The sequence below is a fragment of the Haliotis rubra genome, unplaced genomic scaffold, assembly GCF_003918875.1.
Source record: "Haliotis rubra isolate DU_JTF1 unplaced genomic scaffold, ASM391887v1 Scf555, whole genome shotgun sequence".
Classification (NCBI taxonomy): Eukaryota; Metazoa; Mollusca; class Gastropoda; order Lepetellida; family Haliotidae; genus Haliotis; species Haliotis rubra.
This window is the reverse complement of record NW_025767252.1, coordinates 507319-651497: the sequence shown is the minus strand read 5'-3', so window position 1 is coordinate 651497 and position 144179 is coordinate 507319. Positions and strand designations below refer to the sequence as shown.

Sequence of the window (144179 nt, the reverse complement as noted above, 5' to 3'; positions counted from 1 at the left end):
GACAAATAGAATCACAAAATCATCTGCATGCTGTCAGACAAACTTGACCTGGGTTAAATCTGATTCTCCTCTGATATTCTCACCTGCAATATCTACACAAACTGCAGAACCACTTCCTGGTACGCCCAAAATCCAATCAGAACCATCTTATGACCGTGACACTTCTCAGTCAACTCCAAGATCTCAATCAACGCCAAACGTTCAACCAATCGTTAAAAACAAAGGCAGATTCAAAGAAACAAAGTGGCAGAGCCCCCAAGGGGTCAGATGATAAAATCAAGTTATTTAACAAATACGGATCACTTGAGGACATGGACGTGTCCGAAAACGTCCATTCTAGGGCACATAGCTTGTCGCCCTCGAAAACGGTGCGGGGTAGATCCCCAATTAATCCGCCTAAAAACTAGGTATATCTCCCAATATCGTGCAGTGGAACTGTAGAGGACTCCGGACAAATTTTAATGAAATACAGCTATTAATCCAGGATTTAACACCATCAGCGTTCTGTCTGCAAGAGACGTATCTGAAACAGACAGATAATTTTAACTTACGTCAGTTTGAACCGTATCATTATTTTTCCCCTCCAGGTGATAGAGCCACTAGAGGTTCTACTATCCTTATACGACAGAATGTTATTCACAGCCCTGTTGCTCTTAACACTAATCTCCAAGCTGTTGCAGTGCGACTTACTCTGGGTGTAGCATTTACGTTATGCTCTCTGTATATCCCGCCTTCATCGACACTTCAGCTGACTGATCTTCAATCACTCTATGATCAACTCCCGAAACCATGTGTTATTATGGGTGACTTAAACGGTCACAACCCACTCTGGGGCAGTACTAACATTAATACTAAAGGTAAAATACTTGAAGACTTCATTTCCAATAATGACCTGTGCATATTTAATGATGCTTCAAGCACCTATCTGCATCCTGCAACTGGCACTTATTCTTCTTTGGATTTATCTGTTGCAGATTCTAACCTCCTGAATGAATTTGATTGGTCTGTTCATAATGACCTTTGTGGAAGTGACCACTTCCCAACTATCCTTTCAGCAATAACTCCATCTGATTCTCCTTCGTACACAAGATGGAACTTTTCGAAGGCTAACTGGTCTTCATTTCAAACTAACTGTAAATCGAAACTGCGACCTGATTGTTTCAGTGATATAACTGATCCCATTCAAACCTTTTCTGATGTTTTAAATGAAATAGCTGATGAGTGTATCCCCAAGTCCTGTGCGACTCCACATGTACGAAAACCATGGTTTAATACAGATTGTAGACAAGCCAGAAAAGCGAGGAAAAAGGCAGAGCGTTATTTCCGCCATCATCCAACTGTCCATAACTTAAATAAATTTAAAATACTCAATGCAAAGGCGCGTCGTACCTTTAAACAAAACAAACGACAATCTTGGAGAAATTATGTCTCCAAAATTAATTCGCGCACGCCAATGTCTAAGGTTTGGAACATGGTTCAGCGAATAAAAGGCAAAGGTTCAAAATCAGCTGTACACCATCTTAAAGATGGTGATAACATGATAACTGATAAAACTGACATTGCAAATAAAATTGGCGAAACTCTTGCCAAAAATTCATCATCGGCAAATTATGTCCCTGAGTTTCAGAGATATCAGAAACAAAAGGAAAAGACAAAACTTAATTTCGAATCAAATAACGGTGAAGATTATAATGAAGTGTTTTCATTACATGAGCTACATACTGCTCTTGAGCAAGCTCATGACACTGCAGCGGGTGATGACAATATACATTACCAGCTACTGAAACACTTACCGGAACCATGTCTGATGACACTTTTAGATATATTTGACAAAATATGGACGTCTGGAGAATTTCCTCCTTCATGGCGTAATGCCATTGTAGTCCCAATACCAAAACCTGGCAAGGATCATACAGATCCGTCTAATTACAGACCGATCTCTCTAACTAGCTGTGTTTGTAAAACCATGGAACGTATGGTGAATAATAGATTAACTTGGTATCTTGAAACCAATAACCTTATAAGCAATATTCAATGTGGTTTCAGGAAAAATCGTAGTACCATTGATTATTTGGTACGCTTGGAATCCTTTGTTAAGAATGCTATAGTAAGTAAACAACATGCTGTATCAATTTTCTTTGATCTTGAGAAAGCTTATGATACGACCTGGAAGCATGGCATTTTGAGGGATTTACATGACTTTGGTTTGAGAGGCCGTTTGCCTCTTTTATATCACGGTTTTTAAAAGACAGACAATTTCAAGTCCGAGTGGGTTCAACCCTGTCTGATCATTACAATCAGGATCAGGGTGTCCCTCAAGGCAGTATTTTGTCTGTCACTTTATTTAGTATCAAAATTAACAGTTTATCCAAGGTTTTAAACGATTCCATTGACGGATCACTTTTTGTGGATGATTTTAATATTTCTTGTCGTGGTAAAATATGCATACCATTGAACGGCAATTGCAGTTGTGTTTAAATAAAATAAATAAATGGTGTCTTGAAAACGGTTTTAAATTTTCCAAATCCAAAACTAATTGTCTACATTTTTGTAGAAAATATAAAACCGCATACAGATCCAGAACTATCTTTAAATGGCATTCCCATCAAAGTTGTTAAGGAGGCCAAATTCTTGGGTCTAATTTTCGACTCTCATTTAACTTTTTTGCCACATATTAAATCACTTAAAGCCAAATGCCTGAAGGCACTCGATTTGTTGAAAGTTGTTTCCAACTCTAAGTGGGGAGGGGATCAAGCTACCCTCCTCCACCTGTATCGATCATTGGTCCGCTCGAAACTTGATTATGGCTCCATCGTATATGGTGGAGCCTGCAAAAGCAACCTAAAACTACTTGATTCTGTCCACCACCAAGGCCTAAGACTTTGTCTTGGGTCCTTTAGAACCTCTCCTATTGATAGTCTCTATGTTGAAGCAGATGAGCCTTCTCTTACACAACGTCGGATAAAATTATCCTTACAGTACCTTACTAAACTATATTCTAGCGAGTCTAACCCTGCATTTAACTGTGTCTTTAATCCCCTCTATGAGGATTTATACAACAAAAAACCTTCTCTTGTTCCGCCTCTTGGGCACAGAATTAAGCCTTTCATTTCTGCTGCCGGCATTGAGCTGGAAAATGTAGCTCCAGCCCGTCTTCTTTCTTCTCCTCCTTGGCAATTGGTTAGGCCACAAGTCGACCTAACACTCACTAAATTTAAAAAATCAGAAACTAATGACTTACTATATAAACAAGAATATAATCAATTAAAAAGTACATATAATACATATAAATCCTTATTTACAGATGGGTCTAAGGATGGTGGCGCGGTTGCTTGTGCCACTGTCATTGGGTCCAAAACAATCTCTTCCAGATTACCCAATGACAGTTCAATTTTCACAGCAGAAGCAAACGCAATACTAACAGCTCTTAAATATATAAATAGACACCCTAAATGTAAACAATGTATCATATTTTCAGACTCTCTTTCTTGCCTTCAGGCCATTAAAAATATTTCTTGTAAACATCCACTTTAAATAGAAATTATAGAATTATATAATGATCTTGCAACTGGTCAATACGACATCGTCCTCTGTTGGTTACCCAGCCACGTTGGCATTTCTGGGAATATAATGGCCGATTTTGCTGCCAAGGCAGCACTCAACAAATCTGTGACACCACTTCTTATTCCTTACTCTGATTACAAAGCAAGCATTAGAACCTACATCCGTGATCTGATGCAAAAGAAGTGGGACACCCAAGTAGGTATTAATAAGTTACATGCAATAAAACCCTACATTGGTTACACCTACTTGGGTTGTCAGTCCAGATTTGAAGAGGTCATTATGCGACGATGTCGCATTGGCCATACTAGATATACTCATGAATATTTATTGAAAGGCGAAGATCCTCCGTTTTGTGTATCCCTTGTGATGAAAGGATCACAGTCAAGCATGTCTTGCTTGACTGCATTGAATATTCCATCACAAGGGATAAGTATTTTAATGTCAAAGCATTGAAGGATCTTTTTAATAATGTTAGTTCTCATTTAGTTATTGCCTTTTTAAAAGAATTAGATTTGTTAAGTGATTTGTAAATGGATATATATTTTATTATTGGTAGTTTGAATTAGTAACTGAGATTGTTAGTGGCTGTATGCTCAAAGGGGGTTGAAGTAGTGTAAAATTATTGTCCTCCTGAGAGGGTACGTAAGTCCTAAAACTTTCAAAGTTAACTGTTTCCTTACCCGATTTTTAATCGTAGTATATTTGTTCATTTAAATTTTGGCTAAACTTGTCCTACAATCGCCAGCTGCTGAAGGGATGGTGTAAATCCAATTAGGATCCATGCAGGTAGCGGAAGTAATGTAAGTCCCCATGGTTCCTAGCATGGTGATCTACCTTCAGTTGTTGGAGATATATAGCCCATTTTTATATTGTGTTGTCCCCTATAGCTAATATGTTTTAGATTAAATTACTAGTTTTACATATATATCTGTGATACTCTAGTTGCTTTACTGTCCTTCGATGACAGGTTTTATAATATATACATATTCCATTACAATGTAAAATGTTCTCGTCACGATATGGCTGAAATATTGCCGATGTGACGTTAAATATTAACTCACTCACTCACTCACTCACTCACTTTAAGTCAACGTTAAATACCTTTTAAGATTGGACACACGTCCCATATGTGTGTGTTACTTTTGGCAGCAAACTGACCGATTGAAATCTCGAGAAATATTAGCGGCAGTCCACAAGTCACAAGCAACAGAAGGAACGGGATGAGGAATGCTCCTGAAACATGTTGAACATCGCCATGAAGGTCACCATGGTCGGATTGGCAAAATATGGAAAACAAGAAGATCTGTCGAAGACGTTTAACGTCCTATGACGAATAGTAACAAAATGTGGGAACACTAGAGGATCTGATCACGAGGTGCGAGTATCATGATAGATACTTAAGTGAATAGCAATTGAAAATTCGAACACGCGACTGGAAACATGTTTGTTAATCTGTGAATGATCTATGTTGGGGTCAATAATCCTCTCCCATGAAAGTAAGATCACTAGTCGAGACATTTTATTAAAATAGTACAAGTTTTCAATTCTTTTGCCACATGAAGACAAGCTACATGTTGATAAGTTCAAAAGAAAGAAAGATAAAATACCGAGAGAAGATAACTGCAACTCACCACCGCCATTCCTGTTACAGATATATGGGAACCGCAACAGGTTGCCATACCCGACAATGCAACCCAACACAGACACAACATAGTCCAGCTGGTTCGACCAGTTCCCTCTTGCAGTTGTCGGTGTCTCTTGGACGTCCACGTCATCAGCAGTTTCCATGGCAAGTGTCTCCATATCTGGAGCTAGTACCTGGCAGTGAGATGTGTTTGCACATGTACGGGTTGGTTCGGTCCATCCAATGGTTTTTCAGTGCATGCTCGTTACTCACGTGTTGGTGTTACTGGATTCACTGTGAATAAATGTATGTATGTGCTTTCGTCAGTTATGTGCATTTATATCAGGTGATTGTGCCGAGATTACCATCTTCATGTATTTTATCTATGCATTAGATAATTAAACTCGAGACAGATAGAAACTGAGCGTGATACAATTGTCACAATCTAGAGTGCAATGTGTCTGTATATCTTACCACAGTTACAATATATAACTGGTGATGCAGAGCTGACTGAGGAGAAAGTATCAAATGAAAATATTGACAAACTCTTCCTTTTCCACCGGTCACATGTGTCTATGAACGTACATATCTATGCCAACAGTTCAACAAACGGTTGGCGGATTCCAGGATACAATGGACGTTCTGTGAGACAGTGTAACACATCCGCAGCTCTTTAAACAACACGAGGCGCAATGTCGTACAAGAATGGGTTGTTTTATTTCTTAAACAACATCTTGTGGGGAAGGGCGAACAGTTTGCACACAGGCTTGCAGAGTCCGACAGAAGCTACCAAGGGAAGGCAGCGAAGTGAGGCTGATATTTGGGCAGAAGATGGGCTGGATTGACTGGTCACTTTGCCTCTTCCTGTCCTTGGCTGGCCTATCTTCTGGTCTGTCCGTGCTGTTCTCGCTGTCTGCCGGCTCTCCCTTGTTTGTCTGTCCTGTCTGTTTTTAAAGGCAGATGAACGACTAACAATCGGTGTCGGTCGGCAGTTCACATGGGCACACTCTCTTTGTTGGCCATATTGTGACGAGCTTGACACATGTCTGACAAGTGTGCACGACAACAGTGTTACATTCGCCCTTTCCCTATCACAACATTTGTCGCTACAAATGTTCTGTTCTACTACTGCATTGACACGGTTAATCATTATATAGACACACAGACACAGTTCTGCCAGACACACAGAATATAACTACAGTCATAACCAACAGGGTGTGGAAGAATACAGCGTTGTTTGATGAATGTCCCCATAACTGTTCACATACATCAAGCCACCTCCTTGTGGTGGGTGCTGGGTAACGCCAAGAGCTCTTCGACCCCCCGTTGTGGACCCGGGGGGGATATTTGGTCCACCAACCTGTTTGCCGTGGGTTGCGCCCCTGTGTCGGTGGAGGACGGGATTCTGGTGGTTGAGGGCACTGGTTCCAGGAACAGTGTTCCTCTGCCCAACACACCACTTCGGCCCTTACTTCACCTAGACGGGTGGTTGAACTGGCCCGGTTCAATCAATCGGCTGGTCACGCCAAGCCCTGTGCATTGATTATATGTAATTGCACAAAATTTGATTTGGAATTGTTGAAATTTCGGTCTTGGCACCCTTTGTTCATTTACACTAAATTTGTAATATGTTTATCATGAACTTTGCCTAGAGTCTTAATGCCCAGAAGGCGGTGGCTCATGGGCCAATCTGGTGGGATTTATCTTTTCAAGATTTTTTCTGCTTGAGTATACCCTCCTAGTATCCTTGGTGCCGTCTGCTGGAGATCCACAGACATGAGGCATCGTCCTTGTTGACACTCCATGGTGGGTGGGGAGCTAGGAGGATGAATCATATATATTTCTATCATGGCACCCCCACTCAAAAAACGCTCACACGAATCTGATGATTCGTTGTCTTCAGAAGATGAAGGTCAAGCAATCTTTAACAATCCGGATAATTGGCCTCGATTTCTAGTTATGTGTGCTCCTGACGGTGGCTCTTTAAAATTGAATCCCTTTGCTGTATCAAAGGGCATTGAAGGTTTGGCCGGAGATGTGAAGGACATCAAAAAGTTGCGATCTGGTTCCCTGCTAATCGAGTGCAGGAAACAAATACAGTCAAATATTCTGCTCAAAACAAAGTCTTTAGCAAATGTTCCTGTGGAGGTGTCCCCTCACAGGACGCTAAATAGCAGCAAGGGCATCGTCCGGGATACTGGACGTTGCCTTTCAGACATGAGCGAAATTGATATCATGACTGAACTGCACTCCCAATGAGTAAGTCAGGTCAAACGCTTTACAGTCAAAAAGAATAACGAAGTTATCAAAACTAACAAATATCTATTCTCGTTTTGTTTACCAGTACACCCACAATCTCTGAAAGCAGGGTATTGCAACTTGAGGGTGGAGACTTTTATCCCCAATCCCTTAAGGTGTTACACTTGTCAGTAGTATGGTCACGGAGCCAAGTCCTGCCACAATCCAGCTGCATGTCATCGATGTGCTGGACCATGCGAAGACAGTAGCCTTTGCGACAAAACACCTGTTTGTGTCAACTGCGCGGGTTGCCATCCTTCTTCATCCAAGGAATGTCCTTCCTGGAAGTTGCAGTCAAGAATTTCGCGAGTAAAGCATGAGCGAAACGTGTCATTCTTTGAAGCAAAACAGATTGTTCTTACACAAGAACAATCAGGTCCGAGTTATGCTGCCACTGTTTCTGCTTCTGTTAAGGCCTCTACATCAAAACATGTCTCATGTACTTCAGTTGGTTGCCAAACCGACTATACGTGGGCTAGGACTTCTGCCCCTACCTTGATAACTCCTGAAATTCAAGCGAGACCTCCAAAGGTGACTTCCAGTGTTCAAACCATGCCTTCACAAACCATCATTCAGTCCAAGGCATCTTCTGAGAAAGACAAATCGTCATCTCAGAACCAACCATCTAAATCATCTGACACAAGTGCGAAAGTGACTGTGAAAAATCCATCCAAACCTAACTATCAAAACAGAAAGAATCAAAGCAACAGACCCCCAAAGGGGTCGAATAACCAGGTCCAAATTTATAATAAGTTTGGATCCCTTGAGGACATGGATGTGTCCGACCATAGCCATGGTAGGACTCATAGCTTGTCACCCTCAAGGAAGGTGAGGGGAAGATCTCCTGTTCATCCGCCAAAGAAGTAATGTCTTCAACTATAATTCAATGGAATTGTAGAGGACTCCGGAATAATTTAAACGATTTACATCTATTAAACCAAGATTTTACACCTTCAGCGTTCTGCATCCAAGAAACTTATCTGAAACAAACAGATAACTTTGACTTCCGTCAGTTCAATGCATATCACTGTTTTTCTCCTCCGGGTGATAGAGCTTCTGGTGGATCATCCATCCTGGTGAGGAACACTGTCATCCATAGCTCAGTTCCACTCAAAACAAATCTTCAAGTCGTTGCTGTTCGACTTACATTACAGGTTGCTTTTACTTTATGCTCTTTGTACATTCCGCCTTCATCGGCTGTTCAACTAACCGATCTGCAAGCTCTTTATGATCAACTACCTAAACCCTGTATAATCATGGGTGATTTAAATGGCCACAACCCGCTCTGGGGTGGCACTAATACAAACACCAAAGGTAAATTACTGGAGGAATTTATTTCCAATAATGATTTATGCATTTATAATGACGGCTCAAATACGTATTTACATCCTGGCACAGGAACATATTCAGCTCTTGATTTGTCTATTACTGACTCCAAACTATTGAGTGAATTCGAATGGTCGGTCAGTCCAAGTGACCATTTCCCAACAATACTGAAACCTGTGAATCCATCTGATGTTCCTCCATCATCAAGATGGAATTTTAATAAGGCTAAATGGCCTTTATATGAAGCTCTCTGTGCTGACAAACTCAAGCCTCAACTTTTTCATGATATTCCTGATGCCATACAATGTTTTTCAGATGAATTAAATAACATAGCTGACGAGTGTATCCCAAAGTCCTCTGCAATTCCACACGTACGAAAACCATGGTTTAACAACGAATGCAAACAGGCAAGGAAGGCATGGAAGAAAGCTGAGCATTATTTCCGTCGCCATCCTATGGTCCACAATTTAGATAAATTTAGAATTTTAAACGCTAAAGCACGACGTACTTTCAAGCAAAATAAACGCCACTCTTGGCGAAACTATGTCTCAAAAATCAATTCGCGCACACCGATATCAAAGGTGTGGAATATGATCCAGAAAATCAAGGGTAAGGGCTCTAAATCTAGCATTCACCATCTCAAAGATGGGAATCAGCTATTGACTGATAAATCAGATATTGCAAATAAACTTGGTGAGACGTTGGCCAAACATTCCTCCTCATCTAACTATGTACCTGAATTCCAAAAATATCAAAAACAGCAAGAAAAGAAAGCTATTAATTTCAATTCAGATAATGGGGAAGATTATAACGAAACCTTTTCAATCCACGAGCTTCGTACTGCTCTTGATCAGGCTCATGATACTGCTTCCGGAGCTGATAACATACATTATCAACTCCTGAAGCACTTACCAGAATCTTGTTTAGAGACGCTCTTATCTATTTTTGATGACATTTGGACATCTGGAAATTTTCCTTCGTCGTGGCGGGACGCTATTATTGTTCCAATACCTAAACCTGGACGTGATCATACTGATCCCTCTAATTATAGACCAATTTCACTGACTAGCTGTGTTTGCAAAACCATGGAACGTATGATCAACAATCGACTTGTTTGGTACTTGGAAACCAATAACCTTATAACTAATATACAATGTGGTTTCCGTAAAAAACCGTAGTACCATCGATCATTTAGTACGTTTAGAGTCTTTTGTGAAAAATGCCATAATCGATTTAGAAAAAGCATACGACACGACATGGAAACATGGGATTTTACAAGATTTACATGACTTTGGATTACGAGGCCGTTTGCCTCAATTTATGTCCAACTTCTTAAATGACAGGCAATTTCAAGTCCGAGTGGGTTCAACCCTGTCTGACCATTACAATCAGGATCAGGGTGTCCGACAAGGCAGTATTTTGTCTGGCACATTGTTTAGTATCAAGATAAACAGTTTATCAAAGGTTTTAAACGATTCCATTGATCGATCACTTTTTGTGGATGATTTTAATATTTCTTGTCGTGGTAAAAAATATGCATACTATTGAACGGCAGTTGCAGTTGTGTTTAAATAAAATAAATAAATGGTGTCTGGAAAACGGCTTTAAATTTTCCAAGTCCAAAACTAATTGTCTACACTTTTGTAGAAAATATAAACCGCATAAAGATCCAGAACTATCTTTAAATGGCATTCCCATCAAAGTTGTTAAGGAGGCCAAGTTCTTGGGTCTAATTTTCGACTCCCATTTAACTTTTTTGCCGCATATTAAATCACTTAAAGCCAAATGCCTGAAGGCACTCGATTTGTTGAAAGTTGTTTCCAACTCAAAGTGGGGAGGGGATCAAGCTACCCTCCTCCACCTATATCGATCATTGGTCCGCTCGAAACTTGATTATGGCTCCATCGTATATGGTGGAGCCTGCAAAAGCAACCTAAAACTACTTGATTCTGTCCACCACCAAGGCCTAAGACTTTGTCTTGGGTCCTTTAGAACCTCTCCTATTGATAGACTACATGTTGAAGCAGATGAGCCTTCTCTTACACAACGTCGTATCAAATTATCTTTACAGTACATTACTAAACTATATTCTAGCGAGTCTAACCCTGCATTTAACTGTGTCTTTAATCCCCTCTAAGAGGATTTATACAACAAAAAGCCTTCTCTTGTTCCGCCTCTTGGGCACAGAATTAAACCATTCCTTTCTGCTGCCGGAATTGAGCTGGAGAATATATCTCCTTCTCGTCTTCTTTCTTCTCCTCCTTGGCAATTGGTGAGGCAAGACGTTGACTTAACATTAACCACATTTAAAAAATCAGAAACTAATGATTTACAGTATAAACAAGAATTTAGTCAATTAAGAAATAAATATAATACATATAAATCCTTATTTACAGATGGATCCAAGGATGGGGGCGCGGTGGCTTGTGCCACTGTCATTGGGACCAAAACAATATCTTCCAGATTACCCAAAGACAGTTCAATTTTCAGAGCAGAAGCAAACGCAATACTAACAGCTCTTAAATATATTAATAAACACCGTAAATATAAACAATATATCATCTTTTCCGATTCTCTTTCGTGTCTTCAGGCTATTAAAAATCTTTCTTGCAAACATCCACTTTTATTAGAAATTATTGAATTGTACAATGAACTTGCTACTTGCAATGCGACATTGTCTTTTGTTGGTTACCCAACCACGTTGGCATTTCAGGGAACACGATGGCTGATATTGCTGCTGAGGCAGCCCTCAACAAATCTGTGACACCACTTCTTATCCCATACTCTGATTATAAAGCCAGCATTAGAACATACATCCGCGATCTAATGCAAAAGAAGTGGGACACCCAAGTAGGTATTAATAAATTACATGCAATAAAACCCTACATTGGTTACACCTACTTGGGTTGTCAGTCCAGATTTAAAGAGGTCATTATGCGACGATGTCGCATTGGCCATACCAGATATACCCATGAATATTTATTGAAAGGCGAAGATCCTCCGTTTTGTACCCCTTGTGATGAAAGAATCACGGTCAAGCATGTCTTGCTTGACTGCATTGAATATTCCATCACAAGGGATATATATTTCAAATCCAAAACACTGAAGGATCTTTTTAATAATGTCAGTTCTCGTTTAATTATTGCATTTTTAAAAAAACTAGATTTGTTGACTGATTTGTAAATAGATATATATTTTATTATTGGTAGTTTAGATTAGCACCTGAGATTGTTAGTGGCTGTATCCTCAAAGGGGTTGAAAGTATTGTAAAATTATTGTCCTCCTGAGGGGGGTACGTAAGTCCCAAAACTTTCAAAGTCAATTTAAGTGTACCTGCTTTTTAATCGTAGAATAAGTGTGTTTTTAATTTATGGCTAGATTTCTCTTCTGTCGCCAATGGCTGTGAAGGGATGGTGTCGGCAGGTTTTTAAATCCAACTAGGGTCCATGCAGGTATTGCCGATGTGCAAAGTAATGTAAGTCCCCATGGTTCCTAGTAGAATGGTGATCTACCTTCAGTTGTTGGCGATCTATAGCCCGTTTTTATATTGTATTGTCTTCGTAAATAAAATAGTTTTACATGTACATGCTAGTTTTAGAATCCATCTGTGATACTCTAGTTATTTTACAGTCCTTCGATGACTGATTATTTAGCAACTTTAATTTATTATTTATATAAACCATTTCTCGTCACTATATGGCTGAAATATTGCCGAGGTGACGTTAAATTCTAACTCACTCACTCACATACATCAAGCCGTTGGGAGAGAAAGAAAGAGGGAGCGAGAGAGAAAAATGAAGAGGGTGAGGGATATTCTTTATTTCCTGCTGTCAACCTGTCGGAATGGTAGCTATCCAGTAATTTCTGAACACGCCATATGACATGTTCTATGGAAGAAACAAACGATAATATATACACTCACTATTTTCTTCACCACGATGTACAGCTGTACACAATATCAATATGTTTATACTTTCTTTCACGTTTATCACTGAAACCGTGCTCCTGAAAAGACCATAAACCTTTTTTAGATTTTAAGATACCTACATGTTTATGATTGATACGTCCGCACCAGAACACCTGTACCTTGGTTTTCCTAATTCTATGCAGCATGAACTGTTACTGCCTTCTAAATTGATTATGTCGGATTTCCCATCAGTTTACGTCCCTGCTATGTTTGAACTGCGATACTTTCTTCTGTTTCTGTGTACGCCCCCTCCACTACTCATACCTCTTCCACCGCTGAACTAAACCTGTTTGATTTTGTCCTGATCAGCGTCGGTTAGCACTGCGTGTGTATTGTACTTAGTTTATATTCCATTCTTTGTAACCTGAATGACTTCATAATTTTATAAAGTGGGAAACGTGCCCTTTGCTATTCCCTACGACCGTTGAGTTTATGGAAGAAGCATCGCCTTGTATATCACGTTTACTGAGTGAGTGAATCAGTGAGTCAGTGAGTAAGCTAAAATTGATAGTCACTTTGGCAATATTTCAGCATACTTAAATATATGCTTAAACAGGTCAGGTTTAAATAATATATAATGTTAAGATAATGTCTGCGAGGGACCAGGGACCATGGGGCCTCTCTCTCTCTCTCTCTCTCTCTCTCTCTCTCTCTCTCTCTCTCTCTCTCTCTCTCTCTCTCTCTCTCTCTCTCTCTCTCTCTCTCTCTCTCTCTCTCTCTCTCTCTCTCTCTCTCTCTCTCCCCCTAGGGCCATAAACCACTGCAGAATCTCCGATATTAGTGACACAGGACATAATACAGTCCTGAACCTCTGAATACTGCACTTCAAGCTGTTGCTGTACATGTGACAATTTGTGCTTGCTCTGTGTGCCCCCTTCTTCTCTCCAGCATGCTGATCTGCAGGCGCTTTATGACCTGCTTCCCAAGCCTTGTGTCATCATGGGAGATTTGAATGGCCACAATATGTTATATTTCTAACATCCTGGAACGGGTACATATTCTTCTCTCGATTTATCTATAACAAACTCTGATCTTCTGAATGAGTTCTATCCGTCAGTCCATGACGACCTGTGTGGATGTGACCATTTTCCAACTATTCTAAAAGCTATAACTCTGCCTGATGTTTCTCCGTGTTCCAGATGGAACTTCTCAAAGGCTAACTGACCTTTGTTTGAAATACTGTCATCAAACAAATTAAAACCTGAACTATTCAGAAGTTTTGAAGGAGTGAATGAGTGAGTGAGTTTAGTTTTACGCCGCACTCAGCAATATTCCAGCTATATGGCAGCGGTCTGTAAATACTCGAGTCTGAACCAGACGATCCAGTGATCAATGGCATTGAGCATCGATCTGCACATTGGGAACCGATGACATGTGTCAACCAAGTCAGCGAGTCTGACCACTTTTAGTATTTTAGCATTTTTAGTATTGGTGATTTAGATTAGAAACAGAGAAGTAGAGTATTGTTAAATTATTGTCCTCCTGAGAGGGTACGTAAGTCCCAAAACACTGAAGTAACTTTGGATCTACAACAATATTTAATCGTAGTATTATTGTTATTGTAATTTGTGGCTAAATCTAAGCACAACTGAAAACGGCTGAAGGGTGGTGTAAGTCCAGCTTGGTTCCATGCAGGTAGCAAAAGTACTGTAAGTTCCCATGGACCCTAGTATGGTGATCTACCTTCAGTTGTTTTTATATTGTATTGTCCAAATAGTTTTAACTCTACATACTAGTTTTAATTCTGACTGTGATAGTCTAGTTGTTTTACTGTCCTTTCACAGCAGGTTATATAATATACACATATTTTTTATCAACGTCAAAATTGGCTGAAACATTGCCGATGTGACATTAAATATTAACTCACTCACTCACTCGTTACGATTCGAACCAGGTTGCTTTGGATCCATGATGGAAAGAAATGATCCGGCACCCCTGCTCCCCATCCTCGACGGAATGTCAACAAGGGCTGACACCAGGGATACAGGGGTGTTATACTCCAGAGAATACGAATAGCTGCATCTACCTACCAATTTAATGCCAGACTGGTTCGGCCCTTGACAAGAAATTGGAGACATATATCATTCAGAAGTCTTCATCCCCAGATTGGCCCATGAGCCACCGCCTTCTGGCATAGGACTTCAGGCAAACATAACTACATAGTGTTTTGTTTTAGAGCCCAAATATAATACAACACTGCAAAGTGCTAAACAGAATATATTTTTAGCACAGGGCTAGACATGACCAGCCGAATGATAGCCCCAGCCCCATTCTACCACACGTCTAGGTAAAGTAAGGATCGCAGTGGTGTGTTCGGCAAAAGGAACACGGTTCCATGCTCCCCAAAATGACATGTTGCCTGACAATTTGAAGTCTGGCAACATTGGTTTTGGAATACTAGAGATTCCGAGTTTTCCGACGATACTAAATACATCTTGCTGTACCTCAAGTAGACCTATCTCCTTTACTTTGCTAGCTGAGTTGTAGGCAAAAACTATTCCACTGGTCTATTAGTTATAGTCATAAGCGGGGTATTTACAATATACATGATCAATAACCCAGTGTTTACAAACTTGACTATTACATTATACAGTTCATAATTAAGTACCAAGTTAAATATAATTATTTTACTAGCAACTAGAGATTAATTTTGAATCAATTTAAAAGGAGAGTGCTTACCTGTAATGAGAAAGATCAACATCAGACAATGGACGTCATACGAGGCGGACAGGTAACAATGGAATGTGTAATTACGTCACAGGTAGAAGCCCATCAATTGGCTGCGAGTCAGATACTGATAGCGCTGCGCTCAACCTAACCTGCCTCACTTTCACAACAGCACAATCACCTTTGCGCCTGCCTACTCATCTGAAGGGCATTTAGAAGTGGAATGCATACGAAAAGAAGATTTATGGATGTCAGCTCCTTTATTGTGAATAACAAGATATTTCGGAGTGTATGCATGTTCCTTCATCAGGTGATGAAGGTGATGAAGGAGCAGGCATGGATTCCGAAACGTCGTGTTATTCACAATAAAGAAGTTGACATCAATAAATCTTCCTTTCTTATGCTTACTCTTTTGTTTCTCAAAGTTTCTATTGTCTTCCCCCAGACCCCACAGATTCAGTAGCAGGCTGCTTTGTAGGTCAGTCTACATTTTCACTTGAGTTTGTCTGGCCACTACATCGCTGTGTAGTTTATAACAGGTTAGTTCAGATGTGGATTGTGTAAATGTGTCTGATTATATAGATACATCTGCGCATGTTTATTACGGTTAGTCCTAAATAACATTGTGTAGGTGAGTGAGTTTAGCTTTATTGTGTAAGTAGAGATAATGTGTACTTATAGTTTAGACACAATGAATGAATGAATCAATCAATCAATCAATCAATCAATCAATCAAGAGAGTTTCTAGGACTTCAGCCCTGCCCCACAACGAAGCACATGTGATACATGTGGTTTCACCTTTGGCATGTGAGTTTGTTCAAAATTGCCTCTGTGCACCCAACAGAAAATGGGTACCCGGTGGGATAAGTCATGTGGCTTTTAACCATCCAGCGCCTCACAGGCAGCTTGGGTTATCCGGGGCAATAGCAGTGTCAGCGCTTTGAGCATTATAAGGTGCATTATAAATTCGCATGAGGTATGCGATTAGAATTAGAATAGTAATTGTATATGCATTAGAGTGGTAATATACAGGTGTAAATGTTACTCAGTATTGATATTGTATATGGACTTCTTCAGGTGTGATTAATATGAGATTATGGTATATGTTGCTAATTTTCACCTGTATGGTCCTGTGGAGAAATGTTGCATATCGCAATACAATGTATATGTATTTGTGTATATATATCATTGTTTTTCAATGTCACCATGACCTGCGTGCCATACCTGGAATGTTCAGTGTTAACGCACAGTGTACATCGCATTATCTGTCTGTACGTTCTATATAATCAGACAAATGAGAACATCTGCCACATGTATGGTGCCATTTGTCTGGAACTGAAGTATATGTGACAGTAGAGAGTCTAAAAAGTCTGCGGCACAACCATTTCTCGTCGAGTTTTTCAGGAGGAAGGTGGTAAACACATGTGTTACTGTGAGCTGAGAGCTCTAACCACAGTATACCTTCTTCCGACATATTTACAATATGTACAGTCTTGAAACCATTTATAAACGAGTTCCTTTCGAAGAATCCGACACCTACCGTTCCTTCTACCCATAGGCATAGGAACGGCCTGGAGTTTGGTAATAGTAATGACATTAAAGACATACATATATACTCTGAATGCAGACAGGCTTCAAGCCATACTCAGGATTGACATTGTCTCGAGAGCGTGTCCCTTGACTGACGGCAAATCTATCGACAGTAACATTCTGTCGATAGACAGAGCTTGCAGATAGATGTACTGAACGGGCCAATATGGCACACATAGGCATACATGTGTACAACAGGAGAGTACTCTCCATTTTTAGAAGTTTTGATAACTCTCTCCCTGTACCGCTTCCTTTCATCTTTCTCTTGTGACTGACTGACTGACTGAGTTTGGTTTTAGCCGCTTTTAGCAATATTCCAGCAACATCACGGCGGGGGACACCAGAAATGGGCTTCACACATTGTGCCCATGTGGGGATTCGAACCCGGGTCTTCGGCGTGACGAGCCAACGCTTTAACCATTAGGCTACCCCACCGCCCCCTTTCTCTCGTGAGTCAACGGAGGATGTAGTAAGGATGGAGTACATGAGGGTTACAGTACTACTCACACAGGCCCTCATCGTCCATTATTTAAATACTTCTGTTCATTGAAGACAAAGTCCACATCAGCTTTTAGTCTGAACTCGGTGATATTCTGTTGATTTTTGACGCAGTACGCCAAAAGAAACAGCTACCGCCTCCACGAGGCCTCAGTAGGATCACATGACTCGGGGCACCATGTTTTGAAACTGTGTCAACCTCTGCAGTATTTTATCTGGTAGTGAGTTGATAGTTGTTCAAATCTGAAAATGTAACTTCAGTCGAATGTCAATCCCAACCCACTTTTTTAGCTTTCAATGTTTGGGATTCATTCCTGAGACATAATAAAAGAGACAAATATAATAAAGTGATTGACTACTAAGCTAGGTGTAATGATTTCATCACATAAGGAATTGTGACGCAATATTTGCAATTTCAGTCCTTTGTCCAAATGCGTGTCGAATAGCATGTCCAGATCCACTTATATGAACGATATCAATCTTCCCATAATAGTTTTGCATTCACATGAATATGATGATGTAAAATAGATACCCTTTAATTCAGACTGGGTTTTTTAAATGACGATTCAAATGTTCATGGGCCTTTATGTCAGTGGTTTCAGACAACAGCCGAATTGTTTTATACAATGTATACATGGTTCCCCATGCTTAACTATGGCATCAAGTTAAAATATTGAAATTCCTTATTCATTTTGCAATCCGATCCAGTCAAACTCCCGAACAATGTCTTGTTAAATTTCAATATTTGTCACTTAATTCCAAATGGTAAATAATGTTGTAATTTATGAGAAGTATGTTATCATATTAATTAACACACTGGTGACATGATGGCATCATAAAGGATTTATAGTGGACTTTCCGTGTCGAAGTCATAGTTTTTCTCTCGAGGAACTCTGTCTGTGTACTTTCGCTACCAACTAACCGGGGACGTATGTACTTATTGGCGATTCTCATAAATACATAAGCTTTTAATTTTCTCATATATATTTGAAAATGGAAGAAATTAGTTAGTCGTGCTTCCAAAGGTAAGGTTTTTTTTATCATGTTGCTTCAGTTTATTGACATCATTATTATCTACCATTTGAAATTAATGCAGGGAACTATTCAAAATGAAACATATATCTGGCTATTTTACCTTAATTATATATTTTTACCTTGCTAAAATGCTGTACAATTCTTTGAACTTACAGTGGGTTACTGGTCTTAGGTAGGGCAGTGGTCAAATACAAAGGGCCTATTTAGAGATTGTGTAACTGATTCTGAATTCAAATCGAACATATACTACTCAGATTTTGCTGACGATCAAAATTGACTATAAGTACATTTTTCATCTTTGTTGAACTAGGCAGACATTGCTTCGAAATGTTTGGCCAACTAGAACAGCACACTCTTTTGAATCAGACCAAGGTGTTCTTTAATCTGAATTATGCATACAATGGAACTGATGCCTTTAATTTAGATAACATTATGAGACAAAATCAGTTTCCCATGTGATAAAATATTTCAGATTTCAGGAAATACCAACAATATTTTTTTTTCCATACGAACACAATTTCATCCAGGTTTTTCAAATATAGGGATGTTTTGAGGGCTTAGCAGATCACGATGTACATGCCACCTCATGTGACTACCAAGACTCAAGTGTTGCTACACATATAATCACGGCTGACGTCCCCAATGTTGACAACAAGAACCTTTGTCAGCTATTCAAATATGGACCATAATATCGGGAAGCAATTGGGGTAACAACTTTAAATTCGTGATGGATACCTAAAGTATGGCTGCCCTGCCTGACTTGATTGTAGTTCGTCCCACTGGCCAGGCCTGTACTAGCATAACAATTATGTAAACATCATTACCTAAATTATTTCATCAAAGAGCTTGGCATACATGACAATTATGCCACATATAAGGCCAGTATGGTAACTGGTGAAGACATCTACCTCAACCATGTATCAGTAATACCAACGTTTGCCTTGACACTAAAACCTGTGTCATTCCACTGTTAAACTGAATTCCAAAGCTACATGCAGATCCGTACAGAGAGAGATATACTTCTGGGCCCAGCAAATGTACCACCAAAGATTTAACTATAATCCATAATACTATCATGGAAGTATTTTCTCTATATTCACAGAATGCATTTGAGACAAGTGGAATTAATACCATGTTGAACTCAAAGGATGTGCTTTATTGTTTACAATCTCAGAAACAGACCTAAATCAGTTATGCCAAAACATTTGATATTTACATTGTACACGCCCATCTCACATAGCAAACGCCTTGTTCCATGGGCATTTGTAAATACACGCTGGGAACAAAAATACATCTACATAACTACATTCAAATGTTCAGGTCAATTTGTCAAACATATAACCTTATGTTATTTGAACTGAGAAAACAATATGTCAAATGCTAGAATTCCTCATATCATCTTTGTGAAATTTGGGATAAAACAGTTAGACAAGAAGTAGGCAACCCTGCGGGCACCAGTCTGGTTCAAAACGTAAAGAATCAATCGGAAATATGTCTTCAAATGATGATTCATGGGCGTATTTCCTGATTAAAGAGGCTGTGGATTATCTCCCCATAAAACTCAATCGTTTTGCTGTTTCCAAGCTGTATCTGGGACAACAATCGCTCAATCTTTTGTCAATCCGAACATTAGCAAATACTGACGTTACTTTGTCCGTGTGTCAAGATCACATGGTAATTTGGTTTATCTGTATGACTTGTGTTATAGTGTGGTTGGACTGTAATAGGTGAGTTCCAGGGAACTGTAAAAAGCATGCAAGGTGGTATGAAGAGGCTAGTGTGGCAAGAAAAGCATGCAAGGTGTGAGATTCGATTATATTAGGCAGAGTGCAATGGTTGGTGAGTGCAGTCATCAAAGTTGTCTGATGAGGATGGCTGTATTTGTAAGGTGGCTGGTCTAATTTCATGGCGTGAGTAGAATTTGTTTTATTGGCTATTTATGTTTGTCATGTTGCTTTGTAATTATTTTTGAAGAGCTATGTAAATATGGGTATTTGTTAAATGATGATTATGTTATCATTTTGTCAATCATCAAATGCTGTAGTAATAAATATACCAAAATGTCAATTCTCACAATTGAGTTGCAAGTAAATTAGTTGCTGTCAGTCATATGTATTACATTGCAAACCAGTGTTGTAATTAGATGTTGTATCAGCATATTCACTTGCCTGTATGTGGAATAACGTAAAAGTTGTTCTGGGTGAAATGTAATGCTGTGATATAAATCCTGTAAATTATAATATGATTCTGAGTATGTAATGCTCTTAGTACGTTGAATGGTGTATGTTATCATTCTGAGTTCGTAAAACTCGTACATTGAAGTATTAAATGTTATTTTGATATTTGTACAGTGCCTGGGACCTGTGCCGGACCTTGTGAGAGGACTACCTCGCCTTGTGTGTTAGAGGCAGATCGGTATGATGGCCTCGACCTGTAAAAGGTGGCGTCTGTGTTGCCTCCTCATTTGACTGACCAGCGAATACATCCTCAGGATGGCTGACCGTGAGAGAGACTGAGGTCGTCATGACCCAATGTAATGTGAGTGAGGTTGGGTTTTACGCCGCTTTTAACAATATTCCAGCAATATCAAGGCGGGGGACACCAGATAATGGCTTCACACATTGTACCCATGTGGGGAATCGAACCCGGCCTTCGGCGTGACGAGCGAACGCTTGAACCATTAGGCTACCCCACCGCCCTATGTAATGTGACAAGAGCTACAACTATGATTGAACTTTATCATCAGTCAACATTCAGTCCCATTCCGTGTTTGATAAACGTGGTGTTCGCTCTGTACAATGTAAAATAGTTGTATTAGACAAATGTATGGTTCTATTTGGTTTTGGTGGTTTTCCTGTGTAGAGTGTATGTATAGGAGTGATTGTGTGCTATGATTATGGTTGGTGATGAATGCAGTATGAATGAAGTTTGATTTGGGGGGTTATTTTGAGAAATTGTCTTGTTTTCCATTATATATATAATGTTTGCAGTACATTTCATTTATTACATTTCTGCCTTTGCCTTATTCATTTCGTATTGTGACACCGTGTACAGAACATTAAACACTTGTCTAGGCATTATTCGTGACAGAACTCAGAGGAGGATATTGCAAGAGAGTTACAACAGCAGGGTATTACAGCTGTGAAACATTTCACCATTAAGAAAGAAGGTGTCATCACAAAACCTAACACTTATCTGTTGACTTTTGCCCAAACATCACTCCCGCAATCAATCAAAGCAGGGTATTGAAATATTGGAGTGGAAACACATGAACCAAGTCCACTCCGATACCGCAAATTTCCCACCTTCGTTGCATAATGCCATTGTAGTCCCAATTCCGAAGCCTGGTCGGGATCATACGGATCCGTCTAATTACAGACAAATATCTTTAAACAGCTGTGTCTGTAAAACCATGGAACGAATGGTGAATAATAGATTAACTTGGTATCTTGAAACCAACAATCTTATAACAAATATGCAATGTGGTTTCAGGAAAAAACGAAGTACCATTGATCTTCTGGTACGATTAAAATATTTTGTTAAAAAATGCTATAGTTAAAACAACAACATGCAGTATCGATAGTCTTTGATCTGGAAGCATGGCATTATAAAGGATTTACATGGCTTTGGCTTGAGGGGTCGTTTACCTCTTTTTATATCAGTTTTTAACAGACAGGCAATTTCGAGTCCGAGTGGGTTCAACCCTGTCTGATCATTACAGTCAGGACCAGGGTTTCCCACAAGGCAGTGTTTTGTTTGTCACATTGTATGACTCATAAATGACACATTTTGTGGATTATCTTAATATTCCTTGTCGCGGTAAAAATATTGAACGGCAACTAGAGTTGTGTTTAAACAAAATATATAAATGGTGTCTTGAAAACGGCTTTAAGTTTCTAAATCAAAAACAAATTTTATACATTTCTGCCCTAAATATAAACTGCATAAAGATCTTGAACTATTTTTAAACGACACTCCCATCAAAGTTGTCAAGGAGGATAAGTTCTTGGGTCTGATTTTCGACTCTCATTTGGCTTTCATTCTGCATGTCAAATTCCTGAAGGCACTCGATTTATTGAAAGTCGTTTCAAATTCAAAGTGGGGAGGGGGTCAAAATACTCTCCTACACTTATACAGATCATTGGTTCGCTGGAAACTTGATTACGGCTCCATTGTAAAAGCAACCTAAAACTATTAGATTCAATCCACCACCATGGTATAGGACGTTGTCTTGGGTCGTTCAGAGCTTCACCTGTTGACAGTCTCTGCGTCGAGGCTGATGAACCATCTCTTAGCCATCGCCGTATAAAATTAGCTTTACAGTATATAACAAAACTATATTCCAACGAGTATAATCCTGCATTTACAGTCCGTTTGAGTCAGAAACGGACCGATGAATTACAATGATGATAGTTTCTTAAACAACTTTTTGGTGGAGTCCGGAAATATTTAGATATAAGAAAGCTGTTGGGTATTAGTAAATAATAAACATGTGTACTATTTATATTTATGTGGCAATTTTGTACAATGATAAAATTTGCAATTCATCGGGCCGTTTCTGACTCAATCGGACTGTTTTTAATCCTCTTTATGAGGATCTGCACAACAAGAAGTCTTCTCTTATTCCCCTTCTAGGGATAAGAATAAAACCTTTCCTCCTTTCCTCCTTGGCAATTAGAGACCGCCTCTGTGGTGTAGTGGTTAGAACGTCCGCCCGGAGAGCGGAAGGTCGCGGGTTCGATCCCCGACCGCGTCATACAAAAAGACGCTAAAAGATGGTACTTGTTGGTCCCTGCCTGGCGCTCGGCATTAATGGGTACAACAAGGACTGGTCGGCTCGGAGTCAGTATAATGTGTCTGAGTGGGGTATTCATGCTTCACTGCGGCATGGTATCTCAGTGGGCTAGCACTATCAAATCAGCCTCAGTCTGGGCTAGTACAAGCAGCCGCACATACACATATACACGCATGCACGTCGTCATATGAGCGAAATATTCTCAAGCACGACGTTAAACCCAATTTCACTTCACCTCACCTTGGCAATTAGTGAGGCCAGAAGTTGGCCTAGCACTGACAACATTGAACAAATCAGAAACTAATGAAATACAATAAAAACAAGAATTTAATTAATTAAAAGGTAAATGTAATACATGCAGATCCTTATTTACACATGGATCCAAGGATGGTGGCTTGTTGTCATTGGATCCAGAAAAATATCAGAAGCAAACGCAATACTAACAGCTCTTAAATATATCGATAGACACTTTTAATCGAAATACTTGAATTATGCAATGATCTTGCTACTGGCCAATACGACATCGTTCTCTGTTGGTTACTCAGCCATGTTGGAAATTCTGGTAACACAATGTCCGATGTTGCTGTCTTACTCAACAAATCTGTGACACCACTTCTCATCCATCCATTACAAAGCTACAATTGGATCCTATATACGTGATTTAATGCAAAAGAAGTGGGACACCCAAGTAGGTATCAATAAATTATATCAAATATACCCAACTATGGGTTACACCCACTTGGGTTGTCAGTCTAGATTTGAAAAGGTCATTTTGCTACGATGTCGCATTTGCCATGCAAGATATACTCATGAATACCTGTGAAAAGGTGAGCATCCTCCTTTCTGTATCCCTTGTGATGAGAGAATCGCGGTCGAGCATCTCCTGCTTGACTCTATTGGTTTTTCAATCACTGACTGACTGAGTTGGGTTTTACGCCGCTTTTAGCAATATTCCAGCAATATCACGGCGGGGGACACCAGAAATGGGCATCACACATTGTACCCATGTGGGGAATCGAACCCGGGCCTTCGGCGTGACGAGCCAACGCTTTAACCACTAGGCTACTCCACCGCCCCTTTTCAATCACAAGGGATAATATTTCGATGTCAAAACAGTTAAGGACCTTTTGATAATTTTAATTATCATTTAATCATTGACTTTTTAAAGGAAATAGAACTGATAGAAATATTTTGAATAATAAACTGAAACCTGGATAGGCGATCAAGCCTAGTGCCTTATATGAATAGTACATTGTAACAATAGCTGCATACATAAAAGAAATAATTTAACAACAAAAGCACTTTGATAGTGTAAATTGTAATCCCAAAGTGTATTATTTAATACCTAAAGAAGTTTATCAAGTCTGGAACCTTTCCTGTATGATGGAACCTTTCCTATACGAAGCAAAGTACTGCAAATATTTTGAAATTTGTAATTGTCTTAAAAGGGAAGTCTGCATGCCTTTTCTTGGTGCCGAGATATCTACTTCAAAGTGTTGTGCGTGTGCGAACCCACGCCCTCACAGTCAGACACCAGTCGTCCGCCGCCTAACCCGCTCAGCCACTGCTGCTGGCGATTAGGTGCCTGACGCTGAGGGTGTGAGTTTGAACCCCGGATGGGACTCAACCCAACAAAAGTACTTGAATCTATACGTTACTGAGAAAGCGTAACCCCATATGTTACATCTGACCACGTAACCGCGTAATCCCATATGTTACATCTGACCCGTAACCGCGTAATCCCATATGTTACATCTGACCACTTTCTAAATGTGACTTTGTGTGCTGGCGATTAGGCGCCTGACTCTGAGGGTGTGGGTTCGAATCCCGGATCGGACTCAACCCAAAAATACTAGAATCTGTACTTTACTAAGAAAGTGTAATCCCAAATATACCAAACGTTACTTTCTAAATGGCCGTGTGTATTCAATGCCAAAGATGTCCAATGTATGTTGTCTCTTAAAAATGCTGTAATAAATACGGTTATAAACATGTGTATGACAGATGTATGTTTGCTGACAAATACTGCACTTTCAGAGTGTTTAACTCGCTTCGTGGTGAAATGAATAGAGCATTTTGATTGCGTTATAGCAGACTTTGTAACACGACACAATGTATATTTGAAAGTGACGGACATGGAAAAGACACAAAACCAATAGCAGAAAACAGGTAATTGTGAGTGTGTAGAAAATGTGTATCACATTCTCCTTGTTTGTGGGGCGTCTCAGCAGATCTGCGTCAAAATATTCCTCACGAAGGACACTACGTGTTGTAGACAGGGGGGTATAGACGAAAAATGACGTCATCATCGAACACCTGGCTGACCTCATTTCAAAGGGGTGTCAATGACCTTGTACTGAGTTGACCTTGGGATTAAACCACTTTCCCAGGGGTATTTTTAGATCAGGAGCATAGCAACCGAAAGAGAATGACATCATGGTAGTCATGTAGATTTACATGTGTACGAGTGTGATGTTCATCGTACAATATTGTGTGTATTTGTGACTATTTGAGAATAAATCAATTTTGGTTATAAAAGTCCTAACAAAAGGTAGGTGAAGGGAGAGCAGAGTGGCACAGTGGAAGCGCACTGGGCTCATAACCCAGAGGACCGTGGATCGAAACCACGCTCTGCTAACAACATGTTTTTAGAATTAGGGCTAGCAGACATCTATATAAAGGACATAAACGGTGATTAAGCTTCATTTATCACGGGACCCGTGATAGTGACACTTCATCTGAAACCTCTGTGTGAGAGTCAGTATTTGTTCTGAACAAGACAATGAACAGAAGATACTGGAGACCCTATTTGGACGACCCTAAGAAATGGACCAAATATTACTATTTGCAGGCTAAAGGATATCCCAATCCCTTTACTAACGTGGATGATTATGTGATCTATTATGAGAAACAAGGCGTCAAGATGGACCTACCCCATTCTACAGACAACTTTGCTCTCACGTCTCCAACCCAACAAGTCGTTCAACAGGCCAAAGCTCGTATTAAGATGCAGGAGAACGGGGAAAAAACTGAAGCCAAAATAATGACTTCCTCCCAGAGTCGCACAAAGAAACGGAAGACGTGTTTTTAGATAAAAGCAGTCAGTAGACAGGTTCTTTGCCATTTAGACTCGGACCACCATGCAGTCAACAACGTGTCCCGTGTGCTATATGACGTTTTCCAGGACAGACAATATGTTGAGACATAGAAGACAGAAACATCAACAACCCTCTCCTCCTCCTCCTCCTCCTCCTCCTCCTCCTCCACAACCACTTCAACAACCCTCTCCTCCTCCTCCACAACCACAGCAGCAGCAGCAGCAGCAACCACATTCATCAGAAAGTATTACCCAGTCATTGGAAGAATGTAGACTGATTCACCCCTTCACCATGATTGTCTCAGGGCCCACCTCCTGTGGGAAAACCTACTTAGTGAAACAGATTCTAGAAAGGATGAACATTAAACCTTATCCTGAACGTATTATATGGCTCTACAAACGATGGCAGCCCTTGTATAATGCCATTCAAACCCATGTTTATCCCTATGTGGAATTTCATCAAGGCATTCCTTCTGATCTCGAAAAGGATGCATTTCTGGACCCCCATGTGGTGAACGTGGTTATCCTCGATGACTTAATGTCTACTGCCAGCAAGGACCCACGCATTACAGATCTGTTTACGGAAGGAAGTCATCATCGTAATCTCTCAGTGATCGCCTTGAACCAGAATTTGTATTTCAGTAAGGATCCCACACAACGAAGAAACTGCCATTATCTGCTTCTGTTCAACAACCCTATCGATCAACAACCCATCATGACTTTGGCGAGGCAAATGTATCCAGGTAACACAGACCGTTTCATGGAGCCGTTTCAAAGAGCTATCCAGAAACCATATGGTTACTTGTTGGTTGATCTAAAACCCCAAACACCTCCCCATTTGCGACTTTGCCCCAATGCATTCAGCTTAAAAGGAGACATCCAAGCTAGGACCATTCAGTCCGAGTTAGACTTTCGGCGTGAGCAGACGTGTGTAGAAAACCTCCCAACCATGCCATCTTGTGATGACTGTGGACTCATGTTTCAAGACATGCATGATTTGCAAAAACACAGAAGAAACTGGTGTCCCGTAAAGTCTTCAGTGTGTCCACCGGGAATACCCCAAGTGAAAAGGAAGTGGGAGGAAGGCGACAACTTCTCTCCTGTGAAGGCACCACGTACACTGTCAGATTGTGACTATTGTGGTCAAGTGTTTAGCAACAACCACAACTTACAAAGACATTTACACGATAAACAATGTCCTGAAATGGAAAATGATGATGATGAATCATTAAACGATGTCACACAAAACAACAGGGAAAAAAAGATGGCTGATCTCGAAGAGCAAGGTATAAGACAAATGTATTCACGTACACGTGAGCTGAATAAAGACTTTTTGGATGAGAAACGACAGCTGTACATGAAAAGAGAGGTTTAAACGAAGACACGATTCAAGCCAAACTGAACAAATACATGTGGAGCACGTTTAAAGAGACGTATGCCTGGTTTATTACTTATCTGTACCATATGCAGTATGGTCCAAACACACAAGGAATACTGAAACAAGTAGGAGACACAAATAATCTGTATCATGATGTGTTTTCCAATCTGTACCAATATAAGTCTTGGGTCGAAGGCTTGACCGAAGATGATAATGCAGACATAACATCTGATGAAGAGAGTGAAGGCTATGACGATTAGGAACGGTGATAAGACAACAGATGTAAAGTAAACTTCTGGGAGCGCTCCTATCCAGTAGTTGTACTCGTTTGAAACGGAGCTAATAAAAAAATGAAATCAGTTTATCTTGTTTCTTGTGATGTATACCTCGTTAGTAGCCACATTAACTTAGTGCGCCTAGTGGCAGCAAGATGATCCCCGGGGAGTTGAGAATGGTAATATGGCTGTGATTGACATCCAAGGAACAAGTTGCCAGCCCTTTGAGCATGCATGCGGTATGGACTATAGTGCTATATAAATACCCATATAAAAATTATATACACCTGTGAGTTGTCATTTATGATTACTCTTTCATGCTAACACTATACAATTACCCCCCATTCCTGATGGAATTTTAGAAAGTTGAAAGTTGCATTCCTAAATATGATGTACAAAAACCCATGACCAGAACGCACATTTCAAAGCTGACACGCCCTTGCTAGCGTTCATTCTAACGAGCATTTTTATTTATGGGTGTTTTACACTCGGGAAATGTCGTCAGGCTATAACTGTCGACAGAAACCTCCCTCCCTCTGCCAAGGCAGTGCCCCCGCCCGCTCCCTACCCCTCCCGCCACAGCATAGTGCCACACACGCAAATGTGGGTCACCAGATCGCGTCTCTGCTAGCACTGTGAGAGGGAGAGTGTTTTGCACGACACAATCCCAGATATGTTCTATTTACATGGAAGGTGCAATATTAGTCTCATGTGTTTTGGTGGTTGATTCATTCAATACAATCACAAACATATGGGATTTGGGTATAACATCTCAATATCATCCCTGATTCCTAAATTTATCGCATTACAAGGCAGGATACAATGACAATATGGATTGGATATTCAAATATGGAATGTGAATACCGGTAAGTTTGAAATACGTTTGAAATTCTATTGAGTTGGGTTGTTTTGGTGATGGTCAAGACAAACTCAAACCATTTTTGCATGTGGGCAATGAACGCTGATTGCATTGAACAAATGTGTTATAAAACCCGTGAACTGAACCCGTATCATTTCTTTTACACATATGAGTGCACATGTTAGACTAGACTAGACTAATGTTTAGTCTCTGAATGTATTATCTTGATAGTAACAAACAAACCTATTTAAATTGACAAGGAGCCCAAGGCAGACCTGGGGAAAATCTAGACTTCATTTAGAGCCTTTTTGCACTGCAGGGAGGGCTAGGCTGTAGGCAAAATAATATGGGTCAGGGACCGTGAGACAGGCTAATGTTAGACCCACGATTTTGAGTACAACTTGAGGAGGTATCATATTACACCTCGGCGGAGTGAGACGAGGGAAGTGTGTGGAGGCTGCGACTGTTAATTCACCATGCCTCAACGGCGCGCGCTCTGAGATGACAGATTTTCTCCACAGAAAAGGTTATTGAGTATAGAAAATATAAACATGTTGTAAGAGGACAAAATGATAACTTCAACTGACTGTCAGAGGGGTTTTATATAGTTAAAATTGAAACCGGACGAAATTAGTTTGTGGTCAGTGGTCCAGTCAGCCCAATAGTTGTTCTACACTGATTGGCCTAAATTAATGGCGTGATGTCATGGTGTGATGCTATGATGTGTTTCCCACGGGGCGCGCGGTCATTGACCCCTCGGTCAGGGTGAGTCACACCGGAGTGAGTTGGCTGTATGCTGATTGGTCCAAATTAATGGCGTGATGTCATGGTGTGATGCTATGATGTGTTTCCAACGGTCATTGACACCCCTGTGAAATGAGGTCAGCCAGGTGTTCGATGATGACGTCATTTTTCGTCTATACCCCCCCTGTCTACAACAACTACGTATATGCCACTTTATGGAAATATATCATACTTGCTGTTGAAAACAAAACACACTAGATATTTGATAATGAATTCAGTGCATGTAGGAAACCATAGTGTAAATGTGTAATATTAAAGACTACTAGTTAGCTGCATTGTTATTTACGTTGTACGGGCCGACCGCCTACGTCCATTACTGAAGACGATAACGCTATTCTGTCAGGTTATTTAATCAATGTTGAAGACATAAGCACAAAAACTGATCTAATCTCTGCTTACTGTGGTGAATGTTCAACGCAATTGCATATCTTAAAGAATTATGAAGTAAGAAAATAGATTAACTGAAACCAACAAACAAACAGATTAGTACATGAACAACGGTGGAAGGAATCTATTTGTGAAACTGGAGGCCTAAGAAATGCAACGTTATATTTGTATCCCCAAAAGCAAAAGGTGACAGTGTCACGCTGCCTATTCCCAAACAAGCTGATGGTCACATGCACCCCAGAAGGAAAGAGTTCAGACCATGAACATGTTGGATGCCTCTCAATGCCATACTTCCTTACGGTTTACGTTTATCAGTTGATGCCAGACTGGGTGCACGGAATGGCATCACATGAAGCGTGACCACTCGCGGTCACCCGCGGCGCCTATACCTGACCACATTCTGCCCAGATCGGTTATACCCTATGCAGGTATACATCAGAATCAAGACGGACACCTACATACATGTGTGACGCTTGGCGTCAATGTGAGTGTTAGCCTGGGGACATCACAGCGGAATTTCGGGGCCACAAAACCCTTCTCTCAAACATTGGTTGTGTTTCTAATAAGTATTATTAAAAACACAGTATTCTAAATAACTACTGGTATTTGTACACTTAGAAATTATATTAGTAGAGACGTAACATAATTGAGAACCAATTATAAGCTGGTATTGTGTGTAATATATTTCATACATGGAAAATATGTTGTGTGGGTACTTGATGAATGTGAAATCACCTGTACAACAGTTTCATTTTGTCACCGTTTGTAGGTTCACGTCCTCATGTGAACTGGTGTCCATGTTGTGTGCACGTGACGGCCCCAAATGTCCATCAGCCTGTACAGAGGTCAGCAGCCGCTGAAACAGTTCACGTGGACTGCACGATGCCTGTTGCTCACAGATGGTCATTTATCGTAATTACATTATTTCACATTACAAAGTTGTTCCACAAAACAGTCAATACATTAATTCCAACTGAGGTATGGGTAAAAAGTGACAATTCGTTTTCATTCATACAATAGGTAAATGAGATTTGTTTTACCTGCTAATATGGTTTCATTATCATTGACCGCCTTAGTGGTGGGTGGGGCTGTGTGCTGGGAGAACACAGTGTGGGTGTTCCGATTCCCACTTGAGTCAAACCAAAAGGAGGTCAAAAGGCTGTACTTCTTACCCTAGACGGCGATCGACATCAAGAGGATATAACTACCTTTAGCGGTGATACGTCGATATAATGAGTTTGAGTGTGGTGTTCGTGTTAATCTGCAGCCATTAGTCCGGCTTAGTACTGAACACTCCAGTTTTCAGCAACCCATGCTTGTCGTAAAAGGCGACGAACGGGATCGGGTAGTCAGACTCTCAGATTTGACACATGTCATCGTATCATATCTGCGTAGGTCGATGCTCATGCTGTTGATCATTGGATTGTCTGGTCCAGACTCGATGATTTACAGCCAGAATACTGCCGAGTGCGGCGTTAAACAACAACCAACCAACCAGCCGTGTCACAAATACACACACTAAGCTCTGCAGTAAGGCTAAAGGATTTCCACGGCTGAGCAATTCATAGATGCTTCGCTCGCAATTATTTACCCACGTTTTCCTGTCTAAAGATGATTTTTTAATTATTGATTCCAGTCAATATTGAACACGTCTATCTGGCGATATTCATCCTCAAACTTTAATGTCTGAAATTAGGAAATGGCATCAAGTGTTCTAAACATGTTTAGACCTTGTGAGGTAAGTTACAGCACCCGTCTCCAGCAGGTATATACTTCCTGCTTCACGTTCGTATCCTACACGGGGCGGTTGGGTAGCCTAGTGGTTAAAGTGTGCGCTAAACACGTCGAAGACCCGGGTTCGCTTCCCCACATGCGTACAATGTGTGAAGCTTATTTCTGGTGTCCCCCGACGTGATATTGCTGGAATATTGCTAAAAGCGGCGCAAAACCTCACTCACTCACTCATTCGTATCCTATCTAAATCCACAACTTATTGGTACATTACACGCATCGAATACAGCCTGTAACTATTATCTCATATGCAAATTAAAGCATAGCTACCTTTTTCCATTGTATTTGGTATTGCTAGCGTACCTTCTTGAGAGAGCCGTTGGACCTACTCAGTGTGAGAACGGCCATGACAGGCAAGGGCGCCACAGGGATGACAGCCATTACCCACCCGGCTATTACGGCGCTTCGTGGATAGGTGTAGTCGCCATAGGTTGGTGGTTGGAACTTCCATACAACTAGAAACAGCATTACCTGTACCAACACGTATCAGATTTTCATTTACTGGTTAATGAACAGATCACCTTCATCGTCATCGTCATCAGTATTAACATACTTGATTATTTATTGAGTGAACCTACACACCGCCTACAGTTGATGGAATGTATACTCTGCAATAAAAGAAACGCAAAAGTGCTTTTCAGGTGTACACTTCATGTGCTATATCAATAATCAAAGATCATATTACATTTGGCACAAGTCATTCTCACTGAGCGCGGTTGTGAAGCCCATTTCTGGTGTTCCCCGCCGTGATATAGCGTAAAACCGAACTCACTCACTCACTGAGCGCGGTTCATCATGGCACACACGCAACAAGCTAATGTCAAGGTGAAGGGCATCTGTTTTCAATATCTTGTATGGTCCTGAACTGCCTGGCACGGTCGCCCGATGGACCCAGTCATATTACACATTGTGACATGAGCAATGTTCACCCATTCTTCCTGCAGTGCTTATGTCAACTGTTGGAGGTTCTGTGGCCGTTGCTGACGTTAATCAAGAGCATCCTATAAATGTTCTGTAAATTTGGAGACCTTGAGAGCAATATCAGTACTTTGATATTGCGGTTCATCAAACGGGCCGCTGTAAGTCTTGCAGTGCGAGGTCGGGAGGTGCTTGTTTACACAATTACATTTGCTTGTCACATGATGGAAGGACGCACAGATCCAGATATAAATATTCAGTATCGAGTCTGGTTGAAACTAAAATATTCCCTTTCACATGAATTTGGTAACAAAGAAAGTGTGCCGTGTCATTCACATGGTTTGGCAAAACATACATCTGGAATACGTACAAGGGCAATGTTGGACGATTCCAGCTGACTTATTGAAAGGTTAGACGATATATCACCAAGTATCCAAGTTTTCTTGTAAAAAGTGCAATGTTTTTTATGCAGAAAGGTGACATGTTTGAAACCTAGTGTAAGACACTGTGAACGACATAACACATACACACAGCAGGGCAGGAGTGACGTATCTCAGGAACACCTGGATGTAGCGCGGGATGTCTCGGCCCAGCATAAGTCTCACATCAGCATTGAACCGCTTGATACCTAGACAGAATGTACAGGAGCTTTTAACAAGACATGTTGTATACAGTATTAGTTACATTAGTTGTTAGTTAGTTTTTGTCAGGCAGTATGGGGTAGTGCGGCCCGTTTGAATTCGCTGCATTCAGCCTCAGGAAATACAAATGGGCCGTGCCACCCTATACTACCCGGCAAATAGCCGTGTGACGAGATGGTCTACTCCCATTTGTGAGAACTCCCAGTTGTGAGACTCCCAGTTGTGAGACAGTGGAGTTGGTAATTAGCAAAGAAAACACACCTTACTCCCCTATATGATAGAATGGATTAACCCCAGCTAATTATGGATTAGCTATTTAACTGAATCTTGTGGAGGTAACTTAATTAAACTCTAAAAGATAAAGTAATTAACCTACTCAGGTAAATGGCTTTAAAAACTAAACACTTTGTGTAGGTAACTTCGTGATCATTTAAAGAAATTAATTTACCTACTCAGATTTACATGTTTGAAAAATCTAGCAATAACTGTTGTAACTATAATTAATCCAAATGTATTTATTAACCTTTGACTGCGCTTTCCGATCACCATTATGGCAGGCCTTCAACAAGTAGAATATATCGCCAGTTCACGATAATCTTTTTCAGTATTTCAGTATCTATTGAAAACAATAAATGCTCTTCAACGAACAATGTCTTCTGTGTTTATTAACTCATTAATGAACTATGCCTCCGGCGGGTACTCTTCTTCAGCAACAGGGCTGTTCCCACTTTCATCGTAGGGATGGGGAAGCACCACCTGTGTGCACTGAACCATTAATTAATGTGTCTCACAACTGGGAGTTCTCACAAATGGGAGGACACCGACGAGATTCTTACCCTTTAGACTTCTAGGTGCCATGATTCTAGTGTTTTCATCCAATTTTCTTCTGTCTACTTAAACAACACTGAAGGTCCGGGTTAGAATTGTTCTTCAGCTGTATAACCCCTGCCTGTCTCTCAGGCAATCCTCTATATATTTTGTTTCTCTTTATTTATGGTGAAATACGTGTTTTGCCTTGAAAAATGGAGGCCAATTAAACAAGTAGATGAGTCTTTTCATCACACCAGATGTAACTTGTTCTGGTTTGGAATGCAGTAACACTGCCAGAAGTCTCAGACTTACTTAGGACTGGAACCAGGACAGTGCAGTTCCATTAATACCAAATAAATGGTCCACGGTATGGTTTCAACATGATTGTGGTCGCAGACGAACAGCATCGATCGATATTCTAAGGGACATAATTCTTGTTGGCATAGAAAATACGGGACTTGTTAATTCATTAATCACAATTAAGGATATATATTTTAGGTCCAACCTATTTCCACTTCACAGATAGAGAATATCATACTCTCAAATAAAATTGATAAAAAAACACTTCGGGATATTTGATTGCATTTGTGACGTCATTCCAATGTCTGCTCGATGTGTACCAGTTTCAAATTTAAGACTTTATTTTGTCATTTAATTTTGGTAACAGAAATATTGCCAATACTTTGAATGTAATTTAAGTAGGGTAATATCCTCGTAACTCTCCATTCCTTATAACAATAATGGGTTTTGGCTCCTCCGAATTACTCGGACAGTACCCTCAAAATAATAGTTGAATAATTCAAGTGAGTTGGATTTCAATGTCAAAGTCGTCCATACTACGCCTTGGAAGAGGGTAAGATAGATTAACACTACCCGTAAAACTTTAGTTACACATTTTCAGTTCAACAGTCTTATTTATCTAAAGGGTAATAAAGCTGTATACATTTATGGTAGACTCATCATGGCTCAGAAAGAAAATCATTATTAACTGCCATAGGCCGAAGATGTTCAATAAATACTGTACTTGACATAAAACATCTGTTAAACCATGAAGATCAGATATTTGTCGACACAAATTTGTAAATACATATTTAATATTCTGAGACTCTAGTTGATATTTCAATACTTATTGGTGTGAAGTTCCAGTCATAATGATCCTCTTTGAGACTGGATGAGTCTGTAATAAATGGAATAAACCTCGTTTGTCTATCGGGGCGGTGGGGATAGCCTAGTGGTTAAAGTGTTCGCTCGTCACGCTGAAGACCAGGGATCCATTCCCCACATGAGTACAATGTGTTAAGCCCATTTCTGGTGTCCCCCGCCGTGATATTGCTGGAATATTGCTAAAAGCGGCGTAAAACCATACTCACTCACTCACTCACTCGTTTGTCTATCAGTCTTCAGGACTGGTGTGTCAGGTACATAACTGATTGCCATAGGTTTTGATATTTCTGAGGTATTGAGAGACAAGGATAAAGCAAGGCTTTCTATCCCATACTTTTTATCCAAGAGTGAACACGACGCAGCGTGAAAAGTAACTACTCACCATAAATCCACGTGAACACGATTGTCTCCAAGATGGCAAAGAGAAGCACGCTGAAAACACTTAGATACCAGTCACACAGCTGCAGATAGTACACACCCGCCTGCAACATCAACACTATCATTAATTGTGTGTCCGTGTCGTCGGCATCATCACCATTACAACCAGCAATACTACTTGTCTGAAGACTAACCATTCATACATATAATAGTATCATACCACATGGTAACTGGCATATATTCGCAGATTATTATTTTAATTTGTAAGTCATAATTACTATATGCTATTACGAATTACCTGAGTTGTGAACAACAGGCCGAAGAGGAAGCAAACAGCACATATAACGGCAGTTACAGGACCACGGTGTGTCCCCAGCTTGTTTGGAAATTGGTCAAAAACCACCGTCAGGACATTCTGGAGTATGGCAAACTGCCAAGAAGAAAGGTATTGGAATTATTGAATGTACAAAGACCAAACTGCCACATCTACAAATTCCCAATATGTTCTCATAATTGTTTGCAGACTCCATGGTAAAGAACAGAGCAAGTGTGAAAAACCTACATCTCATTAATTTCCTTACAGATGATACATACGAGTGAAAACGAAAGAGTGCATTGCAAAGCATTCAGAACCTAACAATGGCAATGACACCACAGATACTAATAGCCCTAATAACGGAGAATCATGTTATAAAATACTGATTATGTGTCCCATTTAAAACTAATTCACTTCTACCTGAGAATCAAGAGCTGCGGTGAAGAGCATGAGAAAGAAGAGCACGGCCCATATGTCGGGAAAGGGAAGTTGCATTATGCCCTCGGTATATGCCACAAAAGCCAAACCAGGTCCTGCAAATGAAAACAGTGTACTATGAGTCGAAGCACGTGTCAAGTAACAACATCTGTCACAAAACACATTAGATCATGTTTTTGCACAATTAAACGTGACAGTGACGGTAGGCTATGCCTTCAACAATGGAAGTAAGCAATATTCCGTAGTTGAACGGCGCGATCACAATTGATTTGTCTGTAAACTTCTGCTGGTTGTACTTAAATGAAGTCAGCTGTTCGGATTGGTACTTTACTTTGGTTATCTAGGAAAAACGCATTGTTCAACATAGTTATTGAGTTAAGATTTAAGAAAATAAGATTAACTGAAACCAAACAGATATTACAATATTCGCTCATAATTTATCTTTACTTTTCAGTCCTCCTGAGAGGGTACGTAAGTCCACAAACATTCAAAGTAAATTAAAACTCTCCACTATTTTTAGTCATAGAATATGTGTATTTTTAAATGAATGGCTAGATGTGTCTACGTTGCTAACGGCTGAGGGGATGGTGTAAATCCAGCTAGGGTCCATGCAGGAAGCAAATGTCCCCATGGTCCCTAGTATGGTGATCTACCTTCAGTTGTTGGCAATATATAGCCTGTTTTGACATTGTCTTGTCATGTCTAGTTAAAATGTTTTAGATTTAATTACTAATTTTAAATGGATATCTGTGATACACTAGTAGTTTTACTGTTCTTTGTCAACAGGCTTCAATTTTCGAATTTTACTGATCTATAGTATAATAATTAATTGTTCTCGTCACGATATGGCTGAAATATTGCCGATGTGACGATAAATATCAAATCACTCACCCACTCTTTACTTTTCACCTTGACCCCATTCTAAATGAATACAAACTGTTCAGACAGATGTCAATGCTGTGACAAGTGATTATCAAAACGGCTGTTCTACAAAAGATGAAATGGTATACATTTCAAACACATTTGTATTATTTGCCATGAGCCTTCTGTGTGATGTCAGAATATGTTCCATTTGATAGTTATCATAGATACAGTCCCAAAACGTGAAACATTCTTGTGAAATCTAAATGATAACACTGCCTTGACAACGATGTCCAGAACAAATCACAATACCACAACTCACCTGATGAAAGTACTTCGGATATTCCAACTCCAGCCTTGTTGGCCATAAACCCAAGCAACGTGAAGATAGGTAAGACCGACCAAAACACTGGTGATGACGTCAGCAGTGGTGATAATAATGGCGTATCTGCATCATTAATCAGACAATATCTTATTATAAAGCTTTATTGTCAGGTGATGCATGTGACTGTAAAGTAGCGGGTCATTAAACGAAGTTAAAATACTAAGTAGTTTAATGGCGTTATTTAGACAGTATGTTATTATCAAGGTTTATACTGAGAAGTATTGACAAACATGCTATGAAAAAACTGTATGTCTGTAAAGCCTAAAGCACATCTGATAGTTTGCAGATACCAAGAGCTGTGGCGCCAGACATGTGCATAGTATTTGATTTTATACACTTTCACCAAAGGTCCATTAATATCTCTTTTTGGCCATTATATCTGTCAATTATATTGATTTTGTTGTGATGTATGTGATTTATTCATTGTTTGTGCATGTTGGACACGTGCAGAAGTCAATCTGCAGTTGCAAACACGTTCATTGTTTCACGGACTGTGATTACCAGGGTCAGGCGATGCATCATCAGGCGATCTACATCCTCGGCGGTCATCTCTCTTGTTCCACCCATTACAAATCATATTTTCGACAGATAAGTAATCAGTGTTGATCACGAGTCTTATGTTCTGATAGGACGTGTGGACTAGTCTGGCAGGTAAGTATGAGGTAGGATTACATTTGCATTACAATGGCTGCGCGAAACTCGAATTATGCAATGATGGTCACTGAACAATACTACCGGGAAAACATCCTGCAACCTTTGTTGTCCTGTGAGTGTGGGTCAGCGTTTTGTCTCTATGCCCATCGTGCACGAATCGCCACCGCTCACCTCCAGCACATCAACAAAATACCGTGGCCAGCAATGAGCCAAGATGTCCACCCCACTGAACATGACCAGCTATGAAAACCTGTACGTAACATCACAGACTGCACACCAAGATGGCGGAACTTGGCAGGGGATGCAAGCAGTGTCGGGCTGCAAGAAGTGTGGGGCAGTCTCCCTCAAATCGCCGCTGGGAGACTCATACACATTGTGCGAATGGATGTTTTAACATATCGTGGCAGTACATCTTTAGTATCCCCTACGTTTGTTTAGAGTAGAGTTGAAAGAAAGAAAGATGTTTCGAGATATTTGCATTTGATTACCTCAGGCAATTTTCATTAAACTTGTTGTAGCTCGACAAGTTGACCACCACACCAGTTCCGGGAGAAATAGAGTAAAATATTTGAAGAAGAGCCTCAAGCCAAACCTGGAAAAGGAAACGTGTACATAGTATCACTGCCTTGTCTGATTTGGCCTTTGAACCTCATACCAACTGCATTACCTGCATGTGAGTGAGTGAGTTAATATTTATCGTCACATCGGCAATATTTCAGCCATATCGTGACGAGAACAATCAAATATCATAGTAAACATCAATAAATTTAGAAATTAAAAAACCTGTAGAAGGCATACACTTCAAACATTATATATACTGCTTTATTGTGTTGGCACAAATAAATCATATGAAAACGTAAGTGAGCTTGATATAAGTCAGACAAAAGTATCGAAATCCGAAACTGAATAATGTATCTTTTATAACATATTTTCACGAGGACATCTCCTTGGTGTTAAAGTCCTGTCGTTGTTATATGCATTGTGAACCAATGTTCTAGGTGAATACATTGCACATGTGATAATCAGTGAGGAACAGCGGTGTGCTACATTTAGACTTTTACCAGATTAAAATAGAAAGATCTTGAAAGTGCTACCAACAGCTGATTCCAGAATCTGCCCTTGTGTACATTTTTCCAGCATCCTTTTCTTAGGCATATAAGGGGAGTTAACTCTTGTTTCTCACCTCATATGATATGACAAGTTACGAGAAGACCAGCGCCCCTATTCTCCAAACGTTCGTAGCCCTAACAATTCTTAACTTCGATCGTAGCCAATGTGTTAAGAATGAGCTTAAGAAGTTCGTAGGGCTACGAACATTCCGGAATAGCTAGCCAGAGTTATATGTGCCGATTATACCCTGCAGCGACCTATTTTTTTTCAAGCTGAGTTACTTTTCTGAGGGGTAAATATCACTTCTCTTGTGTTATATTATTTCTTAATTTGAACTGCCACAGCATTTTGTGCTGTCATTGTGGTACATTTGTATTGTTTTGTGAATTCAGTTAATTTTAGAATACAATTGTTAATCACATCAGATGTCTTGGTTGTTTGTTGGTGTCACACCTAGTTGTTTACGGACAGAGCCCCGGTTAACTTCTTGTGTCCACGGCGTGTCCATGGGTGTTGGGAGCATGACACAACAGAAACGGAAGTTTAAAACAATATTGATCAGTCATTTTAGGCTTCAAACGGTTGTCATTTATCTTTTAAATGAATCCGTACATTGTGTTCGAAATTCAAACTGAATCTCCAGCGAGAGACCCCCACGTGTTATACTATCATAGTTGTAAAGACAGATCCCCGATATAGCATAAAATATCACGATATGAGATATATAACGAAAAAAATGATGTGAAAAATACGATGAAAGGGAATATGTTCATTTGAAACATATTTACATTGCTGAAATATAGGAAAAATAATGATATTACATTTCTTGTCAATAACACGTTTATCCCATGACGTGACCTGGGCTATTAGACGTATATTATCTGTATTGATTACATGAATGTAATGTAATATGTCAGTAATATAAACGGGTTGTTTGGTGTTAACTACTTCACTCACCAATATTCAGCTACGTGATAGTGGTTTGTTCATAAACGAATTTGGAGCAGAAATGTACATTATAGAGATCGATCTGTGGACTCGGGATGCGAGAATATTCATGAACAAAATCTGCAAGCCTTACCACTGGAACCAGTTAGTCGTGTGGGATGTTGAGGACGGGTAATGAACTATATTAAACATCTCAATGTTACGAGAAGTATAATATCAACAATAAACCCTTCATATAGACATAGAATTATTTTCTAAAAGCAGAGTCAACCTAGGTTTCCAGTTGTATAAGGACTGTAAAACGTCCCCAGGACAGGGCCACAGGAAGGGTATGGTATGATAAAAACAATCAATGTATTTGGGCCACGAACCCGTATAATAATCATAAGAAGCATACAGGGAGATATACATTGTACACAATGTAACTTTGAAGTACAATATGTGGGAGTGTCACCAATTACCCATGACTGATCTTACCTGAACTTCTAACAGCTTGCTGAAATCTGGGCTTAAATAGAACACAACTCCATCCACAGCGCCTGGTAAAAGTATGGTCCTGATGAAGAGAACTGCCAGTAGCAGGTACGGCAGAAGGACAGTCACGTACACAACCTACAGACACCACAGGAACAACATTATATATGAGGAAGAACGACATATACAGGACCCATACGTCTGCAGGAACAAACATACGTAGAGACATTACATGTGTAAGAACATATGCAGGAACAATATTACATGAGGAAGAACAACATGTTCATGAACATTATATGGGCAAGAACAACATACATAGGAACATTACATGTGCAGGAACATCTGCCTGAACACCGTCCAAACTTGGGACAACATGGGATGTCCGGTTCTCGTTTTCTTCACAAACATGCATCGTCAAACAAACATGTTTGATACCATTGTCAAAGAATTGCTGAGGCGAGAAACAATTTTGATGGTAAAAATGTACCATGAGTCTTGTATGTAAGTTGGCTCTATGTGTAATTAGTGCTTCCCAAGTAGATGCCCTTTCAAGTAATTCAGGAAATATGTCATCTAAGGGTCATGGATGTTTGCACAATGAAATGGAAAAGAATAACTGAAATCATAATTTATGCATATAAAAAGCGATGTTGAATACACCTTAAATGTCTGCAAATATACATTACTGAATTCCAGCAATGGTTCACAACTGCAGTCAATAAATATATTCTCAATTATTTGGACAAATGCCATTGTGTGTCCTCACCTTGCCGATACGTTTGATACCTTTCACTAGACTCAGAAAGATAACGATCCATGAACCAAGTAAGGAGACTGCAAGGTGCCACTGGATGGTACCTGTGTCATGGACCCCCTCAGACACCCCCAGCGCCCTATACCTGCAGTGTACACATTCGTATATACTTTAGTATAAAGGCGTCTGTATAGCTTATAATAATACCGTGAAAAGCTTTTCACAGATGTTTCAGTTTTCTAGCAACTTATTAATAGATTGGATTCTATTTGTTTGTTGTTAATCACGCATTGTCCAGTCACGCGGTGTGTGTGAGTGAGTTGGATCTTATGCTCCCTTGAACATTCCAGATGTATCATGGTGCATCTTCTCCGATGGGAACGAAATACCCCTTAGTGGTGTAGGTCTTAGACGTGTAATACTTTGGTGAAACCTCTAAAACGCGCATGGTACTGCCAATCTAGAAACAACAGAACTGAGGCGAATCCGGACTCGAACCCACGATTCTAGGTTTCTAGCGTATCCAAGTGAGGGAACTCTGCACTGTGAAGTGCAGCTGAGCCACTCAGGTTCCCAGGAGCGCAAAGAGGCTTCGTATGTACCTTGATATAGCCAAAGTATATATCTTGATATGTCAGGACTATGGACACATTCCTATCAGAAAGGTCTGGACATGCTTGACCATCATGCGGACACTTTGTGGCATCAGGGATTGTCCGTGATCCATGTATATACTTTATAAAATCCAAAATATACAGCTATTTTGCCCTTAACGCCAAATAGAATCAATCTGAAGACTGGTCATTGCAGTGCATTGATCGCTTCATATATACACAATGTGATTATAGAGAGGGATAGTAAGAGGTTATTTCTTGGAAGAATTGTTTGCATCACATAAATCTAAATTCGCATTGATGTTCAATAATTACGTAATGATAACTGCAATCCTACGTATCCTCACCCCAACCTTGCCCTTTCCCTTTGCTACCCTACCAATGTGCCTTTAGAATCTTCTAATAACGGGGAATTCTTGTTCATGATAATGTTTCATATTGCTGTATAAGAACTAGGACTTACTGCCAGAACTCGCCCGCGCCAGTATTGAAGAGCGAGAAGTTGGAGAGACTGTCCATAGCTCGTAGTGTTGCGTTCTCTGTTCCAGGTAAACTGGTGTTGAGGGTCTCCCCTGAGTAACGGTAATCACCATCCACACAGTCTTCAGTGTTCCACCAGTTGCTGCAGCTGCTCCAGGTTAGGTCAGGACTGAAGGACATTCCGAGATAGAAAAGAGTCCAGCCAAGAGCATTTTGGTACCACACCGCTGCTAAACTTGCCATGATTACTTGGGCGATGCCTATTCCTGTGGAAAAGCAAGAAAGTTGAAAACGACATGTCCTGTTTGTATGTTACCCAGTGTTATCACCCGTTTTTCAGTTTTCAGTGTTGGTTTCACGGCAGCATATATATCATGAAAGCAACGAATAGGATGTTACCCTCAGAGTAACATTTTCCCTTTTGACGAAAACTTAGTGTCATTACCGTTTAGTATTTCACGACATCTGGAATATGTTTTGTCAAATACTGGAACTATTAATCACTGGTGTTGGCGCTTTGAAGGAATTGGAATATGTTTATAACATAGCTGTATTATAAAACATCCGAACGTTTGAAACGTTTATGATTCTTTAGTGGCATCAACACACATTGTAGCTACTACAATGTAAGCTAAATTTACCCTTGAATAGTGGACAGACACTCCAAATGTGAACACTGTTTCTGCCAGAGAACTGCCCGGCTGACACCTCGAGGAAGTAGATAGGTAGCCCAAGCGTAAAGTGGAATATCAGGTAAGGTATGAGAAAGGCACCTGAAGCGGAAACAGTCAAACATTGATTGTTTGAAAACAACACTGATCTGTCGTGATTTAGGACATACACCTACTGTTTCAAAACGACTGACTTTTATATGAAATTGATCCCGGTAAATTTGAGACTTAAAACCTCACACTGATCCGTTGTGCTAACTGCTTGCACGTGTAGGGTGAATGCTGATTATGTAACACATTCTGCTCACCTGTCACCGAACACTTCCCGACATCTAATCTGTCTCTGGTACAGGCTAAATCTACAATGTGACATGAGAATATGACACAGGCAAGAATGAAGGGCATAGAGAATTTTTTTGTGATTAACGAAAAAAGTAAGATCTAAAATATGACACATTTTACCAAACTTATTTGGACATACACCAACAGTTATATATTTTTGATAATCTTATACTCATATTTAAACAGAAGCGACAAAGCCCTTTCCATATTCATAAGAAATCTCTGCTAAAAGCAGGGTCGATTGTACAATTGTGACTATATCGTGAGCATATGTTTGTTTCAGCAGTGTTACATATGTACGATGCTGTTTGTAAACAAATCGAGTATGGGCCAGACAATCCAGTGATTGTCACCGTGCGACACGAAAACAGTCTGTTACTGCCATCCATCAGCTGATATGTTACTAATCAACAACACGTTTACTAAACTCACCTCCCCCCGTTTCTGGCACATATGTATGGGAAACGCCAGAGATTGCCGAATCCAACAGCTGCACCTATCATAGTCAGAATGAACTCCCTGCTGGAGGTCCATGTACCACGGAGTCTGTGCCCCTGTCCACTCTGCACTTCTCCATCCCCAGTGTGTACAGCCTCTCGGTCAGACATGCTTCAGGTCTGGGAAACAAACATCTTCATCAACTTATTCAATGTAGGTTATACATTTCTATCTGGAAACTATATACAAATCAAATCATCTGTCGGGAGTGGATATGTTACCAGAGAGAGTTGTAATACACAATGCCGTCAATAACTGTGGCTGACTGTTTACAAACATCTTGGGGAATGCGAACTGGTGAAATGGTTGACTCAAGTACCAAGTACCAAGTACCAAGGCGCAGTCCTACGTAGTGGTTGACATAGGTGTCTGCTTCATGGAATGATCTGTGTATATCGGAAGGAGTAAGTGTCTAGATATCTAGACAGGTGAAAGAACAAACCTCCCGTATACAAGTGTATAGTACAACGCGAAGACTTTGTCGGACTTAAAACAGACGTGAAAGATATTCTGTGGCATTTCGGGAGATAACAGGCAAAGTTGGTATTTGTTTTAAACAAAGGAGATGAAACAACAGGAAAACTGGCCTGGTGCTTGGTACATAGAGAGACGCGTATTCGAATCTGTTTAACTGCAACGTCATTGACAGTGAAGTCATTCATTGTGAGACCTGAAACTGTAGTATGTGATAGAGCCTGCTGGAAGACGGAAGTCACGAAACTGGACGATATACCTGAGGAAGTGTTAGAAGATGTTAACTGTTTATCTGGTGTTGTTTGTTTGTTGTTTAGCCACGCTGAGCAGTATTCCAGCTGTATGACGACGGCCTGTAAATAATTGTGTCTGGACCAAGCAAACCCGTGATCAACATCATGAGAGTCGATCTACGTAAAACGTAAGGGGCTCAACGTACCATGCTTTCATTTCCCTGTACGTTTTTTCCCAGTTTTCCCAAGTTTTTACGCCTGAATTGTTTATTTACACCTTCGTCTGACGTACAGTTGCCTGTAAGTTATTTAACGTGTATATGATTGGGATTAATAATACAAAGGTTGGTGCTGATGATATTGTTTTGCTTCCAGTTGAAAATCTGAATGGCTACTTTACAGTGATGCTGCTTAGTATTCGTTTAGGTCACACCCTGGAAGTGCAGCCAGCAAACCTCTGGGTTTTTTATCTCCTAAAAGGAATCTGGTATCGTTCTATCACACGATGGGGTCATTCAATATGGGTCACAATTGTGGTTGTTGATAGTAATAAAGCGTGAATCCCTCATGACGTTCGTCCATATGGACATGATATATTTAATAACTTGTTTGTAATCTAACCAAAGATCAAATCACCCGTGTAGTCTTTGACTTCAGTTATGACTGGGAACTCAGAAGAAAACGAAGACCCGGATGTGATGTTACAGCATGATGAAAATGGGCAAGAAATCGGACAAGTGGAAAAGATTGTTTGTGTATTTATTAACATCGTAATTATGGTAATATGACAGGGAAAACATATTACACTTATAATTCATAGCTGTTATACGATAATGTTTGCACCAAATAAATACATGAATACTTTCAACCTTGATATCCAGGTAAAGTCTATGTGGAAACGTTTCCACACTTGCTGCCGTGAGAGTATAATCATCATATACCGTGTTGTTATATTACTACTTCCATTATGATTTATACTGCCATTTTAACTGTATTTTTCTTTGATTGTGTAGTTCTACTCTATTGTGGTAATTACTTTAAATCAACAGCTATCCAACTACTGGTTGTACCAACGTATATCTACGTTTACGCCCATGTCAACGAGTGTTATATCACATATGTTAGGGGCAAGCACCCACCTGTCCTGCCCTGGTAACATCCACAAACATATCTCCAGCCCTGGTAACACTGGTAACATCCACAAACATGTCCTTCCCTGGTAACACCCACAAACATATGTCCTACCCTGGTAACACCCACAAACATGTCCTGCCCTGGTAACACCCACAAACATGTCCTGCCCTGGTAACACCCACAAACATGTCCTGCCCTGGTAACACCCACAAACATGTCCTGCCCTGGTAACACCCACAAACATATCTCCCACCCTGGTAACACCCACAAACATGTCCTGCCCTGGTAACACCCACAAACATGTCCTCCTGCCCTGGTAACAACACCCACAAACATATCTCCAGCCCTGTCCTATGGGTAACACCCACAAACATATGTCCTGCCCTGGTAACACTGTCCTGCCCTGGTAACACCCACAAACATATGCCCTGGTAACACCCACAAACATGTCCTGCCCTGGTAACACCCACAAACATATGTCCTGCCCTGGTAACACTCCACAAACATGTCCTGCCCTGCCTGCCCTGGTAACACCCACAAACATATGTCCTGCCCTGGTACCACTGGTAACATCCACAAACATGTCCTGCCCTGGTAACACCCACAAACATATGTCCTACCCTGGTAACACCCACAAACATGTCCTGCCCTGGTAACACCCACAAACATGTCCTGCCCTGGTAACACCCACAAACATATGTCCTACCCTGGTATGTCCTGCCCTGGTAACACCTGGTAACATGTCACCTGGTAACACCCACAAACATGTCCACAAACATGTCCTAACACCCACAAACATGTCCCTGCCCTGGTAACCTGGGTAACACCCACAAACATGTCCTGCCCTGGTAACACCCACAAACATGTCCTGCCCTGGTAACACCCACAAACATGTCCTGCCCTGGTAACACCCACAAACATATGTCCTACCCTGGTAACACTGGTAACATCCACAAACATGTCCTGCCCTGGTAACACCCACAAACAAATGTCCTACCCTGGTAACACCCACAAACATGTCCTGCCCTGGTAACACCCACAAACATGTCCTGCCCTGGTAACACTGGTAACACCCACAAACATATGTCCCACCTCTGTGGTAACACCCACAAACATATGTCCTGGTAACACCCACAAACATGTCCTGCCCTGGTAACACCCACAAACATGTCCTGCCCTGGTAACACACCCACAAACATGTCCTGCCCTGGTAACACCCACAAACATGTCCTGCCCTGTCCTGCCCTGGTCCTACACTGGTACCTCCCCTACACTGGTAACATCCACAAACATGTCCTTCCCTGGTAACACCCACACAAACACCCTGGTACCTGTCCTGGTAACACCCACAAACATGTCCTGCCCTGGTAACACCCACAAACATGTCCTGCCCTGGTAACACCCACAAACATGTCCTGCCCTGGTAACACTGGTAACACCCACAAACATGTCCTGCCCTGGTAACACCCACAAACATGTCCTGCCCTGGTAACACCCACAAACATGTCCCAAGCCCTGGTAACACTGGTAACACCCACAAACATGTCCTGCCCTGGTAACACTGGTAACATCCACAAACATGTCCTGCCCTGGTGACACCCACAAATATGTCCTGCCCTGGTAACACCCACAAACATATCTCCTACCCTGGTAACACCCACAAAGTGTTGTGTCTGGTGCATAGTTTGTGATCAACCCGTCTCTCTGTCATTAGAGTGTCCGTATTATAAGTTGTCATGTACAGTACAACCAGAAATTATTGAGAATATAAAGATTGTAATTTTTTTTTTTTTCACTTATTACTCACGTATTAAATGTGAATATTAGCAGAACATAACTCCAGATTCAAAGACAGGTGAACAGTTAGTATTTTGTCAAGTCACCATGGGCAGCAATGCAGCCTTCAATGTGGCGAGGCATACTACTGATCAAAGAAGCTAGAAAGTCGTGGTCCATGCTGTCCCAATATCGGACCATCTCTTCTTTCATTTCAGCAATATTTGTCCGATTTTCTTATTGACACTTTCCTTCATAAGTCCCCAAACATTTTGTATTGGATTTAGGTCAGGGCTATAACTTGGCCAATATTGTCAGATTTTGGGTCCGAAACCAGGCATGTGAATGCTTTGAACGATGTTTTGGGTCGTTGTCCTGCTGGATAATCCAAAATTTCCATAGAACACGTGAGCAGATGGAAGTAAATGTCCCTCGAGAATATCTGTGTACCGCTCACTGTTCATATTCCCTTCAAATACACAGAGGGGCGTTGCCCCTAACACAGATGTGCCACCCCACACGTTAAATTTCGGACTGTACTTTGGACGCTGATACAAAGGTTTTTCAGTTTGTTTGGTCCAGAATTTCAGTGTATTAGGAAACAGCCACACAGAACTTTCATCTGAGAAAATCACATTGTCCCAGTTAAAATTTCTATGCTGTAAGCACCAGTTCAACCTTCGCTCCTTTGGTTCAGGTTTCATGATCGGTGATGGAATTCCTCGACTTTTCTGCCAACCCATGCCATTGCATGCAGCTCAGTTCTAATTGTCTCCTTACAGACAGCCATGGTTCCTCTATCAATCATATCCAGCCTTAAGTTTTCTAAACTCCTTCGTTGTTTTTAGAAACAAGAATACCAAGCCGCCTCCTGTCACCGACAGTCAATTTTCTGGGCCTACCTGCGCCTCCCTGGTGCTCAATGCCATATCCATTTGCAATATTTTTCAAAACACGATAAACAGTGGACAAAGGGATGCCTGTTCTACTTGAAATCACTTTAGCTGATCTGATGTCCTTGTTATAATACTCTAAAATCAACTTCCTCTTCTCTAAATCATCCATACTGAAGATCACTGAAAATGTGTCTGCTAGCAAGTAAACAAAGGGGGATAACTCTTCACAAACTAATGAAAAAGGGTTAGCGGAGTTGTCTCTCTTGAAGGAAACCAAGCACTTGATAGCTGGTCAAGGTTGTTTATACTAGAAATCCAATTAAACAAATTCCTAAAATTCTCAAAAATTTCTGGTCATACTATATCACAATGCGTTTGTAAGAAATTGTTCAGTCTCAGAAACGAGTCGAGTTCAGTTCTGCCAAAGCATTTGATTTTTCAACGTTGTACACCACCACACCATGACAAACTTCATTTCTTGATCCATGGAGCATTTGTAAATAAACGTAGTGAACAAAGACATCCCTTCATATCTATCTTCAGAGCTTCAGGACAATTTGTCAAAAATGAAAGCAACTGTAATTTTAAGTTTACTGAGTAATCTTGCGGATCTGTTTCTTTATGAATATGCATCAGAATGTCTGCTTGGGTTAGCAAAATCAAAACAAGGTAATTTGGACAAGTTTAACTGAAGCTTATAAGAAGCTTGATATGGTTCAATAACCATCCAGTTGCCTTCTACTGATTTACTCACCTGATCTTGAAATTAAGGAGACAAGTGTGACTGCCTCTTTCATATTTAGATATATGCATAAAGATTCAGAGTGACAAAATTTGATGCATCAGTGACTAAAATGGTGTCCAACACAATTCCGTATTTTGTACAACATGTTCCGAAGTTGATTCAGCTGAAGATTTGACTAGCCCCTGCATATGTTGACGAGTGACATCGATGGAGCAGGATACGCTCACCTATCGCGAAAAACTGGTATCATCATTTGGTTATAGTGATTCATAAACACATGTTTTGCCATCGTATCTCATGGTGTCAATCACTGGGTTGTCTGGTCCAGTCTAGATTGTTTACAGATCTACAGCTGTAATACTGCTGAATACGGCGCTAAACAAACATCCTCATAAGATAGTCAAAATAATTCCATAAGATACGTACCGATTGACATCCAAAGTGTATTAAAGTTGTTTCAAAATTAATTGAAGTCCTGACAGATGTTGAAAAAAAAGCACATGAACATGTCCTGAAGCCTTTTAAACTACTGTTCAAGTAAATATGAAGCTTATTCTACAATAAACCAACTCTCGAATAATTTGTCCAAAATGAACATCCTACTAAACACCAGCAATTGCTCGGTCATCAAATGTTGGCAACCTCCTCAAAATACGACTGGTGGTTTCTAAAATGAATTACATCATATATGGATAAATATATTCACTACTCATCCCAGTCATAAAAAATATCAAATGAGAACTTTGTAATTTATTCTGTTCCAGAACTGAATGATGCCTGACCAGGGTGTGGCAAAAACCTAGCATTTGATTTGTAAGCCTGAATACCAAATACAATGGGGATGTTCGACTTATCCCACGTGTCCTGTCAGGTTTATCCTCAACTGCGCTTGTTCGCTTGTGGATTTGATTGTTGATATGACATTCAGCAGATTATCTTCACAGCTTTTGTCTTTCCTTTCACGTTTTAGTGATACAGTGTATTACATTCTTACGTTCCAGAACTTCAATTTTGACAACCCATGCTGTTATCAGTTGTCACATGTCATTCATATACCTCACTTGAAAATGGATCAACACACTTCATATTTTTATATCATCACACATTCACTGGTCCCCCTCCCCTCTCCCTCCCTCTATTGCAATAAGGAAGCTGGCAGTCCATAACACGTGTTCTTGGTAATGTCTAGGTGGTATCCACATCGTAAGGATGTGCGCGAAGGCAGATCCTGCTCCTTATTGAGACATCCATGTAGAACCTAGTGATGATAAGTACATAAGTAGGAGACTATTTTACTAGGGTGTTCTTCTTTCAGATTGTAACCTTTGAGAAACTTCACACATTTGTCGCTATCGTACACACACAAAGACTTGGATATCCCAGCCTACCAACAAGGAGAACTGGCGGGGAACACACAGTGCTGGTAAAACAGGCTCTTTGTTTAAGTATATTCTTTCAGTCCTTCACAAATATAATTCACCACCTTCAGACATGCACAACCCCTGACAAGCAGAGCAGCAATATATGGCTCCGTGTAACATTTGTGCTGGTAGTCAGAAATAGAACTGGGAAATAAAATAACACTCACATTACCGATTAAAACTGCAATGTAAAATATATACGCAACTCACGAATGTGCATATTTATAAACACAATATCATATGTGAATGGCATACATGAGCTACACGCCTGTAGTTCCAGGCGGGTCTGGGATGACCAGTTATTACACAGATTGAATATTACACAACGTTCAACGTGAGTATTGCCCACAATGACATTTAATGGTCACCTCGCCTTTCAGTACGTGAAATACTCCACCCAGTATGTATTTTGAGAATGAATAAATAAAGCGACAAAGACAACTTATTAACTTATGTCGTGTAGGTTGGAGACAAGTAGTATAAATATATATGTATTAAATATTTGTAAACTTTTGCGGCCTACCTATTTGTTGTCCTGTACCCAACCCTGATCTGTCCTTTAGTGATTGTACTTCTCAGTTGGGCTGTTCCTGAGCTCGTGGTGCATGGATAAATCACAGACACAGAGACCGATAAACCCCTATAGTCTTTACATCTAGGCCGCCGAAATACTGTCAGTCTGTGCAGCCTCTAACACGGTCATCATGGAGCCTCTGCCAACACCCGACACATACATAGCCTGACCAACACTATCAGTCGGGTTCAGTGTCAGACAGTAGAACCCCATTATGGTACTCCTGCCCAGAGCCTGCGAAGCGGTCGCCGACACCCTTGACGCTATGAAACGTTGGACCCTACACCCGCCCATAACTGGATCCACAACAACCTTCCACGTTATCACTGGTAACCCATTCTACCGGCAATTAGAAACAGAACGTTCTACCGGCAATTAGAAACACGTTCCACCGGCAATTAGAAACACGTTCTACCGGCAATTAGAAACACCATTCTACCGGCAATTAGAAACACGTTCCACCGGCAATTAGAAACACGTTCTACCGGCAATTAGAAACACGTTCTACCGGCAATTAGAAACACGTTCTACCGGCAATTAGAAACACGTTCTACCGGCAATTAGAAACACGTTCCACCGGCAATTAGAAACACGTTCCACCGGCAATTAGAAACACCGGCAATTAGCACCGGCAATTAGAAACACGTTCTACCGGCAATTAGAAACACGTTCTACCGGCAATTAGCAATTAGAAACACGTTCCACCGGCAATTAGAAACACGTTCCACCGGCAATTAGGCAAACACGTTCTACCGGCAATTAGAACCGGCAATTACGTTCTACCGGCAATTAGAAACACGTTCTACCGGCAATTCTACCGGCAATTAGAAACACGTTCTACCGGCAATTAGAAACACGTTCTACTACCGGCAATTAGAAACACGTTCCACCGGCATTAGAAACACACACCGGCAATTAGAAACACGTTCTACCGGCAATTAGAAACACGTTCAGAAACACGGCAATTAGAAACCCATTCCACCGGCAATTAGAAACACGTTCTACCGGCAAATTAGAAACACGTTCTACCGGCAATTAGAAACACGTTCTACCGGCAATTAGAAACGTTAGAAACACGTTCTACCGGCAATTAGAAACACGTTCTACCGGCACACGTTCGTTCTTCCACCGGCAATTCACCGGCAATTAGAAACACGTTCTTACCGTTCCACCGGCAATTAGAAACACGTTCTACCGGCAATTAGAAACACGTTCCACCGGCAATTACCGGCAATTAGAAACATGTTCCACCGGCAATTAGAAACCGGCAATTAGAAAATTAGAAACACGTTCTACCGGCAATTAGAAACACGTTCCACCGTTCTACCGGCAATTAGAAACACGTTCCACCGGCAATTAGAAACACGTTCCACCGGCAATTAGAAACACGTTCCACCGGCAATTAGAAACACGTTCCACCGGCAATTAGAAACACGTTCTACCGGCAATTAGAAACACATTCCACCGGCAATTAGAAACACGTTCCAGCAATTAGAAACACGTTCCCGGCAATTAGAAACACGTTCCACCGGCAATTAGAAACACGTTCCACCGGCAATTCCACCGGCAATTAGAAACACGTTCCACCGGCAATTAGAAACACGTTCTACCGGCAATTAGAAACCCATTCCACCGGCAATTAGAAACACGTTCCACCGGCAATTAGAAACACGTTCCACCGGCAATTAGAAACACGTTCCACCGGCAATTAGAAACACATTCTACCGGCAATTAGGGAAACACGTTCTACCGGCAATTAGAAACACGTTCTACCGGCAAACGTTCCACCGGCAATTAGAAACACGTTCCACCGGCCGTTCAAACATGTGTCTCTCCGTCTGTCTGCCTGCCTGTCTGGAACACTGGGGCCTCACTGTCACGTCCGCCCATCAACCTGTCTCACTCTTCTATCGGTCGTATCTATCTATTGCGGTCTCTCCCGTCTGTCTGTCTGTCTGGAGCTTTGCATCTTTTATGGTGGAATAAGAAGAAATGCACTTGGCGTCCTCTGAATCTGTCACGTCCACCCATCAACCTTCTCAAATGCTGTATGGATCCCTATATCAATCTGTCTCTCCGTCTGCATCTGTGTCTTTCCATATCCTGGAACACTGGGGTCCTTCACTGTCACGTCCACCTGCAAAGATCAACCTTCTCACATTTGTCCAGGAAAGGGTATCTATTTGTCTGTCTCTCCGTCTGTCTGTCTGTCTGTCTGGAACACTGGGGCCTAACTGTCACGTCCACCCATCAACCTTCTCAAATCTATCTATTTGTCTGTCTCTCCGTCTGTCTGTCTGTCTGTCTGTCTATATATAAAGGGAAATGATCAGATGGATTTAACTCTACTTTTTCAGTCTAATGTCAGTTTTACATGGTCTGTCAGACTGTGAGGAGAGCCCAGGTTGGTGCTTATCCTTAACGTTTACCACTTTGGTGGAACTCACTTGACTTGACCCTTCTTGATGTGGTCACATTGAAGGGTCTAGAGGACTGTAGTCCTTGGAATGAGTCAAAGAATCACACAATAACACATTTATAATTAATGGAGAAAGCTGTATGAGCATGCTGACAAAAGGAAACAAGCTATTTTCATGCCGTTTTGTAGAAATGTCCATTCTATAAACGAAACCCAACAGCTGGTGTGGTAGTGAATAGGTGGCTGACTCCAAGTGTGTGGGTTTGAATCCCGGATCGGACTCAAAACCCAAAGGTACCAGAATTTATACGTTAACGAGAAAATGTAATTACTAATATAACATGTCATATTTGACCAGTTTCTGAATGGCACTGGGCATTCATAGTTTTCGGCCATGGGGGTTGTGCTAGTCTGTACGTCACAGGGAGGTACATTAAGTACTCACATCAATGGAAAGTTTATAGATGCAGACGTAGCTACTGACAAAGCAATGTTATGCAATTGACAATTGTATCATAAAAATAGCTACAGTCAAATACCCTTGTGTCCGAGGGGACCCACGTAAATACTTCGAGTCTTCCAAGGGTCGACACACCCGCAACTTAGAATTACGGAGGAACAAAGCTTTTACATCGGGACAAACGCAAGGTTTAAACATCGACAAAAAGGTTCGACACTTAAGTGTTTGACTGTAGTAGTAGTGAGTTTAGTTTTACGCCACCTCAGCAATATTCCAGCTATATGGCGGCGGTCTGTAAATAATCGAGTCTGGACCAGACATTCCAGTGATCAAAAGCATGAGCATCGATCTACGCAGAACGGCAGTACACACAAAAGAGGGACATCAGAAATTGAATGACTGACTGACTGACTGAGTTTGGTTTTACGCCGCTTTTAGCAATATTCCAGCAATATCACGGCGGGGGACACCAGAAATGGGCTTCATTCATTGTACCCATGTGGGGATTCGAACCCGGGTCTTCGGCGTGACGAACCAACGCTTTAACCACTAGACTACCCCACCGCCCGAAATTGAATGACAGTACAAAAGAATGACAACAGTGGATAGGAATATTTGGTGCTGTTAATAGTTTGAGTATAGCGAGAACTTGCTAAACTGAATTAAGTGCAAACAGTGGAATAAATATTAATAACATTAAACATGATAATAATGAGACATTTTTACAAACATGCCAGTCACGTTTGCAGTCTGATCCATGTTGAGCATCAGCAATAATAATGGGGTCTATAAAAGTTTAAAATATTATGGATGTCAACATCCATATTTTGAACCTGATGAAGAAGTAAGAATATACTCCGAAACGTGTTCCAACACAATTTCCGATTTTGTCTCAAAACCATCCTCTTCAAACGAGCATTGCACTAAGCGCACATGAGCAGGACTCTGGATATGAAGCGCTATACAAATGTGTAATTTGACGGATTGATTCTTCATGATATAGAAGTTGATTTTCTGTCAATTTTCACTTTATATGTGTATCACTTCTAAATGCTGTTCGTAGACTTTATATATTGCCTTCAGTACGGTTAATTTCAAAATTCAATTGCAGAAAAGGCAGGCTTGGTGGTGGTATCTTTGACAATGGTACTCCTGGGAGGAATCCCAGCGTGATTGGGAGGTTAGCCAATATCGGAGTTCGCTGAACCCTGGTCTGCTGATCTTGATCTTGACCGTACCGATCCTCAGATGATCATGGTTTCAGGCTGAGTGAAGTTGAACGTCGAGATGTGACATCCTAATTCACATCGGGGTATCGACGATCCTCCTGAGAGTAGTTGCGAGAGTTGGACCACTACGAATGTCGATCAGAAGGAGAATCAGACGAGTCATTCGGGGTTCCAATGAGGGCCAATCGCCAGAGGATTGGAGACTGCAGTGTGGAGTGAAGTTCTTCGGAATACACTCCGGGAGAAAGAACTGGACGTTCTCAATGGCAGTCGACGATTGAGGCGAAGCTCCGTCCCTGACAATCTCCTTGGCTGAGATTAAATTAAAGGTTCAGCCAAACTGGCGTCCGATGGATGCAGTCTGCGACTCTGCGGACATACGATTATGTCAAAACTTGCAAAGCTTGCGACTTCAAACTTGGATGCAAACATACAGCAGGTACTCTTCTGTCAAGGAGTCTGATACTCCGCCATCGTCAGGTGAAAATACGGGAGGCATAAGGTCCGAAGTAGATCAGTCAGTCCATCTCTTTGACTTTAAGTCTAAACAGGGTTCTTCTGGGACTTGTTCTCGGAGTCGACACTTGTGAAAAGAGAGGGTGAAGGATTCTTCCTGTTAAGTAGGCACACTGAGCGCAACTTTAGAGAAATATAGGGATTTCATCATTTAGTGATGTGTCTACTTCAGTGATTGCCAGTAAGGCCAGAACGCATGAATCATGAGAGGCAGAACACATTATGGATATATATACACAAAGAAGTTAGCTAAGCACCCCGACATATCTCACGATTGAATAAGCCCCGATCCTAACCCTTTGGAGCATGTCTGGGACACGATTGATAGTCGTGTGCAACAAAGGGATCCTGCTGTACAGAACCTGGCCCAATTAGGAGCTGCTTTGCACAAGGAATGGCGTAGACTGGCCCTTCAGAGGATCAGGAGGCTGACAGTGGGTATGAGGCAGAGAGTGTTGGCTGTCAGTCACATGGAGGTTACACTCGGTATTGACCTTGAATCGTGTAAGACACGCAAAATGACATTTTGAATGTCCACATTTACCAATAAATTCAACATTAAACATTCCAGGGCCATACTTGTACAGACATGGTTTTGTATGAAAATCAGGGGTTTGTTTTTCCCATCGTTGAAAACCTATCATTGCAAAAATACAGGGTGTGCTTAATTGTGTGCGTGCGTGTGTGGTTGTGTGTGTGTGGTTTCAGGTTCAACATATGGAGTCAAATGTAGGGTGTTTCTTCGCGTCATGTATTGTTTAATTACTAAGAAAGATAACCACACAATATTGGACAACGTTTAAGGCAACATAGCCTTGAGATATCCAAAGGGGTCCGTGTCTTAATCAATTACGGAGTAATGTAAAACTATACATGTTTATCTAACAGTCATTGTAGGTTGTGCCGAAAAAGGTCCAAACTCTGTTTTACAAATGGACCTTTTTCAAGCAATGAACAGAAATTATGAGAGCTATTTTTAATTAATATACCAATTTCGTGTTTCTCACAGACATTACCAATTACAAGCCATGACGTCAAAACAAAATGTGTCCTTTAGAAGTAATTCTTTACATTTGACTACAAAGCTTGCATTGCAATAGTAGTGGTGCAACAAGTCAGTTTATACTGACAATCACCATCACATATCTGACAGGGCTATCCATTAGGACTATTACTCCTTTTTTATGTATTTCGTCATTTCCATGACACATGCTACCATGCTTTATCACGCAAAGGTAATAATAATGAAATTAGACCTGAGAAAATAAGCTGAACGCTCTTAAAGTCAAAGCCACAAATACCTACGCTGTGCCCGTCCTCTCGCATTCTTTTGGAGCTACTGATTTGACAAAACAAGAAATTCGAAGTATTGACACGCTCATACAAACAATCACATCAGACGATAGAGCCCACCCTCGCCCTTCCCTCAGTCGTTATTTGTAAAATTAATGAGTGAGTGAGTTGGGTTTACGCCGCTTATTATCAAATTAATGGGAGGGCGTGGTTTCATTACAGACTGTTTTGTGTACTTATCCACACATTTGTCTGATGATTCCCCCGTAGGGCATGTCATGAAGACAAGGCATTCCACAGTTAACTTTAACAGCCAAGGATGATGGAGAAAATTAGGTGTCAACCACGTGTTGTGCCATTTTAAATCAACACAGGATGTTTTCCAAGGAGAGTCTCTCTGAACGACCGCAGCACTAATTTTATGCGCAGTGTGTTGAGGTTAAGAGGAGCCATGCTGAGCGATTCGCGGACCTGAAAAGTGGAACAGAAGGCTTCCTGTTTGCTGCTCAGGACCAGTCACTTCCCACTCGTATCCTTCAAAGTGTTATTTTGCAACTAAATAAGAACATGAAATGTAATGAATTTAATTAGACTGTTCAACACCTTGTCAGTGGATGCCTACCGTTGGCACAAACACAGAATTTTAATCTACATGATAGCGTTGATCGGTCATTATATTTCTGTCTTCGCTAAAAGTTCACTTTTCAGATCTTATGAAAACGATGGTCAGAAAAACAGCTCGTCATTGCACAGGGGCAAAGAACTGACCAATAAAGAAATCGTTACGCTGGCATGTACATCATACTTATTTCACAAAACGTTGTAGGAATTCATGCTCTTGTTCGGAAATCCACGATAAGACTCATGTTTCAAATTCGGAATATTTTAACCCTGTTAAAGATCAAATGCTAAATCCCAAACGTATGTACATTTGACATCAAACCATAAGGTAACATTCATATTACGGGAAAGGGATGATTCACATAGATAATTTTAACTGTGTTCTTCTTGCACACCCATTCTTTCATCAGTATCTACATAGGTACCAATGAGTAGAATGAAAAAAAATATCATTCACCTTTACAACATCATCCACACATCTGTTCCAATATATGATAAACAAGGAAACAATCAATGATTCATACAGAGTTTATTGGGTTGTTGTAAGGGACTGTGAGCACTGTGTCACCTACAGTACATAATATGAGGGCTGCTGGGGTTACATGAATACATTAGGGACCCCTCAAGTACTGTCAATCTGCTGGAGAGAAACAAACATATTTCTTTATAGAACAGACGATTGCTCGTATAACAGTCGAAATTCCTAAAAAATGTAATTACCACATCAAAACAATAACAAATCCTTAAGGTTCTTAAGTTGTGTATCAAAATGAGTGAAGCTCCATCTGACTTACATCTGATCGAACCAACTTTTGGATAATTCCGTGAGCCAGGTTCCATGGGTTTACCTGAGGTCATGCTGTGTATATACACCTTCTACAAAGGGGGGATGTTCATGTGGGGCCCTGTATCCCCAACAACTGTTACAAAATACAGCTCACGAGAGAAAGAGCTGGAATAAATGCTTTTGCCAACATTTTTGGTGACACTTCAAATAATTATCTGAACCAAACATAAATCTTCAACAAACATACAAAGACAAATCATTGGTATATGACTAGTTTCTGGTTGAAGGTAGAAACCACGGAAATATGCCATTTCAAATGTTTACCAGTAGTAGGCAAGAAAGTTACTGGTTGCAGCTGACACTGATGTTCATGAAACTATTCAAGCTCTTCCATGGTAGGCCATTCATTCAATCAAAGCTCTTCTATCGTATGGCATGTAAACAAAGCAACACAGTTAAATTAATGCAGTTCTGTAACAAATCGACAAATCAAAACATTAAAAATCAACATTTAATATTAAATTAGAAACTGAGAAAGTAGTTATTTTCAACATGAAGGCGGTTCAGATTTTTAAAAAATTCAGTCATTCAAAAAGTCCAAAGTCAATTTCCCCAGCAAGTTTTCCCTCTAAGCTGTCATGAAGACAACTTCAGTTTCCGCATGTCATGTTCTCTAATAACCACTATCTCTCTTCAGACGTCACCAGATGGATATCTGCTGTCAGAGACTGTTTGCAAAATGAACATACAAAATATGGTACAAATGATGTGATAGCCGTATTAAAGGGACACAACAGATAAGTTTTCTCCCAAAACATGTTTAACATACTGTTAGTTAACATTGAATCATGCCCCAAAACATGTTTAACATGCTGTTTGCATACATAGAATCATGCCCCTTAAGCACCAGAAGCAATAGGCAGCCTAAACACAGCATTAGTTCAATAAACACCTCAAGATGATACAGCACTGGCTTCATAATTAACATGATACAGGAGACTTGTTGGAGGACAACATTAACTAATAAATATTTCTTTCGAGTCATATTCACATGTAATGTAAGAAGGGTTAGATTACTGTTCCTCTTTACGTAACAAACAATGGCTGAATATAGCATATGAACGGCTTTGAAGATTATGCTGATATTAGTTACAAAATACATAGCTCAAACTTAATAAAATCAGATATCTGCAGACATATCAGACAGCTATCCTCATGCTTGGTTGAGTGGCATTTTAGAAGTTGAGACGTACAATATAGAACAAGTTTTAAGGATAACAACTTCTTTATTTTGTGAGTGCGACATTTCGATACAGATTCTTGTACTCTTGCTTGACAACGGTACAAGAATCTGTATCGAAACGTCGCACTCACGAAATAAAGAAGTTGTTATCCTTAAAACTTGTTCTATATTATCCTCATGCTGTACAGCATGCAATCTATATATTGTGACAAATTGCCGACAATGTTTGAACTAATATACATACAATGTCCACACTACCAGTTACGCTCACCTAACCTGTACTGGCAGTGAACACAGATTAACTGCTGACAGCCCCTTGTGTAAAGATACCGCTATACCCCAATATTGATATTCACATTTGTACTCTCGGTCATCCATGTTAAATCATCATGATCAAGGGCCTACACTTTGTACTCTGCAATCTAATCATGTGAAAACATGTGCAGGTACTAACATGTTCTAATCACCATGTAATACAACATATCAGTAACAATTGACCAATTGTCCTAAAACCATTTCTATTTTAACAGTAATATTCACATAGATGTTTGTGTCGCAATCTCTAGGCCAGTATTGTACAATGGCAGCATGTCGGTACTAAAAGATATGAACCAAGTACATTAAAAATACAAAAAGAGTATATAAAAGTTCTTCCATAAATAGAAGAAACAAGTGATTATGTATAACGGTACAAAAATGTATAAGAATAAATAAATATGATAATGATAGTGAGAGGACCAGGATGATATGGGGTCCTACCCTGGCAAGCTGCTGTCCGACATCTCTACATTAGGTAATCAGTTCAGTCAAGAAACAGAGATTTCAAAGTCTCAATTGTTTTATCTCAAAGTTTCAGTCTTATTCTACAAAATGTACCATGAGCTCCTTCTGGAGTCTGCTACAGGAGGCTATACCTCTTTGGGGTTTTTTCATGAAATGATTTTGTTTTACAACAGGATATCCTTATTACTGCCTTCGATAAAATAGGACAATGATCTTGCTTGTTCACCTTACAGACAATCTCACAGGGTCAGACATTGCGACTTGTACCTTATGAGACCATGGCTCTTTACAAGCAGGGTGATCATTTACTCTTTCTTATACCCACAAAAATTTGAAATGAAGTCACTGTTAGTTTGCCTGGCCACACAGCAGCATCACAGAGGAGGGTCCCAGGTTCTGAATTACACAGGAAGTACATGGTAGGCCCATGTCTTTGGCCAGTTCTGAAGATATGTGTCAGAATGTTTCTGTGATCAGACAAAACAATAACCAGTAAACTGGGGTGGATATGTACTGATGGACAACCATGAAAGGTCTATTCTTTGTTTGGTATCCTGTTTTGCTATGAGGAGAGTGTATGAAATACGCCAAAAACACAGACCGACATCAGGGCTGGCAACTTCAAAAAGTTACCAGCCCAAAATGGATTTAACCAGACGAGACGCTTAGATATGGTGAATTTACTCACATGTATGAAACTTGTACCATTTTTACCAGACCATCGGGCAGGCTAGCTGTAGATTTAGACCGTCAGAAATCTAGCTCGTCTCGGGCGGTGGGACTGGCCTTATTTCTTACACTGTATGAGCAGAATTGTAAGTGACAGCGTTATGAAAAATCCAATTTAAACGAGACAATCCAGAGACTGACATCATGAGTCGATCCAAGCAACTGGAACATGATGACACCTGACCACCTGATCCACTTTGTTGTCTCTTACAACAAGCTTAAGTTGCTGGGGTCGGAAATTATATCATCATTGGTTGAAACGTATAAAACTAACTTCATTAGACCCAGTATCTTGTGTCTTGTCTACATGTTCAAGACCACAAAATGCCACACTGGGCTTTATAGACTTACAGCTGCTCATGTATGGCCTCAACAAACATGGAGTGAACGTGTTATCAATCCCTGCTACCATCAATGCGTCTGGAAAGATCGTACAGCTACCACAGAGGTGCTAAAAACATCCACATGAACACGTTGTTTGAGAGAGAGAGAGTGGGTTGGGTTTTATGCCGCTTTTAGCAATATTCCAGCAATATTACAGCAAGGGACACCAGAAATAGGCTTCACACCTTGTACCCATGTGGGGAATCGAACCCGTGGTTTGAGAGTGGAAGCTACAGTAAGAAGCTACATTCAACATCAGACCAATAACATTAATATGATTGATAAGAAACGAAAAGCAGTGACCACTGTCATACAATTCCCACTGGTGTACACAAAAAGATTAGCATCTCTTGGCACCCATCACAAAACCAGTGTCCAGGGCAGTTATCCAACTGGAAGTATAAATGTAACATTGGATAATGTAAGATGCTGATGGAAATAAGACAAACTACTGAAACATGGATGAATATCGTCCTCAACATTACTGACAGGGGCTGCTCAACATCTGCTGGAACCTAGTTCCAGTTCATCTGCATGAGTCTTGTTGTACTGGGCATGAGCATTAGTCGATGTGAATACATGTTATACATGGAACTGAGGTAACAACACGCTGGACTGACTGGCTGACTGAGTTTGGTTTTACGCCGCTTTTAGCAATATTCCAGCAATATCAAGGCAGGGGGCACCAGAAATGGGCTTCACACATTGTACTCATGTGGGGATTTGAACCCGGGTCTTCGGCATGATGAGCCAACACTTAAACCACTAGACCCCACAACATGCTGGAGGTGACGGGGTTTGGTGCCAGATATCTGTAATGTATGATGGCAGTCTGGAGAACACCACAGACAGCTAACGGTTGATGATGGAGATTCAAGCCACCTACAGCAGCAGTAGGATTACTCATAACCTCACCACTGCTGACACGGATGCAGCACAAAGCCGTGACTGACTGAGTTGAGTTTTAAACAGCAGTTAGCAATATTCCAGCAATATCACGGCAGGGGACACCAGAAATGGACTTCACACATTGTACCCATGTGTGGAATCAAACACTGGGTCTTCGGCGTGACGAGCGAACGTTGTAACCACTAGGCTACAACACCGCCCCTCAGCACAAAGCAAACATTTAGTCTCTGGAATGAATATATATAACAATGTGTTTGTTAACTTGTCATGCAGACAGGAGCCATGAGAATGTGTTCAGTTCCAGACTGGTGCAGCTCAAGTAATGAAGGTGTACTGGGTGTTTTACCATATTTGTGAACAATGGTCACAGAAATGGTTAGATGACAAAACAATGAAGTCTTGCTGACTTGTTATCAAACCATCAAACAAAGGATGGAGACATTATTGAATCTTTCCAACTGTTGCAGTTGTATTCAGAGTAACGTAACACACAGCACTACATTAACAAACCAGCAGGTGCCAATGGCTATAGTACTTTCGCATCCTTCTAAATACTAATTCTCATCAAAATATTTACCTGTATTTTGGCAGAGTGACGTACATACACTTATCATGATAAAACCAATCTTTGGCTAATGATTAATACCATGGAGAGAGAGAGAGAGTATGGTTTTAAGTTACTTTCAGCAATATTGCAGCAAAATCATGTCAGGGCACAAGAGAAATGGGCTTCACACATTGTACCCATGTGGGGAATCAAACCCGGGTCTTTGGCGTGATGAGCGAGTGCTTTAAGGGGCACCCAAGAGCATTGCCTCTTCTCAGCTGCAAAGATCTGTTCATTTGGTTTTGTTCAAAAACAGTTTTATCTAAATGACAAACGGTTTAACAAACTACGCATCTATAAGAGCCAATATCCAATACCTCCCGCATCTCGTCCCATCCCATTGCCTAAGTAGAGAATTTCCTCTAACATCTTGTAAGACTTACCTCCTTTGTTGAACACACCTGGAGACTATATGAGACTTCTATCTGAATAAACTGACATAGCTGAACGGTAGTAAGAGAATATTTGGTTACAGCTTCTTTATCACACATACACAATGTTTCCAGGATACATCTTGCCCCTTCAAAAGCTGACGACAATAAAGAATCTGTTATCTACAATGTCCATGTCAGGATCATATCCAACTTCTAAATGCCTTTGCAATGGTTTCTGCATTGAGGAGTCTACATAACCAGTAATAGGCTGGTCACAAAGCAGTCAGATAGCGGAACACAATTCTGCATCTAACAGTCTCGACTACCACGATGCGTCTACACCAGCAGGAAGCACTGAGTATTGAAAACAAATGCAACATACACTGACTTGGGAAACACACATTTGATTCTCATTTTAAAATATGCTATATGACTATTACATCACAATGCCCAAATAATCACTACACAAGTGTCTGGCTGTGAGGTTTTTCGTCACTTTAACACAATATCACAGCAAGTGACCTAAGAGTGAGTGAGTGAGTGAGTCATGCTCTTCACCTCAAGGGCTAGCAGTTCGGTAAACCTATATTTACCCCTGGATCCATGACTATGGTTGCCAAGATCTTAAACTACTCACCCTTCATTTCCATTGGCTAATTTGATTTGCTACGCTGCTTAGTGTAATGAATCAGTCAGAATGTGAGTTACAAAGCAGCCTCAATGCTGAGTTGGCGATGTCAATAAAATGGTCATCATGATAGTGTTTGCCAGGGGTTAGTGTAAATCCCAGAAGTATAGAGTATGTCAGTGAGTCTAGTGAGTCAGTGAGTGAGTTCAGATATAATGACCAGCAGCTGGGTAATGTCCATGTCAACTAAATGTTGGAGGAAAGCCAAAGTGACCCGAGTTTCTTAAAAGTATGCAAAAGTATGCAGCCTTTACTGGAAACATGATATGGGCAAATATAGAATAAACTCACAGTCTGAGGTTTCTGCCATGTCAAAGGGAATAAATCTGTGACATCTGAGACAACTGCTCCACCTATGCACCCCATGTGATGCAGCCAACCTTGATGTCTTAATTCCCACATACTGCCAACATGATGAAATGACTCTCCACACAAATGAGACAAAGCAAGGTTAAAGCATGCTTCAAAAGATAATAAACATTGAGAGACAGGCATAGATCAGTCACAGAGATCAAAGATGTTGAAAATAATGTTGCATTTTGATCAAGGAACTACGGTAAGTGAAAGAACCACTTGTCACACTTCAACAGGACATGGATGAAGAAGGTATAAGGTGATCGTTCATTACACTCAGAAAAATCTTGTCATGGAGGGATTGTGGTGATATAAACCATATGACGACCATAATGAGATCTGTAACAGGATATACCATTGTTATCATACACTGATGAGATACATTGTAACATTCTGCATCAATATATCATACAGTGATCAGACACACTGTAACACTCTGTATCAATACATTATCAACATGCAGTAAATTTTCACGTAGCACCAGAGGCAGATCCAGGACTTTCAACCAGGGGACTGTACTCTGCCCACACAACATGGACAAACAACATGTGCACCCCTCCCATCTCCCCTAGTCCTGATCCGCCAGTGAGCATAACAGTAAATTTCTCTGATAACAATCAGCCAGGATGTGGAACAATTCAAGGGAGACAATCAAATCTAACCTGCTACATTGGTTCATCAGTCATGAAGGGCAAGGATTGTGCCAGTTTTCATAATCACATAGTGTTAAATCATGGAAACAGACATGGAAAGTTTGTAATCAGACTGACTACAGGATCTGTTCTAAATCATGATGAATATACATGAGGAGGGACTTCTCCAACAAACCGAGCCGTCCAAGGTTAAAATATTCAATCCACTTTTGTAATGCTCAGTGGTGAATGAGCAACGATTATATATCTATACATAATGTTCACATATGTTACATAGTCCTATATATACCACAGCCACTTGTACATAGTCCACATGTTCTCATTATATACTGGCACGTACACAAACAGTATTCCTTAACTACCAATTCCAAGTTTCTGACCAACTGGGCGAGATATGAAGCTGCACAGCTTCCACCTGGAGTCCGGAGACATGTTCCACAAAGCTGTCTAATACAAAGACCATCATAATGTCTGTATACTAACAACGACCGTTGCTCACACTTAACTGAAACATGTGACATGAACCCAAAATACTGGGTTGTTGGAAGTTTTTTGTTTATATTTAATATTATTCTAATGTGCAACACAGATGACTTCACCTGATGGAGGAGTAAGAATATACCCCAAAATGTAATGTTCCTCAAAATAAAGAAGTTGATATCCATAGATTCTCGCCTTGATGGATGACTTGTTCAGATCTGACTTGTAGTCAGACAATGACATGTGGAAGCATCCAATGTTTTTTTTAAATGCTGAAGATGGGTCTCATGACAGCTGTTTCCAGCTGTGATATAAAAACATATGTGTCACAAGAGAAGGAATGGGACGGTCAGGTTACCTGATTTTTTGGCCAAAGACCTCAATGAGTATCAACCATTAAAATATCTGTAGTGCGGACAACACCTGGGTGAAACTAACACTTACAAAAGCTGTAGAACTAAGATGATAGAGGGGTTTCTGGTCTGGAGTTTCTAACTGAAGACTTTCAGGAACTCGACCAGTCGGGTTTAGACTTACTGTTGGACTGAAGCACATGAATTTGCACAAAGCAATTTATTGAATCAATCTTGGTACTAATCTGAATCTGGAGTCCCCATACTCCATCTCGAGACCGCCTCCGTGGTGTAGTGGTTAGAGCATCCGCCCGGAGATCCCCAGCCGCGTCATACCAAAAGACGTTAAAATATGGTACTTGTTGGTCCCTGCCTGGCGCTCGGCATTAATGGGTCTAACAAGGACTGGTCAGCTCGGAGTCAGTATAATGTGTCTGAGTGGGGTATTCATGCTTCACTGCGGCATGGTATCTCAGTGGGCTAGCACTATAAAACCAGCTTCAGTCTGGGCTAGTACAAGCAGCCGCACATGCACATACACATGCATGCACGTCGTCATATGAGCGAAATATTCTCAAGCACGACGTTAAACCCAATTCCACCACCACCACCACCCATACTCCATCTCGAGATAACAGAATTCAGTTTCAGTACAGTGTGTGGTCAATGCAAATCCATTTCAGACATTACATACCAAGATTGCGAAACAGTCGAGAATTGTGAAAACTACTTTAGGGGATGTTACAAAAGAATCAGGAAACAACTGCCAAATATCGAAAACAGAAAGCACCAGAGAAACATGTTAGAGCTGTAGAGGGACCGGTCTTATGTGTCGCCACTGGGAATGGGAATTAAACAACCTCACAAGAAGACACGGCAGATGTTAACTCAGAGATAACTCAAGAGGAAACATATCACTCACTTTCCATCAAACCTATGTCAGCTTAAAAAACTGTTTGGCAGTCATACTGTAAGTTGTAAATTCACACTCATTCAAACACAAATACAAACGTTGTGTCACAAAACAATTGTAAACCTTCAACATGTTCTACACCTCCACTAACTCGATATATTTTGATTCAGATTGAGATTCCCGTGGACTGGACTTCCTAGTCATGACATGTCGTCCATGTCGTCAAGGTCGCTATCATCAGCATCTGCAGGGTCGTCCAGAGTGAAGGATTTTAAACTTGGTGCTCGCCCTGTCGACATCGGCTGACTGTTTCTACGCAATCTGGAAAACAGGGAATATTGTCAGATCCTAGTGAGCATAATGTAAGATTTGATTTCACTTTTATTGCTGTTTATGATGCATTCAGCAACATTCCAACAGTCTGTAAATAATCAAGTATGGACTAGACAAACCGGTGATTGATACTTTGAGGTATGATGACACCGCCACCTACACCTAGTTCAGATTTACAGGGGCCAACTTTTTCCTCAGAATCCCACCAGGTACAAACTAGCATCACTATGGGGGACCTGTTCCAGCTCAAGAGTCAGGGGTGTAAGAGTATTCAGTGTACCTGGACTGTAGGTGTTCCACCTGGACCTGCAGGTTGTCCACCTGTTCCTGCAGCTCATCGTTTGCCCTCTGCAGCTTCCTCACGCTGTTGGCCTGCGAGTCCACCTAGAAACACACCAGGGAGAGAAATGCCATCAGTTTCACATAAGCCACAGGACACTCATGAAGGCAGTTAGGTGCTTATTAAATAGAATTGGTTTGATGTGTTCGTATTACCATTATTTTCAAGTCTATTTGAGCTATGTAATTTTCCATTGGTTTGACATGATTAAAACTGTGAAAAAACACTGATATTTCATTTGAACATTATTTTTAAATGTGTCCGTAAAGCACTTATAGTCAAGGAATTTTACTTTCTGGAGAGTCTTTCATTGTGTGATCAACTGAGAACTAAAAAGAAACATACATTTTCATACAGACATGCTTCAGGGAACAAAACAAAGGTTGGATTACGAAATATATATGATACAAAATTGAAAATTTTACTATAAATTGTATATTTATATACTTATACTATCTCACGGTATGCACCTCTCTTCTTCTTCTACGACCATGTGTGGAACCATAGGCTAAGTTGAATCAAAAGTTATCTGGCCTCTGACCCCGCTCCGATAGCAGTATCTGTCAATCATCTCAATAAGCGTGCAGATCGCTCAGATGATCACGTGACGTTCTGTACCTGTCATTCTCGTCTTGGAGCTTCCAGTAATCTGTGATGTGGGGGAGGTCGGGTGGGTATCCATCGCGTGAGATAGGATAAGGATATAAATATACAATTTATAGTAAAATCAGGGTATGCACGGTTGCTCAACTAGTTTAACGTTCAGTACCAATCCCCCTAACTTACCAAAGGTGAGAAAGGACTTAGGAGCGGAACGCTTCGAGAACCATGCCGGTAATCGGAAATCAACACTTCACTGGCGTAATTGCTCAGAGAGTAGAGGTCAGTAAGCGGAGTGTCGAGCACCTCTGCATGTAGCACAAGACTGGCCTTTCAGTCTATCGAGTCATAACTATGACAGTGCAGACACGCCCTAGTACCCTAGGTGAGGTGGTCTATGCCCAATATAATCCATACCAATAAGAAAGATAGGACCAATATCTTTCATGATATGGAGAATGCAAAACCTACTCGAAGGTAGGAACTGCATCTTATCTGATTTTCGAGCCGATGACAACTGCTACACCAGACTGACTGACTGACTGAGTTTAGTTTTACGCCACTTTTAGCAATATTCCAGCAATATCACGGCGGGGGACACCAGAAATGGGCTTAACACATTGTGCCCATGTGGGGAATCGAACCCGGGTCTTCGGCGTGACGAGCCAACGCTTTAACCATTAGGCTACCCCACCGCCCCTGCTACACCAGAACCAATGGACCCAGATGGTGAAGACCTTCCACGTCAGTGACAGACAGATCGCGGGGGTAGGGTGAGATGAAGACCGAGTCCAAACTCCAAAAACAACCCTCCATGATGCCGTGATGAAAACAGTTCTATGTCGCGCCATCGTAGAGGTCAAGGCTCTTGTCTCATGAGGGTTGGCCGTAGTAGGAAGAGGAAGGTCAACACAGGCGTAGATCGCATCCCAAAGGATGGTAGATCGCATCCCGAAGGTCAGTGTGGTACGAGAGACTTCTGTAGATGAGGCAGATGACAGAGAAATAAACAGTCTCTTGCGTAACATACGACGGTCCATGGGGGCAGTTAAAAGACCTGTAAAGTCCGGACAGGACATAGGGAGAGATTCTCGGTGTCGTCAGGGCCTAAAATAGAAGACAGCGGCAGGAAGGCGAATAGTCTGTCCGGCTGTCCAGGCAACTGGTTTCAGCGAAGAGATCCCATTTCAACCAGGGAGACTTAACGTGACATGCTTGAAAGCCTTCTCTGCCAGAGGTTCATACTCCTCTGACATGAGATGATTAAAAAACCACGGAAAGGTCCCAGACTGGTGGCCAGAACTTCCGGGATTGATCAGCAACTTGTAAGATCTAAGGAGAGACTGGAGCTCAGGGACAGTTGACACCTTCGCACCCGTAGCCGGCGCAATAACTGTGTTACGCATGGCCAGGTATGAAGACAAGGTGGAACCCGTCAATTCCTTGGAAGTTCAAGGATGCTGGAGGTACTCCGCGACCATCTGCGGCGATGCTGTAGTGGGAGATATAATACCCATCGTCTAGCAGTATGCTTCAAAATACTTCCATAGTCATCACAGAGTTGCCTGGTAGAAGTTCAATGCGCCGTGGTAATTGCTGTAGCGACTCGCTTGGAATATCCCTTTGCAGTTAACGATTCAAATAAAGGCACCAGGCGTGAAAATTAAGTGTGAGCGGACACCATGCAGCTGATCGGAGTGAAGATGAACCATAATATAGACGTGACGGGAAGTGGTACTGGAATGGGTTGGCCAAGTCTTGCAGGTTAGGAACAAACTAACGAGCCAAAACGGTCAACTTAAAATCAGTGTCAACCGCTGCGTAGTGCGTAACTTGAGCAGTATGCGTGGAAGTAGCGCCACTGGTGGAAACGCATACGCGTTCATGTCATCCCAGGGGATGGCTAGAACGTCGTGTACCCAGGCCAAAGGATCCGGGATCGGGGACACGAAAATCGGAAGCAGGTGATGGAAGCGGGTAGCAAACAGATCCACTGTCGTGTTAGACATTGGAAGGCACAAAGTCTGGAACACCTCCAGATGCAGTTTCCACCCCATCGGGTATGGTCGAATCGGACTGCACAAAGAATCTGCAATGACGTACTTCAACCCTGGGATGTGATTGGCCTGGACCGTGATGTTGAAAGAGTCCACTAAGTGGAAAAAACTGTTGTGTCCACTAAAGAAGCTGAGGAGACCCCATGGATCCCATTTGATTTATGTGCCACACGATCGCAGCATAGTCTGATCGAAACAAAAGCTTGGTTGATTGTAACTGGTGATGCCAATGAGTTATCGCAAGAATCACTGCCCTGAGCTCCAAACGTTGATGTGACATGCGCGGTCTGCGGGAGACCACAGCCCTGCCACTTGCTGATCGAGAAAGTGAGCTCCCCACCCGTGTAGAAAAGTGACTACGTGTACAGGGGATGTACTGAAGCAAACAGCCTTAAAGAGACTCCATCAACCCATCCAACCACCACTGGAGATGGAGATGAAACGCTGGAGGAAGAGAGATCAATGCGTGAGGGACGCCAATCCTGATGTGCTGACACAGAAAAAAGTGGAAAAAAGACGTCAACAGACCCAGAAGTTCTTGCCACTGACAAAGAGTCCTGAGTTGCGAGAGTACTAGGGGTAACAAGAAAAAACTCCAGCGCAGACCTTCCGTTCGTCGGGCCACCCTGAATGACTGGATGAAGTGGTTCAGGAAGGAGAACAATTCCTTTGGGTTCAGTTATCAACTTCGAGATACGTGCGTAGAATCGCAGTATCTGTTGAACTGAAGACTGACTGACTGACTGAGTTTGGTTTTACGCCGCTTTTAGCAATATTCCAGCAACATCACGGCGGGGGACACCAGAAATGGGCTTCACACATTGTGCCCATGTGGGGATTCGAACCCGGGTCTTTGGCGTGACGAGCCAACGCTTTAACCATTAGGCTACCCAACCGCCCCGACAGCACTGAAGAAGTGCTGAATGTAGGAGGTTCGTGGCATGGAGATGTCAGTCAACCTACAGGAACGTACACATTGTACACAAAGTGATGAAGGCCTTATAAACAGTGATCGTAGGAACGTATAGTTCGCCAAATGAAGTGTTGGTCCGTCAGATGGAGTGAGAAAGTTAGTAGATGCGATGCATGGGATCGTCAATCTACCGGAACATTCGTAACTTTGATGGAATGGCAGAGGTAAAAAGAGACCAGTGACCCCAGGAACATTCGTAAGGGACGAAGGTAGTAACATCGATGCCTACGAACAGTCCGGACATAGCTGCAGTGACCTCTCAACTGAGGCCTTAAGCTAAGAACCTGGTAAACCCAACCAAAGTGACAGCGTCATGGCTATTCTGTCTGGCACCCTCGGTAAACTGTTTCTCCCGGCTGACTGACAAAACTCGACATAATCACTCTTACCAGGAATGGCACTGTCCATCATCACTGGCAATTAAAGGCTGGGATAGTTATCCGCTTCGTTGGACCAAGACAAGTATGTCAGGGCACTCCATAGTCACTCTAATTATCAAAAAATCAAACAAACAGTAGTCCGCCATTGCAATCGCTTCCCACATGCAATAGTGACAAAAAAACGGACACCACGGTCTTCGGTTAACCAGGCGAGTCCCAACCCATAACATCCGTGTTAAGGGACGCTCGCTACTTGACCAAACATTGATACCACACGCAGAAACTGTGGATACTAGGCCAACTTGATATTCAGGCATATTATAACGACACTTCACTGAGTCTGGTTACTACAACTGACTGACTGAGTTTTGGTTTTACGCCGCTTTTAGCAATATTCAAGCAACATCACGGCGGGGGACACAAGAAATGGGCTTCACACATTGTACCCATGTGGGGATTCGAACCCGGGTCCTCGGCGTGACGAGCCAACGGTTTAACCACTAGGCTACCCACCGCCCCTGGTTACTACAAACAACTCGAAGCAGCGTTATGATGTATCGTCATCTTCATCATCATTCCTTTAACATCAACCAGTTTCTGGACAGAAATGTCAAACCGGGTGGTTGAAGAGCTGACATCTACGACGAAGGGAAAAGTCGTTGAATCGAATCATTCATCGAAGGTGAAGATCGAAAGGTAGATGATGATCGTCAATCGCCGTCGTTAAGTAGAGGCCTGTGCTAATAACTACTACCTGTATACAACCAGCAGAAACGATGCACTGGATGGAAGTGTTGATACTTAGAGAGCAGCACACTGGAGTAAAACGGCACACTGGATATGATCAGCGCACTAGTAGATAACAAGGAAGTGAATGAGAGCGGCACATTGGAGCAAAGCGTCGCACTGGACTGAAAACAGTGCATTGACCTAGTGTGTAGAGCCAATCAAAAACCCAAGGTACTCTCTGAACCCCCGAACAGAATGAAAGCACCGCATTGGAGTGAACGCGCTGTCCGTACATAGACACCGCAGAATCAGGAAGCTAACCCCAAAGTCAAGCTGAGCACCGGTAAAAACTGTAGTAATGAGGTATTAACGCCGAAGTTGGAAGAAGTGTTGAAGGTAAACTTGCAGCAGAAAAAAACACTGTAGGTAGCGTAGTGTGCGAACTAGCAAACAAAGTCGTGATGACAGTAGACGCATAGAGGTAACCAGATGATTCGGCGAATGCTGACAGTTCAGCGAACACATTCGGATCGGTGAATACTGTAGGAGTGGCGAACTGGTATGGTTCGACAAACAGGATCGGTTCTGCGATCTTGGTTGGTCCGACGATCTGAATCGGATAGATGATCCGGTTCGGCAGTGTGATCTAAAGCGCTGAGTCAATCCATCGAGACCGATGCACTCGTTTAAAACGTTGTACCATACAATAATGGTGTACTGGACTGAAAAGGTGTTCCGATCAAACAACAATTCACTAGGTTGAATCGTTGTTCCAATAGAAAACGGCACTGGTCTGAAGCGTTGATCTACTCGAAAAGGCACACTGGGCTAAAGTGTTGATCCAATCGAATGAGGCGCATCGGTCTAATGAGTTGGACCGAACGAGAGCAGTGAACTGAAGTGAAACGATGCACTGATCTCGTCTAGAGAGAGCGACGCATCGGTACAAACAAAGTGATGAATGGACAACAAGTGCCGCTCCTCTAGTAAGCGGCGCACTGGAACTAGGCGATGGATCATAGACAGGTGGTGCAAGGTACGGGGAAGGTGTTCAAAGCCAGTGTATGAAAGAAGGCCCGTCTGACGGATTTCTGACGGACGGTCTACATTTACAGCTAGCCAGCCCGACGGTCTGGTAAAAACTTCAGATGTTCCATACATCTGAGTAAATTCACCATATTTGGCCTGGTTAAATCCATTTTGTGTATGACATAAGCCAAAGTCCAGCCAGACATCAGGGCTGGTAACTTCAAAATGTTACCAGCCCTGATGTCTGGCTGGACTTCGGCTTATTTCATACACTGTGAAAACGCCGTACTGGCTACTATCGTCATGCCTGACGAACTGATCCCTGTGGTTGAAAGCGCCGAAATGACTGCACTCGCCGCATGAGAGTGAACACTTCACCAAGCGCACCCACACAGAGGGGTGTGGAGCACTCAACCAAAGCGGCACAATGTAAACAACCACCTGAGTTTAACTAGGAGTTTGTGAAATCGTCACCAAGTTAGAAGGCCGAGACTGTGCTGCAGAAGTTGTTAGCACTACCACTCTCGGAGGAGATAAAACTTGTCTGGAGATGGGACTAGACGTTTGATGACGAAAGAGACGACGGAGATACTCGCTCAAGTAGGAGTCTGACTCTGAGGCCACCTCTAAAAAAAATCTACGTCCGGGGACAGTGATTTAGATCAACAAACTGCTCTCTTCGAACGGCGTTCCGATATAGCACGCTTAAAAGTTGAAGGACCCTCAGCAGTTGTACGCCAATCTCTGTCCGATCTACGTCTAGATTCAACCCGTCGATATATTCAGAAAGATCATCATCATTCAATATGTGAACAAACAGAACACCGATGTGACCAACTACAACAGCCTATATCTACAATCCACACACAAAGCGTGTGGATCAGCAGCGGAAAAGTTGCTGTTGCACTGATCACAGTGTTTGCATTTCTTAGAAGAACTTTGATTCCATTTATTTCCCATATTGACAATCAAATAATGTCTAACTGAGAGAACAACACACGTCTACTCGGTGTAGCGACAAGAAAGAGAACGACAGGCACAGACCGTCACATGATCATCTGAGCGCACGCTTATTGAGATGATTGACAGGTACTGCTATCAGAGTGGGGGCAGAGGTCGGGGGTCAGAGGCCAGATAACTTTTGATTCAACTTAGCCTACAGCACGTTTCCACACATGGCCGTAGAAGAAGAAGAGAGGTGCATACCGTGAGATAGGATAAGTTTAAAAATCATGAAAATGTGACACTTGTGGCAATAATGTATGCTACATGAGCAAGGGAATGTGGTCTGGAAAATATTAATCTGAACCGTGATAAGGTACAAAACTTACTTCATCCTCCAACAATGAACTCCGATAATGCATGAAGCTCACCTAGTCCTCCTACAATGAACTCCGATTATGCATGAAGTTCACCTAGTCCTCCAACAATGAACTCCGATAATGCATGAAGTTCACCTCATCCTCCTACAATGAACTCCGATAATGCATGAAGTTCCCCTCATCCTCCAACAATGAACCCTGCACATGGCTCACCTCATCCTCGGCTCCTGCCAGTTCCTTCTTGAGCTCCTCAACCCGACAGCGGAGTTTCTTCACCTCCAGCTCGTACTGCTCCGCCCTCCTCTTGGTGTGGTCCAGCTCTGTCACCCGGTCCTGCAGGGTCTTCTTCAGCTTGGCGTGGATGTGGCGGAGGTCGTTCAGCTCCTGGTTGGAAGACAGTGGGAATAGAAATGTAGCATCTGTCTAATGTGCCGCAGGTACTGGTAACCATAAGCATGTTTATACAGTCCAGATTACTTTGGAGAAGATTCAAGATCACAAACATTTTTCCCCAAGTAATAAGACATTTGTTTTGAGTGGCATTTCTCTGGATTCCATCTCTAATCCCTGGCTGCCAATTATGTTTATTATGTTGTTACTGCATTTTCTTTGTTACATTCTGTATACATACATCCCCTCTTCTTCTTGTTATAGTCCTGCTTGACATATGACTGAGCAATGGCCATAAGTAGTTTTACCTTTCAGCATGTGGCAGACAGGGGATCAAAGATGAAAACTGAGACTTTAACCAAATGGACAAAAAAGGATGTGAAGGGTGAGAAGCATAACAACCTTCACTGGACTAGGGCTTTCTGAGGAGAAGCTGATTGAGAATGCACAATGTATGACAGACTAACAGGCCATATGACATAAGTTCTCGACTTTCAGGCAGGTCAGCTAAAAATACTAACTAACATGTACAATACAACATTATAAGTTGTTCACTGGTCTCGAGGGGGACATGGGCTGATGTACCCTATATGTTTGCCCGAAGGGCGAGGGGAACATAAAGAAACATCGAGGGTACATCAACCCATGGGCCCCAAGGGACCAGTGAACAACTTATTTATCTTACTGAACACCTCAACGGTAATTTTGAACTGTTGGAAGCACGGGGTACATAGAAAATGTTACTCACTTGTAAGCGGGGTACATTGAAAATAATAGAAGAGCGCTCAGCCAATCAGAAAACGACACTTATGTGTGAGGCAAGATAATACTTGATATCCTTATTTGGCCAGTACAAATCATGCCGTGTCCTTACACATGCTTTTGCAGCAAACCAAAAAGTAACATTTCGTCTCTTAATAAGTTAACTACAACAGCAGCAAGTCTGTACCTTATTCTTCTCAGACAGCTCAAACTGCAGAGTCTTCATGTCGGAGTCCACCATGGCGGAGGTCTGCTGGTGCTTCCTCTCCAGCTGCTCCTCCAGGTCCTCCATCTGATGCCTCAGCTTCTTGTTGTCTCGCTCCAGCGCCAGCTTCTCCGTCTCCAGCCGCTCACGCTTGCCCCACTCCGCCGCGTTCTCAGCCTGGAGGCGCTCCAACTGACAACCATGGGCTCTCATGTTATATGCCACACATTAATTTTAGTCAAATCTGCCATCAAATAATATTCTAATTCTCCAAGAATTGTTTTTGCTTTGGAAATAATGCCGGACGAGATTTGCACACCTTCCTAGACAAACCATTTGAAGCACCATAAAATCCCCCTTCTTGCCCCTGCCACCTGGTCAGACTTGTAACACGGACTAAATTCCTGGAGGTAAGAGTGGAACTACCAAAACATGGGTGACATCTGGTACCTATTTTCCTTTTTAAAGCATGTAGTGTGTTACAAACAGATACAAACACTAAACCATATCAGATGCACGTGTTGTCATTAAACCAGTCTGTCGTCTGCTCACCTCTCTGCGTAGTTCCCCGAGTCTGCGGTCAAGGGACGACCGGTTACAGTTCTCATCCTCCAACTCCAAGGTCATCCGGCCGATCTCGTCCTTGTGGTCTTCTCGAACCTTATTCAACTGAAACATCACAGATCAGTATCTTGGGTACTAATCCTCAGTGCTAATCCTACCATTTGAGGCTCGTATCTGGGATTGTTTTCTCAGTGATCATGGTGATAGTTCTGACATTTGAACACAATATGACAAGCAGCTCCACTGAGAACATTTGATCGGCTTCCTAACCATCCATTATGTGGACAGCAGTAGCAATGACTGAAGTCTCCTTGAGAACAATGCGAACAATGTGAAAATGCATTAACCTGAATCAATAAAACAGGAAGAATATAAATAAAATGTGCATCACAGTGTTTTGACACGTCCAGACTGGGATAAGTGAACACATGTCCTGTTACTGCTTGAAACAAAACAGTGCCACCTCCTTTGTCATGAAGGTGTAAACACTGAATATGTGGCATCATGACATCACAGATATCTTATACAACATTATTGCATTCTTGTTATCTTAATTTTCTGCAAAAGCATATGTGTGATTGTCTCCCTTCTTGCCTACAGGAACAGCAGACCATCTGATACACCATTATACACAACATCAAGTCAGTAGTCCCACCTCCAACATAGTAGTCAGTCCAGTTCCAGCTATATGATAACACCTCGTAATTCCCGGGAATACTGTTTACACTGGGGGAGTACAATGACACAGAAACACACACACCACTGAGTCTGACCATCCAATCCACATAAGTTGCAATACAGTGCTTGTAACCATGGTAACTCAGGTTCCCATCAAGAGGCTGATAAAGCTTCAAAAGTATTTTAAAACTTTCAATAATACAAACAGGTAATCCTGACACTAGTAACAGCAAGTAGTCATCAATATCATTCAAATTTCCATAACATGGTTTGTGTATTTGGTGTTGGTCGTTTCTTATGACAAACATGGGTTGCTAATCCAGATCTTCACAATGCACTACATCATGCAAAATAAATAAAAATGTATAACAATCCTAATGATAATCATCTGGTTGTTACTTAGCAACTACTGAATTTATCCTAAGAAACAAATTCTAGTACTTGGTATATTTTTGTAAGTTTACGCAATATACCATACCTGTATCACGTAAAAAAAATAATACTTCTATTATGTATACACCATACCTATATTATGTAAATACAAAACCTGTATAAAGTGAAATACAATACCTCTAATATGTAAACACCATACCTGTGCTGTGTAAGTTACCATAGCTGTATCATGTAAATTACCATCCATGTATTATGTGAATTACCATACCTGTGACATGTGAATTACCATACCTGTGATATGTGAATTACCATACCTGTATCATGTAAAACACCATACCTGTATCATGTAAATTACCATACCTGTGTTGTGTAAGTTACCAAACCTGTATTATGTAAATTATCATGCCTTTATTATGTGAATTACTATACCTGTTTCATGTAAATTACTCTACCTGTACTATGTAAATTATACTACCTGTATTATGTGAATTACCATAACTCTTTTTATGTAAACACCATACCAGTATTATCTAAATTACCATGCATGTATCATGTTGGTTGGCACTGAGCAATATTTCAGCTATAAGGCAGCTATAAGACCAGACAATCCAGTGATCAACAGCATGAGCGATATTATGTAAACACAATACCTGTATTATGTAAATACCATACTTGTAATTTTAAAAATAAAACTGGCTATCTTGATTAAACAAGGAAAAAATATGTGTACCTCACATTAAAAATCTGATAACAAAAACATGAAATCTATATGAATAGATAAGTCTACTTCTATTACAGGTGCAGTTAGATTAGTATTAGTCAGACTAAACGTGACAGAGCTACATCCCACAATACATCATGTCTACATGTACAGCTATGTCGGAGCTGGAGACTAGGTGCACTTGGCCTTAGTGGGGTTCCGATGATAGAAAATAATCGAAAATTGATCAAAAGATAGATTAAAAATAATTACCGATTACCTTTGATTAATCAGAAATTTGTTGTTTTAGTATAACACACTTGAATGAAGGAAACTAACCATTAAGTTTGATGAATATTCATGAACAAACATATGCTCAACAGCATAAAGCTATGCACATTGTAACATTTTAACCACTTTTATTGTTTAATTACAATTCCAGTGTTTTTCTTGCATAAGTGCATTTCATTGCATGACAGTATTAGTTATAAAAAACATGAATTAGAAAAATCCTGGGGTAAAACCTTTAAAATTGGTGACTACATTAAAAATGTACATATTTCGATCATAATCGATAATTGTTCACCACAAGTCCTCCGATAATCAATAATGCATTTGGTTTCGGATTCCCAACACTACTTGGCCCTTTCACTCATACACATGTTTGTGCACCACAGAAATCGAAACATCCTAATTAACTATGTCAAATGGTGCAAAAGAAGAAGAGGAAAGAAAGGACAAAAATATATTTCTGATAGTTTCCATGCAATATATAGTGGAGACACATGACAACATCCTCTCACCATTAGATACGGCTCGTCCACTGTCTGAAAAGTGTTCATAGGAATGTACAGTATTTAGAATAGACATAGACTTACTGTTCAACATAAGTTGACAATCTTGTTGGGCAACAGCCATGGCCAACCATGCTATACAACATTGCCACCTTTCTGCCACCTGTAATCGGCCCACTGAGTGAGTGAGTATGGATTTAAACTGGGAATCAAACCGAAGTCTTCAGTGTGACAAGCAGACACTTTAACCATTAGGCTACAATACCACCTACCAGCCCACAGTAGTGCAGTGAGCTGGGGAATACCAGATGGGCTAGCCTCTGACAAACGGGCAAGTGGGGAGTTGGTTGGAGACATCCAACCGCACCACTCCAGAGACAGCCAAATCCAATGCAACATGTTCTCCCAAAGGGTGTTCCCCATCTCCAATTTTACACAGGCTGTTTACTGTCTGCTTACATCTTCTATGGGCTGACTTGATACTAAACATCTGGTAAACTACAGAACTTGCTGCAAGTCAAGTTCGACAACTATCAACCATCTCACCTGTTCCATGGTCTGTTGTTTGGTCTTCTTCAACTCCTCGTACTTGTTCCGCATGGAGTTGACCTCCATCTGCAGTTTGTCCATGGACTTCACCAAGCCTGTCTTTTCACTGGAACACAGTTCTCTCAGATCACATGTTATCAATCAACAAGAGGCACATTTCCCAGTGAAATCTTCCACTCAGCATCATGCAGTGACAATACAGACAGTATCATACTCTACCTAGCATTTGCTAATACAAGAGCACAAAGATTCAAGCTCTGATACTGTCGAAATGCTACAGATTCTCAGCTACGTACACCTACAGAATACCGGATACCTACCAGCCATATTGTTTAGTGTCACGTCACCCTAGCCCTAAACCCTTAACCCTAAACCTTACCCCTAACCAAAACATGCGTGCTTTCAAAGATGATGGAAGGTATCCGGTATTCTGTAGTCTTACCCTCAACTATCATATATATGAGGAATCAGAATCATAACAGGACTCCCCTTATAGTCCTTGGGATATCTCACATATAACACATTAATGGCTTGTACCATGATGAAGGTATCTCACCCAGAAACATTTACTACTGTCAACAGTGATAACAGGACTCCCCTTATAGTCCGTGGGATATCTCAAGTATAACACATTAATGGCTTGTACCATGCAGGGCTCGATTTAAGGGTTGTTAACCTACTTGCACCAGGTGCAACCTAAGATAAAAACCTAGTTGCACAAGCCAAATTCCAGTTGCAATGTAGTGTGCTAAAACGTCAGAGGTTTTGGTGCACATAAACATATTTCCGTGACGTAGTACCCATGAAATCATAGCAACACAGATACCCAGCTGATCCCTGTTTACAAGAGCTGTCACAGCCAAGAAGTGTCTGTTTCAGTGCCATAGCTATTCAAAGTTTAGAATAAAAATGAACTGACATACTTATTGTTATTGATATTGATATTGATTTGTTATTGATTTATTTCTCAAAAAATGACTTGCACATGGTGCAATTTTGACTAATAACTAGGTTGCACTTTGTGATATTGAGTTGCACCAGTGCAAGTAACAAAGCACTAAGTCGAGCCCTGCCATGGCACAGCAGAACATGTCTAGATATAAAAAACATAACAATAAGAAACTTAACATACTTTTTCCAATTTAATTTCAAGTGTACTTTTTGTGAATATCAATTCAACTCCCGATTCCATTGATAATCGCTGATGCAAGCGAGATTGATCAGTTGACCAATTATTTGATCAATCGCTCCTGCACTATCTATTACATTAGACAATGTGAATTATCTCAGGCCAAGTCACATGTCTGATTATTGACAGCAGAACTCACTGTCTGTCTGCTAAAGTACTAGCCCCCAGGATACATATACAATTAGACAAACCAAGTACCGCTAACATTCATCCCTGATTATTCACAATGGCATAGGGTTGGGTATCTACATAGATCATAGAATGATAGAGATTAATAATCATTAACTAACTATTGATTGATTACCAATAAATATTGGAAAGGTAACTCAGAGTTCATGAATAGCGTCAGACCCTCGGACAAATCCGGCTGATTCGATGATGGTGCAATGGAAGTCTACAACCCGCCGGCCCCAGTGTCTGACTGTATATTTCACAATGACTGACTGAAGTAGTTACATGTGACACGTCACACTTGTTTGCTGTCTATAAATTTATGTTTGTTAATAATTTCAATGCCAATTAAATATAAGAAATGTTTAATCTGAAATGTGTATTTGATTTTTATTCTATGGGTCCTGTGAATTTTCAGTGGGTCAGACAGACATCTGAAACTTACAGGACCCAATGTCCTGTTACTTTGAACCACCATTCGTGAACACTGGTAACTTTGAGCAAAAATGCCCCTAAAAGTCTGAAAGAAATTAATATACTTCACATCACTGGTGCATGGTGACATGTTTATGTGTGGATTACTAACACATGAAAATTGTGTTATCAATAATCATTGATAAATTTTCATATCAATATTTCCAATTATTGATCATTTTAGCCAGCCCAACAATGACAACTTACTGCCTCTCTGCTATGATGGTCTTCTGGGCTTCATCCAGCTTCATCTGTAGAAGCGCCTGTCTCTCTTCCATCAGCGTGTCATCAGATGGGCTCAACAGTTCCTCCTCCATTTTACGGCGATTCTCACGAATCTTCTCCATCTTGTCAGTGTAATCAGTGTCAGCATTTTTCTTCCCATGTGAAAAGTCTGTCTCATCCATCTCCTTCTCACTGTCATTCTTGTCCTGGTTACCTCCTTCTGTTGCCACGGTAACATCACCATCTTTACCAGACGTGTTCTCATTACTACTCGCCTCACTCAATTTGTCCTTATCCTCGTCCGATGTAATGTTCAACCTTTTTTCATATTTTCATTTTCAGCTTTTAAATCTTGTCTTTGGCGTTTTAATAAATTGCACTCTTTCACAACAGCTTCCAACTTGGAGCGAAGTTGCCGATTCTCATCGCGTGCCTTATTTCGTTCATTACGAGCCTTGTTCCATTTTTCTCGCCAATTTGCTGTACAGTCTGACCACCACCGCATGGTCTTTTCCATCTGTGTTGCCCGTATCCGAGCTTCATCCAGTTCCTTCGACAACATCTCTTCTCGTTGGTTCAGTTCAAAGTCCATACCAGAAAACTGTGAAAGAGGAGTGATATTTTTTTCCCTGGCTGGAATAGGAGGTGGAGATTTTGCCGGCAGAGACCCTGTGGGTGTGGCTCTAATGTACGATACGTCACCTTTACCAAGACTCTGATTCATTTTCTGGCTCATAATTCACAGTGGCCGGTCAACGAGAAGACATATTCACATGTCTACATCACATATACATGAACGCCTCCAAATCGAACTTATTATTTTTTACTTGAAAATTAATTTCACTGAGAGGATATTTGTTTTAACTTCAGAACGAATGATAACAGACAGGTCATGTGGACGTTGAGATCTCCATGAGGAAAAGATATGTGTTGATGAGTATTTGTCAGATATGTATCAGGAAGCCAGCTCCATCAGGTTGTGGAGGAAGATGTAAGATCATGCTGGGGACAGCTGCCCCTGTAGCTGCTCACAGCACAGGCCTGCAACAAACCAGTACAATAAGTGAACATCAGCAATATCCCAAAGTCCTCACTCACTTACTCACTCTCAGACAAGACTATGCCACACTATTTAGTTTTACACCACTTTTAGCAATATTCCAGCAAATCACTGCTGGGGTACCAGAAATGTGTTTCACACATTGTAACCATGTGGGGAATCAAACCCTTGCCTTCGGCATGATGAGTGAACACTTAAACCACTAAGCTACCCTGAAACTAGAGTCTAAATCAGGTCAACCAGTGAAAGCTAAGCCCTCATCCATGCCATCAGCCACACCCCCAAGATGGACTACCCGGGAGCGGAGTGTCAAAAGGTTAGTGCTCACTGATCCACTGATCAAGATAATAGTGTTGTGCCATTATAGAGTTACTATTATTTTTACAGATTAGGATAATTAAATGACACAAATACGGTTCAGGTGATCCTGGCAAGTTCAGGTGATTCAGACTCATCATCAGCTCAGGTCCCTTTCCCCTCTACAGGCAGCCCAGAATGGGACTTCTCCCAGGAAGCACTGCTTAGTCAAATCACTAAAAACCTTTGAAGAAGAGTAGCTAACACTGCAGCCTTCTGCCTTTAAAATACCAAGCGTGTGAGAAGGTCTGTGTTTCTGGCAACAAGCCGTGGTTCTCTCCCAATGTCAGTTAACGAATTAGGAGTTACCAAAACTAAGGCACCAAGAAATATTATTTTCATGCACAGTGACCAATCCAGTTTGGGGATCAGGACATACTTGCAGAAAGAGGATGTTTTTAATGAAGGCACATTCCTTGACACATCAGAGATCAGAATGGCCAGAACTATTATTTCCAAGACAGCCAGCTGGGCTGTACCTTCATCTCTCTATAAGTTACCACCATGACTGACTGACTGACTATGTTTTTATGCCATTTTTAGCAATATTTCAGCAATATCACAGCGATGGACACCAGAAATGGACTTCACAAATTGTACCGATGTGGGGCATCGAACCCAGGCCTTCTGCGTGACGAGCGAACGCTTTAACCACTAGGCTACCCAACCGCCCCAGTTACCACCATGATAGTAACATATTATATTGGGGATTACACTTTCTTAATCTTAGTAAAGTACAGGATTCGAATCCACACCCCCAGAGTCAGGCACCTAATCGCCAGCACGCAAAGTCAGCCGCCTTACCCACTCAGCCACTGCCGCTTCCACAAAGTCGGACAACTGGTAGTCTAGATCACGTACTTTGTGTACCCTTCTGACAACTGGTAGTCTAGACTGCAGACTGTGTACCCCTCTGACAACTGGTAGTCTAGACTGCAGACTTTGTGAACCCCTCTGATAAGTTTTCACACCCTGATAAAGATAGAAGATAGAGATAGGTTTGTTTAATCCAACATTTGATATTTCAAACATGGCCAACTCACTGAAAGTGATAATTCAGAATCACAGAAAAGACGCAATAACTATAATATACATAAGTAAGACTGGCTGATGAAGAATTTTTGTTAGAGCTGATAATTACATAACATTTAATGTCCTTATGATTTGTTATCATTCATGTTTGAGTTACAGCATCTCCCCTGGTGGACTGAGTGTTAAGTTGTAACTCTTCCCAGAGCACTCCCCCCTTAAGACTGGTAAGATTAACATCAGTTGCAATGTAAAACTCCAGAGAAATCACCTCATGTAGTGCTTAATACCTCGGGGTTATCTGGGCCAGTCCAGAGGCCGATATTCATGCCCACATGTGTAGCAAATCCATGTTCATTCCAGAAATATTCCAAAATTGGAACAACAAATTTCTCACTTTATGTTCTATAGGACGATCTACCGGTACCACTTTGCAGAGTTACTTGTTTATAAAAACACAATATTACTGAGCGGTTGAGAAAAAAGTGTTTTTCCCCGTTTGCCTGTCAAAGGTAGTTAGTTGTGAATCGTGATGAATCCCCACTGCTGTGTGTGTGAGGGTGTGGAGACAGTAGCCTCTCACACACACAACCAGCCTGTGTCTCAATGTGAAGGGAACATACAATAGGTGATGCTATCAGTGTTTACACATGACTGATGATTGTGATTACATTCAGTAGTCACCTTGATAATATCTGCTGGGGTAATGACTCACAAGCCTTGGGATATGATCAGCGTTTATCTCTGCACGCATTCTACCATGGAATTTCATTATTGAATCTCAGTTATTCTTATGAAAAGTCTGTCAGTTAAATAACTGTATTATTCTTTGCAAAACTACACATGCAATTGACAATATATTGATCTGGTACTTCATGGTTTGGCAAGCCTGCTAATAGTTGGGTTTGGACCAAACGATCCAGTGATTGATATCATGAGCAGCCCATGCCAGGATGGTAGCCTGTTATTCCATCTGTAATCAAGTCTGACCACATCACCCATCCATTACCTCGTTCCACCACCAGAGGAGGCCAATTCTAACCGAGAATCCCCACATGTTCCCAACTGAGTCATCTCTTTCCGCTGCAGACACATTCTACCCTGGGTCCCAACAGGGTGGCAATAAATAATTAAGACAAATAAGAACAACACATTTATTACCTACGAAGGCAAAAATATCAGGGTTCATACTTTTCATACGGTGCCCTATGGCAAAATATCACTTTGTCATGGCGACATGACGTTATGAACAATGCTATGACTTCACGTTTCTTCTGTGGCGTTGCGTTCTACATGCAGCGGCGGCAGGTAGCCAGCCTATGTTTGTTAAAGTAGATTTGGGTTTATTCTCCTCAATTTGATCACTTCGGTAATAAACAGAATATTATATTTGAGCCCATGTTATACCATGTTTACGACACTCATGCCTGGTAAATCCCTCGCTCACGCAATACCAACATTTAGGCATTCGTGTCGGAAACATAGTATGACATGGGCACTCATATAATATATAATATCCACTATGTATTACATGCATTTGGTAAGACTATTTTAGATTGTTTTACAAACACATCATTGCCAAATATCGTAACAGACTACATGACAAACAAATGGTGTGGTGAGAACAAAATGTTGTACTACTCTCAAGAGCATGATCAACCGTTTCGGTGGCATCCTATTACAAACTATGAATACATTTCTGAAGGATTATAATCAAAGATTAAACCATTTGTCATTCACTCATTGTTTCATTCTAAAAAGTTGAATATGATTTAAAAGCTGTGGTATAAGCGCTGCCGATCTCATGCAACCGATGATTGTGGTCAATGCGGAGGGTTCCCATTTCCGAGCTCTGTCTATCAGTTTATCGTATTTTATATACCAAATAAATGTGTGACCTTCAGGCCAAACATTAATCCACCAGATGGCAATCTGTTAAGTTATGTATGTCAATTATGTCTTCAAGAGTTGAAATATGAAAAAATAAGCAAATATTTGTAAATGATCCTGCATTGTATACACTTCATGCCATAGGCCCCATGGACTTTCACACAATAGACATTACAAGAAATGTATTTTGCCTAACCAAAGTTTCCACTGAACCCCCAGTGTCTTCAACATATCCAGAAGGCTGTACTATGAGGTTACTATTAAAATATTCCCACCACTTACAATAACTCATTCAAAAACATGCCCAAGCAAAACAGACTTGGAAATTACCACACAAACCAAGTGGAAATAAGCACAAACAAAACAATAGCGAACAAATTGTCTAATACATGTATATGTACAAACATTTGAATATCATTTTAATTCATAATTTTAACAATATTTGAATATTCCTGACAAAGCTTTCTAATTCTCTAAACAGAGAAAGAAACTACAATATCTCACCTGTCTGTAGACAATATAGGTCTGCGAGGTAATACCGAGACAAACACAAGGAGCACTGCACGTCTCACACACAGCTTATCCTGACAGACCCCCATCCCACCTCAACAAACAAACACCTCTATCATATTTACCTTACACTCTCTCTCTCCCTGCTTTGTTCAGACCTTCGCTACTACCAAGTCCCAGTAATACATCACTATTTCATAAAAAGTATAGTTAGGTTAACATGGCTAATTATAGTCTGCCTGTTTAATAGTCTAGGTTTAACATAAAGGGGGAATTTTCTTTGTATTGTGAAATATGTTTGAATAAAATGCTGGTGCTCCGTGACATTAAAGAGCTAGGTCTAAGGGGGTCCAGTCATGCAACGTCAACGGTCCTTTGTCTGAGGGATCAATTACGTGCCTTCCAGGTCTAATGCATAACTCATTTGGTAAAAGGGTAACAGCTAAGCAAGTATCGTTGAAACGAGGGCTGGGATGAGTCCACATTTACTCCCCAGGTACCTGATCCCTATTACCTGACCCTGCTGGTTATCCGGCCCCTTATTACCTGACCCTATAAGGTAACAGGCCTCTATTACCTGACCCTATAAGGTAACTGGCCTCTATTACCTGACCCTATAAGGTAACTGGCCTCTATTAGTATTACCTGACCCTTTCAGATACCTGTCCCCTTATTACCTGACCCTACCACATATCTAGCCCCGTATTAAACGACCCTACCAGATACCTGGCCCCTTATTACCTGACCCTACCAGATACCTGGCCCTTTATTACCTGACCTACCAGATACCTGGCCCCTTATTTCCTGACCCTACCAGATACCTGGCCCCTTATTACCTGACCCTACCAAGTAACTGGCCCCTTATTACCTGACCCTACCAAGTAACTGGCCCCTTATTACCTGACACTGGCCCCGTATTACCTGACCCTATTACCTGATCCTACCAGGTAAATGACCCTTTATTACCTGACCCTACCAGGTAACTGGCCCCTTATTACCTGACCCTACCAAGTAACTGGCCCTTTATTACCTGACCCTACCAAGTAACTGGCCCTTTATTACATGACACTGGCCCCTTATTACCTGACATTATTACCTGACCCTATAAGGTAACTGGCCCCTTATTACCTGACCCTATAAGGTAACCGGCCCCTTATTACCTGACCCATCCAGGTAACTGGCCCCTTATTACCTGACCCTACCAAGTAACTGGCCCTTTATTACCTGACACTGGCCCCTGACCCTAACAAAATGGTATATAACAGCACTGGTGATGTTATAAAGTATATAACAGAACTGGGATGTGCCTAAGATATTATGAACCGCTGCAGATATGGGACCAATCATTTTTCGCAAAATAGTCTATTATCTACTCCATGACCTACTCTTGTAAGTTTTACAGTTATCAGTGGTGGGCTATTCAACACTTTGTTCTCCAATAATAGTATAACATGGCCATTAAGTCAAGGGATGCGGGGATCATTGAGCTCCTCTATAGGTTTTGATTAATTACATTAGCATGACCGTCTTTTAATGACAAAACAATCTTCGTTGCTTTGTATCATATAACCAGGATCACCAATTCTCCTCAAAATCAGTAAACCAACACAAGCTAAACAACTGATTCATAACTGGTGACACTGATTGAGGCAAGGTAAACACTAAGGCTGTAACAATTCACTCGCATATTCGGACCATAGCCCTTCATGAATTCAATTCGTTATTTGTGGTCACCTGAACCGAATATTAACGAATATTTACGATTTTTTTAAGGGAGCATGTTTTACTATTTTACTTGAACCCTTGTGTCCTTTTCCAAAGTGAGATATGCAAGAATGGAACATGTACTAGCATTGCAGTAGCGCAAGTCATGTTAGTTTGCCAAGACTGCACATGGTACTGTCATCTATAACTATTACATACCAAATCTGAGTGTCATGAGATCACTGGTTATTGCTGTGACAAATCAAAACTGTCAACATGGGCGTTCTATATTGTACGTCAATCATTTAACTACAATATTGTATTCATGAATAATTATTTGTATTCGTTACCCAATATTCATGATACATATCATATTCGCCACATAGTGTATTTGTTGCAGCCCTAGAAAACACTGTTATGAGGTAGTTTCATACCTTGTGCAACAGTGTTTCAGCTGTTACACTTGTACCTGAAGATTCTATTTGTGGCAGTGCTACATTGAGACTTGCTTTATATTTAAACAAATTTCTAGGTGCTTCCGCCCATTCTAACCCACAGAATATTAGAGAACAATCTGGAAAGGGCAATGAGGACCTTATTCCAGAATCTGCCTGAGAGAGGTGTATGATCGGGAGTTGGCTGTTGCCTCTCATCTAACATCTCAAGTCACCAGAAGACCAGCATTGTGTGTGACGATCATTTCATACCATGTCTGGGCCTATAGCTGCAAGCTACTGTTGCTGACAGGTGAATATTACCATAATCACTGCTGTTGTAATGTTTTACCTTGAAACTGATACTGCCAGTTGATTTGTGAAGTAAGTTGATTTTAGAATAAGATTGTTAATTACATCACAGAACTTTGTCGGTTTCACACCTAGTTCTCTTACAGACTAATTCCAGGTCAACTTATTCGTTTCCACTTGGGAATGAACACTTAACAACACCTAATTAAAGTTATTGGCAATGCATCACAAAATCAATATCATTTTCAACTTGGAAATACAGTATATCCACCAACATTGCAACTGGTACCAGAGCAGCTCAATGAATTTTAGAAGTTAAGTGATACACATGCATTATCAATTGTAATAGTGACTGTTTCGATAAGCATTGGTCAAAGTGTCATTTTTTATGTGTATGAATTCATTGTTTACAAAACAGTTTACAAATGTTTTAGAAATAAATTAAAAAAATGTCATTTAACAGTATTTGCGGAATTTGATTAACAATATTGGTATGTTTTGGCCATTAGTCATAACTGTTGACATCTAAATATACATGTTGACTGTACCAGTTATTGTTTGTTAGCTTAGGTTGTTTGTGTTTTACATATGATCTGCAAAAGCAAGGTATGATACATCATGTTAATTACACCTCCATCCTCCAGTCATTAACATTAATTCAAGTCAGGAAATTATATCACAACTTCTAAGATGCCTAGCGGTTAGAACAATCGTAAAAAAAATACATTATCAGACAATAAAGGTATAGTTTTTGATGACGTAACAATTGAATGTTCGTTTATCCCGAACCCACTGCGAAATTCTCCAGTGTGCACCCTTTATAATCGAACCATTTTACATTACGTCACATGTGTCTCGCTCTTCATCATCAGACGATGCATGTCAGTTGCTAATTCTTCCGCTTTCGTGAAATCACTCCTACAGTAAACTACACCAACAAATGCATCCGAGTCCGTTTAATTGGTTTACTAGTTGCACCAATTAACTTTTCAGCTGACATCACTGGTGGAAACATTACGCTTATGTTTGAACGTATTTTACGCAACATTAAAATGTGTCATTTCGACTAACAAGTTTTCAGCGACTAATTAACGGTAACCGAAATCAATGATGACACAATGCAATCGTGGAATGTCGGAATCAACTTCCTCTGGATGTACTGATCTAAACTTACGTTGGTAGTAGAAATGCAACGCTCATATTGCCCCATATGGTTTCGTTAGACAGATGTAATTAAAACTAATTCGGATTTAACTGTAACGTAAATTTGCCATCAAACTGTTGGTTTGTTTTTTCTGCCATTAGTCTTAACGAGGGGTTGACACATCAATAGAAAGCTACCATAGCCCTGTGTTTAACTGTACCAGTTATTGTTTTCTGCCTTAAATTTCGTAATTAGCTTAGAAAGTTGTTTGTATCTTTTTACATATGATCTGCACAAAAGCAAGGTATGATACATCATGTTACTCGGACACCTCCATCCTCCAACTATAATAGTTCAGGGCATTAATTCAAGTCAGGAAATTATATCACAACATCTAATACTCTTATCTCTAATATTGCAAATGTGCAATTATTTTCTTTTGCTTAGTCGTTGTCTATTGGGCATCTATTTTCCAATTCACTTTGACATCAGGCCAAATGTATCTTATTGCAGTAAATGGGTCCTGGGATCATCCTGGTAGAAGGCAGACATAATATATTAATACATAACAATGGGTAACATTGAGGTTGACCACAAACTGATAGAGCTTAGTAAATTCAAAACATAAACATTGCTTCATAACATCCATTGATTGAAATTATGTAAACAAAACATAAATAGATGAAGATTTGAGGGGTCTCCATGTTTATCAATGAATCTTACAGACAGACACTAACAGTAAGATGTCAAAGGCATGTACACATGATCAATCATGATACTGGCAAAACATAATGACTATCAGGTCGACTGACCTTTAGTTGGTCCTAATGTCACTGAAAACTAACAGGAAGAACTCATCAAAACAGAAAGCTTAAACGTCTTAATATATAAGTGAACAATTCAAAACATTATTGATTTGTACCGTCTAACCATATGAAGTGTTTCCATGATGTTAATTTCAAGAGCGTTCCAAGTTTCCGCAAATTGACACTACTGTTCATTTCTGACATCCTTATTACAATAAATTAAAAAGTTATCTTAAAATGCATTAGAAGTGGGTCTTGTTGATTTTACATCTTGGAAGCAGTTGACATTTCCAGACAAATTTCTGTCGATTTTCAGTCATGTCATGTGTCTGTCATTTCTTCCCAAGCATGAAGCAGATCAGAGCATATGACGGGAAACAGCTTACCATCTAAAACTGTCACCAAACGATCGCCGCCAGAGTAGATAGGATTACCCCATGAATTAGGAGACACTTCTGATCTGTCAACTTTTGTTGTTGTTCTCAGCTTGATTTCAGCATGGCCTCCACATCTCGTGTTGTGCGGCGAGATAACGCGAGAAAATAAAAATAGTTTTATAGTTTGTTTCAAAGTTGTTGTCAGAGATCCCGCCATACTCGCGAACTGGTGGGAAACGTGGGTTTGGAAATATGATACCGAATATGTGACTTCACAGACTCCCTGTTTTATGCTGAACCAGGGGCGTAGCTACCATTATGAAAAAAAGCCCGTACTTACACTTGATTGTTGCTAAGAAGGTTGGGCAAGCCTTCAATACTATCTAAATATAAAGCTTTACAACCTATCGGGCTTACACGAAAAAATGGCTTGCTACGTGCCTGTGAAGCAAGATTTTTTGTCCATTGGTCGAAACGAACTTTCAAGATTTAAAAATATCTTCAACTTAGACCAATTACTGCTTTTTCATACATCAACTTTGGTTCAAAATTCTCGAAAAGGTTTAATGTTTTAACAGGCATATATACTAGGCACATAAAGAAACTGTGCATACAAAAATGTAAAATCTAAATTTATCAAACCTGTGTAGACACATAAGGATTTAAACTCAGAGATTAGTGACATGTATCCAACATGCATGCACGTACGTGCGACGTTCCGTGACGTCTGTGGGTTCGTCCTTGAGACGTGCAATACGTTGTTGCACGTGCATTCCGGGAAAGAGAAACAGAGCAAATGAATGCCACACAATACTGTCACTTTGGAAAGCTCAACCCCTGCCCTTGCGATCGTTCAAAAAATTAAACGGCTATTGAAACGCATAGCATGCCAAGGCCCACGTCTGCACAACGTCATGAGGCCATTGGGATGGTCCGTGGGGGAATGTCTCAACGACAAGTGGCTGCACATTTCCACTGCCACCGGAACACCATTTCTGCACTGGTGAGACGCTACCAGAACACAAATGACGTCATCGATTGGCCACGTTCTGGACGTCCACGTGTAACAACGCCAAGACAGGACATATGGATAAGGGTGACCCATCTTCGCCACAGGTTTCAGACTGCAGTGATGACTGCCCGAACCATCCCAGGACTTCGCCGTATCCACCCCAACACAGTTCGACAACGTTTACGTCATCACGGGATCAGACCACGACGTCCCGCCATACGGCCTATCCTTACACAACGTCATCGACAAGCTCGCCGAATGTGGTGCCGAAATCATGTCCGCAGACCCTTGTTTTGGTGGAGAAATGTTGTTTTTACAGATGAGTCCAGGTTTAACATTTCCCATAGTGATGGACGTCAACGTGCCTATAGACGCGTGGGAGAACGTTATGCACAGGCCTGTGTCTTGGAGAGGAATCGCTTTGGTGGTGGTTCCGTGATGATTTGGGGTGGAATAACAGCACGCCAAAGAACTCCTTTGGTGATTGTTCAGGGCAACTTAACTGGTGTGGGCTACGGGGATCAGATTCTTCGACCTGTGGCAATTCCTTTTCTGCAACGTCATGGCCTTCGGTTAACATTCCAACAGGACAATGCCCGCCCTCATACGGCAAGGGTTGCTTTGGATTTCTTGCAACACCACAACGTTGACTTACTGCCTTGGCCTGCAAATTCACCGGATCTCTCCCCGATAGAGCATGTTTGGGACGAGATGGATCGACGTCTACGCCGTCTTCCTCATCCGCCAGATAACGTCCTTGACCTTGCAACAGAACTTGAGAGAATCTGGCGTGACATCCCACAAGCCTTCCTTGCACGTTTGATAGGCTCTATGCGTCGTCGATGCACTGCTGTTCTCAATGCCGATGGTGGACATACCCGTTATTGAGCTTGTGACATGGTCGTTTGACCCCTGTCCCGCTTGTGGACTCGTGACGTCATTGTGATTGACTTTTTAATTGAAAATCTCCCGACTTGTTGTGGTCTCATGATCCCTCCCTTAAAGTTTATAGATAGATAGATATTCTTTATTTCCTCCAGTGAATGAAGATACAATGTGATATGATATATTGACATGCAGATCAGAAACAGGGGAATACAGATAGTTACAAACAGTTTACAAAGAAATGTTTCCAGTTGTTAACAGTTGTACATACATTGGTCATACATTCAAGCCATACATTATCATCAAGGGATAGACAATATTCCGTTGGAAGTCCTCCGAGTAAGAAACATAGAATCAATTCTTCATCATTGTTCCAAAGGCTAGAAAACGTATTTACATCTACTCTGTCAATAATTGATTCGATAAGAAGATCTCTCTGACGGCTTGTCAGCTCGCAGTACATAAAAACATGTTTGACAATATCGTAGGCAAATGTGCCACATATACACTCTTTGATTGGATACGCAGAGTACTAATTTGCACCAAGTTTGCAATACAGTGAAATAGATCAGGTCGTAGGATCGACATTTGCCATAATCTATGTATATTCTGGTCTCGCACTGAATAGTATCTATGTTGATTTTCCCTTGACGTTAACTCTTTACATATATGGATATTTTCAGCATCATGAATGTTTTCGTAACATGGACATTCCATTGTGCTTTATTAGGAAAGCTGGCAGACACAATGTATGTATTTACATAACCTGTCAGGTCGTATTTATATGTTAATAGTAGCATATGGTAGATAGGGGATTTTGTACTTTTAGCTTCTCTTTCATAACATGAGTCAAGTAAGAATTGACTAAGTTTAAAGTTTAAGACATTCTTGAATACAAAGTTTAAATTACCTCTACATAATTTGCCAAGGAACATAAGACAACGTTTTTCTATGTATGCTTGGACTGATAGTAAATTTAAACAGTCTCGTGCGACAACTGTCGAAGAACATTTAGAGAGCCCCTGGATGTGTTTACAGAAGAAAGATTGAGCTCGTTCAAGTATTTCATACTCTTTAGATGTTAGTTTACACCATAATTCACAAGCAAACAGGGCACATGGTAACATAACTCTGTTCCACCCGTTATTGAGCTTGTGACATGGTCGTTTGACCCCTGTCCCGCTTGTGGACTCGTGACGTCATTGTGATTGACTTTTTAATTGAAAATCTCCCGACTTGTTGTGGTCTCATGATCCCTCCCTTAAAGTTTATATGTACCTTTGACATTGTTATCGTACTTATCAACTGGGATAATATTTTGACACTGCACAGTTTCTTTATGTGGCTAGTATATGTAGAGCTGAAGGGGTCGTTGTCGACACAGGTAGGTTTCTATATACAGAAATGTACCCCAAACAAAATCAAAATACAGAAACGTACCCAGTACCCTAATACGGCGGAATAGTCCATATTCCGCAACCCAAAGCCGAAACGTATGTAGTTATTCCCGTACCCGTAACTGTTTGCGAGAGGTCCTGTGCATCGCAAAATATCAGTTACTGTGTATGCTCATTTCTTATATATTATGTAACGCAATCAAATGTATCTAATACAACGGGATGACAGTTCTGATCAAGAACACGGCACAGTGCAAAATGGACTCGTCCTAGGTTAGCTTCTGTATTGAAGATTTTGGCTAGGGTACGTTTCTATGTACAGAAATGTACAGAAGACACGGGTTCGATTTCCCACATGGGCACAATGTGCAAAGCACATTTCAGGTGTCCCCGCCGTGATATTGCTGAAATATTGCTTAAGGCGGCGTAAAACTAAACTCACTCACTCACCTTTGTTATAAGGTAGCGTGATTCATTGTTGAACAGAGTTTAATTGTGTTACATTGTTTGTGCTAAGATCCAGCAGGGGCAGTGGTGTGCTTGTTACTAAATTTAGACTGTGAGGCTGGTCAGAAAGCACCCGGAATATTCCAGCGTATTCAAAGCGAGCATTTGCAGAAAGTTCCAGAACAGAAACCTCTGAGAGCGTTGGCCCAGAGATGCAGTTGGTTGAATGTAACTATAGAGAAGATTTTAGGGGGAAATGTGACAGAAACCAATCAAAATCACCGAAACTTTGATGAACGCTTTAATTGTATGATTGTCTTCACACACAAAATCAGGCATGTTCGATTAATGAATCTAAGAGCGCTATATATACAGTCAGTTTATACACCCGGATCAAACGCTGTTACAGTGAGTGACGAGGGCTTTGCAGCGGTTAGCGCAGTTCTAGCAATATAAATATGGCGGACAGGAGATACGGGCTTCAAAGTTGTCTAGTGGTGCCGGTATACTATCGAGATCGGGAATTCGCTCTGGCACCAGTAGACAACCCAGCTCCACAATAACTGCTGATATAAAAGTGATGGTGTTGAATGTTGTGCTCCGTGTTTGTTGACTACAATGAGCTATAATTATTATGGTGGCGGTCAGTACATAATCTAACCTGGACCAGACAGTCCAATGAATGACATCATGAACATCGATCTACGCTGATACCGGTCCATGTGTCGACCAAGGCAGCCAGTCTGGCCACGCCATGTGATTGGCCGCGTCTTACGACAAGCATGCGTTGCTAAAGATTGATTCTAATACGGATGACAAAGCATATTTATCTTCTTTTTTTTAAAGCATTCGTTTTGTCACATAACTACAGCAGCAAAGATTAGCTACTGTTAAGGGCCCCGTTTCACAAAGCGATCGTAGCAATAAGGTGATCGTAACTCCCATACTTTATCATAGTCTTACGACAGTCGTAGCGCTACGATCGCTTTGTGAAACGGGCCCCTGGAAGCTTGGTAAGGCTCCCTGCTATATTGAAACGGACTGTAGGAGAGAAGAGAGCAACATGGCAGAGGACAGGAGACTTCAGAACGTGAAGGCGAGTATTGCAGCGCACCCTGACTTCCCGAAGCCAGGGATTTTATTCAGGTACGAAGCGTTGAATGACACGGAAAGCTAACCCTCTATGTACTATTTTATCACGAATGTCATTGTCGTTTAAGGTGGATATTTAGTGTGCCACATAGGTTACAAGCTGCAGTACGAATTTAGAGCACGGGGCCCTGTTTAGGTTGGGTTAAGTGTGTATATCATATTTTTATTGTTTATTGACTTCTTGTTGATCGTGTACCAGTCCAGACATTATTTTACACAATTTAATTAATCAAAGTCTCTGCTGCGGTTACATGCTCAGACGAAATGTTATGTAAACACCTAAATTCTGAGATAAAATTAAAAAGCTCTCCAACCAAGGCTGGTTTATTAATGTTTAACTACACCCGTAACATGTCAACCTCTAAACACTCTACGTAAGGGTGGTGAGACTCTCTTGAATATTGTGCAACAAAAGAAAGCATGATTTTAGATTTTCCTTTAGTTTAGGAAATATAGGAAAAAGTACGAGATATTTCTTCCATGCAGATAGCAAAACAGTTCGTGTTGATCTAACAGTAACAAAGCAAAGCCAGATGGCAGTAGTACCACGGGACCAGTATAGGTACTTGGTCGGTCTTGAGACAAAGTTTTGACACTGGCAGACCATGTACATCAGCATGATGCCAAATAGGGAAATACTGCATCAAGTAAAGGAACGGAATTCAAACATGGTAAAGTTGAACTGACCAAAGAGAGTCACAGCACAATATTATTTCTTACATGTGTGAGGGTGCTGTCTGTCAATATTTACAATGCAATGCATCCAGCAAGTCATCAACCTGACACACCCATTATGTTAAGTTGTATCTTGCAACAAAATGAAGACCATATCTAACCTAATCTTCATGGTGTAAAAAACACTGAAGTGTGATGTGTTTCGAAATGACCAAACAATGGTGTGTTTCCACTGAATGTATTGACCATGAGTCTAGTACACTTTCATGTGACATGTGGTTGCCCATGCACACGCACGTCTTAGGGAGCGCTTATTGTATGCGTCAGGGAGGAGTAATCAATATTTCTTAGCTGTGCTGACATGATGAACCAGAGTGAACCTTGCAGCCAGCATCATGTATAAGTACGTGACTGATGAAGGTGATATATAGAGAATCTCACCCAAGTGTCTTCTGATATCAATTATATCAACACGAGTTGTTAAAGTTACAAATATCCGAGGCTTGCCGAGGATATTTTTACTTTATCAACGAGTGTTGATATATTTGATATCAGAAGACACGAGGGTGAGATTCTATTTATCATCCAAAATCACTCTTCATTAATTTTCAATGAAAAAGGTACATCTCTGAACATGGTACTGCCATTAGACTTGCAGTGCATCGGTGTCATAGCATTGTGACGTCATCAAGTACATGACGTCATAGCATTGTCAGGGCATTGTACAAAATCTACTGTCAAAACGATATCTCCTAGGAGATATCGTTTGATCTCACACAAGCGATATCTCCTGTGGAACACAGTTTTGGATGATAAATGTATAAACATCACACAGCTGCCTGTATGAATATCATACAGATGTTAGCTTCCAGTGGTGGTGAGCAACTTCTTTAAAACTTGATCTGATGAATCCCTTTGAGGAAAACAAAACTTTACTAATCATCCCTGGTCATAAACAGAGACATAATGCATATCCACCACTCTATGGTATAATCATTACAGTATATATGGCCATTGATCCTCTACAGATAGATCTCAGCAACAATTATGTCGTAACTCTCCTGCTGCAACATACAGGGTTTAGCTAGCTCACTCACTCACTCACTCACAGAACTGGAGGTTGCACAGATGGCCATTGGTGTCCCTTTGACTTGGAATATTGTTGACTGTAGGCCTGAGCAACAGATCCTCACTACAACTTTTCATGTCAAATGATACCGTTTACTTCCAGGGATATATTTCCTGTTCTAAGAAATCCGCCTGTCTTCAAACAGCTTCTGGACATCATGACGGAATATCTTCAGTCACAGTGTACAGGAGTTGAGATCATCGTCGGCCTCGAATCCAGAGGCTTTTTGTTTGGACCAATCCTGGCTCAGAACCTCAACATAGGTTTCGTGCCGATCAGAAAGAAGGGAAAGTTACCAGGCTTGACGGAGAAAGTGACATATCAACTAGAATATGGCGAGGTAACTTACTGAATCTTTCAGACAGGTAATACTGGTGGACTGTAGTCTCTCTTCTTCAAGTGGACGATGCTATGTTGTTTTACTTAAGTCTTCAAGTAGTCCTATTCCAAATTCAACCTTTACAACTGAACACTTTCCATCATTCTGCTCAATCAGTGTAAATCTCTTGCTGTATGAGGAATCAGCCATGTTAGAAACGTTCTGGGCATATTGGCTAGTTGTCTGGAATATCAGCTTGGCCTGCCCTATAAGAAAGTTGCCAGCCATATTAGAAAATTACCATTCTTTGTAGAAATGTACGATTCCTATGTATTTATTAACCCTGTTAGAAATGTACAAGCTCTATTACAAGCCTCCCAGCCTGTTAGAAATTTCTGAACCCATTACATCTTTAACCTGCACATCAAGATTTCAGGAATGTATCAATCTATTGGCATTGACATTCTTGTACTGTTTGTGAATGTTGCAAGGTATGAGTAATATACCAGTCTCATTATAATATATTGGGCCATTTTAAAACATGAATTTCCCTATAAGGAAGATTTTAACAGTTGTAGAAGGTTACCTGCCAAAGATTTGAGCAGAATCATTAATTCATTGTGACCATATATCTGCAACCATACTCCTGGCAACCTGACATGTACATCTATCACACTGTACAAGAATTACCCATGAAATTTCTAGTATTGATATTCACAGAACACCCCCATACAGCTGGATGTATGTTGTTTTTGAAGATTGATGTGTTATGCAGGATTGTTTCGATGTTGTTTTGGAAGATTGATGTTGTTTTGCAGGACTGTTTGATGTGATTGATGTTGTTTTGCAGGACTGTTTTGATGTTGTTTTGGAAGATTGATGTTGTTTTGCAGGACTGTTTTGATGTTGTTTTGGAAGATTGATGTTGTTTTGGAAGATTGATGTTGTTTTGCAGGACTGTTTTGATGTTGTTTTGGAAGATTGATGTTGTTTTGGAAGATAGGTGTTGTTTTGCAGGACTGTTTTGAGGTTGTTTTAGAAGATAGGTGTTGTTTTGCAGGTCTGTTTTGAGGTTGTTTTAGAAGATAGGTGTTGTTTTGCAGGACTGTTTTGAGGTTGTTTTGGAAGATAGGTGTTGTTTTGCAGGACTGTTTTGAGGTTGTTTTAGAAGATAGGTGTTTTGCAGGTCTGTTTTGAGGTTGTTTTAGAAGATAGGTGTTGTTTTGCAGGACTGTTTTGAGGTTGTTTTAGAAGATAGGTGTTGTTTTGCAGGACTGTTTTGAGGTTGTTTTAGAAGATAGGTGTTGTTTTGCAGGACTGTTTTGAGGTTGTTTTAGAAGATAGGTGTTGTTTTGCAGGACTGTTTTGAGGTTGTTTTGGAAGATTGATGTTGTTTTAGAAGATTGATGTTGTTTTAGAAGATTGATGTTGTTTTAGAAGATTGATGTTGTTTTGCAGGACTGTTTTGATGTTGTTTTGGAAGATTGATGTTGTTTTGCAGGACTGTTTTGAGGTTGTTTTAGAAGATAGGTGTTGTTTTGCAGGACTGTTTTGAGGTTGTTTTAGAAGATTGATGTTGTTTTGCAGGACTGTTTTGAGGTTGTTTTAGAAGATTGATGTTGTTTTGCAGGACTGTTTTGAGGTTCAGCAAGATTCCATCAAGCCTGGACAAAAGGTTGTGATTGTTGATGACCTCATGGCAACCGGAGGTAAGGTCAAGGTCATTCTGAGATTCTTTAAACAGAAGATTGTAAATTATTTATCCTCATTGGAATGTGATACAGAGATGGCATGTCACACATGCATACACACATACAGAGATGGAATGTACACACACAGCATGCACGCACACACACAACACGTGGTGCTACACACACACAGATGGCATGTACACACACACAGCATGCACGCAGACACATGGCACGCGTGCACACACACATATGGCATCTACACACAGCATGCACGCACACACACGGCACGCGTGCGCACACATACAGAGATGGCTTGTACACACAGTATTCATGCACACAGATGGCATGTACACATTATCCAATAGTTGTATCCATACTTGCCATGAGATCATATGCGTTAGAGTAAGAGCCGCAGCACTCTGTAGTTGATTGAGTGCCAATCACCATGGCACATCTAACTTTACATGGCTCTTCTGACAACCATTACAGTCAGTCAAACCATATTCCTTCATTCTAATCATTATTCATGGTCATAGAAATCGAATATTCATATATATTTTAAAGGAATATTTTTATTTGAATTTGGTATTATTTATCAAAGGGAAATATATGCAAAATGAAATATCCAAGCCAGGCAGCCTTGTAATTTGACAGTAATGTTATAAATTAACAAGTCAAAAACTTGTCAAGGAATGTATGTTGTTTCACTGAACATAATGAATAATACATCAACTGGTGACGTGTTATTGTATTTGTTACCCAATACTTGTACTTGTTGCCCTGTATTCTAGATGTGTATCATGTTCACGTCATAGTGCATTCGTTCTGACCAACTTTTCACGATGATTGTTACCTGCCATACACTTTCTGCATTTCCATGTTTGTGAGAATGTTAGGTGGTTCTGGGTATGCAGCATGTTTGTGAGAATGTTAGGTTCTGGGTATGCAGCATGTTTGTAAATGTGCATACATTTATCACAGGCTGTTGTATATACCATCACAAGCATGCCGACTTCCTTACAATTCACTTCAATATATTATAATGTTTATGGAGGTAGTAATGTAAAAATATAGTGCAAACTTTGCATCATTCCATGTGTGTTTACGTGGATTTACAGTACATTCACCAGTTTATGTGTTCACCCCTCCGCGAGTGCAAAGAATAGTCAATCTTCAGTGATATAAGTGTCCTATTTCAAGGTATTCTGTTAGCTTTACTGGACTTGTGGTAGGTTCCTTGCCATACAAACTGAATGTCCATTTGTTTGTTTCAGGTACAATGAAGGCAGCATTTGATTTGATGGAAACAATCAAGGCCGACGTTCTGGGAGGTCTTGTTGTCATTGAACTTGTTGATCTCAAAGGTCGTGATAAGTCAAACAAACCCATAAAATCTCTCCTAGAATATTAGATGCTTCACATGACACAGGTCTTCAGCTTCCATTTAGTTGTAACTGAGTGACTGAATTTAGTTTTATGCCGCACTCAGCAATATTTCAGCTATATGGCGGCATTTTAGATGTGAAAATCGAGTTATATAGATGCAGGTTGTCATGAACGGTCTTCAGTTGTTAATCGACACTCAGAGCCTTCATGGAATATTGAAATATATCATGCTACATGTACATTTATATATATCAGTGATGTAAGAGAGTAATATGGATGCAAGAATTCATGAAATGTGGAAATATATCACACTTTCAAACACATTTATATATCAAAGAGCAAACATCCAAAGTTTGTTTTCCATCTATAGATAACAGAACATACATCCATACTTTGTTGAAAGATTATGGAAACCAACAGTTCCTTATCCTGAGATGAAGTTTACTTCTAGAGCTACTTCATCATGAGCTGAGGTCAGAGGCTGTTCTAATTACCTCCCTGCCATGTGGCATTGTGTCCTTGGTTACGTTGTTCCGTCATTCTTGTAAATCAAAATAGCTCATATGCATCAATATCAGAGATTGGTGAAACAGATCTTATGAGGAATCACAAAAACTATGTGTATCAAACATTTTGATAGTTAAAAAGTTTAGAGTTTCACCTTGTTAGAAGAAATTAAACTAATCGGTGCTTTCTTTCCTCACACTTTTTCAAATTCCAGTGTTTAGTTGTTGATATGTTCTGCCGCTCACAGGTATAACCAAGCATATGACAATAATCCCAGCTGATGAATGTAATGTCAGACCGCTGTCTGTATGGTACAGACATGACAATAACTGTAAACTACCCTTGTATTTTGTTCCCTAACATGACGATGAATGGAATTCAGTGGGAGGCAGGGTCTTTATTTCTGTAAATAGAACAGTTCTGGGCATAACTTTCTTACAGTACACATGGATGTGTGGTTCATGTATTCTAAAATATATATTACATAAGATTTCTCACTGACAGAAATTGGTTCAGTCAAGACTTGCTCCCACATCTGTTTTCACTATTTTCTTTAAGATCCTGAACAGCAAAAGAAACGCAAGTTTTGAAAAAATGAAATCTCATGAAAGTAAGTGTTCATGTTTGTCTTCTATTTAAAAACTTGACCAAAAGCCAGAGTTGCATTTCTTTTGCTGTTCAGTATAGTTTACATTACCTCAATAGAATAAGAAGTTGTATTCAATAAATTGTCCTTTGTCCATTATCAGGAAGTGGATATATAATGTTAGGTCTTTCTGCATAAGGGGTGATGGTGTAGCCTAGTGGTTAATCATTCTCTTGTCACACTGAAGACCCGGGTTTGATTCCCCACATTGTGTGCAGCCCATTTCTGGTGTCCCCACTGTGATATTGCAAAAAAATGTATAAAACCCAACTCACTCACATTCACTCTTTCGGCATAAAAAATCTGATTATACAGTTAGCCTTATTTTCAAGGAATTAATGTCATTTATATAAAGGAAGTTTGTCAAATATATCAGTTGAAGCTGGTGGGTAGGACAGATGTACCAAATTTAGACAAGAAGCAGCCATTCAGAGAGGTAAATGTGTATTTATTGCAAAAGAGTACCAACTGGTGGTGGACAGTACAGTAATTATTCAGGGGAAGAAGACATTTTTAATATACTACTTCATGACATTCATAAGGATTGTTTCATTAACAATACCGTGTAATATCAAATGTAATAAATTGATGGGTGTCTGTATGACATGGAAGATTTTCTTTTGAAATATCTCCCACAATGTCGCCCATGGCTCAGTGTCATGTAGATTGTGTATGGATTTGTCAGTGGTGGATGTATACTGGTATGAGAGGTAAATGTTCTACTTTGTTACACGGTTTATATATCTAGATATCAAATAAACATTTGAGAATAAAGATGGTGTTATCTTGTTTTTGATGATATTGATGCACATACTGATCCATGTGGAACTGGGTGCAGTAATTGCTCTGGTCTGAACTACCATGACAGATAATTTATCTGTATATTATGTCCATGATGTTGTCTCCAGTGGAAACTGTCCCTGACCAACACAGGTAAGTGCAGACTGGTATGCCCCCACCACACATATTCCACTCTCAAACTCTTGCGGAGTGCGGCGTAAACTAAACTCACTCACTCACCCCACTCTCAAACACCTTGCATGATCAACATCATCAACAAAGTGAAACAAAGTGCTGATCTATTAATCTATTAGAGTCATACAAGCCTGCCGTGCACCACCATACCACAACTTGTGAATGTCAACTGTTTTAACAATAAGCAATAGTGGTATGTTTCATAACCTTTGGAAATGGGACCAGGGCATATATACCATTCAAACAGCTGATTCATAATATGAAAGAAGTGGGTGCTTTTTGTAACTTCTTTCGAGTAGTGCATAATCTTTAGTCATCTTTCCAGTTCACCTTGGGAGAACTGTCATGGCCGGTGTCAAACGGACCACCTAAATATCACAACCAATAGATCCAGTGTGCTTAAAGTCCAGTGACCACGGGGCCATCTGATCTCCGCCTGGGTTGCCCAGAACAGCAGAGTAGGTAGGTAAGGAAACAAAAAGACATGTACAACATTTTAATTGATCATGACATCATTACAAAGCCAAAGAACACAAGACGTGAAATGTCCACATTAATCAAATAATTGCCCACCCTACCCCTTATCTAGTTGGTGCACGCCTCAATTATCTTGCAAAAACTGCTCTTCTCCAGCATGATCGATACGGCATCACCTGCCTTTCCCCCTCCCCCCTCTTGCAACATCTCCGTGAAATAGATCAGGTACCCCAAAGTTGTCGTCACTAATGTCCTCCTCGTAAAGCCAACACAAGATGAAGCACAGATCCTCCTGTCACTTTGTAATCTGATGCTGTCTTCTCATCGTTCCTGCAATCAAGCAATATTTTTATATAGTACCAACCATCATTGCCTGCTGTATAATTCCACAGTCAGCAACCCGAGAAGATTACAGTTACAGGGCTCCAGATATTTTTTCAACATCAGGAGTATGTACTCCATATTTTTTCACTACAGGAGTACTGGAAAACCTTAAGAGTACATTTAGAGTACTGAGTGGAATTTAATGGCATATCAGTAATCTTGTGTTTCGTTTCATATATGCACCACAACATTGCTACTTTTGTGTAAACAGGTCAATAACAAAAAAACAATATTTTTCTTCAGATAAATACGTCTGTGAATGATTCTAAGACCGTACACTATTGCTGTGGTGCATACCTGCTACGTTTTCTAAATTATTTGCTACCGTATTGTGCATATTTTTTATCCGTACATACGCCGATACGGCCCTTATCTGGAGCCCAGCAGTTAGAATTGGTCTTCAGCAACCCATGCTTGTATAAGGCGACAAACGAGATCGGTTGGTTAGGCTTGCTGACTTAATTGACACGTGTTATCATATCCCAGTTGCATAGATGAACAGGATTGTCTGGTCCAGACTCAATTATTTACAGGCCACTGCCATATAGCTGGAATATGGCTGAGTGCAGAGTTCAACAAGAAACACCAACTACACTCCAGCTGTGTGATGGCTGCCTGCACATTACCAAATCAGGGACCAGATAATGAGTGAATTTCACAACCAGAGTAGGTTGCCGAGCACTGATTCTAACCTGGAATCATGACTAAAGTATAGTCTTCAGTGACACTTGTAGCAAGTGGACATACTTACATCTGTTTGCCGCTGAAGATTAACCTCTGCTGCTGAGGTGGGATGCCCTCCTTCTCCTCCACCCTCTCCTTGATCCTCTCCACCTGCAGCACATGGAACTGTCAATACCATCCTTCCATATACAATCACATGGGTTCAGTATATACTGGACTTACACTGACTCTAAAAGTGTCAATGCCATCCTTCCATATACAGTCACATGGGTTCAGTATATACTGGACTTACACTGACTCTAAAAGTGTCAATGCCATCCTTCCATATATAATCACATGGGTTCAGTATATACTGGACTTACACTGACTCTAAAAGTGTCAATACCATCCTTCCATATATAATCACATGGGTTCAGTATATACTGGACTTACACTGACTCTAAAAGTGTCAATGCCATCCTTCCATATATAATACTGGACTTACACTGACTCTAAAAAGTGTCAATGCCATCCTTCCATGGGTTCAGTATATACTGGACTTACACTGACTCTAAAAGTGTCAATGCCATCCTTCCATATATAATCACATGGGTTCAGTATATACTGGACTTACACTACTCTAAAAGTGTCAATGCCATCTAAAAGTGTCCATCCTTCCATATACAGTCACATGGGTTCAGTATATACTGGACTTACACTGACTCTAAAAGTGTCAATGCCATCCTTCCATATATAATCACATGGGTTCAGTATATACTGGACTTACACTGACTCTAAAAGTGTCAATGCCATCCTTCCATATATAATCACATGGGTTCAGTATATACTGGACTTACACTGACTCTAAAAGTGTCAATGCCATCCTTCCATATATCACATGGGTTCAGTATATACTGGACTTACACTGACTCTAAAAGTGTCAATACCTGGACTTACACATGGACTCTAAAAGTGTCAATGTCCATCCTTCCATATATAATCACATGGGTTCAGTATATACTGGACTTACACTGACTCTAAAAGTGTCAATACCATCCTTCCATATACAGTCACATGGGTTCAGTATATACTGGACTTACACTGACTCTAAAAGTGTCAATGCCATCCTTCCATATATAATCACATGGGTTCAGTATATACTGGACTTACACTGACTCTAAAAGTGTCAATACCATCCTTCCATATATAATCACATGGGTTCAGTATATACTGGACTTACACTGACTCTAAAAGTGTCAATGCCATCCTTCCATATATAATCACATGGGTTCAGTATATACTGGACTTACACTGACTCTAAAAGTGTCAATACCATCCTTCCATATACAGTCACATGGGTTCAGTATATACTGGACTTACACTGACTCTAAAAGTGTCAATGCCATCCTTCCATATACAGTCACATGGGTTCAGTATATACTGGACTTACACTGACTCTAAAAGTGTCAATGCCATCCTTCCATATATAATCACATGGGTTCAGTATATACTGGACTTACACTGACTCTAAAAGTGTCAATGCCATCCTTCCATATATAATCACATGGGTTCAGTATATACTGGACTTACACTGACTCTAAAAGTGTCAATACCATCCTTCCATATACAGTCACATGGGTTCAGTATATACTGGACTTACACTGACTCTAAAAGTGTCAATGCCATCCTTCCATATACAGTCACATGGGTTCAGTATATACTGGACTTACACTGACTCTAAAAGTGTCAATGCCATCCTTCCATATATAATCACATGGGTTCAGTATATACTGGACTTACACTGACTCTAAAAGTGTCAATGCCATCCTTCCATATATAATCACATGGGTTCAGTATATACTGGACTTACACTGACTCTAAAAGTGTCAATGCCATCCTTCCATATACAGTCACATGGGTTCAGTATATACTGGACTTACACTGACTCTAAAAGTGTCAATGCCATCCTTCCATATACAGTCACATGGGTTCAGTATATACTGGACTTACACTGACTCTAAAAGTGTCAATGCCATCCTTCCATATACAGTCACATGGGTTCAGTATATACTGGACTTACACTGACTCTAAAAGTGTCAATGCCATCCTTCCATATATAATCACATGGGTTCAGTATATACTGGACTTACACTGACTCTAAAAGTGTCAATACCATCCTTCCATATACAGTCACATGGGTTCAGTATATACTGGACTTACACTGACTCTAAAAGTGTCAATACCATCCTTCCATAAAAAATCACTTAGTTCTCATATACAGCAGTATCTTTGATGATTTGATTTTCACTCTCATATTGACAGCAGATCGACTTATACAACGACTTATGACAGCTGCACAGCTGATACATACAAGCAGCTTCTTATGAAACCCACTCTGCCATGACAGCTGCACAGCTGATACAAGATAATACAAGCAGCTTCTTGTACATCATGAAACCCACTCTGCCATGACAGCTGCACAGCTGATACAAGATAATACAAGCAGCTTCTTGTACATCATGAAACCCACTCTGCCATGACAGCTGCACAGCTGATACAAGATAATACAAGCAGCTTCTTGTACATCATGAAACCCACTCTGCCATGACAGCTGCACAGCTGATACAAGATAATACAAGCAGCTTCTTGTACATCATTCATCAGGAAATCAACAAAAATACAATGTTTCATACATACCCTGTCTGTGGGCTCAATATCAATCTCGATCTGGAAAACAAACATAAGTTGTATAAGTCGTTGAAACTTTCCATGACACCAGGCTGAGAGGCAGGAAATACATGTTGTGTTTATTGTACACAGTGCCGATGATGCAGGGACATGAGGATATTATGCTTCAAAAACACAAGAGACGATGTATGACACCTAAATGTCAGTTATTATAACATATTTCACAAACTAAACATATTGCAGGGATGGCAACAGGAAAATGTTTCTATACTCAGCAGAAAACTAATATTGTGTCATCGAATGGGCGGTTCAATGACACAATTTATAACCAATTTAGAAATATAATCTGTGGAAATCTGCCAATCGGCAGAAAATTGTCATCCCTGATATTGAGATTGTACAACAATTATAATGTGATCTCCATGAACACGTCGGATAAGCTGAAAAAATTCACAGGTTGTCCACCATTATATTATGGGATTCTACATAGTTAGTGGTTCATAAACTACACTATATCATGTATACAGTTGGTATCAACAGTGCTGTTTCACTTTCTTTCTCTGAATGAGTTTGATTCATTTAACAATACTGACTGTAACAGTGTATGAAATAAGGCCCGTCTGACCACCCGAAATGGGCTAGATTTCTGACGGACGGTCTAAATTTACAGCTAGCCAGCCCGATGGTCTGGTAAAAGTTTAGATGTTCTATACATATCTTGGTGTCTGGTCTGGTTAAATCTGAAGTCTGGTTGGGTTTTTGGCTTATTTCATACACTGACTGTAACCATGACAACTGCTTCAGATACATTTTTATAGACAGGTTGAATATATTAGGAGCAATGACCTCGCACCATGTGAATGTTCAAGTACAACACTGCCTGCATGACAGAACACCAGGATGAAACATGGTCCTAGGAAGGGGTTCAGGCTGCATTTCAAATAAGTTAAACAAGTGCAAGTTCTAAGTTGCTAAATCAATCTGGTAATATGCCTTCATTAGAAGAACCATTAGAAAAACAATTAGGAGATAAACCTACTGTGTGGGAAAATCAGAGGTATATAACGAAATTATAATAGCTCTAAATTTCATTTAAAACCGAACGCGTAGCGTGAGGTTTTAAAAATGAACAATTAGAGCTATTATAATTTCGATTATATACCTCTGATTTCCCACACAGTGGGTTTATTTCCCCACACAGTGGGTTTATCTCCATTCTACCATGGCAATTTTATGAACAATTTCAGGTGGAGCTCTTTCTTTGGTTACGAAGTCAATGCGTGAAGCTGCCTCACATTCCAATCTCAAGTGGCATCGCCGGAAACGGGGTGATTGGCGGCAAACCGTCAATGACTAACAAACTCCAGATTCAGTAATAACAAATCACGTTTTGTTTTTTCAATGCATCAATCACCAATCATTAACTGATAAGTTGGAAAACATATATCAAATAAGTTTAAAAGCTTGGTTCACATTTGAAAATTCCACCGTAGACCCTTTCCCCACCAGAATAATGGCAGCAACCTCATGGCCTTGACCTTTCTCGGAAGTCATTGTTTACATTTACGGGCAAATTTGGAAAGATGCTACAGGAGAGCCTCTGACAGTTTGCTAAGGTTAACCTGATTGTATGACTGAGATAGTCTTTGATATCTAATTACTGGTACTGGTACAAAATTTAAGAGTAGAGGCTTTTGCTGTAACGAGAAGTCCGTGTTGTACCGAATTTAGATACTGTTGAATTTTGCTTCCAGTCAACTTGACGATTTCACGCACCTCTCGTCTCTGCATGGCGACAGCTGTGGTGACTCTTACACTCATGTGTGTACTTTGTGCTCAAATTCGATTCTACGGATATTATTTTCTACATTTGGAAAGTGTTTTGTGACCTAGTGGCTTCAAAGTGTAGTGAATTCAAATTGAATCGGATTCGCTGTCATGTTCAAGCGAGTCTGTTGACAAAGAGCCAGATTTGTGGTGATATTTCGAAAGGATGGATCAGGACATGAGGGTGTACCTCTGGCAAACACACGGTAAGGTAATTAATTATACTTTAATAGACTACTTTAGATCACGCAGTGTAATGGATAAGAGGGATCATGACTAAGCTAAATAACTTTTTCAACGATATTATACTTTCAAAAAAATATGTTGGGCTAAACAGAACGGTTTGCAGATTCTGTAATTGTGTTTTACTACCGCTAAATTTGAAACAGTACAAATTTCAAAATATCATTTTGTTTGAATTGATAACCCAACTGTTTATTTATGTGGACGGAAAGCATTAAAATTTCTTCGGCGCTCGATGTTAATGCATCCTCCGTACCGCATCAAGATCAGTGGCGATATCGTTGATCTAAAGCTGATAATTAATTTAACACGGAAATTAGCAGTCTGACATAACATAGAATCAACGTAAACATATTTGTTTTTGCTGAATTTTTATTCGGAAAGCAGACGATGTTTTGATCTTGTTCGACTGAATATTTGTTTCCATGCTTTCAAAGTACTTTTGTATGTATAAACACCTATTGCTGTGATTTACGCAAGTAGTGAGTCGAGCCCGTCATCGCTAAATCCATCTTTAAAGACATGTGTAATTTCCGACAGCAAAATCGCCTTAATTTATCGATGCATCGGAAGGTTGTTTGGTGTCCGCCATGTTGGTGGGCAGACAAAAATAGTGCATTACCGTAAACCATGTATGATTGCGTAAGGGAAACAGAGACCTGTATAACGTGATTATATACCTCTGAATGACTTTAATTAACCAATCACAATCCAGTGTTTACTGAAGTCATGGTAGAATATGCTTTATTTCAGAAATGTGAACAAGGAGAGGGAATGACTAAATATTGTGGCAAGATTAATTATCATGACATATTTATATGCAAAATGTAACATTTCAGAGTGTTCAACATGTTCAAGATTATTGCTGTCCTACATAAATGTACATGTGTATCTACTTGTGTGGGTATGTGTGTGTCACTGATTGTACTAGTCACTAAGTCAAGACAGAGGCTGGTTCTTTTGTACCAACACACTGATATACTTTACTCAACTCAGACACTTCCTACTGAGTCCTTGCTTTATCCTCTTAACGCTGAACACAAGGCAGGGTAACGATGAAAACCTTGTTTGAATGTCTTATTTCATGATATGGACAGGCAATCCAACCATGCACCTTCCTTACTCGAGGCAGACATTGTATTCACTCCAGCATGGAGGTTGTCTTTCTTTTCACAGAATTACAGATATGGTCTCCCTCACATTTTCACTACATATAGATTTCAAATAAACAGACCATGTTTTGAAAGTTTTACAAAATTACATTATACATATTATTTCTTATCCCAATAACAAAATGCAGAAAAAATATTTTTATTTTTATGAAGATGGGATATTCATTCAAACTATTCCAGGATGGAATGATATCCTATAATGAGTAGATGGAGTGAGTCTAGTTTTATGCCGCACCCAGCAATATTCCAGCTGTATGCGGTGGTCTGTAAATAATCGAGCCTGGACCAGACAATCCAGTGATCAAAAGCAAGAGCATCGATCTGCGCAATTGGGAACCGATGAAATGTGTCAACCAAGTCAGCGAGCCTGACCACCCGATCCCGTTAGTCGCCTCTTACGACAATGAGGGTTACTGAAGGCCAATATTCTAACCCGGACCTTCACAGGTAGATGAGTAGATGGATTCTTAATCTTACATGTGAACTTAATGATACTGAAAAAAAATTGTGTTCTTATTCAGTGGAAGGGTGCACCTTTAGAATACAGCACCACCACTACACAATACTATACTATTTGGCACACGCATCTTACTCCAAATCTACAAGATACTGAGTGGTGTGGATTGAGCCAGTATAGCTGTAGATGTCCCCGTGGGAAATTCTCCAGGAATGATGTGCTTTTCAATCATTCGTTGATTGATTTTGTGACAGAAAAAATAATGTGGATCATACTAGGGAACAAGGAAAGCATAAGCATGGCTGGTAACTCCACAAGGGAGAGTCAGCTGTCAAATCATCAGAGTTCGTCCTGGGCATAAAAATTTAGGAGTCATGAGAGGGAGTCATGAACATATTTTTGGGAGTCAACTTCAGTTTGGAACTATCATCAAGACATCAGCTGTGATTGTTTGATATCGACAAAAAAACAAGGTAAGGCAGGCCAGGTATTTAATCAGCACTGAGCAGTTAACTGCCAAACATTAAACTAAGTAGTTTTAAACAACAGCTGAACTAAGGTCCCAGTAGCATTGCGTCAGCAATGACGCAAGCTTCTAAATTCACTGCATATTTAAGATAAATTGTAGATCAAATACTCAGGTTTTCTGCGTCATGGCAAACACTGAATCATTACTGAACAAATGGGTGAAAGTGGCTAAAATGTACATGTCCAACGGTGCTCAAATCAGCAACACTTGGATGTGTGGAGCACAGATTAATATACAAGAACTGCATTGTTGTGCATAATAAAGGGAATTACAGAATTTAAAATATATGCATTTTGATTATCATCATTAATCCAGTAAGTCCCATAAAATAAGGTGATACAGAAATATGAATCAACTTGTACTATGAAAAACTGTACTTTTATAAACTAGAGCTTGTTGTAAAATGCTCTTCTGCAGTCCATATTTAGCATACAGATATTGAAAATCCTCAACATCGGCAGGCTTAATGACAGCACTGAAATGATAGATTACTGAGGGGAGCTACTGCACACTTGATCATGCAGCACCAGTCTGAATCACAGGGCATTGGCTTTTTTTGCAACAAACCCAAATTACACAAATTACATCATAATGTATTATAATAATAATAATTCATAATAATAATAATGGAAATTTATATAGCGCTAAATCCATCCACTAAGTGGGTGCTCAAAAGTGGTTGCTCAATGTGATTGTTAAGTTAGTGGTGCTGAATTCTAAAGGTTGGCTGAGTGGAACTGTTACTCAGTTCATGCAGAATAAATGCATAGCGTAACATAGACTGGGTAGTACTCACCTCCTTTCCAGTCAGAGTCTGAAAGTAGATACATAAGATTCAGTGGTACAAGCATGGGTATTCTAAACAATAAAACATATGTTTTATTCTGAGCAACAGTATATACACAATGTACATGTTCTCAATGACAAACAAAAAACTCATAACATGTTATACAAGTTACAACTATAAACATGTCTTTACATATGATCCATATGGCATATTACAAAGTTTCATACTGAATGTTGCTTTCATGTCCTTCTCCCACATGATGGTCTTGCAGTCATCATGGTGAGATGTGTAACCAATGATGAGGTAAACATCACAACAAATAGCCCAATAGTATCTTGTCAAATAATAGGATGATATTTAATGATGTTAAAAAGGAACACCCTGCCTTTTTTTAGATTATTTATCAACCATGTTCACCAACTATCTCAAAAAGGGGCGGTGGGATAGCCTAGTGGTAAGCGGTTCGCTCTTCACGCCGAAGACATGGGTTCGATTCCCCACATGAGTACAATGTGTGAAGCCCATTTCTGCGTCTTCCCCGCCGTGATATTGCTGGAATATTGCTAAAAGCAGCGTAAAACCATACTCACTCACTATCTCAAATAAACAAGTAGCCTATGTGTACCTGTTGTTTATGTGGAGGTTATTTACTCTATGACTTGAGTTCGAAGATGATTTCACGTGTTCTAAAATTTATCGTGTAAGTTTTCGTTTCGAGTATCTTAATGAAATACCTCAATCCATGTTTACAAGGTGGTCAATAATTCATACAATAACAAATATAGAACATGGAAAGGCTAGGCTTCTATTGGCGGCGTGCGTATTTTATACAGTGAGACTGACTCGATGACATACAAACAACATCACCGTTTTAACAATCGAATCTCGATTTCAAAGAATCATGTTCATTGGGCACCGGTTATAATGGCTCAGTGATCAAACGGTCGCATGAAGTTCTTCACTAAATCGTGTAAATTATATAATACGACATATTTACCTTCACTTTAATCAGCATTTTGATACCGTGAAGCTTCTAGACACTCTTAAAAAGACTTTATGTTTGTATGTGATCTCACTTCCGAAACTTCCGGTGTCTCAAGCAGTGACGGAGCAAACACGTCCGACTGATATCATTGGCTGAAAAGTGAAACACCGACAACCAGTTTCTCTTACTCGTTGCGAAAACGCACTATTCCGACTGAGTTTTGTGTTGCAAGCGTTTGTGAAATACGATGTGACGGATTGAGCAAATTGTGCCAACCGGCGTAAACGTTTATGCTTCAAATCTAGTAGTGAATCCATACAGACCAGGGTGGAATCCAACAGGAATGATTATTTAACCTTTGACACAAGATCAACGATTCAAAATCATTTATGAATGACGTCGTTCAGAGCTGTAACGCAACAACATCCCAATGTATTAATAATTTAATTGTAAGTTAAAAAGTGTCGTCTGTGAGTAGGCTTTCGGTTTATGCGCAGAAAGGAAACACATACATGTAATTCGTTAGTCAATCAAATGTCTTGGAAATTATTATCCTCTTGAGAGGGTGCGCAAGTCCCGAAACTTTCAAAGTAAATTTAAAACCTACCAGGATTTTAAGCGTAGAAGTTTTGTGATTTTTAATTATGGCTAAATTTGACTGCAATTGCCAGCAGTTGAAGGAATGATGTAAATCCAGCTAGGTCCATGTAGGTAGCAAAGGTACTGTAAGTCCCCATGGTCCCTCGTATGGTGATCTACGTTCTGTTGCTGGCGATCTATAGCCCGTTTTTTTATATTGTACTGTGGTCTCCAGTGATTTATTGTAATGATAGCGTACTTGTTTTACAGTAAGAGCTGTGATTATCTAGTATTTTTACTGTCATTCGAGGAAAGGTTTCTAAATTTATTGATTTTAATATTGATATAAATTAAATTGTTATCGTCACGATATGGCTGCAATATTGCCGATGTGACGCTTAATATTAACTCACTCACTCACTCGCCTTGGATTCACTTTGAATATACTATGTGAGTGAGCTAAAGTCGCATCGGCATTGTTAAATTCCACCACACAGCGACTGGAATACACGTATACATCCCTAATGAGTCGGTGCAGATAGAAGATCAATTGCGGAAATCGTAAAACTAAAAAGTCGACACGAAATGCTCAACGAAAGTCCAACTATGTGTCAAAACGTTCCAAGACTAGAACCATTTAACAACAATATACAGCACAGTACTGTTTCGCAAAGGGACAGGAGGTCCAGGCAAATTTCCACCCCCAAAATATGTATACAACAGACGAGAAAAGGATCACCGAGGGAGGCTCGACATGATCAATCTCGGTATCACCCCAGTAGACAACCTTACATTGCATTCTTAGTGCTTTATAAAGTATGCTATAACTGAACGAACCACTAGCAAAGAATATGCGTGGAGGAGTATATAATTTTGCCGTGGTGGTATATTGGTGTTTCGGAATGTTCAACCACTCGGCTGGTGTAATAAAATGTTTTCACAGTCGGTGATGTGACTTCTGTTATACTTACGGTACAGAAGCTGATGTGTGAAACACATTCTTAGTTGAAACAATATCAAATCCGTTTTGTCAGTGTGTAGCGGTAGAGGAGATACTTTCAGAGTGAACACTGAACGAATTTAACTTATGGCTCACATAGGTAAGAATTAATGTGTCAGATAAGATACGTATTATGTTGTTAATACATATGCTGTTAAATGTTGGACCTTGTTATTACAATTCACCTGACGAAGGGGCAAGGAATAGCCCAGAAACGTTGTGACATACAATAAAGAAGAAAGTTGTCATCCACAATATTTGCCTTTTACTTTATCAGATAATATTATTTTCATTGAGACCGGATTCACATGTTTGGGTCCTGTCAATTAAGTACGAGTGGGTAGGGGTTTTTTGTCCTGGAAGTTCGAAAAAATGAAGTGGGGGCGGTGGGGTAGCCTAATGGTTAAAGCGTTGGCTCGTCACGCCGAAGACCCGGGTTCGAATCCCCACATGGGCACAATGTGTGAAGCCCATTTCTGGTGTCCCCCGCCGTGATGTTGCTGGAATATTGCTAAAGGCGGCGTAAAACCAAACTCAGTCAGTCAGTCAAATGAAGTGTGCACCCCCTCTTTTTCAAAAGTGCGCGCACGCACGCACACGCACGCACACACACACACACACACCTTTCTCAAAAAGCTGTATCAGGCCTGTATGGCACCAGGGCATTGCCAACTGCGGCATTAAACTACAAATGCAAACAAACACAATCCTCCCGATCTTTACTTGATAGCGAATATTTGACTTAATGCAGGAAGGTACGAGGAAACAAGATAAAGTAGTTCTTGCACCACGTATATCTCTATTTAGCAATTCCAGTGGATAACGTTGCAGGCATGTATACACAGCATCGTGTCGATATCTCTATAAATCAACAAACGTTTAACACATTAACATTTCTGATAATATATTACTTAAATTGCTTACATGGAAAAAAGGAGCTGAAATACCATATAACGAAGTTGTTATGCTTTGTTTTCAGTGATACGAAACTAAGGGCAGATAAGGACAAGAAAGTGTGATTGAAGAATGATCTCTTCTTACCTTCTTGAGGTTTATATACCATAAGTGTTTGTACAGGTAACACGGATCAGACAAAATTAGTCTACTCATCATAATTTCCCGACTGTTTTCATTGTTGTGGGAGGATTAACAGGTTTCACTCGAGTTGTTGTGAATGTTACTTAGGAAGTGGTGAGGTTTTGATTGCGAAATACTCTTTGTAGGAGATGTAAGTGTTTTCTTAAGAAGTGTTTTCTGCTGCTTCTCTGCTGGTCTGCGTAGTTGAACGTTGAATGACGATACTTACCTAGTACATATCTTTTAATTTTACACAACTGAATTTAATATATTAGCGGCCTATGATTTGTCGGAATTTGTCGGACGTGGACCGCTGTGAAGCATATTTTATTATTTTAAGCATATATTTTCACCGCCGATCATACTTTTACCTGATATATTTTATTTATTTCCCACAAAATGCAAACACTTTTCGTCGATTTTCATCATCATTGAGGTTGAACCTTTTCCCATTTTAATAACGTCTACGAATCCACCGCTCAATCCGTCTACGAATCCACCGGATTTCCACGTCTACGAAGGAGTGAAATACCACATGTATTAATTATTAAATGTGAAAACATTTACACCCACAGACACAGATGACCTGATATACTGATGATTTCTTTAATGTGCACGTGTGTTTGTATATCCAGCGTTTATAACTATATAAGGGGAAACATTGAATGATGTCATTTCAGAAACACGTTTCTTTTTCGTTTCCGGTGTTAGGAGGGGATAGGAGATTTGAACGACAAGGCGAAGCGAGGCCTTTCTTTTTAATGCATATCAAATATTCATAGATTGATTTCATACTGCTTTGCATCACATCTTGCGACTGAAGAACGTCCTCCTACTCACTCACTCATGAAATGACGTGTCGACAATCAGGAGTGAAGGTTTCTTCACAAACATATATAAATATACAATTTGACTCATAAAAATATTAACTTGAACGTATAAAGTGTAGAGACAAAAACAAACGTTTCACACAAGGCATTCATCATCCAGAAGTTACATTGAATAAGAAAGGTGTTAAATACATTTTAATGTAGAGTGTGTGTATGTTGCAGCCAAGGAACCCATCGCTTCCCTGTTTTGTCAGGCCAAGAAAAGACCCGAGATGTTTACCAACAACAACATTTTCCTTGTAACGTCGTGTGTTAGGTCCAGTAATGTTGACTGTGTGTATAATGTACGGCAAGCCATGCAGAGTAAGGTCCCTTGTCTTGTTTACGACAATCACCGGGAGAAGCTATCCGTTTACGGCACAGGCTACACGTGCTCGAAAAGTGTGCTCGTTGCCAAATACTGACATCAAGCATGGGTCGCAAACGCAATCTCGAGAACCCTGTAAAGTCAGGGCCTGGTCGAAAAGCTAAAAAACAAAAGGAACCAACATTTCCTGCTCTTATCTCAAAAGAGACGCCCAAAACGCTGAGCAGTCGACAAAAGAAGCGAATGAAAAAGAGAACTGAAAAACAACTGATAAAATCAGCCGAAAAGAAGAAGTTCCTCGAAAGTAAGTCACTAAAGAAACAGATTTCTAAGAATGAAAAGGGCTTAGATAGTGGGAAATCACAAAAGAAAGCTCAGAAGCGAAAACTGTCTGACGACGAAGAGTCTGACGACTACAATTCTGACATAGAATGGAGCGACCTGGAAGATGAATACAGCTCTGAAGAAGACGATGGGTGATGATGATAAAGTAAGGGTTACACAGATGACAACAAGGAGTGGTTAAAGCCGAAAAGGAAGCCAAAACAGGAGTCTGATGATGAAGATGATAGTGGTGAGGAAATGTCTGACCAAGGCTCAGAGGAAGAGGTTGATGAAAGTGAAGACGACGGGGATGATGATGATGACAGTGATGCTACTGATGATGAGGATGGTGATGATGACATGTTGCCAATCGAAAAGGCATCCAAGAAACTGGAAAAGAAGCACAAAAGAGACATGAAGTTAGCTGAAAAAGAGCTGAAAACAAACATCGCTGAAAAGGAGACATATGTTCTGCCAAGTGGTCAAGAGGTTGAGAAAGAAGCAAGTCAGCCCCCAGACTTGGCAGTGATACAACAGAGAATGAAGGACATTCTTCTTGTACTTAGAGAGTTTAATGAAAGAAGAGAAGAAGGCAAGAATCGTAATGACTATATCATGCAGCTAAGAAAAGACCTGTGCTCATATTACAGCTACAATGACTTCCTTATGGAAAAACTGATGGAGTTGTTTCCTCTGGAAATTGTGGAATTTCTTGAAGCTAATGAAGTTCAGAGACCAGTTACAATAAGGACAAATACGCTGAAGACACGTAGGAGAGATTTAGCACAAGCTTTGATAAACAGAGGTGTTAATCTTGACCCTATCGGTAAATGGTCAAAAGTTGGACTGGTAGTGTATGACACACAGGTGCCCCTTGGAGCCACACCAGAATACTTGGCTGGGCACTATTTGCTCCAGGGGGGCTCCAGCTTCCTCCCTGTAATGGCTCTGGCTCCACAGGAAGGGGAGCGAGTTCTGGATATGGCTGCTGCCCCAGGGGAAAAACTACCTACATCGCTGCCCTGATGAGGAATACAGGTGAAATATTTGCAAACGACGCCAACGCTGATCGTGCTAAAGCTATAGTAGGCAACTTACATAGGATGGGTGTGATGAACACTGTCGTTTGCAACTATGATGGAAGAAAGGTGCCAAAGATTATTAAGGGTTTTGACCGCGTGTTGTTGGACGCTCCCTGTAGTGGGACAGGTGTTATTGCTAAGGATCCGGAAGTGAAGATGAACAAGGACCAGAAAGATATTTTACGGTGCTCACATCTGCAGAAGGAACTCATTATCGCTGCGATTGATGCCATTGATGCTAAATCCAGCACTGGAGGCTATCTTGTATATTCAACATGCTCTATACTCGTGGAAGAAAATGAATGGGTGATTGACTATGCATTGAAGAAACGGAATGTAAAGCTGGTTCCCACTGGGTTGGACTTCGGAAGAGAAGGATTTGCAAAGTTCCAGGATCACCGATTTCATCCTATGATGAAGCTCACACGTAGATTCTATCCTCACACACACAATCTGGATGGGTTCTTTGTGGCAAAACTGAAGAAATTTTCCAACGTCATTCCAACTGACGATAGCACACCAAAGAAAAAGAAGAAATCAAAGGTGGAGACAACTGAGACGGACGAGTCTGGAATCGGCAGCGACGATGTAGAAGAACCATCTGTGGTCCCTAAGGAGACCAGAAAGGAGAAAGCAAAAGGAAAACAGAAGAAGGCAAAAGGAAAACAGAACAAGAAACAGAGTGGTGGAGATATTAATCATGAGAAGGGACTTCAGATTCAGACTACAGGTGGAAAGAAAAACAAGCAAGAGAAAAACTTCAAACCAGGGAAGAATAAGAAGTTCAAATTAAGTGAAAATGTAGATACTGAAAATAAAGGACAGAAGAATGTGGTGAAAAAGCATGGTAAGAAGAAATCAAAGAAGGGGAAGATTGCTTGATTGCAGTTGGAAACGTCTGGGACTTTGTGTGGTATCCGACGAGATGGACATAGAACTGGAAGTTTGTGTGGTATACTGACGAGATGAGTTTGTTGTCACTGTTTATCATGCTTGGAGAAAGTAATGTTTGTAATTGTTACCTTGAACGTGAAGGAGAGCCATGTATTGTATCTGAGTAATTAAATGTCACAGCCACAAACTGTCCTGTTAATGTGTCCTGTGTGTGGCGTGGTGCTGCAGGTGGAGATGGTAGATGGGGCAGAGATCAGTCCAAATTTACCATCCAGCTACCTGCTACCTACCCACCTACCTGTTGCAGGTCTCACAGAAATACATAGTGATTGACTGGGAATTGTTTTAATAGAACCCTGGCAAAATCTATTTTGATACACATCTAAAACAATCTGACCATACACACAAACTGCACACATTAACCATTTGTAGTGTTAATACTGTAAGGCCAGTGGTTAAAGCATTTGCTTGTCACACTGAAGACCCAGGTTCAATTCCCCACATGGGTTCAATGTGAGAAACCCATTTCTGGTGTCCCTCGCTCTGATATTGCTGGAATATTGCTAAAAGCGGAATAAATCCATACTCGCTCACTCATTGAAACTTGCTATACAAATCAGAAATTACTTATTTGCCAATAAATTTCATATTACAGTACAAACTTTATCTAGGATGTTGCCACCGGCGGGTAAATTGGCTCAAATCATGGTTGTGTCTAAAGTAGTTCATATATTTGTAAATCCAGAGGTTTTTTTAACATTGTGCACAATGTAATGATGCATCTTAGTCTTTTTGGCCTGATAACGGTGACCTAAACTCTTGTAAGTTTGAGGACAGTAGAAACAGGGCTTGACCTTTCAGACCCAGGGTCCCCCACTGATTCTGTATACTGGTTTTATGTTATGTGACATTACTTCTGTTGCAGTCAGGAGATTCTACATCAATGTGAGATGATTGTTAATACTGTAAACATACTGAACAAAAAATTCACTTCGTTTTCCAATCACAAAACACTGATATTTTGTGCTATATCTGGAATACAGTCAACAATGGAGTTAAAACCAACCTTACACCTTGAGTCAAGGCCTTCAGGCCAGGACCTATCCTCTGTATGGAGCTGGGCAGCGAGGGGTTGCGATGTGGATTTATTGGCTACAGAACCAGTATGTCATACTTGATAAGGGCTGTGGCATAGTCTTTGAATCTCTGATTTCAGCCACACCCATGTGACTCGATGCTACTCTGGAATAAAACTTCAATGAACTGGGTGGGAGCTAGTTGTGACTTACTGGATGGGATGGTAGATGGTTGTGACTTGCTGGATGGGATGGTAGATGGTTGTGACACTGGATGGGATGGTAGATGGTTGTGACTTGCTGGTTGGGATGGCAGATGGTTGTGCCTTACTGGATGGGATGGTAGATGGTTGTGACACTGGATGGGATGGTAAATGGTTGTGACTAACTGGGTGGGATGGTAGATGGTTGTGACACTGGATGGGATGGTTGTGACTTACTGTCAGGGATGGTAGATGGTTGTGACACTGGATGGATCAGAAATGGTTGTGACTAACTGGGATGGGATGGTACACCTACGGATGGTTGGTGACACTGGATGGGATGGTAGATGTTTGTGACTCATTGGTTGTGATCGTAGATGTTTTCAGACAAACTGGTTGAGATGATAGATGGTTGTGACTTACTGATGGGATCAGTAAACTGGTTTGGACATGGATGGATCAGAAATGGTTGTGACTTACTGGATGGATCGTTAATGGTTGTGGAGTTACTGGATGGGACAGTAAATGGTTGTGGACTTTACTGGATGGGATGGTAAATGGTTGTGACTTTACTGGATGGGATGGTGAATGGTTGTGAGTTACTGGATGGGATGATAGCTGGCATTGGTTGTGACTTACTGGATGGGATGGTAAATGGTTGTGACTTACTGGATGGGATGGTAAATGGTTGTGACTTACTGGATGGGATGATAGTTGGTTGTGACTTACTGGATGGGATTGTAGATGGTTGTGACTTACTGGATGGGATGGTAGATGGTTGTGACACTGGATGACTGGTAAAATGGGATGGTAAATGGTTGTGACTAACTGGGTGGGATGGTAGATGGTTGTGACACTGGATGGGATGGTTGTGACTTACTGTCAGGGATGGTAGATGGTTGTGACACTGGATGGGATGGTAAATGGTTGTGACTAACTGGGTGGGATGGTAGATGGTTGTGACACTGGATGGGATGGTTGTGACTTACTGGATGGGATGGTAGATGTTTGTGACTTGCTGGTTGTGATGGTAGATTTTGTGACTTGCTGGTTGTGATGGTAGATGTTTGTGACTTACTGGATGGATGGTAGATGGTTGTGACTTACTGGTTGAGATGGTAGATGGTTGTGACTTACTGGATGGGATCGTAAATGGTTGTGACTTACTGGATGGGATCGTAAATGGTTGTGACTTACTGGATGGGATCGTTAATGGTTGTGACTTAATGGATGGGATGGTAAATGGTTGTGACTTACTGGATGGGATGGTAAATGGTTGTGACTTACTGGATGGGATGATAGTTGGTTGTGACTTACTGGATGGGATTGTAGATGGTTGTGACTTACTGGATGGGATGGTAGATGGTTGTGACTTACTGGATGGGATGGTAGATGGTTGTGACTTACTGGATGGGATGATAGTTGGTTGTGACTTACTGGATGGGATGGTAGATGGTTGTGACTTACTGGATGGGATGGTAGATGGTTGTGACTTACTGGATGGGATGATAGTTGGTTGTGACTTACTGGATGGGATGGTAGATGGTTGTGACTTACTGGATGGGATGATAGTTGGTTGTGACTTAATGGATGGGATGGTAGTTTATTTGTCAGACTTACTGGATGGGATGATAGTTGGTTGTGACTTACTGGATGGGATGATAGTTGGTTGTGACTTACTGGATGGATGATACTTGGTTGTGACTTACTGGATGGGATTGTAGATGGTTGTGACTCACACTGGATGGGATGATAGTTTGTTGTGACTTACTGGATGGGATGATAGTTGGTCATGACTTACTGGATGGGATGATAGTTATTGTGACTTACTGGATGGGATGATAGATAGTTGGACTTACTGATGGGACTGTAGATGGTTGTGACTTCCACTGGATGGGATGATAGTTTATTGTGACTTACTGGATGGGATGATAGTTGGTTGTGACTTACTGGATGGGATGATAGTTGGTTGTGACTTACTGGATGGGATGATAGTTTGTTGTGACTTACTGGATGGGATGATAGTTGGTTGCGACTTACTGGATGGGATGATAGTTGGTTGCTTAATTTTACTGGATGGGATGATAGCTGGTTGTGACTTACTGGATGGGATGATAGTTGGTTGTGACACTGGATGGGATGATAAATGGTTGTGACTTACTGGATGGGATGATAGTTGGTTGTGACACTGGATGGGATGATAGTTGGTTGTGACTCTACTGGATGGGATGGTAGATGGTTGTGACTTACTGGATGGATGATAGTTGGTTTGTGACTTACTGGATGGGATGATAGATGGTCATGACTTTACTGGATGGGATGATAGTTGGTCAGACTTACTGGATGGGACAATAGTCTCGCCGACTTCTCACCTGGATGGGATGATAGATGGTTGACTTCACTGGATGTGGATGATAGCTGGTTGCTTGTGACTTACTGGATGGATGATAGATGGTCATGACTTCACTGGATGGATGGTAGATGGTGACTCCCCACTGGATGGGATGGTAAAATGGTCATGGACTCTCACTGGATGGGATGGTAGATGGTTGCGACTTCACTGGATGGGATGGTAGATGGTCATGACTTCACTCGGATGGATTGTAGATGGTTGTGACTCCACTGGATGGATGATAGTTCTTGTCGCTTTGACTTACTGGATGGGATAATAGATGGTTCACCTACCTGGATGGGATGGTAGATGGTCATTAACTTCACTGGATGGATGGTAAATGGTTGCAGACTTACTGGATGGGATGGTAGATGGTCATGACTTACTGGATGGATGGTAGATGGTCATGACTTCACTGGATTTGCGGGATCAGTAGATGGTCATGACTCTTTACTGGATGGATTGTAGAAGGTCATGCGACTTCACCGGATGGATCGGTAGATGGTTGTGGACTTCACTGGATGGATGGTAGATGGTCAGCTGACTTACTGGATGGGATTGTAGATGGTCAGGACTTCACTGGATGGGATGATAGTTGGTCATAATTTAACACGGATGGGATGATAGATGGTTCAGTAACTTCACTGGATGGGATGGTAGATGGTTTGTGACTCCACTGGATGGATGGTAGATGGTTGACTCCACTGGATGGATGGTAGATGTAAGATGGTTGTGATTGACTTACTGGATGGGATGACCCCCATGGATTTGGACTTACTGGATGGGATTGTAGATGGTTGTGACTCACTGGATGGGATGATAGTTTGTTGTGACTTACTGGATGGGATGATAGTTGGTTGTGACTTACTGGATGGGATGGTAGATGGTTTGTGACTTACTGGATGGGATGGTAGATGGTTGTGACTTACTGGATGGGATGATAGTTGGTTGTGACTTACTGGATGGGATGGTAGATGGTTGTGACTTACTGGATGGGATGGTAGATGGTTGTGACTTACTGGATGGGATGATAGTTGGTTGTGACTTACTGGATGGGATTGTAGAATTATTTGTTGTGACTTACTGGATGGGATGATAGTTTGTTGTGACTTACTGGATGGGATGATAGATGGTTGTGACTTACTGGATGGGATGGTAGATGGTTGTGACTTACTGGATGGGATGATAGTTTGTTGTGACTTACTGGATGGGATGATAGTTGGTTGCGACTTACTGGATGGGATGATAGTTGGTTGCTGGACTGGATGGGATGATAGTTGGTTGTGACTTACTGGATGGGATGGTAAATGGTTGTGACTTACTGGATGGGATGATAGTTGGTTGTGACTTACTGGATGGATGATAGTTGGTTTTAATGATTGTGACTTACTGGATGGGATGATAGAAATGACTTACTGGATGGGATGGAAGATGGCTGCGACTTACTGGATGGGATGGTAAATGGTTGTGACTTACTGGATGGGAATGAATTTATAGGATGGATGGTAGATGGTAGATGGATTTACTGATGGGATGGTAGACTGGATGGATTGTAGATGGTTGTGACTCCACTGGATGGGATGATAGTTTGTTGTGACTTACTGGATGGGATGATAGTTGGTTGTGACTTACTGGATGGGATGGTAGATGGTTGTGACTTACTGGATGGGATGATAGTTGGTTGTGACTTACTGGATGGGATTGTAGATGGTTGTGACTTACTGGATGGGATGGTAGATGGTTGTGACTTACTGGATGGGATGGTAGGTGGTTGTGACTTACTGGATGGTAGATGGTTGCGACTTACTGGATGGTAGATGGTTGTGACTTACTGGATGGGATGGTAGGTGGTTGTGACTTACTGAATGGGATCGTAAATGGTTGTGACTTACTGGATGGGATGGTTGATAGTTGTGACTTACTGGATGGGATGATAGTTTGTTGTGGTTGAGATGATTAATTAGGTCCGACATGCAAATTTGATAGTTGAGGGCAGGTTTTACTTCTAATAATACTATCCATTACAGGATTCATGGCTTCAATTAAATTATGTCTTTTTATTCATTTTGTTTTAAAATATGGCTGGAATATTGTACACAACTGACTACGGCTCGGTCCACAGGGGTTGATAAAATACCATTGCCCAACTCCCGGGTCAAGTGGAATTTTCTGGTCGGTCAAGTAAATAACCACATTAAACTTTACATTGATACAATTGTGCCAAACTACTGGAATGTTTTATTAGCTGTTCTGTTGTTTATAGTTTACTTGCAAAAGAAACCAAATTGTTAATTGTGATCAAGTGAAATTAATATTTGGTCAAGTGGTTTTTGAAGTTTACTGGATGTGTGTTTTGTCCAGTGGTGTTTTGACAACATTTTCAACCCCTGAGTCCAGCCAGTAAACTGCTGACTGTGATGTTCTGGTCCAGCTGGTATACTACTGACTGTGATGTTCTGGTCCAGCTGGTATACTACTGTCTGTGATGTTCTGGTCCAGCTGGTATACTACTGTCTGTGATGTTCTGGTCCAGCTGGTATACTACTGACTGTGATGTTCTGGTCCAGCTGGTATACTACTGTCTGTGATGTTCTGGTCCAGCTGGTATACTACTGTCTGTGATGTTCTGGTCCAGCTGGTATACTACTGTCTGTGATGTTCTGGTCCAGCTGGTATACTACTGACTGTGATGTTCTGGTCCAGCTAGTATACTACTGACTGTGATGTTCTGGTCCAGCTGGTGTACTACTGACTGTGATGTTCTGGTCAGCAGCTGACTGTATGTACTGGTCCAGCTGGATACTACTGTCTGTGATGTTCTGGTCCAGCTGGTATACTACTGACTGTGATGTATACTACTGTCTGTGATGTTCTGGTCCAGCTGTACTACTGTCTGTGATGTTCTGGTCCAGCTGGTATACTACTGTCTGTGATGTTCTGGTCCAGCTGGTATACTACTGACTGTGATGTTCTGGTCCAGCTGGTATACTACTGACTGTGATGTTCTGGTCCAGCTGGTATACTACTGTCTGTGATGTTCTGGTCCAGCTGGGTACTACTACTGACTGTGATGTTCTGGTCCAGCTGGTGTACTACTGTCTGTGATGTTCTGGTCCAGCTGGTATACTACTGACTGTGATGTTCTGGTCCAGCTGGTATACTACTGTCTGTGATGTTCTGGTCCAGCTGGTGTACTACTGACTGTGATGTTTCTGGGTCCAGCTGGTATACTACTGTCTGTGATGTTCCAGCTGGTCCAGCTGTGTGTTCTGGTACTGTATACTACTGTGATGTTCTGGTCCAGCTGGTGTACTACTGTCTGTGATGTTCTGGTCCAGCTGGTATACTACTGACTGTGATGTTCTGGTCCAGCTGGTATACTACTGTCTGTGATGTTCTGGTCCAGCTGGTATACTACTGACTGTGATGTTCTGGTCCAGCTGGTATACTACTGTCTGTGATGTTCTGGTCCAGCTGGTATACTACTGACTGTGATGTTCTGGTCCAGCTGGTGTACTGTTCTGGTCTGTGATGTCTCTGGTCCAGCTGGTATACTACTGACTGTGATGTTCTGGTCCAGCTGGTATACTACTGTCTGTGATGTTCTGGTCCAGCTGGTATACTACTGTCTGTGATGTTCTGGTCCAGCTGGTATACTACTGACTGTGATGTTCTGGTCCAGCTGGTATACTACTGTCTGTGATGTTCTGGTCCAGCTGGTATACTACTGTCTGTGATGTTCTGGTCCAGCTGGTATACTACTGTCTGTGATGTTCTGGTCCAGCTGGTATACTACTGACTGTGATGTTCTGGTCCAGCTGGTATACTACTGTCTGTGATGTTCTGGTCCAGCTGGTATACTACTGTCTGTGATGTTCTGTCCAGCTGGTATACTACTGTCTGTGATGTTCTGGTCCAGCTGGTATACTACTGTGATGTTCTGTGATGTACTCTGTGATGGTGGTCCAGCTGGTATACTACTGTCTGTGATGTTCTGGTCCAGCTGGTATACTACTGACTGTGATGTTCTGGTCCAGCTGGTATACTACTGTCTGTGATGTTCTGGTCCAGCTGGTATACTACTGACTGTGATGTTCTGGTCCAGCTGGTATACTACTGACTGTGATGTTCTGGTCCAGCTGGTATACTACTGACTGTGATGTTCTGGTCCAGCTGGTATACTACTGACTGTGATGTTCTGGATGTTCTGGTCCAGCTGGTATACTACTGTCTGTGATGTTCTGGTCCAGCTGGTATACTACTGACTGTGATGTTCTGGTCCAGCTGGTATACTACTGACTGTGATGTTCTGGTCCAGCTGGTATACTACTGTCTGTGATGTTCTGGTCCAGCTGGTATACTACTGTCTGTGATGTTCTGGTCCAGCTGGTATACTACTGTCTGTGATGTTCTGGTCCAGCTGGTGTACTACTGTCTGTGATGTTCTGGTCCAGCTGGTATACTACTGACTGTGATGTTCTGGTCCAGCTGGTATGTTCTGTGATGTTCCAGCTGGTATACTACTGACTGTGATGTTCTGGTCCAGCTGGTATACTACTGACTGTGATGTTCTGGTCCAGCTGGTATACTACTGTCTGTGATGTTCTGGTCCAGCTGGTATACTACTGTTCTGTGATGTTCTGGTCCAGCTGGTATACTACTGTCTGTGATGTTCTGGTCCAGCTGGTATACTACTGTCTGTGATGTTCTGGTCCAGCTGGTATACTACTGTCTGTGATGTTCTGTGATGTTCTGGTCCAGCTGGTATACTACTGACTGTGATGTTCTGGTCCAGCTGGTATACTACTGTCTGTGATGTTCTGGTCCAGCTGGTATACTACTGTCTGTGATGTTCTGGTCCAGCTGGTATACTACTGTCTGTGATGTTCTGGTCCAGCTGGTCCAGCTGGTACTACTGTCTGTGATGTTCTGGTCCAGCTGGTATACTACTGTCTGTGATGTTCTGGTCCAGCTGGTATACTACTGACTGTGATGTTCTGGTCCAGCTGGTATACTACTGACTGTGATGTTCTGGTCCAGCTGGTGTACTACTGTATACTACTGTGATGTTCTGGTCCAGCTGGTGTACTACTGACTGTGATGTTCTGGTCCAGCTGGTATACTACTGTCTGTGATGTTCTGGTCCAGCTGGTATACTACTGTCTGTGATGTTCTGGTCCAGCTGGTATACTACTGACTGTGATGTTCTGGTCCAGCTGGTGTACTACTGTCTGTGATGTTCTGGTCCAGCTGGTGTACTACTGTCTGTGATGTTCTGGTCCAGCTGGTGTACTACTGTCTGTGATGTTCTGGTCCAGCTGGTATACTACTGTCTGTGATGTTCTGGTCCAGCTGGTATACTACTGACTGTGATGTTCTGGTCCAGCTGGTATACTACTGACTGTGATGTTCTGGTCCAGCTGGTGTACTACTGTCTGTGATGTTCTGGTCCAGCTGGTATACTACTGTCTGTGATGTTCTGGTCCAGCTGGGTACTACTACTGTGATGTTCTGGTCTGTACTGTCTGTGATGTTCTGGTCCAGCTGGTATACTACTGTCTGTGATGTTCTGGTCCAGCTGGTGTACTACTGTCTGTGATGTTCTGGTCCAGCTGGTATACTACTGTCTGTGATGTTCTGGTCCAGCTGGTATACTACTGTCTGTGATGTTCTGGTCCAGCTGGTATACTACTGTCTGTGATGTTCTGGTCCAGCTGGTATACTACTGTCTGTGATGTTCTGGTCCAGCTGGTATACTACTGTCTGTGATGTTCTGGTCCAGCTGGTATACTACTGTCTGTGATGTTCTGGTCCAGCTGGTGTACTACTGTCTGTGATGTTCTGGTCCAGCTGGTATACTACTGACTGTGATGTTCTGGTCCAGCTGGTATACTACTGTCTGTGATGTTCTGGTCCAGCTGGTATACTACTGTCTGTGATGTTCTGGTCCAGCTGGTGTACTACTGACTGTGATGTTCTGGTCCAGCTGGTATACTACTGTCTGTGATGTTCTGGTCCAGCTGGTGTACTACTGTCTGTGATGTTCTGGTCCAGCTGGTATACTACTGACTGTGATGTTCTGGTCCAGCTGGTATACTACTGACTGTGATGTTCTGGTCCAGCTGGTATACTACTGTCTGTGATGTTCTGGTCCAGCTGGTATACTACTGACTGTGATGTTCTGGTCCAGCTGGTATACTACTGTCTGTGATGTTCTGGTCCAGCTGGTGTACTACTGACTGTGATGTTCTGGTCCAGCTGGTATACTACTGACTGTGATGTTCTGGTCCAGCTGGTATACTACTGTCTGTGATGTTCTGGTCCAGCTGGTATACTACTGTCTGTGATGTTCTGGTCCAGCTGGTGTACTACTGTCTGTGATGTTCTGGTCCAGCTGGTATACTACTGACTGTGATGTTCTGGTCCAGCTGGTATACTACTGACTGTGATGTTCTGGTCCAGCTGGTGTACTACTGACTGTGATGTTCTGGTCCAGCTGGTGTACTACTGACTGTGATGTTCTGGTCCAGCTGGTATACTACTGTCTGTGATGTTCTGGTCCAGCTGGTATACTACTGACTGTGATGTTCTGGTCCAGCTGGTATACTACTGTCTGTGATGTTCTGGTCCAGCTGGTATACTACTGTCTGTGATGTTCTGGTCCAGCTGGTGTACTACTGACTGTAATGTTCTGGTCCAGCTGGTGTACTACTGTCTGTGATGTTCTGGTCCAGCTGGTATACTACTGACTGTGATGTTCTGGTCCAGCTGGTATACTACTGTCTGTGATGTTCTGGTCCAGCTGGTATACTACTTACTGGTGTGATGTTCTGGTCCAGTATACTACTGTCTGTGATGTTCTGGTCCAGCTGGTATACTACTGTCTGTGATGTTCTGGTCCAGCTGGGTACTACTACTGTGATGTTCTGGTCCAGCTGGTATACTACTGTCTGTGATGTTCTGGTTCAGCTGGTATACTGTGATGTTCTGGTCCAGCTGGTATCTGTGATGTTCTGGTCCAGCTGGTATACTACTGACTGTGAGCTGGTATACTCTGTCTGTGATGGTCCAGCTGGTATACTACTGACTGTGATGTTCTGGTCCAGCTGGTATACTACTGACTGTGATGTTCTGGTCCAGCTGGTATACTACTGACTGTGATGTTCTGGTCCAGCTGGTGTACTACTGTCTGTGATGTTCTGGTCCAGCTGGTATACTACTGACTGTGATGTTCTGGTCCAGCTGGTATACTACTGACTGTGATGTTCTGGTCCAGCTGGTATACTACTGACTGTCCATGTTCTGGTCCAGCTGGTCCAGCTGGTATACTACTGACTGTGATGTTCTGGTCCAGCTGGTATACTACTGTCTGTGATGTTCTGGTCCAGCTGGTATACTACTGACTGTGATGTTCTGGTCCAGCTGGTATACTACTGACTGTGATGTTCTGGTCCAGCTGGTATACTACTGACTGTGATGTTCTGGTCCAGCTGGTATACTACTGACTGTGATGTTCTGGTCCAGCTGGTATACTACCGACTGTGATGTTATGATCACTGACTGTGATGTTCTGGTCCAGATGGTATACTACTGTGATGTTCTGGTCGCTGTGATCGCTGTTCAGGAAGCAAGTACAATTGTTTGACGCCTTTGAACATTAGGGTTTAAGGACTCCGGATATGATGCGACCGGGAATCGAACCACAGACTTCTCAGACGGACATTGTCCAGTGGTCCAGGAGGTTGTCAGAAACTGGTGAGTGCTGGCACAACCCTGGCGTGGCAACTTCTGTCACTTTACTGAGTGTTGTTTGTGATGTATGCTTTTTAACATACTGGGCCTAGATTCTCGAAGCTCTCTTAGCGCTAAGATAGTCGTAAGTGCCATACATTAACATTAACTTACGACTATCTTAGCGCTAAGAGAGCTTCGAAAATCTAGGCCTGGAGCGTAAGATATTGAAAGGAGTTCTAACTAATCACGAGATATATTCGCCCCTGGAGTGCCAGGTTCACCTGTACTTCAAGCCACAGCTAACTCTGATAGGTCGTAATTGCCCCATAACATCCACACACTCGACTTGTAGATTTTACAAGATACAGTAAATACGACAAACTATTTCACGCTTTTGAAATGTATTTCTACCAACCCGCCTCAGTGCTTGTAGAATTGCAATGATTTCTTCTGCAAAACCTGATTTATAATCACGAAGCCTGAACACATCGGAGATAGTGTAATCAGGGATCCAGAAAGCTCCAGCAGGACGGGTCAAGGTCGAATCCTTGGAGGCGTCAGTACTTACTAAATGTGTGTACAATCTGCATATCGTTCCCGAATAAAGTCCTCAGAAATCGCTTTCACCGTATTTGTGTACGTATCCTTCTGAACGATGGAACTGAGTTCATAGCATAGTCCTGGCCTAAGGAGAAGCCTAGGAGCATTTTCAGAAGGTGTAGATGGATGTACTGGATTAAAGTGAACAACTCCATGTTGTGCTGCTAGTTTCAGAATGTTTAAACGGAATCTTGCCATGGGACCAGTCACACATGACATGCTCCACACACTGATTAAGTACATCCGACACTGAATGATAGCTGTCCAGTCTTCATCTTCATAAAGTATTTCAGGGGTATATTTTGGCGTCTGAGAAACAAGGGCATGTCAGAACACTCAGCCTGAAGAGACGAGACTAGAGTAGTTACAAAAGCTCCAGTGAAAATTCTAACAGCTCTAGATTGAATGCGATCAAGTTTGATGAGGTGACTTTTTAGAGGCACACCTGTAGACTTGGCAGCCATAGTCAATCCTCGACAAGATAAGCGCTTTATATACCACTAACATGGTAGATTATCAGCTCCCAATTGTGTTTTGGACACACACTTCAAAAGATTAAGAACACTGTTACAACGGCTACAAAGATATACTGTATTCAATTAAAGTATTATTTTAATTTAAAATAGTTCTTAAAAATTAGGAGAGTGGCAATTTCGCAGTTCAGCTTTGCCTACGTTCATTTAGTGTTGGGGGAGTTCCCTCCCTTGCACTGTTAATGTTACGTTCTGTTACAATTTATTATCTCCCTTGGCTAGAGGGCACAGCGGCAAGTATCCCGGCATATACACGGCACGGCTCGGCTCTAAGATAATGCAATCCCACCAACCCTCCCAGTAGTATTCAGCATCTACAACCATGTACACCTTGTATCCATTACTCATATCAGCTCTCAAGAATAAAGTTTCCAGCCCTTTTATATTTTGTATTGTCATGATTGTCACATGCAGCTTACGTATGTAACTCCGTAGATTCAATTAATATATGTCTTGTAAGTGTCTGATCAAAATACACTCCCAGGAATTTGAATTCAGATACTACATCCAGCTTATGGTTCCCAAGGGATAGCCCAATCTTTGTAGGAATTTCCGGCGAGTGATCAGCTCATATGAAACATCTCTTCGGAAATCCACTGACTAATGAACAGGAAACTTTGTTCAAGAGGTTCGAATCCGATTTTCGACGCTTGGTTCTAACCATTGTTCACCCATCGCTGTTCATAATAATTAAAGTGTGAAAGTTTCAGTCTTACAAAAACTGCTGCTTATTATAAAGTTGTTATAGTCACGCAAACACTGCTACTACAATACAATATAAAGCTATTAGTAGCAGTAATTACGTATAGTCATGCCGCACTGATATCATAGCTGTATCAATAAACATATGTATATTTTGTCTCAGTGCGTACTGCAGTAGGCCTACTGCTGTCTTGACATGGACACAGGTGGCATGACGGGGATGTATGTTAACCGTTAGACGAGCCAGGGACATCACAGACTGAGATGTCTCAGCCCTGCTGTGTGCAGAGACCATACCAGCACGTGTGATACACTGTACGTGTTCACTGTAGGTAACTCCGTCTATACGCGGTGCAGAGTTGCGTCCCTTGGATACTCCACAGATCTGTCATTGCCGTCTCGAATCACGATTAATTCTGATAATGTTTCTTGGTTTATTAAGACCGAACCTATTCTGTTGGTTGGCGAACGTCTGAGACCAGCATTACTTCGGGCTTTCTTCAACGATCGAAGCGGCCTTCCACCCAAGTCACGGCTTGAATGCAGTTCACCGGGCTCGGCACCAGCCGCTGAGCAATTTTCGCGCTATACCGTTACTGCGCTGCAGCGCTGTCTCGCTATATCGCGATAATTGCGCCGGCTCCCTTCGCTGCCAGTCTTCGATCCTTAGGGTTTAGGATTTAATTAATCTGAAAAAGTGCGCCCGGTAATGTGCATTACTACCCGGTAAGTTACTAATTATTATACATATGTTCTGAATATCTTTATGAGATGAGTTTGGTTATTTGAAACAGTTGTTGATTAACGAAAGTCGAGTATTGTGTAACCAAACTAGGTTATTCAACGATAGTGACGTCATAACGTCGACCTCTCTGTCGCCACCTCGATATTCTTAATTAACATTCTAACTCCATTGAAACAGTTTTTCACCAAAACTGTCAACTAAACAAAACATTAGATTTGAGCATAATTAACATTCAATTTCGCAGGGAATAGTAGTTTTTCTCAATTGATTATTTTTATTTGTTTGTTTTCACTATTAAGTAGTTTCATTTTGTTTACATCTTGTTGTGCAATAAGTAGATAAGTTTATATAACATGCGGAAAATAGCATTCGGAATCGTTCGAATACAAACGTTTTCGAGGTAAAAGTTCAAACGGCATGTGCGAATGTTACCTTTCGCGATTTGGTAAACTGTGTTCTGATTGGTCAGTTCAAAAGGTTAGCTGACGCGACCGTCAGTGTAACGAATAATACTTAGCCTAAGTTTACTTAGACTGCTTTCAATGAAGATTGGTCTATATCAGTCACATCCATTGACAATACCCGACGATTCATTACACACAATAACCTTGACTGATTCGTGTGTGCAAATCGTAATTCCACAGAACCAAAGATGGTTACATATACCATAGACAGTATTGAAACCGTTTGTATATGCCATAAGCTTCAATTGCATACTTTACTATCTGACCAATCTGTAAAACGTGATATGTACACACTGTGGGCATCAGCATCACCTGAGGTACATTGAGACAGTGAGTGAGTGAGTTTAACTTTACAGTCACCTGTCTGTACAGAGGTTCTGAATCACCTGCAGTTGGACAATGTTAGATTGATGTCTAGAGTGTAGACATTATTTTCCTGGTTTCAGATGGCAACCTCTCAGAAGCTGACGGACCATTTCTTGTCCTGTACAATATGTACAGGGGTGTTTGACAAACCCTGTACACTTGTGTGTAATCACACCTTCTGTCGGAAATGTATCGTCAACTACACCAAAACCAGACCAGAAGCCATCAGTGCCAAGTCCCTCCTGTGTCCATTCTGCAGAAAGATGACGAAAGTGTCTGCCCCTGAGAGACCAGTGGAGGAGTGGGCGGATGACATCAAGCCTATCTTCGTCATCCAGGGACTCTTGGACACGTTTGGTCCTGGATCCAAAGGTACACACCACTATATACTCTCTACCAAAGAGATTTCGTGATATTCCTGGTTAAGAAGCGGTAGGATGTAGCGATCACCATGTCTGTCCATCAGTGTGTGTCTGCCATACGTTTTCCATTTTGAGGAAACAACCACCGACCCAACACTCAACGGTCTTACCCACCCTGCAGCCCCATTCACCTGTCACACCCACCCCAACGCTCCCATTCACCTGTCCCACCCACTCCAGCACTCCCATTCACCTGTCCCACCCACCCCAGCACTCCCATTCACCTGTCCCATCTACCCCACACTCCCATTCACCTGTCCCACCCACCCCATCACCCCATTCACTTGTTCCCACCCACCCCAGCACTCCCATTCACCTGTCCCACCCACCCCACCATTCCCATTCAACTGTCCCACCCACCCCAGCACTCCCATTCAACTGTCCCACCCACCCCAGCACTCCCATTCAACTGTCCCACCCACCCCAGCACTCCCATTCAACTGTCCCACCCACCCCAGCACTCCCATTCAACTGTCCCACCCACCCCAGCATTCACATTCACCTGTCACACCCACCCCAGCACTCCGATTCACCTGTCACACCCACCTCAGCACTCCCATTCAACTTTCCCATCCACCCCAGGAGTTCAGTTCCCCTGTCCCGACCATCCCAGTTGACGAAACCCCCAACCATTGTACTGAGACTCCCATGTATAAAGCAACGCCTACAGATGGACTACAGGTGTACCATATAAAGTGGCCAGCTTATGTGTCGCTGGGGGCTCCACAGAATTCAATAAGTGATCGTCACAGAAATGTGTCAGTAGGGTGTTACTGAGTTGGTCAATGTTTGTTACTAGTGTTTCCTGTGCTATAAAGATACAATGAGAGATAAACATGTGTAAGTGTTTCAAGTAGGCGAGATAACCATATATTAATCTGTGGTGATCTGAATACACGATCAGGACAAGGGAACAATGCTCCAAAGGATGCCGAGTGCATTATTTCTTCTCTTGACAGGTTCGAACATTATTCGTGTTAAAAACATAGATTGCATCCTTAATTTAAAAATAGTTTCCTGTTCCGATGTATTTTTTAATCGTACGAGAGAATATGCTCTCAAATAATCTTTTCGCTACTTGGGCAAATTAATTTGAACCTAAATCAAGCAATAGAGAACTTTGTTGATATTTTAGTAGTAAAAATGTACAATATGACTCGAAGAAACCACGTCTACCTCCAGAATGTAAGGTTGCTATGCCGGACGCCCGAAAATGTTTAGAAAATGTCGTACAAACGTTTATGAAGTTATATACAGTAGAACGAAATACAAACGTATATCGAACAGGCTGCAGAAACTTTATTGCTGACCTAAATAAATGAAAAAAATACTGATTAACACATACTATCTACTGCCCATCACAGTTTTGTAAACTAATAAAACTCTGTAAAACTAATGTAAACGTTGATGTTAATGATAATATGCTCAGTGCACCCTATGTCCATGTGGACAAATTGTTAATGGAATCAGCCATAAGTGATAGTGAGAAAGGTGAAGCTATTAACCACTTGAAATTACGAATGGCAGTAGGCCTTGATCATATCTTAGCTGAAATGTGGAAATGTTCGAGGCCTGAAATTCTGTCATTCATTAGAAACATTTTAACAAAATCTTTGATGAAGATATTTTCCCACATTTCTGGGCGTCCTCAGTTATAATCCCGTTCCTCAAGAAGTCAATAAGGGGGACTCAAAAACTCCAGACAACTATAGGTGTATATCACTGACGAGTGACTCCTTAAGAACAGAATTTCGCTTTGGGCAAATATGCACGACACACTACCAGAATGCCAGACTGGTTTCCGAGAGAACTATAAACTTACTGATAACATGTTTACTTTATATGCAATAATTAAAAAACGGCCTTTGTAGATTTTTAAAAAGCATTTGACTTAGTTGATTGTTCTAAATTGTGACAATGTATCACAAAAGTTGGCCTGAGAGGTAAAATGTATTCCACCTTGAATGCTATGTATGCAAATGTTAAATCATGTGTTCGTTGTGGATATGACCTCACAGACTTGTTTGCTTGTCCTAATGGGATGCGTCAGGGATGCATGCTTAGTCCTATTCCGTTTTCCTTTTTCATCAATGAATTGTACTTTAAAATTCTTAATTGTGGTAAACATCGATTACAAATGTTACCTAAATTAGCAGAACTTCTAATACTTCTCTTTCCTGATGATGTAATATTAGTATCAGACCCTATTCTTGGACCACAAACTCAACTGAATTTTTTTGAAAAATATAGCAATGAATGGAAACTATCGGTAAATTTGTAAAAAAATAAAATTGTAGTATATAGGAGGGGTGGGCCGAGTTTTCAAAGAAAGCCTGTCAATGCTTACAATTTCACGCATATCTTGGTTTAGCATTTCCTCACAAAATAGCTTCAAGAAATCCACATTTGTTCTAAACTTTGAAATATTCCCCCAAAATGTCTTTTTTAAACTGTTAGATTCTCAACAAAAAACAATATTAATTTACGGTTCAGAAGTATGGCGATTCCGAAGATAATATTGAACAAACCCCACCTTTTTGCGTGTAAATATATCTTAGGGTGGCGCCCTCTACGACGAATTCTATGGATTATGGTGAATGTGGTAGATATCCACTAAACAAAACAGATGCCGTAAATTCTGGTTACACATTTTAGACATTCATGAACAACGTCTACCGAAAATAACCTACAATATGCTCCTACACTTAGGTAGGTAAGGTAACATGGGCTTCACACATTCGAAACTTTTTACTCTCATACGGTTATGGCATTGTCTGGTTGTCCCAGACAGTTGGTAATGTTCGTATATTTTTTATCCCCCACAACGCGTTTTGCGGGGGGTATTAAAATGGACTCCGTAGGAGGGTCCGTCCGTGCACATTTGTCTTTTCCGGAGCTGAACTCTAAAACCGTTCACTTTGTCTTCAACAAACTTGGCACATACATAGATCTGGTGGTGTACTGATGCCTTTTGGTAGTTTTGGAAATCTGAATAAAATATTTTTGGCGTTTCCGTGGCAACAGGTTTGACTTAGACTGAAATTGGTGGTAGTGCACTTTTCCGGAGCTGAACTCTTAAAACCGTTCACTATGTCTTCACCAAACTTGGCACATACATAGATCTGGTGGTGTACTTGTGCCGTTTGGTAGTTTTGGAAATCTGAATAAAATATTTTTGGCGTTTCCGTGGCAACAAGTTTGACTTAGACTGAAATTGGTGGTTTGTTCTTTTCCGGAGCAGAACTCTAAAACCGTTCACTATGTCTTCAACAAAATTGTCACATACATAGATCTGGTGGTGTACTGGTGCCTTTTGGTAGTTTTGGAAATCTGAATAAAATATTTTTTGGCGTTTCCGTGGCAACAAGTTTGACTTAGACTGAAATTGGTGGTTTGTTCTTTGCCGGAGCTGAACTCTCTTGGGGTATTAAAAACCGTTCACTATGTCTTCAACAAACATGTCACATACATAGATCTGGTGGTGTACTGGTGCCTTTTGGTAGTTTTGGAAATCTGAATAAAATAATTTTTGGCGTTTCCGTGGCAACAGGTTTGACTTAGACTAAAATTGGTGGTAGTGCACTTTTCCGGAGCTGAACTCTTAAAACCGTTCACTATGTCTTCAACAAACTTGGCACATACATAGATCTGGTGGTGTACTGGTGCCGTTTGGTAGTTTTGGAAATCTGAATAAAATATTTTTGGCGTTTCCGTGGCAACAAGTTTGACTTAGACTGAAATTGGTGGTTTGTTCTTTTCCGGACAGAACTCTAAAACCGTTCACTATGTCTTCAACAAACTTGTCACATACATAGATCTGGTGGTACTGGTGCCTTTTGGTAGTTTTGGAAATCTGAATAAAATATTTTTTGGCGTTTCCGTGGCAACAAGTTTGACTTAGACTGAAATTGGTGGTTTGTTCTTTTGCCGGAGCTGAACTCTAAAACCGTTCACTATGTCTTCAACAAACATGTATCACATACATAGATCTGGTGGTGTACTGGTGCCTTTTGGTAGTTTTGGAAATCTGAATAAAATAATTTTATGTTTTCGTGGCAACAAGTTTGACTAAAACAGAAATTAGTGGTAGTGCACTTTTCCGGAGCAGTACTCTAAAACCGATTAATGTTTCTTCACCAAACTTGGCACATACATAGACCTGGTGGTGTACTGGTGCCTTTGGTAGTTTTGGAATCTTGAATAAATATTTTTGGCATTTCCATGGCAACAAGTTTGACATAGACTGAAATTGGTGATAGTGCTCCTTTCTGGAGCAAAACTTTAAAACCTTTCATTATTGTCCTTCCACTTTTCTTTGTACACACCTAAATATTTGACATAATCATAACTCGTAGACATAATCAAAAAGAGTATTTTGACATTGCAGGGGATATTGATGACTTTGTCTTCTTGTAAAAATAAATTCAGGGAACGCTCCATAAATATATTTTTTCATTATTGGAAATCGAATATAAAACGAAAGTACAACATTTGAATCTTACAGATCGTTTAAAATACCTTTTCGTATTCACTTCTGGAACGTTACGTGACTTAGTTGTTTGATTCAGATTGATTTGTCAGACTTAATGATCAATCAAGGTAGAAAATAAGGATTGATAAAAGGAAATTGATTTGTATGTTATGTAAAAGAGGTATAGAGAATGAAATCCACTCTGTCCTTACATGTCCTACTCTTGATAACCTGAGAATTCTTTATATGGCAAAAGTACTTAATTAAACAACAAGAAATTGCGTTCTCTTCTTCTTTGGTCTCTAGAAATGATAATGATATATGGACCTGTCATTCACAACTGCAACACCCATCATTTCGTCACCATGACGTCACTGACCTGTCGGGAGAGGTCAATGCCTAAAATACAGGCTTGTTTTCTTCTTCAAAGTACGTGAGATGTTAATTTGCAAATGTGATGTGTTTACAGATAAAGGCCTGTTGCTTGGTGCTCCGTCTGTGCACTCTGTGAGAAATGTTATGGAGCTCACAACTGAGCATCATTTCTGTCAAAGGTCAATGTGAAGGGAAAGCGGAGTCGCAAGGAGCACAAACTAGAATTTCTCTGTAGGGACTGCGAGAAGGCCGTGTGTCAGAAATGTTGCATACTTTACCACAGGAAATGTGCTGCCGTTGTCACGATCCCCTCACAGATGGTGACAATGAAAACAGAGCTGACAGAAATGAAGAAGTCATTAACAAAGAAGGAAGGTGAGGCGAAACTTCGTGTGAAGGAACAAAAGTTGCAGGAGCAGAGAGAGAGAGATCATTATTCACTGATGAAGTCACACATTCAGTCCGCATGCCAGAAAGTTATGGATCAGGCCAAGAAAAAAGAAAGGAAACTGCTCGATCGGATGGAAACTATTTCACATAAACACATCGGACAATTGAAAGCAGACATAAAGTCAGATGAGATGTCAGTACAGATGTACCAGCAACAAACGGAGCTGATAGACCAGGCTCTACAATCTGAGTGTGACATGGATGTGTATGAGATGTATCATGGATGTGAGGCTGGTTATGTGGAGGCTGTCGGAGACGCTGACCTGAAGGAGAGAGGAAGAATAGCCAGTGTCACATTCAGACAAGACACAGACAAGCTGAATAAAGCACTGGACGATCTACAGCTGGGTGAGATAGAGGTCCTGTATGAGAGTGTGCTGGACCTGAAGGCTACTCCTGTGTTACAAGACACCATTGACATCAAAGTAGCAGACGAGAGGAGTAAACTAAACCCCATAGACGTGACAGTGCTGGTGGTGAATGACATAGACACCGTTGTAGTCACAGACTGGGATAACAGCAGTGTGAAGTCCTTCTACGTCAAGAACAAACAGACACAGCACAGTAAACTCAGTATGGATGGTCCTCCATTGAGTCTGACCAAGTTGACATACAACCGGTTGGCTGTCACTGTCCCGAGCAGGAACAAGATTGTAATAGTTGAAGTGAACCCTGACCTGGTACTGCGGTCAACCATCACTACCAGCAAACAGTATGTGGGTATAACGTCCCTGCCTCCATCAACACTAGCAGTTGGTTCCCACTCCGCTCCCTGTGTTAATATCCTGGATATGACAGGAAACGTGCTGAGGTCTATCAGTCCACTCCACAAAGGTAACAGGATCTTACAGTATCCCGACTTCCTCAGTACCACGATGACAGGTAACATCTTGGTGTCTGACTGTGGAACTAACTGTGTCGTGTGTCTGACCCCCGAGGGAGATGTGGTATTCAGCTACAGCCCTACAGGAGACACAGCACTGAAGTGTCCTCAGGGTATCACAAGTACTGTCACAGGCGACATCCTGGTTACAGACTGCAGTCTACACAGAGTCATTCATCTGACTGAGTCAGGACAGTTTGTCAGAAACATACTGACAGAAGAGGGCGGTGTTACGTGTCCTGCGGGTGTCTGTGTAGACCCATATGGTTACATGTATGTTTGTCTCAGAACTGAGGGACCTATTAAGGTGTTCACGTGTAACCACAGTCAAGTCTATGTGTCTGACTTGGCATACATGTAATCACACTCTCAGCTTCCCATCAGGGAAGGATCTTTAAAAGCCGAGACAGTATGATGTTGAGTATACACAAGAAACCTTAAAGATGACAAGTTTTAATATTTTGGATACCTCAGGTATATGGATATCTCCAATACACGAGATATCAGCATATAATTGTATAAACGATATGTCTGACATATGTGTCCCTGACAGAAGATTAACCGAACTCCAACTCTTGCAGTAAACGTTAGACCCATGTATTACAGCACAACATGGTGAAACCGGTTGGCTCAAACATCGTTCATGTATATATTCTCCTTGTTCATAATGTTGTGTATCACCTGCTTGATAACGGTGTCAGCATCTACACCGAAATGCCGCATCCATTGCAATAGTCTTTTTTTAAAACATCTTACCTGTTCATCATACCAGCTTCTGTATGCCACTCGAGCAAATCAATTTTAAATGTTGTGAGTATTAATGTCACTTATGCTTATCTTCAACACTGATTTCAAGGCAACCCGTATTCTACTTTTTTATTACATACTCATGTAAACTTAAGATAGTAATACAGGGGTTCAATACGGATGAAGTAGTCAAATTCCCTATTGCACTCCAGATTCAGTATTGAAACCCTGCCAGTTCTAGTTTCTCCCAAGCTCGGCACTTTCCGGGATTTTCCGTACCCAGCTAACGAGAGGTGTGTCAATTGAATTTAATAATATGATTTTTAGGTTGTATATGATTAATTTAGAAACGTAAAACAATATCGTACTTGTTGGTTACATTAAAAGATTGAAAGAAAAAATGTGTTTGTCTTTTTTCACGTCACATACATCGCCTGCTTGTTGTCAAAATGTCGGCAACAATGACATCGATGGTACTATCCATCAAGACTTATTTGACATGTTATTGGACGAAAATTTTGGTACGTTTGAACTGGATGATTACTTTGGAATCATAACCAGTGCCTCTCGTAACAAAGAACATCAAAGGTTTCAAGGCATACATCGAGACCAAGAAAAGTGTCACCACGGTACAGAAAACAAACAGTCTTGTTTCTAAATGCAACCATTTTCTATTGGAAAACAATGTGAAACAGGACATGCTGACCCTTCCTCCCCAAGAACTTGATGTTCTTATTGGATCCTACATTTTTTCTCTAGAGAAGGACAATGGTGAACCTTACGAACCTGACACATTAACCTCCTACCATCGAGCCATTGATCGCCACCTTCCTGACAACGATGACCCATCTAACATTGTGCGAGATGCGGAATTCCTTGCCAGTAGAAAAGTTCTTGAAGCCAAAACGAAAATACTAAAACAAACAGGTAAGGGGAATCGGCCAAATATATCTGAGTCTCTGTCAGTGGAAGATGAGGAGCGGTTGAGGGAAAAGGGCGAACTTGGGAGTCATTCACCTCTGTCAATTTTTATGGTACTATTTTACTAAAATGTTTGGATTGCGTGGGCGGGTTGAAAGCAGAAAATGAAAATGAAGGGACGTTCAACTTAAAACAGATTCTGATGGCCAGGAGAATCTGGAGTTTTGGGTAAGGGGAGACTAAACAAGGGACGGAAATTCCACACACCATCGCATGTTCAATCCTAAAATATTCCCCGGAAATGAAACATGTATCCTCCCAGTGTACAAATCATTTGCCAAACAACGGCCAAAAAGGACGTTAGCTCCCAATGGACCATTTTACCTAGCGATCAATCACAAGAGAAAGTCTGATGGTCTATGGTTTCAACACACTCTGTGGACTCGATTCACGTTCCAATTCAGGGCAAAAAACTGTGAACAAATCACAACTTACAGTGCTCGAAAGTCCATGTATACACAGCTGCTTCATCCCGGTGTAGAACCGACGACAATATGTCAGTTGTCAGGG

At 41.0% G+C, this 144179-nt stretch overlaps 6 protein-coding genes and 1 long non-coding RNA gene across 7 annotated transcripts; 3 read left to right on the top strand and 4 right to left on the bottom strand.

Annotated features, from left to right (window-relative positions):
• Positions 1-35862: 35862 nt before the first annotated feature.
• On the bottom strand, positions 35863-43143 carry LOC124253825 (sodium- and chloride-dependent betaine transporter-like). Its single transcript, XM_046687671.1, has 7 exons — positions 42884-43143; positions 41819-41951; positions 41056-41190; positions 39009-39112; positions 36603-36768; positions 36165-36296; positions 35863-35970 (listed from the first exon to the last, which is right to left on the bottom strand). The coding sequence occupies exons 1-7, from the start codon at positions 43141-43143 to the stop codon at positions 35863-35865; spliced, it is 1038 nt and encodes a 345-aa protein (XP_046543627.1).
• A 717-nt stretch (positions 43144-43860) lies between these two features.
• LOC124253817 lies at positions 43861-59544 on the bottom strand. The gene is made up of 3 exons (XR_006892304.1): positions 59468-59544; positions 45171-45177; positions 43861-43871 (listed from the first exon to the last, which is right to left on the bottom strand). It is a non-coding gene; the product is annotated as an uncharacterized LOC124253817 (long non-coding RNA).
• Positions 59545-61074: 1530 nt separating this feature from the next.
• On the bottom strand, positions 61075-92079 carry LOC124253816 (coiled-coil domain-containing protein 102A-like). The gene is given in 10 exon segments (XM_046687663.1): positions 61075-66811; positions 67167-67780; positions 68073-68176; positions 75436-75606; positions 76562-76771; positions 77132-77248; positions 80255-80363; positions 82299-82522; positions 82558-83357; positions 91949-92079. Coding segments are annotated over 8 exon segments (1551 nt in total). The 5' UTR covers positions 83053-83357; positions 91949-92079; the 3' UTR covers positions 61075-66811; positions 67167-67659.
• A 4620-nt stretch (positions 92080-96699) lies between these two features.
• LOC124253829 (adenine phosphoribosyltransferase-like) lies at positions 96700-103959 on the top strand. The gene is made up of 4 exons (XM_046687675.1): positions 96700-96826; positions 98739-98976; positions 100586-100664; positions 101921-103959. The coding sequence occupies exons 1-4, from the start codon at positions 96744-96746 to the stop codon at positions 102055-102057; spliced, it is 537 nt and encodes a 178-aa protein (XP_046543631.1). The 5' UTR covers positions 96700-96743; the 3' UTR covers positions 102058-103959.
• Positions 103960-104641: 682 nt separating this feature from the next.
• On the bottom strand, positions 104642-114537 carry LOC124253831 (NEDD8). The gene is made up of 5 exons (XM_046687677.1): positions 114385-114537; positions 113397-113414; positions 108382-108411; positions 105773-105855; positions 104642-104967 (listed from the first exon to the last, which is right to left on the bottom strand). Exons 1-5 carry the CDS (start codon positions 114400-114402, stop codon positions 104883-104885), a joined length of 234 nt encoding a protein of 77 aa, XP_046543633.1. The 5' UTR covers positions 114403-114537; the 3' UTR covers positions 104642-104882.
• Positions 114538-118249: 3712 nt separating this feature from the next.
• Positions 118250-120712, top strand: LOC124253838 (25S rRNA (cytosine-C(5))-methyltransferase nop2-like). Its single transcript, XM_046687688.1, is given in 2 exon segments — positions 118250-119543; positions 119546-120712. Coding segments are annotated over 2 exon segments (2181 nt in total). The 5' UTR covers positions 118250-118330; the 3' UTR covers positions 120514-120712.
• A 20543-nt stretch (positions 120713-141255) lies between these two features.
• LOC124253824 lies at positions 141256-142302 on the top strand. Its single transcript, XM_046687670.1, has one exon. It carries the CDS (start codon positions 141256-141258, stop codon positions 142300-142302), a length of 1047 nt encoding a protein of 348 aa, XP_046543626.1.
• Positions 142303-144179: the final 1877 nt, after the last annotated feature.

Bases quoted from the DNA above. Each gene is read 5' to 3' on its own strand.
- LOC124253824 (XM_046687670.1), top strand. From the start codon at position 141,256: ATGGATGTGTATGAGATGTATCATGGATGTGAGGCTGGTTATGTGGAG.
- LOC124253831 (XM_046687677.1), bottom strand. The intron at 105,856-108,381 runs GTATGTATGAAA...CATGTGCTGCAG, and splicing joins ATATTGAGCCCACAGACAGG to GTGGAGAGGATCAAGGAGAG. The intron at 104,968-105,772 runs GTAAGTATGTCC...GCTTGATTGCAG, and splicing joins ATCTTCAGCGGCAAACAGAT to GAACGATGAGAAGACAGCAT.
- LOC124253825 (XM_046687671.1), bottom strand. From the start codon at position 43,143: ATGGCAAGTTTAGCAGCGGTGTGGTACCAAAATGCTCTTGGCTGGACT. The intron at 41,952-42,883 runs GTAAGTCCTAGT...TGTACACTGCAG, and splicing joins GGCGCGGGCGAGTTCTGGCA to GTATAGGGCGCTGGGGGTGT. The intron at 36,297-36,602 runs GTAGAAGTGAAT...TCTTCTTGGCAG, and splicing joins CCGCAGCTCTTGATTCTCAG to TTTGCCATACTCCAGAATGT.
- LOC124253829 (XM_046687675.1), top strand. From the start codon at position 96,744: ATGGCAGAGGACAGGAGACTTCAGAACGTGAAGGCGAGTATTGCAGCG. The intron at 96,827-98,738 runs GTACGAAGCGTT...GTTTACTTCCAG, and splicing joins AAGCCAGGGATTTTATTCAG to GGATATATTTCCTGTTCTAA. The intron at 100,665-101,920 runs GTAAGGTCAAGG...TGTTTGTTTCAG, and splicing joins TGACCTCATGGCAACCGGAG to GTACAATGAAGGCAGCATTT.